The sequence below is a fragment of the Battus philenor genome, unplaced genomic scaffold, assembly GCF_028537555.1.
Source record: "Battus philenor isolate CCGP_79_NKW_IND1 unplaced genomic scaffold, ilBatPhil1.0.hap1 SCAF_11, whole genome shotgun sequence".
Taxonomy (NCBI): domain Eukaryota; kingdom Metazoa; phylum Arthropoda; class Insecta; order Lepidoptera; family Papilionidae; genus Battus; species Battus philenor.
In genome coordinates, this window is record NW_027181673.1 from 5984875 (window position 1) to 6104282 (window position 119408).

Genomic DNA, 119408 nt, shown 5'->3' on the forward strand with positions numbered 1-119408 from the left:
CTACTTAGATGACCATTTCAGCCATAGTATACCCACTGCTGGATAGAGGTCTCCCTCACAGATTTTCAATAGCACCGGTTGAAAGCGGCAAGCATTCAGCGTCTTCCGACTTAGATAAAATTAAAATTATTACCCTTTTTCATTATGCACTATTAATATGATTTTTGGAATATAAATACTCTTCAACAGCTATTGGATATAATTTAATTAAAAGATGTTTTAAATTAACAATAAAAAAAAGTAGTGGGCGTTTTACGTCTGGAATGATAGTATTAAGTTAAACATTTCGATTTCATATTACAAAAGAAACATTTAAAACTAAATTTTACACTGCAATCAGCATTGATTTCAAGAAAATTCAATGTTTGAAATAAATATAAACAGCTTTCTATACGGAACGTGTATTCGCTACTCACGTTAAAGGAGAACTAAATAAACTTCGTAAACTACAACTTTTAGTTTTATACTACTCCTTGCATTAGTTCCTTGTTGAAAATTCCTTAGCTTGAAAGTAATAGTTATGAAAAAAAACTTGTTCGAAACATTTCACATTTCATCGACTTTTAACGTTTCTCTAAGCGTGTTGGAACAAGAAACCTTTTTCACGTAGCCAATAAGAACAATCTTAGAGTAAATGAAAGTTTTTATAAATTCAATTTATATGTCTGAAACGTATTCGATACTCTTTCATTGGGGAATTACTATCGTTTGCGAGTATTCAATTGTGTAATCCGCAAAAGAACCGAGGTCATAGACGTAGCTAGAAGAATTGGTCGTCTGAAGTGGCAGTGGTCGCAACAATCGCAAGCTAGGCGATGGGGGGTGGGAAGGCCATCCTTTCGGAAGAACGACGTATACAGGATCGAGGGAAAATGCTAGTTACAGGCAGCGTAAGACCGATTATCGTGGAGATCTTTGGGGTTAGCTTATGCCTTGCAGTGGGCGTTTATCGGCAGCTATAATGATGATGATAAATTAATCGTGTTATTCGTACCTGTTGACTAACAAAACTTTTCTCTACAAAATTATGTATCATAAAACTACAATATAACGGCAGTGAAATGAGAGCCTTTTCCAGCGACCCCAAGAGAAAAAACAGGTGTGAAAATTGAACAACCTTTGCCACTAAAAGGTATTGACCCCAAGGGCCATTAGCGCCCTCTTCCTCCCCAATCACCTCATTTTTCAGCGTCTTTTGTTGATTCCATTCTCAGTTCGGTATCATTAATCAAGATTCTAAAGTAGTGCCACAGATTTTGACAAATTGTTTTAAAATTATACACGAAAAATCTTTTACAAGTAAAATAGATTATTTTTACGCCGGTATATTTTAAAAAAAATATAGAACTTATTTTAGACTTAACACAGGCTGCAGGACAAAACGGTACTTTAAATATGAATAATAAATATGTACATTTGTGAATCAAACTATAGAAATAAAATGTTGATGTTATAGCGTTAATTATTAATAAAAACACTACAGTACAGCTACTTTACATTTTTATAATATTATAACTTTGAAAAACATTGCCCTGTTTTGAAACAAATAATTTAAATTGAGATATTAATAACTTGTACATGAATTATTGGACCGTCAAACGTACATTTGAAGTGTTAGATCTCGTTAAGATTAAATCAATTTTATACCCAAACTATTTTTAACCAATAACCCGATGATATTTTATTATATTTCATTTGACACCAGGGAAAAAAAGGTTGAATCTCTTGTCGCCTTCTCATTGATGTTATTTAGGTCTAAAGATGTCATTATAACGGAGTTGTGATGCTATTTTTAAATCAAATTGGTTTCTTCTCGCATTCTCCTCATGACATTTACTACCCGATACTGTAATGATCAAATGTGGATATATAATAAATATATAAATAAAAACTTAAACATGTATGTTCGCATTGTTATGTAGTTTAAGAGGAAAATCTAACAAATATAAATTGAAACAATTTTGTTTTTCTTAGCATATATATAATATCTATATTTTATAATATCATTTCGATGATTTTTAAGGTACATATATACAACATAACAACAAATCTTAAAATGAGTGCATATTTTAAAAACAATTTTGCACATGTTTGCCTAAATTTGGTACAATAAAATATTATCCTTATCAAAAGTTTAAGACAATAGTAACAATAACCGTTTGAGTAGTGATAACTTATACAGTGAGTAAGCAAAGTCAACCAGAGTGCATTGGAGACGGCTATGCTCGGAGTTTTGTTGCGAGATCGAATCAGAAATAAAAAGATCCGCAGAAGCACCAGGATAACCGACGTAGCTCGAAGAACTGCTTGTTGGAAGTGGCAGTGGGGCACACCGCTCGTCCAACTAATGGTCATTAGGCAGAAAGGTTTTCGAGTGGCGACCACGAGCAGCGGCACGAGCAGCACGAGCAGCGCAAGACCGAACATCGTGGCGATCTTTGACTGGGGGGAGGGGCTAGGTCTTCGAGTGGATGTTCATCGTAGTATCGTAGTATATTACATTATTTAACTTGATATTTATTTAACGTGACTTTTTAAACATTTTTGAACATTCAAAAAGTTTCATGTATTTTTTTTCTTAAAGAATTACAAGAACCAGAAACTCTGGAGCAAATGTTGTTTGCGAATCGTGCGGATTTTATATTCATTTAGCCGTTACAAGCTTATCTTTGTAAGTTTTTCTAAAAGGCCTTATAACGCTGTATTTCTTGAAGACCAACCATAAATCTAGCATCGGTTAAATAAATCTTGATTTGAAGGTACTCGTATCGGAAGAAATATACTATTACAATGTGTGCTTACGACAACTTTTAGTTTTAATACTTCCATTCATCAAGTTGATTTATAGATGACTTTGATTTTAGACGTCTTCACTTATTTTTATTTTAATCTCAACTTTTTAGTCATTGAGTTTTACAAGCGTAAAAAAATAAAAACACTTACAAATGTAGATACTAGCAATTTACATTGGCATTACATATTACAAGCTAAGCAAGAAATGATATCGATTTCCTTGACTTCCCTTAGCCGACCAAGCTCGACGTCTCTTCCAAGAAACACGACTTAATAACGCGAGGGACATTGGATGGTCATAGCGGCAGTTCTGAGTTTGGCCCCGGGGGAAATCGCTGCTTACCTGAGCTAGTGCTCAGACTTACAAAGTCTCCATTTCGACTCTTAGAGAAGTTAAAAATATATTTAGAAATATATACGTGTATAACTTTTAAAAAAAGAAGTCTCAGATATATGAAACTTGACTAACTATTTATTTATTTATTATTGTCAGGATGGTGCCCATGATCAGTATTTTTAAGAACATGCATGGTTTTGTTAATTAACCAATATAGTAAGACTTTAAAACACTAATTTTTGTAAGTCGATGTGCTTTTTATATTTATTTACATGTAAATCTTTTACGAGCTTAATATTCTACTATACTAGTTTAATATATATATATATATATATATATATATATATATATATATATATATATCCTGTCCACCTGTTTCATCGTTTTAGCCCATAGACGTCTACTGTAAGGATATGGCGGATATGGCGGACAGATTAACGACCTCAATATGATATTATGGTACGCAGCGGACGCTACTACCCATCCTCTGGAAACTTGTTTGTAAGCGGTGGCAATCCTATATAATTATTGCACAAAGTATGAATTATATAAGATTGCATCTCGAGAATCAAACCTACGACCTACGATCACATTTCTCAGTCCTTACCGCTGGGTAGCTCCTCCTGTTTCTCACTTCGTTACTATTACATTGTAAGGGTTCTGCAGATATTATAGTTTATGGATATCGAAGAAATAGCATCAGTAGTGATTTCTTCTACAATAATTGATGTTAAATTATAATATAATTTATTGATCACGAAAAAATGCAATATATAACTCAATTTCGGTGAATATTCTTATATTCGACCAGCGGCGTAACAATGCCTTAAGTGATCCTTGAGAAATCCTATCTGTTCCGCCAGTGCTTTGTCGTTAGTTTCTCCCTAAATTTGCAAGTTGATGTCTACCATGAAGAATTATTTTTAAAAATAAAATTATAATGCGACAAAATATAAGTTAGTTCTGGTTATTTTCTAATAATCAAGCGAATTTACTATCTGGTCATACCTGTATATATTAATACATTTATTAAGTATTTATATTTTTGTGCATTGGTACGAATCAACCACTGCGACAACCTCTTGCGTGTCTATCAATAACGAATAGATTGTGAACATAACCGTTTTGCTGGAGATATCATCATATATATACTGGTATATAGATAATCTTTCTAGTCTGTTAATAATGTCTGCCTTGAGTTTTAATAGAAAAACAGATTACACACATGTATAGTCAATTTAGAAAGGCTTTGAAACGAATGAAGCTCTCGATATACAAGGAACTCGGAGTGGCAATGATGCATCTGTTTGCCCATAAAAATTCTGTGAGTATATGGGATGGTTACAAGTAATATCGAATTAATAAAATTTAGATGAAATCCGCACCACTCTAGGCAGAAAAGTTCACACATAGCCGACAATCATAATCAATGGCGCAATTTCCTCAAAGAGAAAGTGATTTGTGTATGGTGTCACGACCCTCACTACTGAGGATTACGACACGAGGAGGTGGATTATCCAGTAATGTAGTATGCATTTTAACGGCAAACCTTAGGCCGCCTATAACAAAAGATGTTTGCTTATTTTCCTTTAAAAACGGTTTTTAAGGTTAACAAAACTACAGAATATAAATATTAAGCCAAATCATAAATCATAACACACATAATAATATCCATGTAATGCTTAATTGAAACAAATTTTATCCTCAAACTAGAACAGAGCAAAGATAGACAAAAGAAAATAAAAAGACGCTTCTTGTGCAAAGTAAAACGAATCCGAATGAAAAAGGGGACTTAGCTACAAACCAATAACAAAAGAGGCACTTACTATCATCACAGAGCTTATTTATTTTGCTTGTTATTAACTAGGGATAATCGTTTTTAACTAGAGCATTGAACGTTTAGAATTCATTAAATGAGAACAATAGTAAATACTTTATTAACGCGTTTCAATTTTTAATTAGGAAATTGAATAATTTCGTCAAAAGGTAAGCTTTTAACCCTTTCACGACCACGGGGACGCCGGTGTCCCAAGCAAAAATCATGGATTAATTAAATATTTACGTAACCATTCTAAATTATTTTTTTGTTTTAACATTTCGGAAAGTACCTTTTTATTATTTTTTACTGGAAATACATGATAACTAACACCGTTTATTGTCTATCGTCACCGGAACGTTAGAGTTCTTTTGGCGCGAATGATCTGCTGTTTGGAATAAATAATTAATATTGTAAAAGTGCTTTTCAAGTTTTTACAGTGTCAAATTATCATTACCTGGTAAGTAAATTGTTATTCTAAATATTCAGTAGTAATGTATTTATGTTGTATTCTGTGATAAATCGTTATAAAGATTATGGGACACGGATGTCCCTGTCGGCATAAAGGGATACTTTTTATACGGAATTTCTTAACTTTTGGCCTGGTGATATACCAAAATGCTATCATTTTCTTATTCATATTCTTCGCAGAATATGTTTCGTAAGGGACGTGAAGTTTTTGAACTTCGAAAAAATAAAATTCTTCAAATTTTTGTGGGTGACAATAGCAATGAGGAAGATGACTTAGTGCTTGATGACGAAGACCAAAGACTTCTAGTACAGTATGATGACCAAGGGGTATTTGATGTCGAGGTTGAAGAAACGACGACTCTTCAACGGCAAGAATCACCTGAACCTTCAACATCTCAAAAAAACAATCCATCTAATCATTAACCAATCATCTAACAACAGGAATTGTTTCGCCGAGTACCACAAATAACTTGCCCTATTATATTTATATTATTCATAAACAAGTAAAAAAAGTACACTAAGTAACAAATGTACATGATTTACAACAAAACAGACTTACCAACAAGTAAACCAAAATTTAGATGTTTAAGTAGAAAGTAACCCTTAGCGACCATAGGGACATATTTGTCCCATAAATTTCCAAAAAAAATGTAAAACTTTTTTGAATTTTTAGTATAAATTATGTTTTTAGGATGCCTATTAATTCATTACATCTAGCTAAATTGATTAAATAAGGTACCGTAACCTTATGGTCCTGAAAGGGTTAATAAAAGCATAAAACAAAAATCGGTATTTTTCAGAATTCGTACCCTGTAATTCGGAAAATGAAATTATTATTCAGTTCTTTGAACAAAATTTAACCATAAGATTGTATTTGAAAGTCAATAACTGCCAAAATCAACGTTTCCTTTTAGTTATAGGACGTCAACCCCCCCGTTTACTTTAACCTTCACACCCATGAACAATGTTCCGTTATTCAGGATTGTGAAATTCTGTTTGATTTTATTATTTCGCTTTGAAGTGACAAAGCTTTTACCTTTTCGTGTTTTTATATTCATTTGGACAAACGTAAAGTAAAGGCGCTGACGGCTAACAAAAGAGTATTTCGTAAAAATAGGAAACCGTGAAGGTAATATTTTCTTGTTTGTGACAAATATTACTGTTTGAAGTTATATTTAAAACTATAATGAAAAACTTCATAGCAATCGTGTTTTATTTGTAGTCTCTATTTTTAAATTAAGATTTATTAGCAGATGGCTGCTGGAGCTTTCAAGTTTTTGAGCGAAGACAAAATACTAGCAAGCGACTTCCACCCATAAAATGGACAGACAACCGCTTTAAAAACGTGAGACGCAGGAAGCAATCTGCTTCCAACCAGTCCTATTATAAATTTATGTTAGAGGTCTATGTTTTGCAGTAGACGTTATACAGCTTAAATAATGAAGGTAAAGAAGTATAATGATAAACGCTGATAAATATTATAAATTTCTACGGTTAAAAAATTTATTATATTATGATTTAATTTAAATTAATACGCGTCTAAAATGGTTAAAAATATTGTAAATTTATAATTTTTAAGCAAAAGAAGAAAGAAATAAGTTTTCGAATTAAAAAAGAGAAATGCACGCGAAACTTCGCTTGATTATTTCGAATTAATTAAAATTATCTCTGATAAACTGTATACGTATAAATCTGTACAGGTAAAATTTATTTTAAAATGTGTTCTTATGGAGTTTCTTTCTGCGTCTTCTTTACAACTATAATACCTTGCGAAGCAGGGTAGAGTCAAATATAAATTTGATTAAAAAAAAATAAGTTCACCATCAATAAGAGTTAGAAAAGTTCCAATGTTGAATAAATTAATATAACCTTTATATTATCTTTTAAAAATCAAAGTCAGATGAAGAAGTCGACGTTGAATTTTTTTTTTACCATTACCAAAATTTTAAATTATGACCTCAGGAATGAATGGAGCCTCTGAGCTAATGGTGTTAATGTCAACGGATACAATATATATCGTACACCTGACTGTGGTTATAAAATCAGTGCGTCATGAATCCTTAAAAAAGCAATTAATGAAAGCCGGCAGGAATTAATCAGGGAACTGACGTCAAGAGAACACTAAATGAAAATCTAACCTTCGAAATTATCGACAAAAAATATTGTATTGATTAAAACTTAAAAAATTGCGTCTCTTGAGATAAATTGGTATTTGTGTCTGTAGAATATCAGATAATGGTCGAAAATCACGCCCTTAATTATATCAGTCACGACTCGCTTAGAATAGAGATAACTCAGAGTATTAGTTGCTCAAGACCGATGAAGTTAAACACAAATGCGTTGAAATAAGGCTTTGAAGCCCGAGCACCATTTCCGGCTCCTCTCCTTGTGTGGAGTGAATCCTTGAGCGCACAGAAGTTACGTTACTTTTTAATGAGTTTTTTTATACACAAAATATCCACAAATTCTAAATACTTGAACGACATTGTGAAACCTGTCTCAATTGCTGAGTATTTACGTAATTTGATATTTTCTCTTATGATATCAAACACGTAATATTGAGTTATCGTCCATTAACTCTACTGAGGCAGGAACAATGTGTGGACCCCTTTTCAAATCCAGATTTATTGTATTACATAATATGTCAACATTTGAAGTTATACCTACTATAGCAAATATTAACAGAATATTGGGAAGGGGTGACAATTGGCTTTGAGATTGGATGGTATTTCAAATACAATCAAATCCACTTTTGTTTTCAGATATTTATTTAGTACATTCACAAAAGTAACATGTTTTTAAGTATTTGTGCCTTACGTTTAATAGGTCTGACCTTTTTTTACAATAATAAACGAAAAATTCAACCTTTATATTACTGCGGTTCCAATGTCTACAGAAAAACGACAACGAAATATCGCTAGCATTTCTGAATAAATAATCACTAAGATTTTAGATTAGAACATTTAGATCCCGTATTCCATCGAGTATATATAAAAGGCTATGCCTCTTTTGTGAGAGCTTGTTTGCTCAAACAGGCTCTCATAACGTCATTCTACTTAGTTTATGTAAACCTTGCTGAATTTCAAAATCAATGTTTGATCAAAGCGGAATTTTTGGGTGATAAGTGTGAAAGCTTTAAACGAGTGAATGCATTTTTAAACGAAAAGCTTAAAAGCTTTTACAAATATTTCGAAGCACCATATTTAAAATGATCACTCTATATTATGTTACATTCACTATTTTTTATTGGATACGACAGGCTAATAACTTCTAGCAGTATAAAGTCTGGAAGGACAGATAGTAAACATTAATTAATTTCAGTATATAGTAATGTTGAAAACACTTGTTATGCACTACGTAGTTTATAATTTGTAAAACCGTAGATTTTTGGACACGGTGTACCACGCATTAATTGACAAGAAATGAGCTGTACATTCGCTACTTTAAAGTTTTTACACCTACAACTAATCATTCTACGTGTGAAATTTTATGCTTCACCGTGACAAAATAAGACGCGGTGCCGCAAAAGATGTTGTCTTTCAAAACATTGAATATCCACATTGTAATGGTGTACTGCTTTGTAGATATTTTATGTTGTTTAAAAATACTGTTTGATATTATGTAGTCAGTGGTAACCAAACAGTAGAGGACTGAGACTCCCGGGATACAATCGTAAATAATACACGCTGTGATTTAATTATTTAGCATTGCCACAGCTCATAGACAAGTTTTTAGAGAATAGGCAGCATCGTCCTAATAAGATACCACACTGCGATCGCCACCTGGCCTGCCATGCACGGCGATTATGGTATATCCCCATAAATATCTTTGAGTGAGGCCTATGCCTTGCAGTGGGCGTCTATAGGCTTAATCGACGACCATGATTACGTAGTTTGATATTTTATCTATTTACAGACCAAAATTGAAAGAGACATCAGCACACTAAATAATAAAAAGTAATGTTAATATATCTTATATATAATATGACAAAGCATAATTGTTTCCTTTCAACCGTGACAGTCAGGGTAAACTAGCAGCTGTCATAACTTCAAACAAACGTTGAATCCCGCTCTCAAATATTATTTTAATTTATCGACTTTTTAATGTCGACTTCGTTTCACTACGTAATCATAAATTAGATAAATGTTTGGAACAGAATCTCTTGACCTCAATTATTTATCGAGCTTCAACGTTATACGTGTAAAAGAATCTTTGATGTTTACGAATTTCAGCGCACCAGGATTTCAGGTGAGATTTCAGCAAACAGTAAATTAACAGTTCATTGTTATGTTTGAACAATTACCTACTTATTCTTCTTCTTTTATTTATTTTATGTACTTTAGGAACATATTTGATGTTGAAACTAAATTATTACTTATTTTCAAGTATACTTACGTCATAAAGTATTAAAATGTGACAGCACCAATTTTAAAGATCTAATATTATCTTGCTCTAAATTTTAATAAAAACTACACTTTAAAGTTTAATATTTCGAAAACAAATAAAATATTTTTTTATATTAACAAATAAAATATTTTTTATATATTCTGAACTATTTGTTCAGAATATACTAGACTTGTTGTCCTTTTAATTATATTTAATAATCAAAAACGGTCTAGAATTTTTTTTGAGCTAACTTTGAAAAAAATAGTACCTAGAAAATCGTTTACAGGCTCTGCCACGTATTTAAATAAATTAACTAATATCAATAATTTATTATCACTGTTACTATGTATATTATTATTACATAATTTATAATAAATATTATTCATCAAAGTGTTACTAATTTTTTTCTAGATCAAAAACTTTCATGTCTCTATTTTATGTCTATCTTTAATAAGTAATCCGGAGATTAGTGTGACACAAACAAATTGTTTTCTAAGATCTTTTCTTGAAATGAAATTCACAATTCGCAACTGTTTTCTTATTTTGTACAACATATTTTTTTCTTGCTTACTTTAAGATTTATACTTGATAAGGTATTAGGAACATGCCTTTATTACGTACAAACATTTTTGAGATTTGATAAAGGTATACTTAAGTATATGTTCTATTATACTTTATTATAAAGTAATCGACAATTCAGCCCATAAGCAAATTGAAATGGCAGTGGGCGATAACATAGCGCGCAAAATAGCTGGTCGTTGATATTTTTAAGTTCTGGAATGGAGACTACGGATTGGCCAACGCAGCGATGGACGCACACCCACAAGATCGACTGACGATCTTGTTAAGGGCGCAGGAAGACGCTGCTTGCAGGGCTCTTACAACCGGTCCTATTGAAAATGTATTGGTGGAAATGATAACGTAGAAAAAACTATGGTGTTAAGGGTTATAAACAATATACACAAAAATAATTGTGACTTGAAACGAATCTAAGTATTGTTTTTTAATTAACAGTCATCTCTATCCAATTGAATTCGTTGGCAACAATATAGTTAATAAGCTGACTTATTCGCAATACCAAATTTAATGTCCTGTACATGTAACTGTTGCCATTTCCTCTGCGGACAGCCGTAGAAATTCGAAGTTCCGCCGACGTGCCACGCTTTATAAAAGGCCGTGTGTGCACGCGAGTTTTGTATTCGCAAGACGTTACATTTGATACTGCCCTTTCATGTGACCAGACGCGGCAAGCCTTGAATTTGCAATAACCAAAACTACTAATCGTTTCTGAATGCTTATTAATTCACGTTCGTACAATTTGTCTATTGGACGGTCGGCACGTTTCATGGACTGGAATTGATTTGTGAATTGTGGTGTGGGTTATTGTACTTTTAATGAATTGTCCATTCTAGCACACTTGCGTCAACAATCGTATCTTTGCTTTCGAGTCTTTATTTATAATTACATCATTGTTTATTTGTTCGCTAAATTGTCTTTCATTTCACTTAGTTCGCTACAGTCAACATTCAATGTTAATAAGGTTAAATGAAGAAATATTTTTTTCTGTCCAATTTATTATTGAATGTGTTGTTTATATATGTGTTGTTTTTATATGTGAAATATTATATAATATATATTAAATATTATATATTAAATATTGAAAGTAAAAAAAAATTTCATTAATTTCAAATATTTGTCTTATTTAAAATTTTATTGAATTGTATTTTTTGATGATCGATAGATGTTTTATATTTTTATAGCCAAAATAGGTTTCTAAAAATGTTTTTTTAGCTTTCTAACAGGGAAATTAACCATAACTTTTAACATTAAATTAATATTATAATCCCAATAAAATTATAACTTTTTTGCAAATTAATCTAACATTGAGATCTCAATTCATATGAAAACAGTAGCCACATCTAAACAAAAGAATTGTGCGTACTTTTAATTTAAATAAAGAGCAGTTATACAGATTTTGTATTGTAGCAGGATATCGTTTAGTTATTCATAACACTATCGACTTAAGATCAGTAACACACGGTTTACGCCGTAACGAGATGAAAGACAAAAAGTCCAATTTGATAAACAAGAATTTAATTAAACTCTCCTTATGGCATTCTTCAATTTAACCCTACGAAGATTGTTAACGCGCGCTGATCCGATAAGAGTTCACAGCAAATTTAAAATGAACCCAATATCACGTTGGAGGTAAGCACTTTGATGATTCGTATTAAATTGCTACCGTTGGTTAGTTGCTCCTAATAAAATTTTGCCATATTACAGATCACAGTAACCATGCATCCTGTATGTGATTTAAAAATTCCGACACCGATTGTGAGATAAGATAATAACAATAAACTTTTATACAATACGACGAAATTGGGGAACCGCTACAACTCTGACGTTTCCACATTTCAAAAAATTAGGACGAGGTTATGAACACGATTATGAACGGATCTTGCATCTTGGCGCAATAAATCAAACAAATAATTGTTTTCAAATTTATATTTAACACCAGGAATACTTTGGTTGAAAAGGAGCTTGTTATGATTGTTTTTAAAATAAATTGTGATGTTGTGGGATCTCTTCGCGTGCTTGTAATCACTGGCAATGACGTAAATCCTAGTTTTTTTCGAATGTGCTTATTTACTTTTAATGTAAAACATTGATTGTTATAAGCTTACTATTTTTTCACCTTTGGGACACAAAACGTAATTCATCGAAAAGACAGAAGAATAAAAAATATGCTGCCGGTGTAGGCTTGGCATTAATGTAAAGTTTTTTTTAAAACTAATTGCAACAATACAAATTTTATTAAAATTTTAGAAACTAGAAACCACATCAATATTGGGAACGAAGTTGGCTCTTAAAGGACAGATGACACGCTTTTACATAACCAATAACAATGACCGTGCTCCAACCGACTTGAATAAAATTTTCTTTTTAAGAAATTAAATTTATCTATGTAAATGTACTTTAAATATATGTCGAATTATATTCAAGTTTTTTTAGAGCTTAACAAAGCCAATTCTAAACATTAAATATTTGTTACTGTTGTATTCAAGACATTTTATTTTTCATTGTTGTTATTTTTAAATGAGCATATTTATAAAAAATGGCAAACTTGTCGCTTATTTCCGACAATGTTTGTAATAGCATTAAAAAATTATGATAAGTAAGTAGTGGATTAAAATTTACGGTAAAAGTGTGTCACCGTATTTGCCTGTAAGATTATTTTATGTTTTTATCGCACTGGGAGATAGCAAGCCATCATTTTTGACGTACACTCACTTGCAAATTAATTACATACGTATTACGAATAACTTAATATTTAGTTTTAGTAATGCAATCTACATTTTTGCTCCATACTTGTGTAGTTTTTATAATGATATTTCAATAATATAATTAAATTCTTCTAGCTAAATCGCTGATCTTCTTCTTTGCAGTGTAGATGGAGTCTCTCAAAAATTCAGTAAATTCTGCTTATATGAGAACCTCATAATTAAACATAATATTGTACAACTCATGACAAAGAGCAGCTCTGTTCAAATCTCAATATAGTTGATGGTCTTTAGAGAAGAGGCCCATGCCTGGATTCACACGAACCCTGCATTTGACAAAACTGTAAAAGACGTTAGAGCAAACAGCTTCCAATCGAAATTCAATATACGATATAGCTATTAATAATACTAACGTTCGTATATGTTCATTATGTTCTTTAAAGGCAATTTGTTAAGAATGCAGTGAATATACTTATATATATTATGTCCTAATAATACCATTCCAAGATAGTAAGTTAATCTGGTAGTGATAAATTAAATAATACATACTTACGCTGAGTTACCAGGTCTCAATATCAATGGCACATCAATATACAGATTAAGTAATATAATAGGAAGGTGTGTCACAATTTTGAATTATTGATAACGCAATATTGTTTAAATTATTTAAATACTTGTACTTCTGGTGTGCTTTTTCTTAATAAATAAATACTTTGAAACACAGTGTGTGAATAAACGGTGCTCTTAATGCAAATGAACTATAGTGTAGTACTCTATAAAATTCCCGCTATTCATAATCTGTTGTTTATCGTCTAAATACTTGATCGAAGAAAAAAATTATATCAATGAAATTCCATTTGTGGACAAATGTTTGAATCGAGGTCTGCGTTCAAAGTCAATTTCAAAGGTATTCGTATAGAATTATATATCTTATTTTAATGTCATTTCATTTATTTCTCCTATGAATTCTATCAGTGTAGATGTCATGTGTGTGTCCTTGCAAGAGGCCATCAACATTGATCCTAAAGCAAACATGATGTGTGGGACGCCGTAACTATTGAAATATCTAGGTTAACAAAACTAAGCATCCAATGTCTCCATATACGTTAGAATAATTATCTCCTTTTCCGATTTATTTGCTATAGGGATTTCTTGATATACTACGGAATAGTATTAAAACCAATAAGAAAGGAAAAAGAGGACGCATTGATATTCCAATCCAAAAACAAACAATCAACTTGTACTCATTGTATTTCTAGCAAATGAGTATCAAGTGAAACAAATTTCATTTACATTTATAAATCGTTTACATTCATAAATTATAAGCTATTTAGTTTATGTAAAATACTTTGTGTTACAATTATATTAATACTTTTTCTTTGTTATCTCTTTATAATTTGCTGAAGGATTTAATTCCGTCAAAAGCAAACATTTTCACTTTTCTGCAGAAAAGTACTCCGCCTGGTATGAGCACCAATGCCTTTCTAAAGTTACATTAGCTGGATTATATTTTTTTTGGATGGACTTTTGGATTTTTTATGGACAGTGACTGCTGCCTTTATGACCTTTTTTAATTGCCCCCGTTATTGGAAAGAGAGGCCTTCTTTCCTATTTTCATTCTCTCTCTTATCCTTCACAATTTCCATCTTGCTTCCTTCTTTCGTCCTTCATATTTTCTATTACTCGTACTGCATTCATTTACATCACATTCACGCATCGCCTCCTATCCTTCGCCATATTTCTTCTTACACGGTTTTGTTACGCTTAATCACATCACTTATTACCTTGAAACAAGACCGCAAGAAAGTGAGGCGCATCTCTTCCTCCTTCTAAAGGGAAACTGCCGCATGCAATACTTTTGCCTATAACTTAATGAACTTTGCAGGTTTGACGGGCTTGCAGGCCCAGACGGCGCCTAACCTAAAGCCTCTTTAGAAAGTAGCGAAGCTCGAGGGCTCTCCGGAAAGCCTCCGCTTAGGCGCGACGCTGAGTTCTTAGATCGCTTTGATGGACCGTCTTTGCACTGATTAGGCTCAAGAGCATCCACAAGGACCTCAGTGTGGAGTGTTTATTTGTAGGATCATTAAAAATTAGGTTAGATAGAAGAATAGTCTAATCGGTGAAAGTGGACACCTATATAGTGTCTGCCAAAAAGGCCTTCCTAAACTTGCTACGCTTATCTTTTGCATCGTAACTGGCCCCTCTCACTACAAAACAATAGGCTGCATGGATGCATTGAACGAGAATTTACGTCTCTTTCGGTCTATAAACAGATAAAATTATTTAAAATCTCTCGGGTGATAAGTAACGGACTGATTTTATTTTTAAGTTGATTTCCTATTTGAAACAACGTTTTCTGTCTGGAAAGACAGAAGAAGCTTTAAGATTAAATCATCTAACATTAAAAGTTAAAAATAAATTTAAAATTACATTACCTGAGCACAATACTTTAAAATTTAGTTGAATGAGATTAATTAAATTTCATAAAAAAGTTTTTAAGATTACAATATTAAATTGTTGTAAAAGTTTTTATATGTTTTGTTTTTAATTAATTCTCTTTATAAAATAATATTGTAGAGAATTGTTTAAAGCCATATATTTTGATTACCAACTTTCTGATCTTAAGTGTAATTGTTGAATTATAAGTCAAAATGGCGGATTATCAAGCTGAAGTGACGATGTGCAGGCCACATAGCGCGCTGAACAGATGGCTACTGGGATCTCGGAGGCGTTAAAGTTCCGGAGTGGTCAACCCACAAGATTGACAGATCCCTTATAAAAATTATCCGAAAACCTCGATGCAGGCCATTTCTCAGGCTAATTTAATGATGATTAGTTTCATACGTTTAAATCATTATTTTTAAACTTTTTTAATGAGGATTGTTCCTTCTTTAATCATTGAAACTCGAATTCTCACCCTTTCTGCACTATATTATCATAAAAAAAAGTTTAATCAATACTTTATTAGTGTTATAGTAAAATTATCAGGTGAAAATACTTAACTACGATAAAAAATTCAGTTTCCAACCATGTTTATAAATTATGGCCTTGACCCAGCTTTATAAATCGAAAATCATATTGAACGCAACTCAGCGGCGCGATTCGTGTTCAAACCTGTGATATCCATCTGATACATCGATGAAAATCCCTTCGGAGAGGTTATTTTTTTTTTTGCATTCAATACTCAATAGATTTTTTTTAGTCCAGTAACATGACTGTTTTGATTAAATCCGACCTTTTCGTAATAGTAAAAGTGCTGCCCACCGGTAGCAGCATGTTATATAATACCACAGAGAACATGTTAGGTCTTGCAATAAAATCTCTTTGTCTGTTTTTGGTATGTAGCTAGTTTCGATGTTATTAAAAAGGTTACATTTTCATCAATAACCTTGAAAAGAGAGACTGTATATCTCGTTACTTCAATCATACCACTAGTACATACTTCTAGTCATACCACCTTTAATCAATAGCATAGTTGCATACGCTGCTGATTATCGTTATATTTGTATTCAGAATATATTTATTCAACGCAACTGTGTGTGTTTCTGGCTGCCTTGTCTCAACAATCATTTTTTTAGCCGGTAGTTTACTCACGTACGGTCTGCACTGAACATTTTATAATGTTGAAAATAGATATATATATATATATATATATATATATATATATATATATATATATATATATATATATATATATATATATATATATTTATATATATATATATATATATAACACACACACTTACGTTTTTAAATGAAATATCAATCTTACTAATGAGTCAACACATCAAGTTCCATACATTTTGATCAACTAAAAACTCTTGCATGCTATCTAAGCATACATCTTGATCTATCTTAAAGCTTTTAGTAAAATAAACTACGATTAGTATGTACCGTGTATTATGTAGCGAAGTATTTTTGTGAAAGTTGATTATTTGATTTAATTTAAAATAAACTTTTGATGTCTATAAAAAATAGTTTAGTCTTGCTAAACCGAAGTTACATCTCCCGAGGTAAGTTTACACGTTTCACAACCATCACATTTCATAATGTTATCTACTAACCTAGAAACGTAAAAAACTCGTTAAAAAAAAGACATAAGGATGTATATTAAAAGCACCATAAATTACTTCTGATTATTGAAATATTTATTGGGCTATAAATGTATAGGTATTATAAGTGTACTCTGTTATGTATTCTAATATATACTTTGTATAATAAGTAATTTGTAATATGTATGTACATAAATTTCCAAACTTATCTATCATTTGATGGCCGCTCGCTTTGATTTTTCTTATTAAGTCCATCCAATGGTTGTCCTAAAGAGGTCGCCGTTTGCGATGAGACCGCTCTTTGTACTTCATTTTTTGCGTATTTCATATGATTTATTTTTTCATTCTGCTTTGAGGTCCTTTACAATAAAGAGAGAATAAAAATAAATAAAAGGATAAAAAATAAAACCAAATAAATAAATGGCAAATAGATGTAACAGCTCAGTATAACTTAAAAAGTAAAGATATCCTATTAACGTAATAAGTAATCTTGAAACAAGTCTATTTATTAGGATCCAAATTTTATTTAAGTCAAAAATAATCCTAAAATTAAGATTATAATTACGCAACAGTGTTTACGTCGGTTAAACTTAAGTTCATATAAAATTTCTAACAAAGCAATTCTGTAACGAAGCAGTAACAAATTTCAAGTCCTTTCTTGTTAAAACTTTTGATCGAATTTTGATTTAACAATCTTAAATTATAAATGCTAAAATTAATTTAACAATGGCACACATTATTATTAAATAATTTTATAAATACTTAGGTAGAAATAAAAAGGTAATAATTAAAATTAGGTAACTTAATCTGAAGCACTTCATTATAAATAATATAAATTATTTAGTATTCTAGTTTTCTGTGACCATCCCTTATACAGTTTTGAAAAGGCTCTACATGTTATTAATATCTAGTTCATAATTAACCGCGATTGCTGTTTGTCCACAACGCCACTTATTTATCACCACAAAATGATAATTAAAGCTTCGCTTTAATTGTTACGTGGTGATAATCGCTTTAAGGCCTCGATTGCCTGGAAGTTTAATGACCCCGCGCCAAAGGGAGCGTTTGATATAGCGCTCGGAGGCTGAGACTATTCATAATTTTCAGAGCTGTTCTGTAGCTGAAGGGACGGATCAGTCGGCATCGGCTCGCCGTTGAGTTCGGTCGTGTGCGAAGCGCTCGCTGCCTCACTTAAACACCTTCACGTAAATAACATCGACTCTACATTCGACACAAGCTAAAAAGCTATACTTGCGTCAATTTACCAACATACTTCCCGTGTTACATGTGTGAAATAAAATTTGGATTATAGAAATTAGGATTAAATTGTTATTATAAAACAGTGGCTAAGAAAGGAGAGATTTATAAACATTTCCGAAGTTTATAATGAATGGAACAATACAAAACTTTTGACGATTGGCTGCAGTGTTTAAAAAACAATTAGTTCGAATCGAAACGTGTGAGTTTATTTTATGTTTTGACTGGCGGCTTCCTGCGAACCGACAACAGGCGGAAGCTCCTGCACACGAATAACGAACATACGCATCAAAATAACTTCCAACTTCGTCATGTTCAGCGACATGGTAACTTGTTGTTTCTTCAGCTCATTGTATTAATCCATTCATCTTTATATTACTTTTTAATGGACTTCATTTTTATGTACCCAAAAAAAACAGTACGAACGGGACGTTCATTTATAAATCTAATCATCTTCAAACATACAAATAAATAAAATTGCAATTCTTTGTTATTACAAGAATGTTTTAAAATTAACTTTTAAGTATTTTAACTTTCTTAATACAGGAAATAAAATATTTGTATCATATTTTTACATTTTCAAAAAGATATCGTTCTAGAAAAAAATATCTCAACTATTATTAGCAACATTATTTTGTAAAATTTCTTAGACATTTATTTTTAATTATTTGAATATTATATGCAACACTTTTAATTGCTAAGACGTTTTTATAAATATTGCGTAAACGTGCAGTAATTTATCATACGACACAAACAAAAACGAAAACTAAGTTTTTGAAAGCAACGTTAATGAGATCTTATCATAAATTTAAAGGCAATTAAGAAATTTTTAATTATATTAGGACATGCTAAAAAAGTTATTGCAAAAAACTTACTTACTTGCCTGCCTTCACTTAAGTAAAATTATGAGAATAATACAGTTTGTGGAAAAAACTAAAATATTAATTTATACGAAAAGATCTAGAGAACCAAAGTTTCGTGTGTCGATTAAATATAAAGATCACAAATTTTAACATTTCTTGAGTATATATATAGGTTGATTTGTTATAAGTGTAGCTTTAAAACTACAGCTAATTTACCCGTAAAAAGCTTTAAACCTTCTACACTTATTTCCAATCACCCTGTATAAAGTGCTCACTCGGACACATTTTTCATTAATTTTTCTATTGGAACGCAATAAGTCAATTACTTCTGGAAATATAAAGCCGAAGGATAGATAGTAAACAATAATTAGTTTAATTATGTAGTAGCGCGACTTTTTAAAAAGGCTTTTTCTTATCATACTCGTATTATCATTTTTGTGTATTATTTCTGAAAGCTTTGATTTTTGGACAGGGAGTATTATATACCAATTAATAGCGTTGAACCCAGGAATGACACGATGGAAGCGTACGAAATAAAAATAGGTTAGTTTATCCAGTGGTACTGTTTGTATATCAATATTTAATGAATACCAAGTTCGATTTAATTAGAGAACTTTGACAAATATTATTTCTTTTTATTTTTAATGTTATTATCACTGACGTCACGAATTTTTTGAAATCAGAATTAGTGTATAAACTTATTGAAAGTTATCACAATAAAAAGCTCATTTGTTAAAATATTTCCGATAGTATTAATAATACTATACACCGCTTAAAAAAATTAAAATTAGTTGAATATAGCCATAATTCCAAGTACCTGCTTTGACAGGAGGCGCTTATTTTGTTTCAAAATTAAGCCATTACAAAATTAATGTCTGCTATTAACAAAAGTATTAGAAAAAGTGAAAATTTATTACAAAATTAAAGCTTTATAGTCATAGTTATAGAAATAACATCACATAGTGTTTAAAACTATTTTGAATTGTAATGTTTTTAACATATGTGATAGAGATTTTTAAAAATTATTTATTGGAATCAGCTGTACTTACTAACCTACCGATATGTTTGACGTTGATTTATGAATTAATATAGAATAAAGTAATATTCTCCTTTTACTGGAGTACATTTTTATAATAGAACATAAAATATTCGCGTAATCTTCTATAGAGAGCAGTGGAAGAGAACTGAGACTGGCGATCGTAGGTGGGGGGTTTGATTCTCAAAAAACAATCTTATATCGTTTCCCTTTTGTGCATTAATTATATATGATTGCTACTGCTCACAAAAAAGTTCACTTATATGCTATAATATCACACCGGAATCGTGAACCCGCTTGGCGAGCGTGACGATTATGTTATATGTCCCCATAGATATTTTTGGGGGAGGCCTGTATTACAGTGGGTGCTTATGTGCTGAAACAATGACAAAACTTGTGTAGAGACATGAGCGGGTAAACGAACCAAGCTAATTTACAGTATTTAAATAGTAATAATCTCTTCTCCAAAATGTCGATCATTAAAATTTGCTCCACTCGTGATCGATGTTCTAACGTAAATATTTATAAAAGTTCTATAATTATAGATCCGTATAAGATTTCCTATGTCTATTCATCAAAAAAAATTAAGTTGCACAATAAAATTGTTCTATTTGCTATATACATATAAATTATTATATGAAGAATGTTCTCCATTACTTTCTGTCATAAACTAAATTTAATTCACCTTAGAGTATGTTTGTACATAAGCCATTTGACAATAAAACGACGACTTTGACACAGTTTCCGATGTTCCGAAGCCTACGGCTAGACATAAAACTGCGGCACTCTGTCTTAAATAAATACTGAAACCTGAAATGCTTTAACCCACAAACAATATACTTAGCAACGCCTATGTAACACAGAAACTTTTAAAAGCCTTGTGTAAAATAATAAAAAATAACTCAACCCTTAATACCACTACGTAGCCACAAATATTGAGCTTTTCATACGCAAAGTAAGTTTGAAAATAGAGGTGTTACAATGACTATGTAATTCGCAATAATCTACATATAGACGAATTTATTTACGTTTTAGTTAGTCTTTATTGTTAAAAGTCTTGTACGATTTGAAATGCCTTGATGGAATCGATGACAAGCACTTTTTCTATCGTATCGTCTGTTTTCTCAAGGCAGTAGTAATTGAGACCGAGATGTTGATTTGACTTGCCCACGTGGTCTTTATCATCTACTTTACTTACAACTAATAATTTGTCCAGTTTATGTGGTTGTCTACAGATGATATCGCCAAAATAACTTAGAACTTGTTGGTACGTTGAAATCGAAACAAAAAAAAGTAATAAGATGTGATTAAGAAATTTAATGATAATATTGTGATGTAGGCATTAGTTAAAAATAAGCCTAAAAATTTAAATATAACAAAATATGAAATAAAATAAGCGGATAAATGAATTGAAATTGTAAAGTAGCAATCGAAGAGGAACGGTGAAGGATAAGAGGCAAGGTTTGAAAGGTAAAGGAATGGGTAGGAATGGAAAATAACGTGACAGATGAAAGAAAAGTAAGTTAGAGGTATTAAGAAGGAGTGAGAAAGTTAATGCTTAAGCGGGCTCTATGATCCCAAAACGGGGATAGTACAAAATGTCCCCAATAGCAGGGGCCATAAAAAAGAGTAACATTTTAGGTAACCAATCGTATTTATTTTTATTGCACTACGCACAATCGATTTATTGCAAGTACCTCTCACCTTGTTGATTCAAACTATGTTAATATATAGTATATATATATATATATATATGTATATATATATATATGTATATATATTTTATATATATATTTTATATATTATATATATATTTATATATTATATTTTATGGTCGTTGGAAGACGCTAGGTGCAGGCTGCTTCAATCTGGTAGGAACGCAAATGTTTAGCAGTGGACGTTCTGGGGTTGAAATTAAATAGGAAAAAAGTATGACAAAATTATTGTGTACATACATTGTGTCGTATTTTTGATTGATGTTAAGTTTTCTAAATAAAATAAAAAAAACTTTTAAAAAATTGTATTTTTTTTAATTCTGAACTTTGTTAAATCAAATCTTAGTTTATTGGTCATATAAAGTAAGCTTAAAAGGAAACATATTCTGAGAACTATAGCAATTTAAAGCGAAGGACAGAGAGAAGCAAATTGGTCTTTAGTGAGTTAGTTGCAACAGTGATTTTATGAGTTGTCCCTCTGAGTATACCTAATCTCATGGGGCGGTGAGATAACGGTCGTTTTGCGACTAACCATTAATGTTATCAGTAGAGCTTTATTATAGATTTTATTTTGTAGAAAATCGAAACTAAAATATCTAGACGATAGGCGTTAAAGTGAAAAACTAATATCAAATTTGACTTAAAAAATTACTTTTTTATGTGTTCGTTGACAGTTATCGTTACTGTATGTTTTATGCAGTAACTGTTATCTCTTCTTTTGAATTTAAGATTTTAATAAGGATTGTAGAATTGAAACTAAGATAAGGGATGATTACAGGTCAATGCTTTCTTATACAGGCTGATTGGTTATACGTATAAAATTATTAAAAGTATCGATGTATGTAATGTACAGTTTTTTGAAATGTAGTATTACAAATTACGCTGTCGCATATTATCGAATATATGATCGTAAAACCAATAAAATAATTTGCTGACAAAAAATTTATTTTCATTATAACTTATAAGATATAATGCGGTAACTATAAAAAAGAAATTAAAGTATATTATTTAATCATGGACATAGTTAATAAATTTCAATAGTTAATAATTGATTCTAACCGAGAAAAAGGTACAACTTAATTATATTGTAGAATTCAAAATAAATGTTTTATACAAAGTGACAAGCAATGCTAAAGTTACGTAAGTACTTTAAGTAAGAAATTCTAATTTCATCGAAATGTCAACAAATTATTTCTTGACACATCAAAGAATGTTAGGGCATCTGTCTATATCACGGATACAATCGGCCCGCTTCGCTCTCCTTGTGATCAATATTAATAGTCTCGGATACAGGCCGACAATACATACGGTATGATTTAATTATAGCTAACACAGATGTTTTTGATTTGTTATCTTTTCATAATAAATTTTCCATGGCGCTTATATTGAGAAGAAGTTTTATCATGATTTTTTTATTAGTTTCCTCTTAATACGCATAACTGTTTAACTGACTTACTAATTTTTATGTATTACACAACTAAGAGCATTGGTAGCCCAGTGTTAGAACACTGAGACTTATGATCGCAGGTCGCAGGTTCAATTCCCGTGATACAATCTTATATGACACACAATTTGTGCATTAATTGTACAGGACTCATGCCATGCTCATAAACAAGTTTCCAGAGAATGGGCAGCAGCGTCCTCTGTTATTGTAATACCACACTGGGATCGCCAACTTCCTTGCAAAGCGTGGCGTTTGTGGTATTACCCCCATATATTTTTTGGGTTGCCTATACCTATATCTGGGGGCTTAAACAACGACGATGATACAACTAAGTCTATTAATAGATTTTATAACGGTTAATATACCCAAAAAAATGTAAAATAATTTTAAATTGACTAGTCTTATACAAAGTTCTAGTTGTAAAAGCTTGAGGTGTGAATGAATAGATAGCTCATTTACCGTCTATTAATGTATCTTCTACTCTACATAAAATCAATGATTTCTAAAATAATAAACAACGTGATGATAACACAATTATTTCTTACTGTGAATAATAGCATACAGCATTTTTGAGCTTGAAAATATTTATAGAACAGTACATCTTTATAATGTCGATATTCAATGTTTTAAAAGACAAAAACCTGTGCGGCACTGTGCCTTATTTAGATATATTTAAACATAAATTTCTTACATGGGATGATTGATTAAAGATGTAAAGGCTTTAAAGTAGTGAATGTATATTTCTGCGGGCAATTAATGTTTGGCATCCAAAAACCAGTGGTTTTAAAAATAATCAATAACGTAATTCATAAAAACCGTATTTAAAATTCGTATTGTTATGTAATATATTTGTCTCTGCAGACAGAACTACCAAAAGTTTTTAGCTAGTTGCAATCATAGAGAAAAATATGTAACATTTTTCACTTTGGAGAGAATGTTTGTAAATAGGTGCTAAATAGGTGACAAGCTGACAAAGCTGACAAGCTGACAAAGATTTATTGACAAAAATTATTTACAGTTTAGATTTGGCGATATAGATTAACAAAGTTTACTTATTTCTAAAATTTCTATTTCCTATAACCCTCACACTAGGCTAAGCCTGTGTCGTGAGGATTATGTACAGATGAGTTATCACTTTTTTTTTTTAGTTTAGCCGATTTAAATCCAGGTTATTCTCGAGTTCGCCATAGGACAACGAGGCAAGCCAGTTTGACACGATGTTTTTTACCTCGTAGATTTTCTTGTTTTTAATGTTACAGTGCATCGCCACTCTGTTATATGTAAACGCCTTGGCAAAGAGACCGTGGCGTTGCGCGAAGGCAGTATTCACCACTGGCATATTCACTCTGTAGACTCTTTTATCTCGTAGATATTTGTACTCATCAGGGGCAGATAATATTTTGCGGTGCGTCAACAGCGTGCTTTTTAAAATGTAAAGCTTTCTTACGCTAAGAACGTCAACCTCTTTGTACAGTTTGTCTGTAGATGTAGGTGTTTTAAATCTTTTTGTTATCTAATGAGATTAAACCACTTTACATCTCTTATATCTATAACCAATCTCTCTGTAGATAAGGGTTAGTTAGATAATTTAGATTAAAGTTGAATCATTAGTTAACTTGTGACTTGTTAACTATAGTTACCAAATGCTAATACGCATCCTTTTGTTGTTGTTGTTGTTTGCTTGTTGGACATTCGGATTCCACTGTAGGTTTAATTAATTACGCAACTTAGCAAATTCAAATCACCACATATGTCCATGTTTTATATATTACAAAATTTTACCGCATATATTGGAACTGTATTGTATTTCCAAATTTAATCTGTTACTTCATTGTGTAGTTTAAAGTTCAAACTTGTTTCTAAATTACTATTAAGTATAACGTTATATTGTATATGATTTGACGTTTGAATGAAAGGTATTAATTAGGTGTAATTAAATCAATATTACTGATTAGTCAATACAACGCTACAATAACAATAGCTAAATATCGATCTAACATATAATACATTATCAATTGTTTCCGTATATTGTTCAGGGACGTACAAACAGGTATTTTAACTGAAGTTGAAAGCTAGCTAACAAATTACGCTATGCAATTTCTTTAAAGTGTGAATTCAAGTTAAATTACCTAAGCCAACTTCTTATGGATTATGGATTCTCCAACTAATAATGCTTTGGCTAGTGATGCTTTATATAAAGAAGATGTAATGAATGATTACATTCTCTCGTTTTAGTCTCCCGTAATTAATTTAGATCTGCTTAGATCTAAGTAAACTACCGGAGACAACAGCTAAGCAGCTGAACTGGTTTAGGACAATTAGGACAAGACACTTAAACGACATCTTTAGCTTAAAGTAAGCACACTTTTTCTAACTTCATAAAGTTTATTTAAACGCAATTAAAAATTTAAGTAATTTGAAAGTAAATGAAATATTATTAAATTATGAGTTTGCAATAAAATAACTCAGGACGGTGTAGAAAAAAAAACATAATTTTATCTCAAGTCACCCTCAAGTACAATAATCTGTAACAAACGTAAACTATAAACTAAATCAGCGTCTTTTCACAAAATTTGCATTCGTTAACTCGTGTGTGCTGTACGAGTGCGATCCCAATCCGTATTCCCATGACATATTACTTTTAAACTTTAAATTTATGCTCTCAACCATTTTGTTAAATTTGAATCCCGCCAAAGGCAACGACTGGCGCTAAATAAAAATTGAAAGAGCAAACTTTGTTATAACTTTTGATTTCATGCTAACAGAGGCCGGAGCATAAAATAGTGCCTTTGGACTGTACAGGTCATTGACATTATCAGTAAATGAAAAAAATACTCGTAGTCGTAATGTGAAACAAAATTTATTTATAATTTAGATGGTTGTTTTTTATGTATACTTATAGATAAATACTATATAATAAGTATTTAGCAATAGCAATATATTTAGCATTCTCATTCCCTATTAATACATAACGTTGTTAGTACTGTTTTACCATCTACGACGACGCATCGGACAGTACCACTTTTCGTGTATAAATTTTTTCTTACGTTATTCCAAATTATTCTCGGCCCTACTTGCCTCAATAATGAGCAATATTTCTGTTGTTATAAAATATAATGAAAATTCACGTAAAAACGGTCCCCCTAAACTAAAAAATAAAAATAAATTAATAATAACTATTTAGTTAGATTGGATTACTTTATATATAGATTAAATAAGTAATTATTTAATGCCTATAACATTGCCTTATAGATCTATGTAAGACAGATGTTCACTGTAGTAAAAACAATTCTGTACACGGATAAAATATATTTGTCTTGCGAAAAAAAATCTCATAAACCGACGGAAACCGTTGTGTTGGCATCTGTTCACGTCGTGTATTATATTACACTAGGTTCTTTTATCTTAAATAATTATTTCATTTACATTAAAATACGTGCAAATATTAAATACACACAATATAATTTAATTATAAAATAAATAAGATAGTTTTAAAAATAAACGAACAGAGAAATTAAAAAGGTTATAGAGGCTGCAACTGTTTCATAATCACCATCATCATTTTAATTGCAGGAGGTCTAATGCTCAACATGGCCCCTCTCACAAAGATTTATAATAAGACCGGATGGAAAAGGCATCCGTTCAACATTTTCCAACGACCTTGAAAAGGTTATCTGTCCACTTCTGTAACTATTTACATGAAACATGTTTGTAACTCTTACACTTTCATTTCAATTCAATTTTATGTTTTCAATAAATAATAAAAAGTAAGAAAGAATAACTCCATGGAGATTTCTTTCAAATACTCCACCAATAACACAAATATCAATAATATATCGTGGAGATGTTTATTACAAAACAATTCCGAGCTCTCTCTCTCTCTGAAAGAATATTCGATATGTAATATTAAATAAAACGTCATAATAAAAACTATGTCTAGAAGAATTTGGATAAAGATTTATTTTTAAATCAAGTAGATTTAATTGATTTGTTTTAATTATGATCATTGTTAAATATTTTACTATTTAATAATGCAACGATCTTATTTGTTTAGAAAGTTAACAAATATATAACATTTAACACCAAATTGAACGCACTTGAAAAGGTTCGTTCATCATCACCATTGTATCGGCTGATAGACGCCTACTGCAAGGAATAGGTCTTCCCCAAAGATCGTCACAATCACCTTTCCTATGCTACATGCATTTAGCGAATTATCTTTGGCGTAAGCTATGTTTATTACACATCAACTTATTATGTCGCCAATAAATAATTCATCAAGTTTTGTTTATTGACTAACAAAACTGTAGATTAAAACCACTTTGTTTGTGTCCCAGTTTTCTTCAGAATACTAGTATTATAATGAAGGTGCCACTTATTTAAATTACTTTTAGAAAACAATTTAAACTATTGTACTTCAAATCCGTCACATTAACTCATTAATTCTTTATTAGTTTTTGATTGAGTCGACACGTTTACGTGTCGAACAATTTAATTAAAATTCTATAAAAAACATTGTTATGTGAAAAAGATCCTTCTATTAATACAAATAAGTATTCGTTTCAAATTCTGTTATATAGATAACGGACTTATTATTGTTTTTTTGTAAAACGTACTCATTTCAAAAATAGAATATTTATTCAGTTATACCAATATAAAAACTGGTGTTTAATTAAGGTTTCTATTTCAACGTTAAAACCCATCTGAATTGATACTTAAATGGCAGCGGTCGAAAGTCCTAAAGTGAAATTACGTGTGAACGTGATCGAGCTAGGTCGAATTTAAAAGCCATTTCAGTTACGAAAGTCTTTGTTTATATACATACAATATTGATGTACATACAGTGGTTTATACGCGTTGAACTTCTACAAGTAACCTACACGTTGTTTGTTAGATAGGCACGTACTGAATCTTGATCGAGTAAATAGTAGCAGAGTTTCACATTTATCATTTTTATTTTTATATTAAACTTCTTGTTGTCAAGTTGTGAATTGCTGGTGGCTATGATTGTGGATTTCCTATGCATTTTGCAAGGCCAGAAACTTAGATATCATACAGTGTTTTATATCTAAACTGAATGTAAATACAGTTTAATATACTACGAACCCGTTAATAAAATTTAATAAAACGTTTTAATACTCATGAGTAATAATTTGCAACAAGGCGTTTTACTTTTTTATGCACACCGTTTTAAATTTAAATCTGGCAGAATATTGATGGAATGTTTTTCAATTCTATCTAAGAAATATGAAGAAACAATATAGTACATCATCATCAGGAGGGGTACAGACCTCTCCCCTAGATTTACATAAAGACCTGTTGAATTGGTCTGCATGCAGCGTCTGTCAAAGTTTATGGCTGGACATCCTCTCCTGTTCAAGAATGCGCGTAGCAAAAGCAGTGAGGGCACCAAAACCGACCAGAGCATGACCACGACTACTCTGACAAGAATGCAGGAACGAAAAGAAGAAAAATGAGTAAAATGCATTTTCAAAATTCGAATTACTACATGTTAAAATCAATTGATGTTTTACTACCTGTCCCTGTAGACTTTTTACAGCCAAAATTAATAGCATGTCGCATTGCAATAGAAATAATTAATTAATGGTGAAAAGTTCAGATTGATCACTTTATAAATAATGATTCTGAATAGGTCTACAAGCTTCAAAACTTTTTGCTGACGAATGAGCTATACATTCTCCATATTGAAGCTCTAACATCTATCACTATAAACCCAATATACAGTGATTTGTATCTACCCAAAAATTACATATTGTATATATTACGATAAACAGTTAAACAAAAATTTTGAATTCAAGCTGCATTTCATATTCGTCATAAAAAATTGTTGAGATAAAAACATAAAACATAATTGTACACGTACCATTAATAATCGTGAATTTTTTTACGACTCCAACTTTTACTAGGGTTTAAAAAAATCTCTGTAATTTTTGTGTTTAAATATTATGATTATAGAATCGGCTATAAATGCCAAGTTTTATTTTACTGAAAAGATGTCTCAATTTAATTTCGTTCTTTTTCCTTGTCTCCATTATTAAGTTAAATCTAATTTACGAAATTTTATTACAAAAGCTCATAGAAATTCGTTAAAATGTAGAATGGCGCTAAACTTGTAAATTTGTTTCAGTAGTTTCATAACTTAACAATGTGGCTTTTATTTAGTTTTCTCGTCTTATGTGCCTCAAATTAGGATCTACTACTAATTTTTGCTATCAATGATGACATACCTCACCGAAACGTGATCTTTCTTCGGATCTTATTCGAAAACTCCAATCGTTCAACGAGCCGTTAAAAGGGCTGTACTCAAGGTTTCTACAGGATATCGAATGAATAATGAAGAGATTCATAGGGGAATGAAGTTTACCGACATAATCCAGCACAATGGGAAGTTGAAGAGGCAACAGGTAGACTTTATAACGCCCATAGCTGCTGAACCCTTTAGGTTCCAGTGAAGACCACGAATCAGCAAGCGCAGTGAAAGACGTTCACGTGCAAAGTGACAGACGACCTCGTTAAGGTCGTTGGAAGACCCTGAATCCAGACCACTTCCAACCTGATCTATTTTCGGATATACTTCGGAGAAATTTAGAGGAGAGGCCTATATCCAGCAGTGTATATTTAACGGCAGAGATGATGATGAAAACGATAACGTAGTAAGTGATACCCTCCGCCAGATAGTTTTAATCTAATATATAAAATTCTCGTGTCACGGTGTTCGAACTTGAACTCCTCCGAAACGGCTTGACCGATTTTTACCAAATTTCATATGCGTATTCAGTAGGTCTGAGAATCGGCTACTATCTATTTTCCATACCCCTTAGCGATAAGGGTGGTCCACCCCTAAATTTTTTTTTAAATTTTAGACAAAATTTTTTGTTTTTATTTTTTTATGATACAACATACAAAAATACACACAACCTTAAATTTTTATCCTTCTACGATCAACCCGTTGTGTAATTAAAATGTGTTAATTAAAATTAATGTGTTATTTAAAAACTTTAGTTTTTGTTTGCAAAACAACGTTTGCGGGATCAGCTAGTAAAACTATAAAAATCATGATATTGTTTCGTTAAATGTTCCATAGCTACGATGAATTAATAACGATTAAAAAAAATTTAAAAGTAACTTTGTCTTCATGATTACATAATGCTATAGTTAACACCAAACAACTAAGATTGTTCTTGTTTTTAAATACTTCAGTTAAATGCTAGTAAGTCTAACATGTGATTTTATAGCTATCAGAGAAATTTTTAAGCTCTGGTGAACTATAACATCTTTATCAGTTACTATGTTCTCATTTTCTTATGTCTATATATTAATTTGATAGATATATACGTCTTGTATGTTAATATAATAGCGTCATAAAGACCGCATTCATAAAATAAATCTTTTACCCTTGGCCTCCATTAAGAATTCAACGCTAAAAACACTGATTAATATCTAATTGAATCTCATTTCTAAGAATTCTTTCGTGTTGTGTTATAAAATTTCATACAAATTCGGAACAATGTTTCATAAGAATTTGTGACTTGATTTGTAGTACAATTAAATTCATCCGCTAATTAACGATAATAATTAAATTTGGCACAACCAAATTAGCTTTCAACTTAGTTATTTCTTAAATGATTTACGTGCACAATTACTTTTGTATTAACACAGACACAGTGTGAAATCTAAATTCTCGTTCGTACATCGTCCTCATAAATATTAAGAAAAATATTCTTATGAACGCGTCCATTAATATAAGAATGACCAAGGATCGTAGTGCATTAAAGGTGAAGATTCTGTTGCCGGCTAAACTGACGGAATCATCGCCACAATTGTTGTAAATTATAAAACTTATTGTATTTCAATTATTTATTTATTCATAAATAACCTACGTGGGAGGTCTATGTCCAACAGTGGACACCATGTGACTAAATTGATGATCATGATGCTCCGTATAACATATCCATGTAATTATTTATATTACATACATTTATTTCATAAGTAATTTTTCCTTTTTTGTCTTATTTTTTGTCTACTCTCCTTAATTTATCTACGTACTTTTCAATAAGAATGAATGTATTCGGCGCTAAATTCGCCGTTGTGCTCAGTGTAGTAAAAATGTAAAATATATTGATAAACCAAAATCAAATTAGTATAGTAAATTTTCTATAATTATATTTATTGGTAAATCATATACACTCTTAGTAAAAATTCATGTATCACTACCACCAGATTATAAATTCAATCTTGAACCCGTAACATGAAAAAGTCATAATTATTAAAAAAATAAAATATAACTAGGAATACATAATACCCAGTATCTCTGAAACAAGATATTACGTCTAAATGAAATATTAATTTCACTATAAACGAGAACAAACCAATATTTGACTTAGACATGATTTCTAAGAATTCTACTGCCTGTTTACTACTAAATTCATTCCTATTAGTTATTGAGTAAATGTATTAGTTGCATTATTTCTCTTATTTGTAAATCTTTGTGTTATAATAACTTTAATATAATAACAGCTTTATATTCAAAATAAAATTATAAAATTATGCAATAAACTTTATAACATACACATACATAAATGTTGGCATAATTAATTTTACTTTTATCTGTTTAATGAATCTATTGAACTGAATCTACTGAATGAAGCATTCGTAATTAATTAATACATCTATAATCGTATTAATTGAAATCTTATATTATAACACAGAATTATTTTTTATAACACAGAAGTAATAGTATAAAACATTAATTAATATTTAGGAAATTATTATGCTAGTTCTGAAGAGGAGATCATTGAACCGGCAAATCCAGCATAGCCGTCCATTGTCGAGATAGATTGACGGTCTTGTTAAGTTCATCGAAAGACGCGATATTTATGAGAATGGCCTATGTCCAGCAGTGGGTGTACTTCGGCTAAAATGATGATGATTGTGATTTTATAATATAATACTATCTCGTATAATATACATACAAAATTAGTGTTTAAAAAATATATAGATAAGAAAATCACTCAAAAGTAAAATATGGCAATGCTGACAAAACCATGCATGCAACTGTCGATTCGTTTAACCGTTATCGATTATCGTTAATAAATGGGCTTGTAAATAAATAATCCGAGGTTTTTAATTGGAATGATTAAAGCTTCCTGTTGATAGCTGAATTCCGTTGTTTCAGAGACTGTATGACTTGCTATCAAAATGTGTTAAAATTATAAATTTATCTTACTCGTACCGTGTACTCGATTTTCGTTATTGACATTCCATATGAAGAACCTAGCAATTTATTTAGAAACTGTAGCATAAATTCATTAAATTTATCACAGTACGTAACGTCTTATAATTAGACACTCTAATCTTATCTTGTAATTAAATTGTTAGATGATCATTTGGAGGATAGATCGGGCTAACGGTATTTTTTTTCATGGATTATTCAGCCGAGCAAACTGCGATACGACTCCGCATTAATTTAAATAATTAGAATTTAGAAATATATATAATTAATTCCAATTGCAAACGCCCAATTGCGTTAATTAATATTTACTTTAAATTAGCTGACTTGCGCCATAGGTTTATGCTGTTGTAGATATTATTATCGGTGTAACCTGTAAAGAAAATACCACATATTCACTACAATCTAAAAAGTTGTAATTATTACTTATTGCTTTATAGTATTTAAATCAGAGATCCATAGACAAACGAAAGTACTAATCATAAATCAGTAAAATATCAAGTTGAAATGGAAGTGGACAGGCTATATTGTGCATAAAAGAGACCACTGGAGCCTTAAGATTCTGAAGCGGAAACCACCGAATAGCCTGCGCAGCGAAAGACGCTCGTCCACCCACAAGGAGGAAAACTAACTTGTTAAGATCGTCGGAAAACACTGGATACAGACCGCTTCCAATAGTATTAAAAAACTGTATAGGAGTCCTATGCCCAGGAGTGGTTGTCAATTTGTAAAATGATCATGGCCATGATGAAAGTAGCACGATATCTAGTTCAATATTCCAGAGAAAAAACAAATGACATCGATAATTCCTGAATGAACACGCAATGTACATAACATATGCGAAATAGACGGTTATTCAAGATTTATTCCACACTACCCGTGACTGTCTTTGACATTAATTGATCGTTAGAAAGAATGCAAGGTGGACCGGAATCTCGGCGCTTAAATTGAAAAGGAAAGTCGGTTGGAATGAAGAATACCACTAATTCTTCGATTCATCTCAATTTCGCCTTTGAAATTTCTGATTATTACAGTTGCTTCAACAACTTTGTTAAATAACTTATAACTTAACTACGGATTTTGTTCAATTGCGCGCTGGATTTAGCTTATTCTGCTTTAGAGGCTGAAATCTTTACAAAAATTCCACCATTTAAGAACGGCTGTATCTAAGCTGAGTTTTATTTATTTATATACATATACAATTACACATATTATTATCCTCTTAGAATCATGTACAAACACCTTATGTACGTCGTGTACAATAGCATCCTACATTAATTACTTAAAGCAACGAATATTCCAACGCACCCTGATCTGTATTGTGGTCTCTTTCACAATGTCCTCACTATTTTAGAGCAATTAATTTCCAAGCCTTACTGTCGACTAAATCCTCCTCACTAGATAGTGACACTTTTAACGTTTTTATTTAAAAAAAAATGTATTACACGACAATTCAGAATCATAACTTAGAAGTGTATTTTAATACCTTACACTAAATTTTATAAAACATAGAGAAAGGTATAACAAGCTTATTTTCGTTTCTAGCGTTAACTTTACATCACTCTTTTTATAGTAACTGCAGATTTTAGTACCTTTCAACTTTACGTATCGTTTACTAAGGAACAACGTGAATTGTATCTATGTAAAAAAATCACCTTAAATAGGTGGTCTGCCTGAAAATAAAAATTAAAAGTGAAAAACAATTTATTTAACGTCAAGAAAAATCAGCGGTGAACTCTTTTACTGCAATTGTTGTTCTAAAGATAATACATAGTATAAATGTGATGAAATTACATTCTTTTGCAATGACTTGAATTCTAGAATAATTTAATTTTTTACATTTAAATGAAAGTAATATTTTAATCACGTTTCTTATATTATGTGCTTTATATTTTCTTAAAGAAATTGGAAACTATTTTGTACTTTTCATAAAAAGCAATGGTTATTAAAAAGTTTTCATATAAACCATGAACAGTTTTGCTTTGAAATATACTCTGAAAGCCTTTTAAACAAAAGAACTTTGCATAAAGAAATGTCTGAACTTTGGTAGTTTCGTTATAAACAGTGCAGAGACAACGTACTTAATAGCGTTCATAGCTTAAACATAATATTGGTAAGAAAAAATATAACTTATAACTAGTAATAATTTTTGTTATTGGTTATCTATAAACTTCTTAGTTTTTTATTTTATTTTTAATTTATAACTTTCTTATTTGTTAATTTAGATAATTCATTTTTTCAGCAGTTTTCTTTTAAATTCCCTAAAATTTTCTTAATACCATTTACTGTGTTAGTTACATTTACAATCAAATTTATAATAATTTTTAAAATATTTATTTATACACGATTGAAATTACTGAATGACATGTTGAAAATGACCTAACTTTATAGTTGTCGGCGTGACCATACTAAAAATACCTTGATATTTAAAAATGAATCGATGCTGATAAACGAATATATCTAAGTTTTGTTAGTACGTATAAATAACCCAGGCTGCATATAAAGAGTCTTATCTATTTTACTTTATATATTTAAAACAGATTTAAACCAATTGTATGTTTTTTTTTTAATATTAAATTCTGTATATCTCTAGAATACAATCGTAATATTTTATAACTTCATCTATTCATAGGACAATTCAATTTGGCTTTTGAATATGATATTATAAAGAATTTTAAGGGACAAAAAGCTAACTAGGATATTTGTAATAGTGATCAAGAAAAAACTCGACAGAATTTATTTTAAATTCTTTTTAAATTAAGACGCTTTTGTAATCATTGTAGCCTGTACTTTAGGCTGAATGACAGGAGATTATAGGGGAACCTAATTTATTTCTTGTTCCATTTAAATTGGGCTCTTCAGTCATTCTTCTTTTCATGACATACACAAGAGAAATGACAATCACATACTAGATGTGGGCTGCACAAAACCACTAATCGTGGCGATCTTTGGAGGTCTATGCCTTGCAGGTTAAAGAGTTAAATAAGTAAACATAATTAAATAACGCGCACTTCCCGAGGGGATAATATTACTTAAATTAAATTGGATCTTTGATCAATTAATTCAGCAAGTTACGTTGACAATTTAGTATTATTTTTTTTTATTTTACTTTATATAAATTATATTTTTTTAACAGTGTAATATTTTTAATAATACTAATGGTAGCAATTCTAATATAAAACGCATTCGAAGACACAAAAAAAACTGGGAGCCGTAATTTAAAAGTATGTCAATATCGAAATTGAAATCGTCACCAAATATAGAGCTTTCCTTTTAAAAGAACTTTTATAACAGTTTTGCTTTTCAAACAAACTTTGCTATATTCTTTTGTGTCATTACAAAATAGACACAAAGAAGAGTGTAACACAAACGGACAATATACTTATTGTTAAAAACAACAACTTTATTTCTTACCACGACCGACGGTATGAAAATTTTAAGCACTGAGTAATAATAAAGCAGCGGAACCCCAGTGGTAGTGGACTGATACTTGTGACCATATGTCGCGAGTTCGATTTCCGCGATACAATGTTATATGAATCACACTTTGTAAATTAATTATACAGCGTCCTCTGCGTACTATAATACCATACTATGATCGCTAACCTGCCTGCGAAGCGTAGTGATTATCCCCCATAGATATCTTTGGTGGAGGTCCAAGCTTTGCAGTGGGTGTCTATCGACTGGAATCATGTGATTATAGTACTAATGGTACGTAATATGAATGATCAATTTATTTAACTTTATTAAATGTAACGTTATAGCTGTTGCGCTCAATACGATGTAGTTCTTAAAACCTTTGAATTACAAATTCATATTAAGAATACGAATTAACTATTTATACGTATAGACATCTCATATAATTGACTAATTACTACTACATAGATCATTATTTTAAATGTATGTCGTCCACTGCTGCATTGGCCTCCATATATGTGGCGTGTCCGCTGCCTCTTCAACTTGCTAATCTGATGAGAAAAGGCAATTATTTTCGTTCGCCTACGAATCTCCTCATTCCTGATTCAATCCACTAGAAAAGTTCCGTTTATAGCCGTCTCCGTGGCCCTTAGAATGAACGTGCTTGCTTATGATTATTCAGCTAAAACTTAAGAAATTTTGACTCACTCCAGAACCATAATTTGTTAATTTCGCTGAACTATATTAATGAATAAACTTGTAATTGTAAAAAACTGTACAACAAATTGTTATATTAAGCAGAAAGAAAATCCATTTAAAATGTTTTTATCACGGAGTAGATAGCGAATTCATTTACGACAAGTACAAAGGCACACGTTTGATACAGAGATTAAAATGTGTGATACGCATTACCCGTGAGAAATAATTGTCATTGCTATCTAAAGATAAATTTAACTTACTTTTTTATCAGACATATCACGGTCACTATTTTTATACTACACGCAATTACCACATTTGAAAATAAAACGTTTTAATAATATTTTCTTTCAAAAGTATATGCTGATTTTCTTCCACGCGAAAAGCGTAACAACAAATAATACATTTCTCTTTTATTTATCTTCAAAGAGATTTCTTTCACCCCAAGACCGATTTCATGTAGGTTGATTTGTTCAAAGTAACGAGAAAGTCCCACCAATACAATTACGATAAAATACATTCTTACGGGAATAAATTCCTGTTTTACGTTTCCAACAATTTCATTCTCTTTTTACTATATACTCTTTAACTCATTTTCTATTTGAGGAATTTCTTTTCTTTCATAAACCCTCGTGGAATAAATCTTTTCATTAGCTATCAATTTAAATTTTAATAACAATCCAAACGAAATATAGATGACGAATAGTATAAAATTTTATATTTTCATCGCATTAAATGTTTTTCATTCATCACTTACTCTACAACCGACCCAAGGATAAGACTTTACAAATACGAGTATGGACTCAGTAGTTCGGAAATGATATGCGAATGTCCTTACCAACAAAGATTATAATGAGAGTTGTTGTGACTTCGGCTATGTTGATAACATTGACTTACTTATTATTATTACTTATATAAAATGTGATTAGTCACAGATGTGTAAGAGAGATGAATGCGTATAGCTCATTTGTAAACCAAAAGCTTTAAAGCTATGCTTCCTATTTGCAATCAGCTTATATAAAGTAATCACCGTGAAAGATGTAACGTCAATATTTTTTTATTACATTGGCGATTTATTAGAGCGACAGGCAATAACTTCTGGTAGTACAAAGTCTGCAATAATTAACTCTAACATTTAGTTATCCGAATTTTGAAAATGCATTATATTTTTATACTATCACTACACTATTTATTATTTCTTAAGCCATTTATGCGGGCGTACCAAATATTAATTGACAGCAAATGTGCTATAAGTTCACCCCTTTTAAGTTTGTATTCATGTCATCAATACTAGCTTATACAATATAAACATTTTTATGATAACAAAATCAGTTTGGCTATAACGTATGCAACGTTACGTCATATTGTATTCTGGCACAAAGTAACTTGTTTGTAGAAGGCCATCTTTACGCTGGTAGCACTGAAATAATGGTCAGGAACAAATGTAAATGTAACAAAACTGGTTCACACAAAGAGTGCGTTCACTATTTTCATATACTAATAATGTTTATTATTTTATCATGATTTCCAGCCTTTACATGCACATATTTCTTATCTAAAGACAAGATAAATATTGAATTTAGATGTCTTCAGAGAGAAGAGGTCTTTACTTACGAGTCAATACATGATATTAAAGAAAAGGGTTTATTTATTTATATTAGTTTGACGTATGTATGATCAGGCCAGATCAGTTGGACATTTCAATTTTGTTTTTCAAATTAAAAAAGTTATCGGATATATGTCCGTAGTGAACGTGCCATACACATGCAGATGTCGATTCTTCAGTCAGTTACTAAAGTATTATTTTCATGCAAAAATTTACATAAAACCATGGGCTATGTGTACCTTCTTTATAAATGGATACAGCCTGTCTGTGGAAATCATCATTTTTATCGAGATCATCATGGTCGTTTCAGCCCACATAGACTCACTGCAAGCCAAGGGTCTTTCCAAAAGCTATTTAATGTGAGGATATACCACAATCGCCACGCTTAGTAGGCGGGTTGGCGGTCGCAGTGTAATATCATGATACGCAGAGGACGCTGCATCCCAAATTCTGTAAACTTATTTGTAAGCAGTGGCAATCCTATATAATTAATGCACAAAGTGTGAATGATTCACTATAATGCAAAATCAGACTATCCCGGGAATCGAACTCATGACTTACGATCGCAAGTCTTAGTCTGCTACCGCTTAGCTACCACTGCTCAAACCCAATATAAGATACACATAAAAGTTAAGCATATAATAACAAATTACGATCTACAGACATCTGCGTCGGTGAGAGGTAATTGTTTAAGTCACAAATTAAGTCTGTTCTGTCGAGATCTCACACGAAGTTTAACCAAGAGTAATAAAACTAAAATAAATGCGGACTCCAGGGTAAGAAAGTTTTATGTACACGTGTGGTCAGCTAACTGAGCTCATGCAGCCCTGTAAAATTTTATTGTATTTTTAATGATAACAAGTGACGCCACGAGAAAAGCGTTTAAAAATAAACATATACGCAAGCGTTTAAAATAAAAAAAAAAACTTGCAAGATAACGTTCGATTCGACATGAATATGTTGTACCTATTAGGCTTTCATATTTCAACTTTTTTAGGCTTGTGCAATTACTAATAAATATATTTATATAGATATTAAGAGTTATTAAGAGGCAACCGGACACGATGTATATAGGCCCCCCGCTAGGTGGACCAACGACATAGTTAAGCGGTAGACCGGTCATCGAAGCAATCTTTGGGAGAGGCTTTTGTCTATGCACTCGAGATCGTTCTTGGAGGGTTGTCTGCTGCACAAGCGATGTGCCTTCCACTGCTACTGAACCAAGCGATTCTTCGAACTTAAGTAAGAAAAAGACCAATATTTAGCCACTTCCGCTCATGCAGTGGTAGTCGTGCAACAAAGTGCACCGCCCGCCAGCCCGCTGATAAATGCTGATAAATTTCTTTGCAAAAAATGTATTAATCTTCTATAATTACGAAAAGAAAAGACGATTAAAAGAAAATTCGCAAATCGTTAGGAATAATATTAATAATATGAGTAATGTTATAGCTACAGTTTATTCAAGTTACAGATGTAAAAGTTTACCCGACAAGTTTCCTGTGTTCCATTCCACTAACGCCGATCCAAACCGAAATTAAACGATTACTCATCCGGACTAACAAAGTGTGGACCAGTGAAATAGCTGTTTATTTCTACTAATGGCTTTAAAAATTCCATTTGAATAACTGATTGCAAAGAAAGTCGGCAATAAATTATTGAAAAGTATAATAATGTTTAGGTAAGTCGTAACTTATAGATAATTAAAATTTGTTATTTTTAAATTTAGTTTACAGTTATGTTTACATCAACTAAATTCTTAATAAAGTTTCTACAAATACATTAAATCTTTTCTTGTAAATATATTTTTTTGGTTTTTATTAGTCTTGATACTTTCTACAGAACCTTCAAAAGTTTTTTATCTCTCATCATTGGTTGTACATAAAATGTTTTCATAAACATACCGATTTTTTGTTAGCAATATACCCTTACGAAAATACAATTTATACACAACAGTTGTAATAATTAACTATTTAAATTTTCCATAGAGATTTAATTGAGGTTAAGTAAAATTCCTTTTAAAATAACTATTAATAATAGCTATCTCAAATGCAGTAATATAAATATAAAATTAGTTAAAATTTAAGAAGTCGTAATGACTAATTTTGTGATGATTATTAATAAAGATATTTGTTTAAATAATTGTATTGTTAAGGTTTGTTACTGGATATGTATCCCTACATACTCGTTGAAGATTGTTTTCTGATTGTATATTTCTTTTACTGAGGTATGTATTAAGTAATATTGCATTATTGTCATCGTAATTTCAACCGCAGGGTGTCCATAACTGCATATAGACTACTTCCACAAACTTCCAATAGGAAACGGCTTGCATCATTCGTATTCCGATAAAAAGTCCGTTTGTCTTCTTTGCCGTGGCATCCACTCCAGAACTTTAAGGCCACAGCAGCTACTCGTCCCGCGTGCTATGTGGTCTTCCTATTGAAGTTATTATTACACGGACTTATTATTAGCTGACTTATTATTAGCTGTCACTATGCCATTGTCTAAAATTAATAATTCGTTTTTTTTTATTCTTTCCTTTTCTTTTACTGCGTTTTTAAATGGATAACTTTAAAAATAGCAAATAAATATGATACGTACTCTAATGAAAATACTACGCTACGTGTATTACCATGTAGAGTTCAATTAAGAACGCTTCGTATTGCTGGCCACTGCGGCCACAATACCTTTATGTTGAATTATTCTAGGGCGTATGAATTCGAATTCGAACACCGATTTTAATTCGGACGCCATTAGTGATGTGGTTTCTGTCGTTAAGGTCATGTAAATTGTAAATACTCTTTGTATATGTTTTCGATCACTCTTGGCTATCACCTTCCTCGCCGACGTGCTCACTTCTACCCGCAAAACTCCTATACTTCATCGAAGGAAGATCAGATACGTGCTCAGGAGATAACTAACCTCCCGCTAATCGCGTAAATATATTTCAATAACAATACTGTTTTTTATATTAATGGTATTTTAGCTATGAAAAACGTTAGAAAATGATAAATTCCAAAGTTTAACAGTCTTCGTTGTACATAACACGTTCTATTTTTCCTTTCTCTCTATTATAATTTTCACACTTAAGTCAAGACTTGCTTGTCAAATATGTGGAAGAAATTCTCTTGAATAACAAGCTTGCTAGTGAAGAAAAATGAATTTATGTAGAACATAAGGTAACCACGACACGCTGGTTAAGAAAATTTCATTATCTTTATATGTCGACTTTAACTTAGCCATCAACTATAAAATAATAACACGCTAATCCCAGTCATCCAACAGTTAATAGGCTAAATAAATATAGCAGGTTTAATGTTAATTAAAAACAATCATTTGATTTCAATTTCGTTCCGTTTTTCTGTTAATTTATTTGTAACACATGATAGACATTTTTTTTCTCACAATTTCTAGAACTTGACTCTTTAATCGACAAATGTGGATTGATAATAATTAAATAAGCCATAGACATCAACAACTATGTTGATATCTATGGTAAACTAGATAAGATTTCTAATTAAGGAAAAGTATTTTAGAGTTAGAGATATAATTATAGCAAAGTAAATAACAGTTTCTTTCTCTACATTTTGTATAAATTATGGTATAAACTTCTGATTTCAAAGTTTGGGATATGTTATAATCTTTTGCATTGATTTCATTTAATTTTTTTACGTCACAATTTGTGGAATAATGAGATATTGTTTTATGCAATAAGAACAATTTCAATAACATCAGCATATCTTCTTGAACATTTTGTATTTAATATTAATAACATTACTGGGCTAATGATATGCTAACTACGAAGCCATTAAGTTAGAACACACTAATACCACACATTTAATGAACTTTATGTTCTAGAACTAGAAGAACTTGTAAAGTTAGAAAACGTAGTATTTTAGGAAAGAGAGTGCAAGTTGTATTTCAAATTGTCAGCCCAGTTCGAGCGTAATTATAGAGGACGATACCGGTTTTATTCCAATTTGAGAGTAGAATAGTTTTGATACTTTCGACAAGATTCATTACTTTTATTGATTGGTAAAAATAACGACATACTGATGGCACTATATGTAAGAAACGTTATAGCTTTAACCGACGGAGCGTTCGGATCTCTGAAGATGTTGTAATTCTATTAGATGAATGTAAAAATGCTCTATGAATCCTTGTTATATTCTAAGTATGTAATTACGGAAATAATAAAAGATATATCATTTAAAGATATTAGTGTTAAAATTATCATAAAAGGGCGGTATTAAATGAACTGTTTTCTTTCTATATTATATATTTATATACAAACAAGCACACGCAATATTATACATAAAACTATTTTATTTATGAATGAAAAATTATGGGACTTTTATGTTCAAACAATATAAGTATCCAGGCATATATATGTCAACTTTACGTGTGATTCGTACACCAGCCCCTACTTCTATTGTTAGACACATTATGTTTATCGTACACAAATAAAGCAAGGGTAAAATAGCGCTGGCTCAAGGCCGCCGGAGCTTTTCCACCGGGATGTACGCATATAACACCTGCGTAATGTTATGTTATTGCTCGTTCCGTTTGCCACATATCAAGGCCAGTATAACGCTCGCCTAATTAACACCACATCGCTTCGAATCTAGGTTGAACCCCTATATACTCGGAGCACTGATTTAACTCGAGTCAAATATATCGTTATTATTACTACAAATATTTTACCGAGCTAGTTTTCATTGTAACGAACGAAATGTTCCACTTTTGGATATGTTTAGTTAAGAATACAACTGATGTTATCAAACGGTATCATCTAAATTTAGATTTGTAATAACATTTTTAATTAAATATATTTTGTAAAAATAATAAAGGTATCAAATGAGAAAAGATAGAGTGTAGTGATTAGATTTTTACCAGCCGCTATTTGTCAATTTATTTTAATAAAATTATAGGTTTATTTAATGTAAAATATTATTACACTTCAAATATATAAAAAAATGTCAAAGTAACTCAATTGCAAGAATAAATGTGACGAGAAAAATATGTATGTCGGAAAAATATGTTATATGGGTTTTGTCGATATCACTAACATAATTTTGGTGATTCTAACAAACTTCCAAAACAACATAGATTCTAGAAAATTCTTAAATTTAAATACCACGGTAACAAGTTCTTTAGAGATTTAAACGCTCCAGCGGTTTAAGCGAACTTTTTCTGTAACACTAGTGCCTCGGTATACCTACCTACAAGACACAAAAATTCTTTAATAATTATTTATTAATACTGACAGTGATAACTTTTTAACTAACGAGCTATTTCACAAAAGTCGCTTCGACATACAATTTAGCTAAACTTTTAGTCTTTTCAATTTCTGATGATGCTATTTATTATTTAATTACCATTTATTTCCTTTAGAGTCCTCGTAGAAAGGTAACCAATTAATTCAATTTAGCGATCTACGGGACCGCTTAAAAACCTATCTCAATGTAGTCTGAAACATTACTAATCCTCTGCCAGTATTCCAGTTAATCTGCATAGTGATTTAATGCGATAGTTTCTCTATTTATTAATTTCTTATTTTAATGTTTTTCCTACAACTTTGAGAGAGATTTTTTTAGGCTTTAGGGTAAGTATAATATACTACTGTGACCAAAAAGTAACATCAATTTGTTATTTAAAATTCTCGAGCATTAGAAAGGCAGGTATTTTTTCCAGGTTGGTAAAATGGTCTATAATGTTTGCTTAGCAAATTTGATTGGAACATCATTTGGCTCTGCCCAAAATATTTTAAAAGATGTTTAGTGTCTCAAAAATCAAGTCTCGATTGGGGCTAAAATTACTCAATTTTTTGGAAAAAAGGGTAAAAAAGTCGATTTATATCGTTTCGCAGCAACCGTATTTACTTGTTTTGGCCTTGTGATACTTCTGGCTATTTTCGCTATTCAGCGAACTCAAAATGCCAATGCGAGGACGCCGTTTTAACTTGATTGTGGAGATTAAAATCGAATCGAAGAAGGTCTTGAAGTATATACCAGAAAGAGATTATTCCGACTGTTTCGAGGACTAAAAAGTGCGTTTTATCGGAAGATGATTACTTCGAAGGAAATGACATTGATTTGGGAGAATAAATAGGTTATTTAAAAATTATGAAAAAAAGGACACTTCATTTTTGGATCACATTTACATAAGAGGAAAAATTTTTTACAGACTAGATGTACATCCACAGATAGAGATTTATTCATAATTCGTTTAAATTAAAATTAAAAGTAAAAAGGGGACGTCAGAGAAAACACGAAAGTTATTTAATAAAAATTTTAAATATTCTTCTGAAATCCGAGTTTAACATAATTTAACCTAATTTGCCAAATCTGTTGAGGTGCAGGTCCTAAACGTCGGTAATAGTATTTATGATTAAGTAGTATTGATTCTCTTTAATGGCCCCCGCTATTGGGGGCCTCTCGTACCCCTTACTGATTTATGGGTCATGGATTTATAAGTTTTATTAATTTTTTCACACCTGTTTTTATTTTTAATGTCTTCTTCCATACTTTCTATTATCTCTCTCTCCGTTCTTTCACTCTACAGTTCCATTTATCTTTATCTTCCATTCCGTTCCATTCATCCTTCCTCAATCACTGCGGTTATATTTACACAGCTTTAACATCAAAATTCGTTTATTTATTTTCCTACTATAGTTTTATTTATTTTCATTTTTATTTACATTTCACATTATGTGTTTACGTGTTAATTTTTTTATTGCATTATTTACTCCATGCCTACAGAAGCTGAGTAAGGGCTCTCTTCCTTCTTTATGTAGTCTTGATATTAACTAATTTGCGCCCATAACCATTCTCCAAAGAGTACGGCAGAAAGTAAAATTTTTATTTCGATATCAATTAAAAGTAGTGGTTATCTGTAATGAATAAAGAAGCAAATTCCGTAGTTCTTAAGTCAAATTAACTTTTGACAGAAGGACATTTTGAGTCTTTATTTAAAAAAATATTTCCCAGACTTTTTAAAATAATTAGCTGCGCAAGCATCGTGGACAAATTTGCCGACTTCTTTAAAAAATTTAAGTGCTTACCATAAAATAATATTTTAAATTACCAATGATAGATGATATATTTTATGTTATTTTTATGTTTCGTTGTAAAAACGTCGTAAAGAACGACTGAAAGATATTTATATTAAAACATTATTTATGTATAAGTAACAACACGTGAAATTTTTCCGATAGAATATAAATGTTTACAACCTCAAAGAGGTGACATAGCAAAAAGTGTGTTCATTTCTAGAGGTAAAATAAATTATTCGGCAGGAACGGACCGTAATACAGAATGATTGAAATTTTTTTTATTTATTTAACATTTCTAATTACTCTGAATAAAGTGATCACTCTGAAAAGCAATTGGAATAGGATCGGCCAATCACTTCTAAGAGTAAAATGTCTGTAAGGATAAAAACACTTTTGAAAACACTTTTTCTTACAATACAATTACCTTATTTATTGATTCAGAAACCATTGATTTTTGATAGAGTTTAGTTCCACCCTTTATAACATTTATTAACAATCACTCTATACATTTTCTAGAGTACTTCTCCATTAAATAGCAAACAATAATATTTTCATGCATGTTCACTATATTCAGAAATGAAAAGCTGACGTTGTTTGGACACTTACACAATGAAATAACTTTTAAAATGAATAATTTTCGATAAATAATACGAGCAATTACATTTAAGACTAGTGGAAGAAACTCTTAGGCAGATAATGATTGAGGCTATATAGAAGAATCGTGCTAGAATACACAGTACCCTGGGACGGGCTATAAAAAAGCACATCCCGAGAGACAAGAGCTAATAAAGTCACAATGGATTTCCAGGAGTCTCATACAAGTGCAGAAGATCACCAACAGAGTTTCTTAGTGAGTAGAACCCCTCAGTAGAGGACAGGGAACAACCACAGTATTCCAATCCGAATACAGAAAAAAAATTGAGTATAGGTAGTTTATAGTTTGGATTTTTGCGCCCGGCTACGAAAAAGTTACTTTTATCGAAACGTTACCAAGAATTACCTTGATACTGGAAACACTAAAATTACTGATAACCTTATATAAGATATTGCAGCAGGACAATAACGGTATGTATAATATTTGTAATTGTAGTTTAATTAGCATTAGTACTGTTAATTTGGCTGTCTAGTTCTAATAAGGGAAAATCTTGTGTATTCGCTTTTTAATAAAGATGTTAAGAGACAAAAAAGACAATTTAATTGCAATATTTTTTGTAAGATCTTATATTAGTTTCATCAAGACTGTGTTAGCTAGCTTTATCTGTATTAAAAACGGTCGCCGTAAAAGTAGAATCACGTCTTCTATATTACAAAGAGTCTTTGCGAGAAGCGCCTGTTTCAAATATTTGTCACAGTTGGCAACAATGAGCCAATAGTTTTTTTTTTTATATATATGCATTTATTTTACCCATTTTATTTGAGTTTGTAGAACAATATGTGTTAATAGTTTAATAAATTATAGGCGTTACCAAGCCACGTTTAAAATAAAAATTTGTATGTTTGTTTACTCGATAATTAAATGTACGTTCAAATTAATTCCAAAACCGAAATCAATATAGAAGCTGTCACAAGAATTTCTAGTTCAATCAATTTGTTTGGTAAAGTGTCTGAAATCGATCATTGTGATTGATTTCGTATCCTTGAGAATTGTAATTATTTTCTGGTATTTGTGGGAAAGGGAAAAGTAAATTTTGTTAGAATTTTTCTAATAATGAAACCTTCAAGTATTTTTTTTTTACTTAGAAGCAATAGTTAAATGGTTGATCAGCACTTTGATCATATATAACAGAAAAATAAATCCAAAAAGCGTTCTCATTAAAAGCTTTCTCACCAAACACATCACTCAACTTTTTAATGGTTTATACGTAGTTTTATTCTTTTGTTTGTAGATATAATGAAGCAAAACATGGCAAAAATCTTCGTTTTTACATTTCATAATACTGATATAAAAAACTAAATAAATATTAAACAAATGAAAAAATCTATTCAATTAACTTGTTAACCTAAGTAAGGGTGACAGCTAACAATCATGAGAAAAAGAAGATCATAACATTTATGAATATCATATAAATGAAGTGAGAATCGTTTTTAAATATAATCAGCATAAATTAATTCACAGTTTCGAACCCCACATTCATTAAGACAGTCTAATGTTTATCTTCAAAGATCACTTTTTTTCACTGTAAAAAAAATATTATAAAACTAAATTTATGAATTCCTTTATTACATTAAAAGTGCTTTTCCAACACGCAAACTTAGTGCAATGACATTTCAAATATTCTCTTCTTCACGCTTCAAATTTTGTTTAAACAATTTAATATCATTGGATGAAACACAACAACAACAACAATAAAATCAACTGGAGGTTCAATTTTCCAGCCAATAATACCAAAGTAGTAAACAAATCTCCAGAATATGAACATTGCTTTAAGACATTATTTGTTTACTTATATTTAACCCCTTTCTAGTAACACCGGGGGTAAATCGGAAAAAGGCAGTGCATTACATGTTTAACAGCATCCAGCAATCTGCCCTGTCATGCAATAAATTATATCGTATCATTCTAGGTCGAACGGAAAAATAACAACCTGTAATGGCTGCTTTGAAATTATTTTATCTATTTCGCTTTTATGAAAAATAAATTGTTATTGATGAAACGTTTTGTATGTGAATTACTCGAAATATTTCCAAAAGATTTTCCTAGACAGTATTCAATTCCATGCCGAGACGTCGCCGTTCTTCGTTTTACCAGTTCCGTTCCAAACTGAATGAAGCTTATTTAATACCGTACGATCCGTATTTCCGCTTACAGCCAACCTGAAATTGCAAGTCGTATAAATTCCAGTCCAGATTTTTCTATCAATTCCCTTATTATATAACAAAACTATTCGTCTTATTATACTTATTCGAAATTACCGGTCTCACATAAACAAATCCCGTCATGTACAATACATTGGGTTAGAAAAGCAGTTTTTGTCGTTTAAAAAATCATTTGAAAGATGGCGATAATGTAAAAGTAAAAATGATTTCTCTTTATTTTCTATCTTATGTCCGAAAATAAGTTCTCTATCTGGCGAAGAAATTAAATACATTTTTACGAGTTCACAGAAGAAATTCGTTTCCAGTCCCCAAAAAATAAATCTACTTTAAGAATTCGTCGCAGTCTCTATGTTTAGCACAAGTACCTTTATACGTTATCATTACTACAATTTTGAAATTTAGTATGTATCTCGATCTTGTCAATCTATTATAGATAAAGTCAGAAGAAAACTTTGGTTAAAAAAGTGGAGTAAGATCGGCATATTCATTGTAACTTCGTTAATGAAATTCTAAGAATTTACCACATAGCAGTGCAAGACCATATGATAATACCAAAAACACGAAATTCTGTTACTACACGATCGGAACAAAACGTTAAGTATGGTGTCGGATATATGGTGCTTAACATTTGGTTCCTTTTGTGATAATCTATTGTATGTAATGTTTTGTGAAAACATTATTCACTGAAATTGAAATGTGAGCTATCTAATATAGACCGTATGAAAAAATTCGTCTAATAAGACAACTAGGCTCCTGTGATACAGCCAAACCCGGATTAATTTTTCATAAAGAGCTACGTATATGTATATGTATGAATTAAAAGGTGAGCTAAATGCTCAATGCCGCGTCCAGTTTTTATGAGGTCTTCTCAAGCCAGGCCGCGTTTGGAACCCTCGTAGTTTAGGTATTTTATTATTATCGTCATTGTTTTAGCCCACAGACGCCACTGTAAGGCGTACGACACCCCAAGGATATCTATGGGAGGATGTACCATAATCGCCACGCAAGAAGTAGACAAAGGACGCTGCTGCCCATCCTCTGTCTACTTCTTTATGAGCAGTGGCAATTCTATATAACTAATTTACAAAGTGTGAATTATATAAGATTGTATCCTGGGAATCAAAGTCACACCTAGGATCCCAAGTTTTACTCCTTATGACTAGGTCATAGCATACATTCTAAAATCAAATAGGACTTTTTAGTGCCTTCTTATGACGTACACAAGTAGTTACTGTAAATAATCTTATGAAGATGAAAATATGAATACATGAAAAAAGGGTTTAAATGATCAACAGTTTATACAGTATCGTTCTATTTGATAAAGTCGTCAATAAACAACTTTTGTTTCTCAACAAATTTGGCCGTATATGTTGAATTGTCCTATGACTGCCAAGAACAATGACCACTCGATTCTTCGTACGAAGCTTCCTTTATCGTTCTTATCATCATATCAACCGCTAGACGGCCACTGCAAGGCAAAGGCCTCGCGCGAAGATCACCATGATAGCTGATCTCCCGCTGGTTACATCCAATGACTTTCCGCTTAGGCATTACTTACACGAAAAAAATTATTGTGCCTTAATTTTTCAATCGCATAATATTCAAAAATTTCTTAATAATAAATTTCGACTAAATTACCGCACATTTCACCGTACAGTCCGGTGCGTATAAAGATATTATTAGAAATGGGTTAGGCTATTAATTTAACGAGTTAACCGTAAATTTTAAATCGAATGAGGAAGTTCATGCAAACAGGTGCGACTTTATTACTTAAATGTAATTTGTGTAATATTCATTGCAATGCGTTTATAGAGAAAAAAGTTTGAACAATAAATTGATTTATCAATAAATTTGAATTCGGAACGGTTTATATATTTTTCACCGTAAGACAAGCTTAAGTAATCTAACTTTATCAAGTTATATAAATTACATTCATCAAAGTTTAGTTCAGATCGATTCTCGCATTATTAAAAAAAAATTGATAATGAGAAAATCGCATCCAACGTCTGGAGTATTGTTTATTTTTTTCATATTTACTTGTTAATAGATTTTATACTCTGTGCTTCATTGACAATTACATTTCAACGAGCGACATGTTCGTTGCTGATATGCTCAGGTTTTTTCTACAAGATCGAATCGGAAATGAGGGTTTGTAGTAGTACGAAAGTAACCGTTGAAATAAAATGAAAAAGCTCGCAAAACGGTTGCACGATTTAAAGTTCTGGCATGGAGATCACAGACCTGCAAGCGCAGCGTAGCTCAAGGTAGACAATCGACATTTTTACGGTCTTGTTAGACGAAAAGAATACTTATATGAATATTGCAACGACTGTAGTGTCAATTGTATTTGAAAAATTTAATGACATAAAATGCTTACATTATTTTGATTTAAAAAGCTTTTGCTAAAAATAAATAAAGTTTTAAAATAAAATGAACAAAACATCTGTTACACAATATTTAAATCTGTGCTAGATCTCGAACCAGGTACTGTTTATGTGAGTTGAACCGTATTAATATTCAGGCGCCAATTAGTAAAATATAAGCGCAGCAATATTCCGTATCAGAAGGTAGCGTGAAATTATTGGGGTAACGTCTTTTCAAGCCACAAGGTGTCAGTATTCAGCTTTGTATTATAATATAGTATATCAAATAAAATTACAAAGGTTAAAGATTATAGATTTCGCCGAACTAAAAAGTAGGCCTTAACAATTAGTTTTTTAACATTTTCATCGGACATTTTCATTTTCAAAAAAGTGTAACTCGTTGTTTTACGTACCAAATATCAATCACTGTTTGCTCTCCATTCAAGAGATTATTATATTAATTTACTTTGTAACATAATATATTAACAAACAGAAAATCATTGAGAACAGCTAAACTTCAATCGTGTCCTTTTACGACAAATAATTAGGAAAAATTCTTAAGTTTTTGAATTTATATCAAAGGACAGTGTAATTTTGGGTGATCAACGGGATAAATAAATATTATAAAACCAATAAAGTGTTTTATACGATAAAAACTAATCCAGTAATCCAGTCTTTTTTTTTTTGGTGAATGGTAAAGTAATTAAAGCGAGCTCTCACCTTAAAAGAATTACAAATAAAAACTAATATAACATATAAAAATCTCAGTACCCACAATTATTTATTCTATTTGTAAGCTGGGACGTCTAGACAAAAGTCGATCCTTTTGTTGTGATCCACGTGTACGCATGAAGAATTTACTGCAGCGTTGATATCATGCGTAGCCATTTCAAAGCTTTACTAGCGTCAGTTATTTTGTCTTAAAATAACATAATTATTTTCGAGCCAAGATTAAGCCACGATGTACAAACAAACTTGAAATATAAACACTTTGAAGATAATGGTTAGTTTTAAATAAATATGTACTTAAACAATGATTACTAATTAGTAATATAATAATAACTTTGCAAATGAAACAAATATTTATACCTTGGATTAGGCTTCGCTAAGCACTTTTAAATGTCAGGGCATTGACACAATGTACATTTATAAATTGTATTATTCGTCTCGACTCTCTCCATAAACTACTTCTGCCAAATTTGTGATGTTGATTTCATTGAGAAGAATCTGGCCAGAAACGTGGTATTTACCTTTTCAAACGCCAATTATAAATAAAACAACTTTATGTGTAAAAATTGTATGTTTATAAATATTATATGGTACGTAGAAATCAACTTGATACTAATAGCAGAAAAGGTTATTTTCTAGATAATAATATACTTTATTGGTCAATCTTATCTCGTCATATTTTTCGAATTTTCTCATGTACAAATGTAAAATTACTTCATTAATATTCTTACAGAAGTCTATACCTTCTCTCTTAGTATCACTAACGTAAACCAGTGCTAAGAAGTTTATTTTTTGTGCTTACATTATTACAAATACGATGATTGCTGTTTTTTTTAGAAATTAACTACATTATTATGAAAACACAAGATATTATTATAAATATATATAGAAGCGGCCGTTAAACTATAATAAATCAATTTATTTACTCTTTTTTGTACACCATAGACAATAAATAGATGGAAAAAATAAAAAATAGAAACAATTCAGATGGTACAAGAGGCGATCTTATCGCTCGAGGCGATCTCTACCAGACAACATTTGAATGGAGATGAGAGACATAAAGGAGAGGTCAGTTTAGGGTATCAATACATACAAATAATTTACTATACTTACATACAAGAATACTTGATATAAAAATAAAAAAGAATATTATATTAAAATTACTAACAAAATGAGTTTAAAACATGCAAAAACAGAGCACCTCCGCCGCTTTATTATTTCGCAAACTTTGCTACAGAAACCTATTAATCAAATACATATGTTCTATTTCCAGTTTGACCCATTAAAAATTTGATGTAATTGGATGTTTTATGAATATTCACGGTCTGGTTCCAGGAGTCAACTATTAGGGCGTTCATTGCCATAGACTGTAAAGATATTACGGTCTCCATTTCCTGTAATAATAACGTAATGTTATTTTTAATATTGCTCGATTTGATAATTTACTAAACTGTTCTGCAAGGATTGTATACGTATTTTTACAAATACTATTCAAGATAATTTACAGATTAACAGTTTAAGCACATTGTTCTTTTAGTTCCAACCACGTGATAATATAAATAAAACTAACTGTAGAAATATTACGTCAACTTTACTTTAGAATAATAATATTGTCTATTAAAACGTATGGTTGAAAAATAATTTTATCACAATAATCAGGCCATGTTTGGATAGGTTGTGGTACATTAATTGACAGCAAGTGAAATTTACAACTCACACTTTAACGAGCTTTTACATCCACATCCTAAATACTTTGAAAAGTAATTTGATATTTAAATATCAGACTGTATACGCTGTGTATACGTTATGTGTACTTAAATTAATTTTTTATTAAAAATTTTAAAAATATTATTTACTTCAGCTGGGTTGACATATAAAATGTATTTTTGTGCTCAAAATTTGAAGTTTTTATAAACATGAGTCCATAAAAATACTTTAAAATATTTACAAAGTTCTATCATACATTCAGCATGTTCTTGCTAAGATAACCTAATAAAATCAAAATTCGTTACAACAACTATAAAAATTGTATACATAGAATAGTAAATAATAAAAGGCTTCAAATATCGAGAATTACATATTAGTAGACATAAAATTTACAAGTAAAGACAATAGACTATTTGTAATAATGAATTGTTTTTAAAAACAATAAAGTATTATTAAAGGATCACTTGAATATTGTTAAAAAATCCTAAACAGATTAGAGAACACGCACTCCTGTACAGCGCAGTTCTGACGACACGTCCGCGACACATGTTGAATTATAAACTGTTTTGTTTTTTTTGTTTTTACGATGCTCACGTGTGTCGCATGTGACTTCACTAAGGTGGCATAAAGTACACCATTTTGCGTTTCATTTAATCATTGAATTATAATTTTAAATTATATGTATCAATGTATCTAAAAAAATGTTATTTTTAAATATACTAAAACCAATATTCGTAAATATCTCAACCAAATTTGAACATAATTACCAAAGTTATCCATAAAACAATAATAGGTAGGGTCTTATTATTCTGGCTGATACATATCCAGGCGTTTACTAAAACAATAGTCGTCACAAAAACTGTTGACCAACTACATAGGAACTGAAAAATTTAACTCATAAAGCGCTACTGGAGTTTACTTAGTAGAGATGTTATTATTAATTATTGTAAAAACTTCTCAACCTAACACTACAACCTAATCTGGAAGTGTTGGCATTGAATCGTTAGAAAATCAACGACACTAATATAAAAAATGTTACTTTCTATGATTTGTACAGGAAAACTCTCTAGTACGTCACGGTAGAGCGGTGGTAGACCAAAGGTACATGACTGATAGTTGCGATCGTAGGGTGCGAGTTTGATTCCCGGGATACAATCTTATGTCATGCATACATTCTTATATAATTATCAAAGATTGCAAATGCTCAAAAACCAGTTCCTAGAGGTAGAGCAGCTGCGTCCTTTGTATTCCATAATACCACACTGCGATAGCTAACCCATTTCCCAAGCGTGACGATTAAGGTACATCCCAATAGGATGAAACGTAATGTACTATAATTGAACACTGTATGATAATCTCAAGGGCCTTTTGGTTAATGGTATAAAGATATGAAAGTCATTCCTCAAGGTTTGGTACTACAATACGTTATATCCCATTGTAAGATTGAGGCGGTTCATACATCATCTAGTATATAACAAAAACAGTGTAAAAGTCAGTATTTATTTTCATGATTTACTATTAAAATTAATAATAATGTTTATTTATAAAAGCAACCATTAGCTTAACTTGGTAGAACTTGTTGAATTTTTTGCGTCATAATATTGACCACACAGACCTGATTATCATAAAAGGTTCATTTAAAAAAATAGGAATCACAAAGTTTCACTTGAGAATTTATAACGTGAAGATAAAATAAATGAATATACTGTTCATCTCCTAAACTAATTTATAATCATTAAAATTTTAATAACAAATAAATGCAAATGTTTGTTTCCTTTTGCGAGTGTTATTCGAGAAGAATTACTACGAATTTTTGAATCAAACAGCTATTGTCAAAGGGTTATTTATCAATGTTACAACGACAACTGCGCTCACTATGATAAATTGCTAATGGAAAATGTTTCTTACTATTATTTAGGGATTTTCTTTGTCATTGTTGTAATAGAAAAAGAAGAAGTAAAAAAACTTTTGTCCATTTGTAAAAAAGAATTCATCAGTTGGAGCGGATTATTATAATTAACTTACATTTATAGACTTAATGGCATAGATTTTCCCCTACACATAAACATGCATTCCAACATCCCCGGTCATCTGCTCTCTGCATGTTTCCACTACAATTGTTACTACTGTTACTGTACTGTACTGTTCTAAGCTCGTCGGTCCTATGTTAGGAAGACATTCTACGCCTTTTGTCCCATACGCAATCTCTACAAAAGACGCCCGTTCCCTTCCTATTTCTTGTTAATTATTTAACATGTAGCCTTGAGCAGCTAACGTGTTTTATGTAATATAAAATGTCAAAACGAACAGGGATTTTACCTGTAGTAATAGGTAAGTCCTGTTCACTACTAACCCATGTTAACCACTACCGAGTTTTCTATTTATTGTATATAGAACTTAAAAAAATCACAGCTTATTGGCCAAAAAAATTAAGTACCAAGCGCGGTCTTATAGTGATTTCTTCCAGACGGCCATTTAAATAGCCTTGCAGTTTTTGTATAATTCTATTTTGGAATAGTAGAAAATTAATGCTCGCGTAGTTCCGTATAACGGCAGAAATTGAGTTAATCACATAGACTGTTTCAGGTCACATACATCAGGAGTCCGCATACTGGTTTAATTACTTGAATGTTGCTTATTTAACGAAATATTTACGAGAAATAAAACCTTATTTACTTGTATGAGACGAGTAATAATTTTTTTAAAAAAAGGTTATGGAAATATATCATATTAAAAAGGTAAACTGACTCGGAAAGTCGCTTATATTCCTTTGCATTAACTAATTGAAAACTTTTTAACATTTCTAGTAAGAAAACATAAATTAAAACTATTGTTTCTTTAAATAAACATAAGTTAAATATTCTATAGCCTCTTTCAATACCAAATTTTCCGAACACTTACATCATTAAACAATTATATTTATATATAATATTAACATATACTTTATAATAAGTTAGACAACAAAATCTTTAAACGCGTTGAAAGACGCTGGAAGAAGCCCACTGTCTTGCCCAACAATGGAAATAAAATGGTGATGATGAACGACAACAGCCCATAAATATAATTAAAAATTATTTAAGCCGAAAGCTTAGAAATGCTGAATTGAATTATGTATTATAAATGCATTTATTACTTTGTTTCGTATACAAATTATTAGATCCAACGCTGATCGATCCTGAAAATAATGTGAAACTTTTCCAACTTTGATTTATTATAAGAAAAAACTCGAACATATTTACTTAACATACCGAAGTTTGCGCAGCTGTATCTTTTGTCTCCTAAGAAGATACTCAGCGAAGCCGTTCCAGTCTCTACAACTTGTGTGAGGGAGTTATCTATCAACGTTCCGAGTCAGCAACTAAGAACTGGATGATATATTACCAATATAGACTGTTTCATACGAAAACTTTCGATCCTAGCAAATTTCACATGAAACTTGCTGGATAATATTACGGGCAGCTGCGACTTGTTACTCTATCTTATTTTCAGATGAAGAATAAAACTTTGTATTTGTGCGGACTTTATGCCATTGTCTTTTTATAAAGAACGAGTAGCGTTGTTAAATATCTAAGATACATCGAATGGAAGTCAATTTTCGAAAAGAAAATTTGTGTTTGTAGCACTTTTTACTTAGTCTAGCCATAAATATTGTTACAAGGAAAAGTCCTTTTTTTTCTTTTTACTACTATAATAAATGTCTGAAAGCTATAAGACCGCCACTAAAAATATTAAAAAAAAATTGAATAAATAAACAAACCTAAAAAGATACGACGCTCAAAATAATCCGTATTTGGTTTAATATATTCCTTTAAACTTTGAGGCCAGTTATAATGGAACGTGGTATTGTTAAGAGTGTAAACCATCTTCTCGGAAATCTTATCCTTATATATTGTTTGATACATATGTTAAACAATAATTCGAAGTCATTGCACTGGAGTTTGTTACTAAAACATCGACAATTGCCTGCAGAGCAGTTACCAATTTTATGGAGCCCAGAGAAAGGTATATAATATGATATTAAATTAAGTCAAAGCAAAAAAAGTTTGCGTGCAGGCGAAGTCGCGTGGTACAGCTAGCTACCGACAAAAACATTGCTTTCATTAAAGCGCGTACCTTACGTTCAACCGATAATCAACAGGCGCTTGATTCGATTCAACACATCGATCACGCAACCACTGTAAATCAATGTGAGTGACAAGCTCTACGGATGTGAGAGTCGTTAACCGTTGTTGCTATTTTATACGCTGCGGATGCAGTGAATGGTGGCTAAATGTTCAATCATGTCGCTTACCTATCGACAGAATATAACAAATTTTTAAACATTATTTTTGCTTTTTACTAAAGAAATAGAAATTAATTTTCATTCACGGTTACGGCAGGGAATATTCTTGCAAAAAAATCTTTAAAACTTACCAAAACGTCCGAAAAATGAAATAATCTGCATATTTTATTATACTACACATTTTTACTTTCCTAATCGATTCATTATATCATCCAAAAATACAAATTCATGAACATGCACAAGAATATACATTGTAAATAAATAAAATATTTACAACTGTCAAAAATTGTTCTCTTCCTATAATGCCAATTTTTACACTTCTCAAAAATAATTTATGTATTATATACAGATTGAATGTTTTTTGACACGATATATTTGCTTTTGTCTTTTGTTTTATCTAATCGTTCAATTTAACAAAATGTAAACGTTTTTTTGTCAAATATAGAAAATTTTTGAAATTGTTTTTTGGTTTCTTATTCGGTGTAATAAAAAATTATATTTAATAACGAATTTACGCGCGTTCTAAAACAACAATTAATAAATGAAAGGGACATCTTCGCATTTCTTTTTTTACTATCCAGAAAACATGGAGACGTGTGAAGAGCAACTTTATAATAATTTGTCGTTACATATGGCTTTCCAATCGATAAAGCTGTCATTTTAATGATAAACGAATATTAAGAGTGTTCGCAATGGCCGTTTAGTGTTATAATGAAATGCTGTAACCTCAAAAAGAAATCCTACACTGTCAATGTGTTAAGTTACAACTTATTTCATTATTCACAGCAAGTCTAGACAAAGCGGAGTTCTAAATAGGACATCCCGTGCCATCTAGGGCATGTAAGAATACGATCTATTTATAGCACCTCATTCTTGCACGAATTAGACGCCTTGTCAAACAACGTTCCATGTTATACGACGTTTGTTATAGGACCATTATGAAATTGGCGAAATTCCATATTCGCCTTTTGAAGTCACGTCGAAACCCGTCTTGGGCATGTCTTCTTTATTACCCCTTCATAATGCCGGCTGATTGAAGTAATATATAGATTTTTCTTAAATTAAATTTGACGTCTTATTACAAATTTCCTTCCAGTCATTCTGGTTGATCTTTTAATATGAATATATATATTAATAATGTAAAGTTTGCTGCGAGCGCAGACTGCGAGTTCAATATCCTTGTACTTGTCGTACTTTATGCGAATGAATTAGCACAGTTCTCCGACAGTGAAGTAAAGTATCGTGTTGTAACGACTATGGTTAAAATCATTGCAAATGATATGTACATAAGGTGATTGGTGATTGGTTTTAGGGGGTGCTTTAATCTGTATAAAGTGATCACTCTGAAATATGTCACTTTTTTTCTATTGCTTTGCAATAGCGAATAACTTTTGGTAGTATAAAATCTGCATGGAACAATAATTAATTTTAATATAACTCTAATTAAGAATTTTTTTAACTATAATATTATTACTTTATTTAATATTTCTAAAACCATAGCTTTTTGGATAGACTATACCGTATAACTATTGACAGCAAATGAGCTATGCATTCATGCCTTTAAAACTTTACACTTATAACAAATCATCCTGTATATCGCATTTCATATAAACTAATTAGATTCAAAGACGAGAGCTTCGTCCCTTGTAATTACAACTATTTTTTTCTTAGAAATTATGCTAAGAAAATGATTTTCGGAATACGTATTTAAGTATTAGTCTTTATATTTTATTACGGTGCATATTACCACAAAATTTTAATATTAATTCAATATTTTCAGCTTTATGCAAAGATCGAATATACTGATGCAAACATATTTAAAGTGATAGTCTATTATGAAAAACATTACTGAAAAAAGGCTCCGAAAATAGTGCCTTTAATCAATTTATTAGTAATTCATTAAAAATACTTTCATATTTCCTTAGTTAAAATAATTGTGACAATTGACAATAAACATCCAATTATGAACTCTAACCACAGATTAACAAAACCCAACCGCTGATTTTTATTATCTTATCAGCGATTAACATCCCCAACCTCAATTTAATGCTATGTTTATCTGTGATTGTTTTGTTGTAGTTTCAAATATATTAAAGCTCTTGTTTATTTATGTTACCAGGTTAAACATTATGACGTTCGACTTGATTTACATAAATTAAGTATTAACTTATCTTGAGGATCGACTTGTTCAAAAATTGCGTGTTTTAATACAGTAAAACATTCATTTTTCAGGTCAATGTAATATTTTAACAAATGTAAATTAAATTTAAAAATAAATTTTTTGTTAAAATTTACTTATATTTTAAAGTTAAACGCTTATTTACGATTGTTAGGCACGGTTTAATTCCTAGCTGAAACTCTTTTTGGATGATTTTGCGCTACAAGGAACGATTGATATATAACATAAGAATAGCATAAGATTTTACTATGTCATATATTTCTGTAGTCATTATGTACACATTTATCTTTAAGTTATGTATTTAAGCGTCAATATATAAGAACACGATATAAAATTTTACGGATTTAAAATTTGTATAAATAATCATATTTAATGTGTAATTTACGATGGTCATTATATAATATAGTCAGTATATTAATATAGTCTTTGAAAATAGTTTTTAACTAATAATAAAATAGACTACCGGGCTAAAATGCAAGTAATTATGTAAAGTATTAAAACCTAATTAGTTATGTATCATCGCTGTCTTTATCAGCCCTTTATATAAAACGTTTATTAAAACCAATAGTCAACTGTGTATGGTATTACAAAACACTTCCACGTAATGTCTTTAAGCAATATGTCAAGTTCATTACCCTCCTTTTTGGAAAAATAATCTATTACAGTGTGAAACTCTTTGGCACTAATCGGTGTAGCATAACTCCTGAAGATGCCCCGTGGAGGGGTGAAACACGTGTTGAGTGATTTAACGGTGGTATTTGTGTAATTTGCATTGTTTGCCGCATGCGCATTTATCAGCGGGCTGGCGGGCGGTGCACTTTGCTACACGACTACCACTGCATATGCTGAAGTGGCTAAATTCTTACTAAGTGTGAAAGATTTTTTAACAAAAATAAACTGGGAAATGAATGATGATGATATACTATTATTAAAGTCAATATAAAGAGTCCACTTAAAATATCATCTGAATTTTACGTGGACTGTATATATATCAAAGCTCGTATGGAATCTCCGTAAATTTAAATTGAGAAACACTTTACTGAGGAAGCTCAATTTGATTCCAGCTTATATCCATTTAAGCTCTTCATATTTTTCCAAAGACAAAAATAAGCTGTCACTGTAACTGATATAAATATATAGATATTAATAGCAATGAGAATTAAAATTTTATTTAATATTGATTACATGAAAATTTCTTTAGGCTAAATTATATATAAGGCGATAAAACTAACAAAACATTGTTATGAAAGTAATAAATTAAAAAAATAACATACTCTTAAACCGCTAACAGTGTCTAACGAAGCAGAACAAGTAATCAATTACATATCGACCCAAGAAAATATAATTTCGGACTAGCGAACCTATAGCACGTATCTCATACGCTTCCTGAATATTTGAGTACAAGCAGCTTCAGAAAAATTAAATATATGTCTAATCCATAATTCCTCCTAATACTTGTCAATAATAAATGTTTTTAATTACGATATAACATGAGTACACAAAGAAATGATTTAGAAGCATTAATTACATATGTATTACGGAGACTGGGAGCTAATGTCGCTTTCTTAAGTTGTATTTGCCCGACTACATATTTAACAAGCTTTTATTTCTTAACAATATTATATTCACTATCGTTGTCAACAACCTTTTACCATCAAGTATACAAATTTTCAATGCCGGTGCGGTAAAAATATTCAGTTTTTCTGTAAAATATGTCGTATTTTGTAATATATAAAAGAAATTAAAAAATGCATACAGTAAATCAGTTAGACATTGTTAGTACGTAGCAAGTAAGTTAATATAACAATATAATCGTATATCACATAAATGCTTCATGCGTACTATAATTAAGAGAGTTTTAATTTTTTATAATATTAGGTAACAGCTGAGGTGGGTTGTGAAATCTAGCCATTCGACAAAATAAATTTAAAACTAACAGTGTGTTTATGATTGATTACTAACTTTAGAGGAACTAGTAAAAAGTACGATACTACATTGTACGATCGACAAGTAGATAATTCCGTAGGCTTTGTCTTCAGAGTAAATTACAGATTTCAATAATATCATAAGCCTCGAAAGCGATACTAACCGATTAAGTTTATTTGACAACTATGTACACAACAGAAAAAAAAACTATTATAGTGCTACCGAAATCGCCATACCGTGCCTTAGTTATGCGCGCGGCGGGACTGAGGGAAGTATCGACCACTTAGTCGGTCCGTCGTATAGGTTCGCGGCGGCAGCGCACGAAGAATTTTTCCTCGGCCCCCACCTCGTCAAACTATCTTAAGGCGCAGTACAGCGATTGCGGTAGCACCATATCAACTGTGTGTGAATGCTATGCGTAATAACTATTCAGTTTAAATAGTTTAATTCAGGAAAGAATTTTTATGGCCCACCAAGAAATTAAATCCGTAAACTGTTTATTACCTTTTTCCGGAATGTAGTATATAAAATTTAATTCAAGATAACAGGACTTTACGCCTTATACAACGTGTGAGGTCTTCTGTGAAATACAAAGAAACTTGAATGTAGCAAACTCGCAGAACGCTGTTAAGTCGATGTTCATAATAAAAAATTAATATATCGGTTTACATTGTCTCCTGCCCTCTTCTGTAATAACAGAGTAGTAGGCGTACAGAGACTAACCATGAATAAAATATTCGATATATATTGCACAGAAAGTGTATATAAGTACTGATCCAGAGAAGCCTTTATTTATTATTTTATATACATTTATTTTTATTTTATTTCGTCTTTTTTTTTCGCTTAGTTTTTATCTCTTATACATTTTTCAAATAAATTCCTTTCTTTGGATATTCGTTCGTTGTATACTGCTTGTTTCTACACAGTTATATATGTATACTTTCTTACTAAATAAACGAAGATTATAAAAAAATAAAAGAATGATTGCCTTTCTTATAGAAAGTGTTTCTTTTTCACTGTTATATGATAAACTCTCGGTAACGCTTTCACATATTCACAGTTCCGACAAAGTCGGCCGCCCATAAAGTTCAAGCAGAAAGAGAAGAAAAATCTTCCTCGAGAAAGTAAAGCCACCTTCTTTTTCCAAGAAAAGCCGCACACCAAGCACACCTTTTCTCAGCCTCATTATTTTTCAAGCAGTAAAACCCTACCGGGAGAAAATTGCCTATATGTCCAAGATATCCTGCCTCTGGGAAAAAGAAATAGTTTTATAAGGTTCTTGCTATATAAAACCTCCTCGGTAGTCGCAATCTACGCAGTGTAATGGGCTCCGGTAATTGCATAAAAAACTTTGTTTTCTTTGCCACAGTCTATTCCAGAGTTGATGAACTGTTGTTCACGCTTCGTCTGAAACCCTGGTGGTCATGATCTACCGTCCGAATCTCCGAAGCTCGTGCGCGTTAAAAGTCCCTATATGCCTACAACTCCATAGGCATCATTTTTATAGGATACTACTCTCCGAAGGAATGTCACCAGGAGCGTCTCTGCGCTGACAGCGTCGCCTCTCTGTTTGAGCAAAATATACAAGATGATGGATTGCACGTGTAAAAACTTTAAAAGGGTGAATGCATAACACATTTACCGTCGTTTAATGTATGATACCAAAAGTAAATTGCTACAAAAATAATAAATAAATGAATAAAAATATAATGAAAAGCCTTTTCAAAATTGAATTGAATTAAGTTAACATGTCACATTTCAATAGAAAAATGAATCCTTTCAACATATTTCAGAGTAAAGTTGGAAATAGGTGCAAAAATTTCAAAGCTTTTTGCCTATAAGAGAGCTTTACGTTAACTTATTTATAGCTTTTACAACCATTTTCGATCATGCTTTATACAAAAGATATGATTTCTTAAATTCCCAAATATTCCATTTCAATCTCCATTTTAAACTTTTTGTTCCAACATTTATGATATTGGTGTGCAATTACTTACTCTCCAAGACTACGTATGTCGCTTCTATATGCGTTCCTCGTGTTTATTCTATACTAAATTTATAACAGAGATGCAATCGGACAAATAGTAAGGTGCTCTATGATTGTTTTGTTCGCACTTTATTCGCAATGTAATTCTAAGAAAACAAACAGTGTTTCCATGCACACATACTAAACTGTTTGCTAGGCTTAAACAATTTTTGTCATTGTGGAAGCATCAAGACACTTGGTAGCTTTGTTTAGCACTATACCTCTGACGTGTATTTTCATATAAATAACATTACCACTGAATTCCGGTTTAACGAACTATATCTGTTAAAAAATTCTTGTATAAGACACATGTACACGTGCTTTTTAATTTCAAAATCCTGACTAGCACCGTATTCTAAAGGATGTTGAACAAAAAACAAAATGTCTCTTGAACCTTTTTTCGGATACTCGCACACCTTTATTTTTTGTTTAAGTTCTTTTATATCTTTCTCCATTATACGTTAAGGAATCGACATTGTCGCTTTTGAACTACGGAGGTGGATGTTGCGACACAATTCTAAGCTTATGATATTAATAAAAGATATTACCGAATATTTGTATTGTACTTCGTTATTATTGTCGTCATTTTTAGTCATAGGACATTCACTGCTCGACAGTGACCTTCCCCATAGATTTCAAATACAACACGTTTAAAGCGCACAGCACCCAGCGTACATAACTTTTTCTGCCGCCTTCAGTAGCACTTAAGATTTAGCATCACGACTATGTTGTCGCCTGTCTAGTTATTAATCTATTTAAACAAATAATCACCAAATGTGTTGCTGAACGAAAACCTCTAGAAGGACTCGACCTATTAGATTAACCTTTTTTCCATAATTTTTCACTCCATTAGCCAATATTAGACGATATAAGATAGATTTTCATTGATTTCAAACATTGCGTAAATCTAAATAGCTTGACTTATTGTTACACTGGCTACAGATAAGCTATACCAGGAAGGCAAATTTACAGTTCACGAGCCGTATGCCTCTTTGAAAGAATATTTTGTCCTTCGATGTTAATACCAATTTAAATACGTGAAATCTTAACACCGATCAGTGTTGAATAACTAGTATCTGAAAATATTACAAGGCAGTGCTATCAACAATTATTCTCCTAATTTTAAAGAATTGTTAAGATTAATAAAACAAACGTGTTTTATTTTTAATATTTGATGTTTAATTTCTATGCACATATTTTTTACTGTTAATTACGTGTTTTCTATACATAAATTAATATAATAATAATCAAATTTTGTAAAAAAAACATGATAACTTTTATAACTTTAAAACACGGCTTTCAGAAAAATACGAATTTAGAATAATGGTACGGTCTATCAGGGAGCGTGACCACCCTTAAACTATGCGTTAAAGTACTAGAAATGAATAAAAAAATTATAAATCTGCTCACCAAATAATGAAACAAGTCAAATGAATTTTGCACATGATAATAAAAGACAAAAGAGCGTTGTATAATTTCATTACAGTGATATTATTGATAAATAACAATATATTTATATATTTATGATATACAATTAATTTTATTTAAAGGATGAGCAAGTATAAATTAAAAATAAAAATAAGTAGAAAAAACATCGAAAAATTGTACGAGTAATATTGTATTATATCAAAACAAGATTATTTATCCCATACAAATCACAGAGTAATATAAAACACTTTTCTTTAGATGACAAACATTTGACGTCAATCAAAAAAAAATGATTACAATGACTTTTGACGACATGTACTAGTAGTTTATTGAGCAGCTAATGTTACATTTACATTTTTGAAACTCTTAATAAATTAAAAACTAAATAATGCACAACAATCCAAATTTCTTCTAATTACCATAATATTCTATGCTTTGTAATATACATAAAAATTGATAAAAAATCAACGTTAATTTCAACTATAAGATTTTCTCTGCTGGACAAAAGCCTCCTCCCTGGTTAAATGTGGACCAAATTCTTCGTCTTTCTACGACCTTAACAAAGTCATCTGTTCACCTCGTGAATGAAATTCCTTCGTCGCGTTGACCTATCCGAAGGCCCACTCCAGAAAGGCCCCAGCTCAAGGCCCCAGCGACCATCTGGCAATAATAAATAATTCCAAAAAAAGAAAGATAATATTTAACTGTCTCTTTATCTGAAAACTGTTTTATTCACACTATTATTAGATTCCTCAGTTATCACTGTGACATGGTTAGTACATTAGAGAATTCTTATTTTTACACAAAAATATTTATATTATCTCGCGTCAAAATAATAAAAACTTTCGGTTTCTAAAAATATTCATTTAGCCCTAGTTATGAAAGAAAACGTACAAAACGCCAGTTTTACTTCCATAAACAACGTCTTTCGAAATAGACGAGAATTAAAAAGCAACCATTAGTATTGTAAGTGAATATCCCAGTAAACATTATATTAGTTTTTATCTTCGTTTTAGAGTATTTTAAGTTTATTTTCATAGTTATATGAGAGGAACTTGCTTATGTAAGAGATTCAGCAGATTATAATTTTGCTTTCTTACCATTAATTGCCAATTATTATTTTTTTATTAATGAAGTATAAAGAACTACATTCAAAAATTCTTACCGAAAATAATAAGATCCACCGTTAAAATTCATGATAATTAAATACGCTAGGCGTAAATAAAACATCTGAGTAAACTTTTGTAATGACATTTAATTGGTTCTCCGATATCTTGTATCTAATCACAGACAGGAAATATTTCATGATATTAAGCAAGATCATTAATTTTGTGTATCCTATATTTCGATTGCAAAGTTTAGCCTTACAATAGCTGAACTGTGTCTGGAAAATAACATAAATCATTTATATTTAAATTAAAACACATCTTTAGTTGAAAAATTATTTGACGACAATCAAAATAAAAATAAACCTGAATTAATAAAAATTTAAGAATAATAATGTACAAGTCTATTATAATTAAATTATAATAGAAAATAATGATTATTAAAAATACATAATTTTTAATACATAACTATATATTTTAATATATAACTAATACATGCCTTTAAATATATTTTCAATGTGAATCGACGATCAATGTACTGGAATATAAATTAAATACAAAAAATACGGAGAATTCGTAAGGTACGTCAAACACGCAGGGTCTAATTACATTTACTTGTACCAATCAATGTGTTTCTTTTTCGTTTTCGCACAATAATTAGCTCATAATGTTTCCCTTTCGTATAAAATCCAGTAACGTTTATGTAGCATATATATAGTACTTTTGTTTAATTTGAAAGTATTAACTTTTGTGTATTGTCAAACCAATCTGCTATATGTATTTTAAGGACATTAAATTTTTGACATGACTGTTTGTTATAAACGTATTTTAAATATGGAAGAATTACTATTTTATTCAACTACTGTTTTTCGTAGATGAACGAATGTAACCGACATATCCCGGCGAATTGACGAATTGGAATTGAAGTGGCATGTTACACAGCGTTCAGAAGAACGCAGAGCCGCTTTGGCTTTAAGGTCCTATAATAGTAACCATGGACCAGCAAACAGAACGTTGGACGTCCATCTATATGGTGGACAGATGGCTTTCTTAATGTGGTTGGAAGAGGCTGAATGCCGGCTGCTTCCAATCGCTCCTATTGGAATCCTCTGGGGGAGGCTCATTTCCAAAAGTGAACGTCTTATGGCTAAAATAATTACTTCTTCTTCTTTCTGCCTACGGACGCTCCCTGCAAGGCCTTCCCCAAAGATCGCCACAATGCGCCATCAAGCGATTTCATGCGACCTTAACAATGTCATTTGTCCACTTAGTGGAAAGCCTACCCACGCCGCGTCTACTGGCTCCTGATCATCTTTCGAGATCCTTTCGGCCCCAACGACCATCGGTTGCGCGAACGATGTGCCTCGCCCACTGTCATTTCAGACGAACAATTCTTCGAGATACGTCGGTGATTTTGGTTCTCCTGCGGATCTCCTCATTTCTAATTCGATGTCGCAGTAAAACTCCGATGCTACGCCACTCCATTGCTCTTTGGATGACCATGAGCCTACTTATGAGACCTGTCGTAAATCCCTTCGTCTCGGTCAAATAATGACTACTTTAAATAAATTCTGTAAGGATTAATAACTATGTTAGGAAATATGAGAATGCTTATATTCAATATCCCAATGTTATACTTTTTGGTCATACAAGATATTAGATTGCAAAATCTACGTTAATTTCTGGGTTATCATAAATATATTTTAATGTATTACATTTTTAAACAATGTGATTGGAACTTTTTCGATTCTATCTTACGTAACTCTCTATAATTTTCAGTAATCGAACATAAAATTTCAATTCGCAACGTTCATAATTTTTAAATCCTGTTTCTCTTACAGATCAAAGCGTCCTATTTACGTATGTAAATTTAATGATTCCGTGGGCGTCAAAACCTAAGATAGTTTTAATGACGTGGTGTATGTTATATACACGAGTAAAGTTTCTCTATCGTATATATTTTACGCCGTAATTACGAGTATTTCATTGTGTAACTCATTAAGCAGGTAAAAATATGACGAATTATTTGACTATACGAGGTATTTAAATTGCGTATTTTCGTAGTGTATTAACAATAATGTTTTACAGAACTTAGTGTGGTGTATAACTTCAGACCTAAATGATATGCCCACACTTGCTAACTGAGCCAGGGAGAGAGCTTTTCTCAGGATATATCTAAGATCAAATGTGAATTGAATCAAAAGCCCAGCGGATTGGCAAATTGAAGTAGCCTAGGCTGTGGCCGTAGAGCTCTAGAGTGAAGACGATTGACTGGTAAACTCAGTGTGGGGCATCCCCTCAAAATGTCCACCCACGAAAGTCGCTAGACGACATTTTAAGTCGACGATGAATGCTGGTCGTTTTGTACCGGTCCTATTGGAAATATTTAAGGAAGGCCTACTTTTACCAGTGAACATCCCTACGACTTAAATAATAATATTGATATGCGAACGACTCAAACAAATGTAATTAATAATATTCACTAGATTTTAAATCTGACTAGGCAGAATAATTTCACAATATTTTGTAAGATCGTCATCAAAGAAATAAAAAAAAATTATTTACTGACATCAAAAATAAGAAACTATTTAGATCGACTTTTAATATTAATATTTTTAGTTTCTCAACAATATTTATAGGAAGCATCTGTTTAACATGGCGATAAATTAAGTTAAACGTAACCTTTGGCGTATACGAACGACATCTGGTCAACATCGATCATAATTTCATCAGTTTTTTCGTGATATTTTTTACATGAAACATTATGAAATATTATTTATAAATAATGTACTATATATAACTTAATCCAGTAGTAAGTGTGTTCTGAATTAACTCCAAATTTCTCACTTGCGTCATTTTTTAGCAATGAATGTAATTTCATATGTTATATTTAACGAATAGACTCCATGACATAATATCGTTTATGAAGAGCGCCATGAGTTTAATCATAATAAGGTAAAGGACAATGAAGTTGTAAGATTATGAAGGCGTGGTAATAATCTTAATAATCGTTTTTTATTCATTACACTATTTTTTATATATATCGTGATATTAAACCTTAATTAAAATTGGTTTATTGTCCTATAATTAAAACTTTATTAAGGTCTATTGGAAATCTATGAGTAAACCCATGTAAATCAATAGACGTTCTATGATTGAAATGATGATTACCTCGCAGTTTATTGTTTCAGGTGCACAAGCCAACTCTTACAATACATGAACACATCTTGTTGTTTAATATGGTTTTAATGCCTAATCTATATTCAGATCACGATATTACCAATATCGCTGTCGAACTTGTAATATGAGTTAAGATGTAAAGTGATTTATTTACATATGTTAATAACAATGTCAACTGATTTACATTTCTATAGATTTTGATTGGTCAAGCTTGGTAAACAGAATACTACGATTTAATATGAATTGGTTACTTCGAGGATAACCTTGTATCAGATTGCTTAGGCGTACTTGTGAATTTGAGAAGTATGTGAAGTTCAAAGGAGCGCAAAATACTTGTGGTTGGATATAACTTCTAGTAATAACTTTATGTTTGTTAGTTCCCCATTTACTCTCATGTTCAAGGTAAGGAACAAAAAAAAATAATCAAAATAACATTACAAAACATCTGAACGTTTTATTTTCGATATCAAATATGCAAACATTACATACTTTTTAAAACTGGTGGTGAATAAAGCAGCAGGTCGTTCACGTGTTAATTTATTTATAAGGTATATCATTAATATAAACACATTATTTTAACTATTATTATATGTCCTTATTAATTTACCTTTATATTTATAATAAAGAGGCAAAAAAATACTATTAGTATATATATCAATCAAAAATTGTAACCACAGTTCTAATCTTATCTACAGTAATTTTTTAAACATAATTAAAACAGTTCATATAAAGGATACTAAAGATAACATTTAAATGACAATTCCAATTTTAAATTATTTTTCTTGGTTGCCAATGAACTATCGTAAAACTTTTTTTTTAATGATACACTCTCACTACAAACGAGCTTCTGCCCTAACTACGTAAGATTTTGAATTTGGAATTCATCGACAGATATTTCAGAAGTTCGATAATATCACTAGCTACGGTACTCTGCCAACCGGATCATAGAAGGTATTACATGTTACAATTGACACGTTATAACTGAACTGACTAAAAGATGCGCCACTGTGTCTGTTAGGTACAGTTAACTAAATCGCAGTATAGCAGTTCTGGTCAAAATCCTTTCCTCTAGATGGTCTCCTACGAGCTTAAGATGTTGTGTACATATTAATATGAGTTTATTTATTCTATCAAACAATTCTTATACAAAGTATAACGGCAACTTGCTGAGGTGCAACCAAACAGCTGAAGGCATTTTCTACTAGTTGACTATTAGGACAGTGCAGAGATGAATTAATCAATGTTTAAGAAATGATATAACACATTGTTCATAAAGGTATATTAGGTATATATAAAATTTAAATTTACCAACAGAAGTAATTGGTCAAATATTATAGTTTGACAACAAAAAATAATTCAATTGCTTCTCTAAGAACTAATTAAAATTTACTAAGTCATTTTTTATGTTTAACGATGGAAGATTTAATAAGAAATTAATGGAGAATCTTGGCGGAGTTTTAAATTTAATTTATCTAGGGTGTCGACTTCATTTATATTCTGCTATATTTGATATAGATTTTTGAGCTACTGTTAAACTTATTAAATTTTCTCTGTAAAAATTCCTTTTGTTACTTCTAAATAACGGGTGTCTGGTGGCAGAATTAGATTTTCAAAATCAAAAAATAATAGTAATTGCGTAAAGTATCCATTTATATTAATAATTTCTGTAAATAAAAGAAGTGCGGATTTAATTTCTAATAAACAATTTTGTTGCAATATTCATTTACACAATGAACACATTCTTGTAGACAGTTTTCCCTGCCATTTGCTGAAGTACTCGTAGTGACGGCGATATGCAGTAAATTTTAAAAACAAAAAAAAAATTATTTGTATTGCTGACATGATCGCTAGTGTTTTTTCATAGACTTTCTTTTAAAGTAACCTCAATAATTGCAAAGGACTCAACCCATTCACCTAGAAGGCCAGGAGATGTCATTAATTTTTTGGGGCAAGTAAGGCCATATAGAATTGACGGCAACATTTTCTCTTATTAATCGCGGGGAATAATTGGTAACATGTGTCGATAAGAAACACCGTTAATAATCTACTCATCTATTACGGATCACAATGCATATGTTGAAAAGAAATATATTAATGAAATGTACCATTTTATATTCAACCATAGCGACTCCATACACGTTACAGTTTAGGATTTCATATTTAAAAATTTGAAAACTATACATAATACTAGGCAGGGCATATCATACCACCATTTATATGATACTCTATAATATTTAGTACCAGGAATTCGATTTGGCACATCCGAAACATTTTATTTATCTATCCCAATTACTAGTCTGCGGGAGCACTATAAAGACAACACTCTTAAAATCGAACCCAAAAGATTCTTGACAAAATTGTACTCCAGTGCTCGATATGCCAAATTAAATGCCGGGCACTATACTATCAAACGATAATCTTGTTTCACTCGTCTTCTATAAATATCAAGTATACATCTTTTAGCTTTTATATTATAGTAAAGATTGAACATTATATAATTAATCTGAGGTCTGTAATTAAATATGATTCGTAAATTTAAATATTGCTAGCATATCCGTGTGGAAACATAAAGATAAACGCTTAAAATAATTGTAAGAAATTGATTCCCTAACACGCCGCAATGTGACTTATGTTCCAAGTATAAACAATGAACTTCTTTCATTTGTTTACAAACCGTTGACGATGCTATTGTCTTATAATATAAAGCTAATTGTATTCCGTCATTTATTTATAATAATTTAATAAATCATATGTATTAGTAACACATAGCATATGTCACTAGGGCCGAAACTAATGCAATTATAATGCTTATAATGTATATGTATTATATATATACATACATACATATATATATATATATATATATGTAACCATAATTATTTAGTTGTATGTTACTGTTTTTAATGTTAAAAAGTGCGTAAAGATACGGTCTTAAGTAATTCCGTAGATCGCTATAATGGTTTAATTAGATCTCTTTTGACTTGATCTTGAAAGTAAATAAATAATAATGAAATGTCAATTAGCATAATCAGAAGTTGACAATATATATAATTATACGAGTATACTATATGACGTGACACCGTCTTGGGTATAAATAATTACGCGCCGACACTACAGATTAAATTGTCGCGTAAACCGCCGCAGCGTTCAGATATCTGAGACATTGTCGAGCTGGTAATCAAATTTAAAAATGTTCTCCGAATATCTATTGTATTGGAAGTTTGGTGTATTTTTCGAAAACTGTATTAAACGACAGCGTAACAGACGCCAATCTTACAAACTAGTCAAGATATTTATTTCTCCGACATACATAAATATTGGATTACGAATTTTCTCTTTTAAATTTGTCAAGTTTCTTATTTGTGAACTTTCCCATAATTTAAAAAAAAAACGTTGCAATATTCAATTGCATTGAGGAAATATCGTAATTTTAATGCACGGTTTACAAAACGTAATGGTGTTTTCAAACCGCTTGAATCTGTAAACAGCGCAACCATTAAATCCACAATAACCAACTTGGTCGAAGTTGTTAAAGGAAATTTACATCATTTGAAACACGCGCAAATTATCTTAAAAGCTTAATACGAAATTATTCTTAGATATTTTCCTGCACAATTTACAACTTTGTTGACGAAAACTTTCAAGACAATTTAACGTCTGTTCAGCACAGTAACAGTAAAACTTTTGCTTCTTGTACATGCTAATGTCTTTTAAACTGTCATATAACTTATTTGAATTATGATAAGAAACTTCTTTAACACTTATGAACATATTTCAAAATTGTACATCATTTTAAATTATTTTGTTAAAAATATATACAGTAATAACTGTATTGGAATTAGATACTGTCCCATGTTCTGTTGCCCCTACAACACTCTCCAACTTGAAAGTATAAGTTAGGTCAGCAAAAATAGTAGCAATTTAGTTAAGTACTACATTGCGACGTCGTTTTAAAAACCTAAATAGTGCCTTACTTTAAGGTTAAACACTATCTTCACATCCAACCTAACGACATGTTTTAATGCTAATAGCTAATACAAGTAGGTAACCTGTTCGTATTTATGTTATTAAAAGATTTCATACAAATATTGTTAGCGAAGAAATTGCCGAATGTTATTATTCACATGTACAGGAAAAATCATGCTATTAATAAAATAAAAGTGAAAATTATTATAACTCAACTAAAATTGTAATACATTTATTTATGTGGCGACTTTCTCGCCCACTCTATATTGAACGTTCAATATTCAACGCCCCTCTTTCACACGCCTTACTAGAACACACACATCCCACCATAGAAATATCGATCTGTTCGATTTTCTTGTAGATCTATAAAGCGTGCAGTACATATAACACTATACAAAACAACATAAACTGTCCTGGTTTTATTACATCAAAGCATAAGACGATATCCCACATTTATATCTAGAAATGGCAACAAAAGTAATGGAACAAATATTACCTTTTTCATAATAATTTATGGATAAAAAGCATCGTATCAAACAGAATAAAGAAAAACAAAGATATCGATTTCGACTACAAATTGATCCGTTCTTTTCGATGAACGTTGCGCACTCAATTCCATTTTATCTCTCACCAGGAAAACAAAATGGAACACGGCGGGTAAATATATACAAATGACATTTCCAATTAAGAGAGAAAAAGCGGGCGCTGGGCGATAAGTAGAGGCGAAATAAGCAAAGACATTAATTCCGTCCTGTTTCATCACAATTATTCTATTAGATGTCCACCGACACAGAATAATGCTTAGGTCGATCCAAGTGTTACAAAATTTCTATTATTCAAATATTTTACTGCTGTTGGATTAGGACGGGTTGATTGGCATGAAGAGTTTTATAAATTAAAAAGTGTCAAGACAAGTAGTTCGTTTACCTGTCGGTAGGTAATAAGATATTAGCAAATGATTGAGCTGAGGTTCGACCCTCTCGGGCACTCTCGATTCGGAATGCTAAGAGCTTTTTGAGAGACAAAAGCGTCTCGAGAGACAGCCTAAGTTATAATCCATGACATTTTATGATAATTATTATTTTTAACTCCAAAAATCAGAATACAATTTGTACTGTAATAATTAAAATTAATAATTATTTATTTTATTTACTTAATTAATAATTGTTGCTTAACAAACACACTTTGCAGCCTTTTGTAGACCGCTAATATTGTGAGCGTAAATGGTCGATATATGTAAATATGATACATGATATATGAAAACAGGACACATCCTGATCTATATGAATAAGTAATTAATAAATGAATAAAAGGTTTGCACTAGATACAAGGATAGGCAAGTCATAATTTTCTTTAGGAATCATAAATTAGGAACTTTTTTGGAGTCATCTGTGAAGTATTATTTAATCAATTTAAAAAGTTTATTAGTTTGGGAAATCATGTTAGTGTGATGGATCTTTAAGTAAAAATAAAGCTTCGGTATACATTGCTATAATACTGTATAGATATCGTAAAACTAACTATATAAGCAAGCGGGTCCGAGTTTTGTGTTGGGCTCCACTCAAATAAGGTGCGCGTTTGAAACTTTCGTAGCCTGATATGATACTAGTCATATCAGGTCTTCTTGCATTCACCTCATGAAGCACAAAAGTGGTCACTGTAAATGATCCTTAATGGAATGGACTCCTGAATAAATTATGTCATAAATATATGAATGAAACCCTCTCATTTAAATTGTATATACTCTTTCCATAGTTTTTAAAAAAATAATGCTATAAAGCTTGTTTTTTGTTTTGACTTTTAATGCGATATTAACAAGTGAAGAAACTCATAACAAGCTGCATACTCTCGTACCTTCATACATCTTAGATTGTATTCACTTTAACTTAAATAACGAAAAAAAATCTTAAAAAACATTTTTAAAAGCTTTTTTCGCTTCTGTAAGTACTAACTTAATTCGTACATAATGAAGAAGCTTAACTGAAGACTTGCTGTTTTTAATTACTTTAATATAAAATTAATTTTGTTCAATGACGTTTGTCTGTACAAATAAGTGTAGAGTACTATTTAAATAAAGTTCAGGTTGTTAACCCTAAGTTTCACTGTTTTTTATATAAAAAATGTAGACTTAATATTTTCGTTAGTCCAGAAGGCGAAAAAGATAAGTTTAAAATTATTTAATAAGTTCTACTTTTACGTAACAAATTGGGAGATATTTTTCCACGTTCCAACAAAATATCACTTTGAAACTCCAGTTTCAAAATTGTCCTGTTTTTGTAGTATTTTATTACTTGAAAAAAATTAAATGAAGTAAAATAAAACACTTTTTCTTTAATTTTTCATTCATTATTTAATTGCCAATTAATTTATCACACCGATGTGAAAATGTTTTAAGTTTTCTTGCTTTATTTTTTCTCCTCGTTTCTCTTTTCGAAAAGATTTAGTCCCCCGATTAATTTATATTTAGCACTCTCTTGAGCAATCTACAAGTATTTAATTAAACTATTTTTAGATTTATATCGTCGATGAGAGTAATTACGAACCTTTCAACTGAAACATAGGCTCGTAACTAGTAACGAAATCTTACCATCGCGGCATTTTTTTCCGTCGCCAAACTGTATTTCATAAGTATTAAATTATGCTAGTTTAAAAAGAGCCATAAGTAGGCCAACTGGCGTAGCAGTGCGGCACTGATACTGTCCAGAATTTTATATTTAAAAAACCCGGATTGCACTAGTTTATCAAGCAATCGTCTTTATTATGAATATTTTATTTCATTGCTTTTTTACCTAACCGCCACATGATAATTAAGATAATTTTTAATTTTCTACGGATAGGAAAATGGAAAATTCTCGAGGAGAATAGTGAAAACTACGCTTTTATTTTACTGTCCAAACTACTGAACATCAGAAAATAATACACCTGCCCGATGTCAATGAAACCTAAAGAAGAAGTCCTGTAACAATGTAAAGGAACCAAAAATATCGTGTATTCTTAAGCATTACTATGATATTATAATCGCATTAGTATTAGAAGCACTAGCATTGTTTATAATTATGACATTAAATCAATAAATAAAGTGATCAATAAAAAACTGGTTTGTTTTTTAGGTCAATATCCTTTTAAAGTACGTACTTTAATATTATTAATTAAGTTAGCGCTTAATAAACCTTCTTAATAAACCTTGATCAAAATCTTTCGTGACAAAAAAAATCTGTTTTACATAAAAATTTATTACTTCCAATAAAGCTAATAACTTTTCGCGTATGTATATTCAATCCAGTCACCGATATTGCAATGTTAAAAATTCAGCAGGAGTCAAAATAAAAATAAAAATGTGTACAATGAAATAATTGAAAACCATTTATAATATTGATATTAATTTCAACTCGTTTGTATAGAAAATCAAAATTTATTGCCGAAAAAAGCTACGATGTTTCGACACACAAACACGCGGAATCTTCGTCTTAAAAGCATTATTTATACCATGGCTTATGCCTACATTTAAAAAAAATATATTGTTTACTACCGAGAAAGGGAAGTCACACATAGGCTTTTTTACAGCTTAACAAAAATATTAATAACAATACGCTACAAAATTCTTAACTTTATTTATTTACATAGAGCCATTTATTCATAAACCATAAAAAAGTATTTATAAAAGAACTAAAACAATGCTATAATTTCGTAGCAAACTTCCATTAAAAATAAAAAGGCACTTTAAACGCGTGTTTTTTTTATAAAAGACAAACATTGTATTAACTTAGTCATAATTTTTAGGTAAAGAACGTCTTCGTGTTATTTTTCAACTGTCCATTATAATATTAGTACTCGCCGAAAAACAATACAAAAAAACATACATAGAAAAAGATACATGAAAGTTATTACAAACAGTTTGCAAATTTTCTATCAGAAATTAGTATACATACCAACATATGTTTTACCATTTATCAGAATATTTAGTTTCTTGTAATAACTGAATACAATTTATGTTATCTTATCTTTCATTTTTTTTTGATTATTCTTTCTAAAACTTTGGTAGATTGTAGTTGAATACACGATGTTCGATCCGCCTGTCTAGTCAATTAGAATTTTCAACTCAGAATTCCGAGAAAATCTTTGTAAATGCCCTACTGCGAAGTTTCTTCATTGAAATAAATCGGAGCGGTCGTTGGCTCAAGCATTGCGTAGGCATTACGCTCCAACTCTGCTGCAACGGTGACGTAGTTTCACGAACTGGTTCTCGAAACTGGTTCACTAAATATCCTCCATTCGAGAATGTTAGCTTTTGGAACAGTATTAAAGATTTAAATTAACCTAATTTAAGAAAACAACTTAACGTTCTATTTTAAAGTTTCCGTATTTTATATTTATCAATTATGGATCGAACTTTAGAGAATATAAAAAAGAATACTTGAAGTACGATAAAAGAACACGTAAACGGAACCCAATACAATCTGATCATATCTACACCATATTTGACATCACTGTATACGACGATAAAAATGAAGATCATTCAAGTGATCTCACTGACAATCCTTAGAATCGACAAGAATATTGCAAAAATGAAGGAATGACAAAAAAACGTTTTCAAGTACTATAACAATCCCAAAAAAAAAAGTCAACGAGTTCAACATGTTCGGATTAGGAGAACCATATAAAACTTAATTGGAAACGTAGCATAATTGTAAGAACGTCGGATACCGCATATTATGTTCTATATTCAATGGTTAGGCAAAATCTAAGGTAGGGAAAAATGTTACTTTTTAGAACAATTCTTAGTCATGGTCACAGTCGATATAACACAACATTGATCCGCATTGTTTTTTTTTGTGTAAAATAGTGGAAAACCATGAAAGTGTGGTATGATTTTATTTCACACTAATATTAAATTACAAATATATATAAACAAAAATTTTGTATAAAAAATTTTTTAAATAATATTGATACCTGACAGCGCTTAAATTGGTTATTGGTATATAAAGGACTTGACATGTATTTCAAAAATTAATACATTGGTAAAGAATCAACTTTCATCCGTTTTCCTAGGTGAAGCCCAAAGGAATGAAAAAAAATTATAAATAAATCTATTACTTTTTTTAAAATAAATCCGTGCAAAGTTTTTGAAATTTATTACTTGTTATTAAGTCACTTCATACCGATCCCATTGAAAATCTATAAGGAAGGCCTATGCCCAGCAGAGCTCGGCCTTTGGCTTAAATGTTGATGATATTAAAATTTGGTTTTAAATGTTTGTAAGTAGATTATTTTATTATGCTATTATTATCTAAAAAATTTATAATAATAATAATTACTAATATTATTACGGAATAATGACAAGCAGGTTTCTAATTTTTAGCTTAATGTTTTGGACGTCGTTTTTGAACTCAAAAATCGATAACACTTACATGTAACGCTTGGCTTAACCACTTAAATGGCCTGCCTTTAAATATTTACAAATGAACAGGACTATCAATACATAGCAAGTTAAATTTAAGTCTTATATGTCAAAATAACAAACATTGCAAATAATTTACGATCCGTATTGAATTACAAAGTGAACGTTGACGACGTTTACACCGCGAGTCTAAAGTGCCGACCCGGCCTTTAAAATTGTTTAATAAATATACAAGCTACTTGGAGATTAAATTTTGGAGAGTTACCATAATTGGAATACGCCATCAATATTCATCACGTTAGAAAAATTGACAAGGTAGAAATAAGAGTAACATATTTATTTCTTTGAATTTTTGGTAAATAAAAATATTGTTTATAAAATACCAACCACATTATCGAATACCATGCAAATTACCGTTACACTGTTTTTCCGAAAAAGGTATAGGCATTTTTAACATCTTTTATAGGAAATATGAGCTTTACTCAAACTTTTTTATGACACTTTTTGTGGATAATATAGATAAGAAGTAGACAGTAATATTGCCGAATCATTACATTATCTCTTCTTCATTTACTCCACGATGAATTCTTGTTCATCTTATCCGTTACAGTATTCTTTTAACAATTGATTACTATTTTGTTCATCTGCACCATCGCTGAAGTTAACGTTCAAAAACTTCATTACTGTCTATCTTCATCTATCCCATTACTGACCTCCTCTTTGACTACTCTATCACTGTCCTCTCCATCTACTTCATTAATAAATACTAATTCAACAACATCATTACTATCTCCTTTTGCGACTACTGCATTACTATTTACTTTCTCTACTCTATTACTTTTTCATCCAAACTTCAGATAAGCTACAATGACACTGTTTTCTCACTCTATCTCTATTTCTCTCTTTCTTTTTTTCTAGTCATCCACCGGCTGAAAGTAGTTTCCCTCTAACACCCTCGAACCTTTGCTTAATCCCTTACATTTTAGTCTTTCTTCACATTTTTTCCCTACAATTAATATTCGCAGATTCCTAAGTGCCGTTAAACAAACAGACAGATGGTTATAATAATACTTTATTTAAAGTAACAATAGTTCGATTTTCAATAAATCGAAGAAAAAAAGTACTAGCTATAAAACTAAACTGCGTAGCACGTATAAAATTCAACTTAGGTAAAAGGTCGAAACAGTTACGTGCACGCGGAGTGATATATTGTAGCTTCATCACTTATTCTCTGTTTTGTAAGTCCCTAAGAACCAAAGGAGATTAATGTGCACCGATTCAAAATAACGAGTGATTTATTTAAGTCCTGAACTTAGTTTTTTTTATCTTAAAAATACTAAATATAATTTTTGCTATCTCATATTTTTTACATGAATATCTGTTTCTTGACTGTCTCATAGACTCGCAGTAAATTTATGATCCTGAATATATGGATTTGAAAACCATTGACCTCTCATAATTTTATAATATTAAAGCAAAACTTTTGCTGGTTAGTTATCCTTTAAGTTATTCAAATAATTATTAAATAATAGAATCCTTTTAAATAATGGTGAATAAACTGCTATATTAAATAAAAAATATAGTAATAATTTTTTACAAAGTTTACTGCGGCTCGATCTCGCAGAATTTTTAAAACTGAAAAATAGTTCGTATGTAATATATATATATATATATATAATAAGCGGATTCTTGGCTAATCTTAAATTGGCACATTATTATATTTGAGTTTTCACAAATGCTCTCTTGGTTAGATAATAGTCTCTACGATTTTTACCGAAAAATAAAAAAATACTATCACATCTTTACAACAAAACTAAAATCTAAGAGTGTTCATACATTTGAATCACAAACAAAAAGTGTAAAAATCGGAAAAAAGCATTTTTTTTTATTTTAAAACCTGATAGGTTCAGTAAAACAAAGATAAGAGGCAAATAGACAGGCCCTTTTCATGTTAATAAAATACACTACAACATATTTTTAATAATGTGTACTACTACGTCATAATATACGAACGAACATATTTCTCATAGCTCCGGGGTTTAGACGAAACGTGAAGAATGTAACGCTTGTGAGGAATACGTACGCCTCTTGTATATAAAATAATAATTGTAGGCATTACAAATGCTATAAGAAAAAGTTGTAAACAATAATTAAATTTAATATGTCCTAATCCGAATTTTGAAAACGCCTTCTCTTACTATATTATCGTTATGTTACTTATTAATTCTGAAATCCCTATTTTTTGGTGGAGCGCGACATACATTAATTGATATACAAAAAAAGCTGTTTATTCTCTTTTATACCATTAAACAATGATCTTGTGTATCGATAAATAATAGTAAGTAATTTTGTAACGTTTCTAGACGCCGACATTTAGTCGTTCTTGACCTGGCATGAGAAATGTATGAACTATAGCAACTACTAACACCAACGATATTTTTCTATCATCGCTGTTTCGTAGATCGGCGTTGGAAAGAGATAGCGGGGTGACAAATCTTACCCTTTCTTCCTATAGACAGACGCGCCGGAATATAGCGCAGCTAGATAAATATTTCGGCTTATTTAACTCACAGTACTTCTGGACCGGTACGGCCTTGTCCACCACGTCCTAGGCTGCGCTTTCTGGGCCATGGTCTAAACTCCGGAACCTTAAGGTCCCAGCGGCCATCCGTTCTGCGCGCTATGTGTCCTGCCTATTACCACTTCAATAAGCTAATCCGCTAGACTATGCCGGTTACTAACATTGCTTGGACCTCCTTATTACCGATTCGATCTCGTGAAGAAATATCGAGCGTATCCCTCTTGCTCGTAGCTTGTTGATAAAACGAAAACTTATACTATGTCGAGTATATAACGATTACCTTTAGATATAATTTCTGCTTCTATAACTATTTATTTCAATATTTTTATTATGGTAAAGTTTTTAAAGTGATATTCCTATTGACTTTTTATTTACTCTAAGTAACCGCATTACGACGTTTATTATGAAATCGACAGAGTCCCATTTTTTTCCTTCGGTAGACGTCTTTAATGGTCTGTGTAGTGTCCGCTTTATGGGCTCTTCATCATTTTCAGCCATTCCTGTAACAAATTGCTTCTGGTAAAATGGAGTAGGGACGAGGGATGTTCGGTGCTATATTAAATTTGTTTTTACGTAAAATTAAAAAAGTAACATTGAATTAACTTTTTCAATCATAAATTACACTTTTTAGTAAATTCTGGTTTATTTAAACATTATTTTAAAAACCAGAATTAATCATATTTGCTAAGTTAAGCTAAGTTGCTTTTATCAATCAAAATATGCAGTGATCTTATATTTAGCTTTTGTAAAGGAATTTTCACAGTACTTATTTAACATGTGTATGACGATTATCCTTTTAAAGGAAAATTGCAGCTTTTGTATTAAAAAAAAGTACAAGGTATACGTAAATACTGTAAATGGTATTTTATTTTCTCTGTATACTATGTTCCATATATATATATATATATAAATATATATATATATATATATATATATATATATACATATATATATATATAAGCATAATGAAATATAAGTATTATATTTCAAAATGTACAACTTCGTAGACTTAGAACGAATAAGAAATAAGTTTAACATTTTTTGTCACTGAAAAACATACCATTATAACATACTAATATGTTTTCAGTGATTTTTTATCAAAATTGAAACACGTCATAATGAAAAGTATCATATCGGGAGGACGTAAATGTTAAAGAGTAGTATTTATCGAATATTATGTTCTGACTAAGTTTTATTTTGTGTTAATAGTTTAATTTGATTATATTATTTTCAATCTATTTTTAAATTAATTTTATACTTTTATTTTTCATAGTTACTAATACCTAAAAATCATTTATTTGCTTTCTACCTTTTTACGCAATGTATGTTGTGTCACTTTAGAGTAAAAATACACATTGTTTTGTATTATATTTTCTGTAGTCGTTTCAGCTCATAAACGCCCATTGCAAGACATAAGCCTGCCCCAAAGATATCTATGATCCATCCCTAAAATATCCATAATCGCCTTGCTTGGCAGCCTGATTGGCGATCGGAGCGTGGTATAATGGTACGCAGGGGAAGCTGCTGCCCATCCTCTGAAAACTTGTGAGCAGTGATAATGTTATATAATTACCGTATGTTGGGAATCGAACCCACGATCTACGATCGTAAGTCTGGGTACTTTACCGCTGGGCTATTTCTGCTCGATGCCCAAGCAGTCTCGTAGTGGAAGCGTGCTCAGTTCATATTTTCTATAAATTTGTTATAATTATTTATTTATCATTATTGGAAAAGTTAAAAAAAAAATAAAATTGTTAAAGAAGTTTGAGAATGTGACACGTAATTCTGTCGCTTTAAAATTATAGCCATTATAATAAATGTCAAGTAATAAAAAGTTATACTCGAGTACTTCTACAGTGAGCTTTATTTAGCCAAAAAGCAAACTTGAAACGGTAAAGTACTCACATAAATCAAGGAAATGTTACTTCCCCGCAGATTTTCACATAATAATACTTCTACTGAAAATACCGCTTTGGTTAATACTGAGGTATGTATTAACTGCAAAGACATAGATATAACAACTAAACATTGATCTACAGGATGATACGTTATAGTTGTGAAAGCTTTAAAATGGTAAATGTACATGTAACTTATTTGTTATCAATTAATGTATGGTACCTAAAAATCAATTGTTTCATTCATCATAAACAATAAAAATAGATAGAGAAAATATTTTTAGAAAGAGTTTTTTCATAGTACGGAATACTAGATATTAAAATTAATTATTATTTAGTACCTCTCCATGTAGACTTTGTATCGTCAGAAAGTGATAGGCCTGTCGTATTCCAATAGAAAAATAAGTATTTCAAAGTGAGCGACATATTCTCAAACAGTAGATTTCAAATGACTGAAAAAGGTTTAAAGTTTTTTCACTGACAATTAGTTATATATTTACCCCTTTGAAACTTTAAGACCTATAACCAATCGGCCTGTATGACTGGGCATATCTGGGTACGGCTGGTAGGAAATACCTAAAATTACATCACTGCGTAGTGGAGAATAGCTTCGTAATAAAAAAAAACTATATAAACTCATCATCACTATCATTTCAGCCATTAAATATCCATTATTGGACGCAGTTCTCTCCTGTAGATGTGGGGCCTGTTGGAAGTGGTTTGCATCTAGCGTCTTCCGGCAATTTTGTCCTTGATCTTGTTAGTGGACGTCTTGCGCTCCGCTTACTGGTCCACTTCCTGGTCTGCTTACTGGTTTCCACCTTAAGGCCCTACCGGCCATCTGTTCTGTATTAAAAAAGTAGGATTCGAAAATAAAGGAGTACATGAAGAATACATAATAATAATTTGCTTGCAGCAAAGCATTGTTCGGAATAGAAGCTAGAATAAAAATAAAAAAGTATATATTTACACCCGCATTCTAACGTCTCTGCCCCAAACAAAGCAAGGGGAACTTTGCTAATTTACTGTTAACAACAAGATCACAAAGACCATTTTAATAAAAAGAAGATTAAATTAAAAACCGCTATTACAAACACATTGATATTAACTTTACAATAAAAAAACGTAATAAATTTACACACAAATTGAATAAAAATCAATGAAAGTCCCACTTTGAAATTCATCATATAACCATTTAAACTCGAGTAAAAGGGAATTAATTTCCTTCGCCGAAATAAGTGTGCGAACACTAACTCATTGAACGCGAAAAAAGTAAATCGAGTCGTCGTTGTTAAAAGACCTTTCAGCTTCTTTCTTTCTAAATTCAAAAATTTTAAACAAAAAATAAGGAATTTCTTGTTTTTCTATAAAGATTCATTGAATCGCGAAAGATAAGTTCCTTTACCGACATGGATTTTAAGGGAGAAGACAACTTTGCAACATTTTTCCTTGTTTGAAAGTTTATTTTTAACATTGATTTATAAAGTTGTTTGTGACTGTAGTAACATTTTTGATTATTTATGATACAAAAGATTTAACAATAAAAAACATAAAAGTTATAAATTTAAAGAATCCTTAAAGTCCTAGAATCCTGAAATAAATTCGTACATACCATTACTTATTTAAGATGATATATCTTTTTAGAACTTTTATTAATAATGGTTGTTGAACATATAGGTATGTTCAACAACCATTATTAATATTTACTCCATCGTAGTTGTCATAAATGTAAATCATGTCGGGATTTATATTGATAATAAAAAAAAGTTTTGTCATATGACAATATAAAAAAAAATTCCTATATTTTCCAACAGACCGAATTGATGATAAACCAAACGTTACCTTCTTGCTGTCATAAATATCTCACATTGCTACTAACATTGTTAATTTAAAAAATAACCTCAAATTTTTGTAGTTTACTTGTACACGTTTTGTAAAGCCTTGCTAATAATTATAATAACCATTTTAAAGATTTACATCCAGCCTAACCTTTTTGCCTTCTTGAAGAGATAATAGCACGATTTAGTTCATCTTCTATACCATCAAATAACACTAGGAAAACATTAGCGGGTCAATGTTAATAGAAAGTTCTTTAAAGAGTCGTTGGGGCCAAATGTTTCTCGAATGATTACTACGAGTCGGTATACCCGGGCGGGTGTCCCCCCCACAAGGTGGAGCGACGATTAATTATGGTAGCGGGTAGTCGCTAATGCGGGCAGCGGAAGACAATTCATTGTAGCGATCTTTTGGGAGGCCTAAGCCTTGCAGTGGACGTCTATCGGCTAACATAAATGAATGAATAAAAAGGAAGTGACAGAAATCGTGGTCATATCTCTTAAAGCTTTCCCGCATTTTTTTAAATGAATGACAAACAAAATGCGGTTTAAATTAAGTTTTTCTTATCTTCCAAATTTTATATTACAAACTATTTAATTCTCTGTGATTAGTGAATAATCAAAATCTTGTTTTTTAGGTTTTAAAATACTGGTATTACGTATGACAGACTATTAAAATATTTTAACGTTAACTTGACTTTAAATCTATTCCAAAAACGTTTCCCTTTTATTCGTGCTAAATGTGTGTAGGTAGTTGCAGAATTACCCGCTGAGAGCGTCTCATTGGCGCCGCTAAGGAAAACTGGATTTTCATTCATTCCAAACACACATGGAGGTTATTGAGCCCTTGCCCCGTCATCTGTCATTTGGAATAACAAATAATAAAATCCTCTTTCTCGTGTTAACTTACTACTATTTTTAAAAGAATTTTAGTTTTTTTTGTTGTCTATTTGATACAACGAAGAAGTTAAAGAACGGTCAAGAATACTTTATTCTGGTACAAATAACAAAAATCTCTATAAATTTTTAATAATAATATTGAACTTACAAAGCAGCAGAAAAGGTACGATTATTTTTAGAATTAACTCTGAGATAAAGTTTAATGGAACAATACTTTTGATGATTTTTTTTTCTATACTCAAGGATTTCTGTTATTAATCTATTTCACTTTTCATAAACGTTTAACTAAACCGTTGTGATTTCGTTGTTTCTGCTTATTATTATGTCATTGAAAACTTCACTGGAGTTCCTAAAGAAAGAAGACGAAAAACATTGCTAACCTTCTTGTTTTGTCGCGGTAAAAAATTACAGTCATGTTTTCTTTCATCTATATTCTTATTTTCAGCCGATAAATGCCCACTGCAAGACATAGACATCTCACAAAAACCGCCACGAAAACCGGCCATTTACTATGTCGTCGGTTAACCTCTTGAGAGGCCTACATACATGGCGAATCTTTCGGCCTCAACGGCCATCGGCTGCACGTCCACAGCCACTTCAGAGGAGCAATTCTTTGCGCTAGTTAAGTAAAATAAAAACCAAGGTTTTTTTCGGGATCTTATTAGTTCAGATTCAGTCTAACAGTGAAACTCCGAATATAGCCTTGTTGGCAACCCCACAAATGTCATAAATTTTTATGAGTAATAAGAATGACGTAAGAACGTCAGTGCAATAATGACATAATAAGCATCGGTCGAATTAATTGCGTTCTACAAATATTATTATTATTAATTGGAGCACTCCACAATCTCCACAGCCCTTTCCACTGAAATATTTAAAAATAATGTCTAAAAGAGGTCACCTGTATTAGATTGGTTAAAAATTCTACGTTTTTTAAAAGCTCTACACGCGATATTATGCTATTTAAATGAATAATGATAGTAATTTAACACTTAATATTATTATGCTGTATATTTTAATCATTACAAAACCATAATTCTTCAAGGAAAAATCACAAAAACATATTATCGATAGATAAGTATCGCGCAATGTTAACAAAAGGCGTCGAAAAGACCGTGGGGTTTTAGTCAGAAGGAGTCCGACATAACACTTTCGTTGCCCCCACAGGCAATCCCCACGAGATAGTTATTTGTATTTTAAATTGAAAATACTATTTTTTACACCTACATACAAGTTAATTGGTTATAGAAAAAGATTATAAATATATTTAGAACAAGATTAAATTTATAGGGATGAACAAATGGATCATTTTTCAACAAAAATTTTAGACCTATTCAATCATATAGATATCATATAGAAACAGAGTGTTCATTATGAAATAAATAAATATAGTTTTCTTATTAGAATGCGACGCATCGGTAACTTCCAGCAGTACATTCAGATAGTAAGCAATAAATAATTTTAATATGTAATCATCTAAATTTTGAGAACGCCTTTTCTCACGATTGAGTATATCAAATGAGCTACACGTTCACCATTTTAAAACTTTTACACCTAAAACTAATCTTTCTGTATATAATAACGGTTATAAATAGTATAAGTAGCGGCTATAACTTTAAATAAATCATTAATTTTAAAAAGGATATAAATCTGTAATCTTCATAAGTTACAACTATATATAAACAAAGTTTAATTCCACCCCAACCATTGTATAAACAAACATACACATATTTTAAGAAACGTTTTTCTATAGACTATCACACGGCGCTTACCATAAATGTAATAAAACAATAAATCAAGTTTATTTTACAGATTTATGAGCGTAAATTAATGAGGTTAAGGCGTATCTTCGTAATCGATAAGTTCGGATTATTTATTTTTTTAATTATATTTTGTACTCAGCAGGGTGATTAGTTATTAAAGGTTCAAAGAGGTGAATAAATATTTCTTTTGCTACCAATTAATTGCTGGTACACCTTATCCAAAAGTTATTAACCTATTTTTCAGAGATTATAAGTGGTTGAAAATATATGTACAAGCTTTAAACCTTTTTCCCTGACAAATATAACATCCCTTTAAAGCTTTTACACCTACAACAAGTCAACCTATATATATATAATATTCAACGAATATTAAAAATTAAAATCTCTGTATCTAATATAATATAATTAAAATATATATATATATATATATATATATATATATATATATATATATATATATATATATATAAAGAGAGAAAGAGAGAGATCTCAATCATCTTTTGGTATAGAATAGTGTTTTGGAGTATGTACCAAACTGTTTTATTCTCAAAACTCTATACATTCAGCCCATAGACGCTCAAGTTAAAGGTCTCCCTCAAAGATATATATGGGGACAAATACCATAATCGCCACGCTTGACGTAGGCGATCGTATTGTGGTATCAGGGTACGCAGAGGACACTACAGCTTATCCTTTAGAAACTTGTTCCAGAGCAGTGGTAATATCTGATGCACAGAGTGAATTATTTGAGATTTTAACTCGGGACTCGAACCATTGAACTGCAATCGCAAGTTTAAGTCTTCTACCGCTGGGCTACCGCTACTCTCAAAAAAACTAGTTGAATTAACAAAAATACCCTGGCCGACAATTTTCTACACCCTCGCATTAAAAACAATATGTTAGTAATGGTTTGAAAACAATAGGTAACTTTATTCATCCTAATCCTAGATAAAATCTATCATTCACCTATAAAAAGATTTATTGGGTATAAATGTTTAAGCACCGTTGCTGATAACAATTTAGCGCTAGAATCAATATTTGGCAGACGACTAAACCATAAAATTAAATTCATATTCAATTAAACGAACTGTTAACAAATTGTGCAGGTTGTAGAAAAGCGATTGGTTACGCTTTAGACATGAATTGGTCGGAGAATAAATTTTTTTTCGCTATCAAAAATTTCATTGAATTAAATAAGCCCTGTATATTAAGTTTTATGTGTTATAAAGTCAGATTACTTTAAGCACAGTCTACCCTTATGGAATTTTAAACACAAAAATATAGATTTCGCATAAATAAAACATACCATACTTAATGGTGACATATTGTTCTTGCTGGAGAAGGAACAGTGAATAAATGTTACTGTGTTCGATTTTTTGTGGACAAATAATATAACAATAATATATAATAACATTTATCTATTTCCATAGCAACAGAATTACATAGTAAGATTCAACAAAACACTATATTGGGCACTGCCAGTCTCGTAGAATAAAATATGTAAAAATAAAATTCTGGACTATTTTACTGGGTTTAATAACAGAATAACAAAATATCCTCTAAGTAAAAACGACAATATTTAATATAGACTATATTTCGATATACGATCATAAAATTAAAAGTATAGTTACTTCAAACTTTAATATAATTTCAATGGGTACCTAAGACTAACTTTACAATTTTTTTTCATTTTTTTTTTTAATTTTCCAATAGATTATGTTGTAAGTTTTATTAATTATTTTGGTAGTGAGGTCAAGTGATTATCTATACGTATGAAAATAAATATGAATCTGAAATCGAAAGTTTCGAAAAACATATATCCAATCGCCTTGAAAATTAGTTAATTGGGCCCTGGGAAAGTTTAGGAAATATTGTTTTTTCTGTTTATGCTTGTGGTATCAAAGCTGCTTTTTATTAAGATTTTTAATTGGATGCATAACACAGCTACATGTTAACGGGTACTCATAGTCTGATAGATAATTGGAGTTCGACTCTTTTTAGGTAACTCTTCGGTGGAGGCTTCTTCTTATTCCTTCTATAATTTTCTGCATGTATTTATTTAGTTATGTACATCAAAAACACGCATAACTTAAAATACACATTGTACATACAATGACAAAATGTACAATGTATAAATAATGGTTGTGTTATGTATTCCTTTAGAGATAACACGACATATGATATTTACAATATACAACATTATAAAAAATCAAATACAAAGAGAAAAATGATAAAGTGAGCATGTACCATTTACAAAACGTAGGAGGAAATATCTGACTCACAACTTCAATTCAATTTTTCCTAGGCCATCCAATTTTTGTTATAATATGATACGCCAACCATTTAAATGCTCTTCCGATATTTTATTTATATGTTATGAAAAATTAAAAATTCTCAAAGTCCAACTGTAGTTGAGTAAACGATTCATTCGTTATACTTTTAATTTAAAAAAATGTTCTGATATTTTAACATTCCCTTTTTCGTAAATTTGCCAATATCCAACAGTATGCGTATAATCAATAGACGCTTTAATAATTGATGGCATTTAAGTTCAGTGTACAACAAGCCAAGTTTCAATTTTTGTAGGCAATAAAAACTGTTATGATTTTTTTTATTTCTGGTAAACTTTATTTCTTAATTCACCTCCACTTCATTCACAGACGGTCCTATAAATGTACAACAAGTCAAAGTTAGATGGTAGAATAGGTAGTAAATAGCAAAGCAAGGAAATTAATCAAAAAAGATACATTTTTTCCAACACAGTCGACTAATTTTGCACGTTCTAATAGCTCTACTATCACTACCTGTCCTATCATCAGATTGCAGCTTGACGTTAAAGACCAGTGTTTTAGAGGATAATGTATTTTATGTGACTTTAGGCTAACCTGTTATTTCATACCCAAAAATAATATTTTTGAAGGCATAGAGTAGCGTAATATAGACGTATGTGAAGATTCATTATTTTTCGCCCCTTTCGTTTCAAAGATTAATCCAACAAGTCCATGTGTTAAGTAAAATTATTTTTCCGACCTCACGTATCTATCTCAAAGCGACTCTCAAAGGTTAGAGATAGGTTTTGTGCCAGACTCTAATCAAACGCGCTTTTAAATTTTCATCCTTTATGAGTACGAAATTTATTAATTAAACATCTGTGGTTAATTCAGAAGGCATGGCCTCTTTAATTGCGAGACCGTGGGCGAAGGCACTCTTCGCCCACGCCTACCTACGCTATACGCCAATGTTAGTTTTACTTACATTCATGCATCAAATAATAACTTGACTTGAATACGATGCGATTCATATAAAGTTACAATGTATATTATATTCACTTGGTTCCAAAAAGACTTATTTAAAGACACCGGAAACAATGTAAAAGTTAAGTAGAACCGCTGTATCCAGATAAAAAGGAAACGTCCATTACTTGGTCGGTCATTGAACCTTTTGTTCGCGAGCCGGAGAAAATCTTATTTTCCCGCGCGGCGCCACCGAGACGATCGCAGCGGGTGTATATGCAGCTTAACATGTATCACTTAATACTTATGCAATGGGAAAACACTTTACGGACAGACCACTTAATTGTTTCTCTCTGTTTTATTTCTCTGTCCCACTAATGAAACACAAAATTTATTGTTTCTTTTTCACATGAACCATATTTGAAATCTCACTAAAGATAAATAATACAATAATGTGTTACGTTCAAATATTGCTCTTTCTTCTTCTAAGTTTGGCTTTTAGCAAGGCACTCATGGTCTTAGGAGCCACTAGCTGACTGTTTTTCCGGTACCCCGTCAGTTGTGTTTCGCTGATGCATATCACATGTCCAGATTAAGACGTGTTTCCATGAGCGTCTTCACTTGACTCTATTCTAGATAACAAGTCTGTCCAAAACTACCCCACTTTGCGCACAACGTTGCTAAATCTAAGCTATAATTGAGCCACAAGAATATCTATAATATTCTTCTCCAGTTCCACATTTCTAAGACGTCCATGAGTGCTTTATTTTCATCCGAGTATCCGCTAAAAACATCGTGTTCTAATATAACGTATTGATATCAGTAAAAAGTGTGATAAGAGATTAAAACAGAGTCGGTCAGCTTTAAAGTAAGATTGGTTTCTGAATAGCTTCTGCGGGACATATTTTTTTAAACTAAATTGTGTATGTAGTAATAATTCATTTTTGAAACATTTTTATTTTTCTCGATAATACAAATATTAACTTTCGAAAGCATATTATTTATTTTTGAAGTAAATGTAAGTAACAAGTGCTGTAGAAAAATGGATTACGAGACAGTCCTTACTTAAAGTGAAGAGTACAATATAAGTAAGTTGAGGTCCTTTTCGAGAATTTGAGACACATTTCTTCTTCATCATCATATTTTCATTTGATAGACGCCCACTACAAGGCATAGGTCTCCAAAGATCTACACAATGACCAGTCTTGCTCGACCCACATCCAACGACTTCCCGTGGGGCACACTGGTGACTTCAAATCAAAATTATGACATTTCTTATCATTTTTCTTACAAATAAAATGTTGCTGGATTCAGAAATAATATATTACGGTAGTGACATTAAACTATCGATTTTCCCCAGCATTCCACCAACAGTACTTTGTTTCGATACTTGTTAGATTTAAGTACTAAACTAATTGCAAATAAAATTCAAATGTCAATCTTGGTTAAAAGTAAGCAATTATTACAGACAATTTAAGGTACCAAAAACCTTGAAGTAAATCATCGAAAAATATTAAACAAAGTAATTAATTACCTTGATAACTGGAAACTGTTTTTATATTTCTCCGGATGCGTTGACAGTTTACTAATTGTTTTCTGTTACGTATACATTTATTTACCAAAGCTAAACAGAAATGGAACCTGCCTCTCACGAACAAAGCAGCGATATCTTATTCATTATAATTTGGTCATAAATAAAATATTTCCTTCACGTTAATAGTCTGATATTTGAATCTTGTTAACGTTTAATTAAATGCCTAATGATATGAAGAGTAGTCGCGGAGTTCTGCCAAATATAATATTTGGTTTTCTTCATTTATAAAACCGATCTGTCGTCAATATTTGTTATAATGTTTTAATTAATTAAAGTGACTAAATTGATAATTACTCTGGCGATTAAAAGTGTAAATTATTTTTTTTATTATTTTTACACAAAGAAATTATTGTCACATAAAAGTTATTATTGGGTAAAATCTATTAAATAATCGGTATTCATATATTTAATCATTGTGTTTCACAGACATCGATGTCTTTGATAAAACTGCTGTTAAAATATCAAAAGATCTCTCTTGACTTTTTAAGAGTAGTTTGATTATCTATCTCCAAATACAAGATTCATTTATACAAGAACATTACGTTATATTTTTCTGACTTCCAATTTAATGAAAAAGTTATAACGATTTTGTTAAAATGTTCACAAAAAGAACTGTCCGAATATGTTGTAGACTTTCTTTTACATAGAGGCGAATTTGGAACCTACGTGGCTTTAATATGAACAACGCCAATATAAGAAAGCTCAATTCGATCATAAATTACAGTTTACATTATAACAAATAACAATACGTATATATAAATAAACTGACACGTGAACTATTATAATTAGATTAGTATCAGTTATTGACGTTTTCTATAATCCGTGTATCGTAATTAACGCTAATATAAATTACCAAATAAAACTATACCAGGCATCGTTATTACATTACTAAATCTACTCCCATGGCTGTGTAATAGGAAATAATCTGGTAAGGACCGTTTTATAGGCACTACATCATCTTAAGCGATAAACATGTATTCCTAGGTCGTAAATAAGTTGATTTTATTACAAATGTTTACTAGTGAAAAGTATTTTTTTTCAATACTCTCTGTTGTTAAATCTTGTAAAGTCGATCCTTTATTAGGTTCCTATATATGAAATCGCTCTTTATGTAAACTTAATTTAAAAATATTAACTTAATAGAAATTTTTGGAAATCTCTAAAGATCAAGGCCAAGTTCAGCAATAGACACCCTGTGCTTCAAATGATGACGATGAATATGTACAATTGGTAACGATGTCCTTCTGCCATTTGATTAAAAGTTAATATTCTCAAAAATCTTGCGTGCGCGGCTTCATGAATTCTTTAAAGGTTGTTATGACCAGCTCATCGATGAATTTTTTCCTTGCAAAAAGAAGCTATCCATTTTTCAAAAAGTGTAATAACGAATATAACAAAGTCCGAAGAGATGTATTAATGATAAATATTTTAGAGCGAATAATAAATGAGGAAATCAGTAGACGAAATAAAGTAACCGGAGTAGCCCAGTGAATTGGCAAATTGAAGTAACGTGAAACAGATTCTCTGGGGCCTTATAATTTTGAAATTAAAAACACGGACCGGCAAACGCAATTTAAGATGTGCACACATAAGATGGACAATCGGCCGTGTTAAAAGACATCTGTTGACTTCGCTAGATGCAGATAGCTTCCTATCGGTCTTATTAGATACATTTAGGAGAGTTTCATGTCTAGCAAATAATATCCTATGGCTTTCATGATGATATGGGTGTATTTAAATGACAAACCTCGAAACTATTATTAGACGCAGATGAACATTAATCTTATTACTAATTGGATTTGATAGGTTTAATGACCTTTTATATATAATTATACATAATACAATAGCTAAAATAGTACAAACGATTCTTATACATTAATTTGATTCGAGCCTCCATCTTACTATAACTTTTTCACGTAATTCCGAGTCGAATATTTCGTTCTTATATACAAGTGGTGGGTGAATGTTTAGCATATTTATAAACAAAAAGCATTAAAGCTTTTATACCAATTAATATCACTCTATATAAAGTGATGTTACATTAATTTATTTTTTCTATTAGATTGCGTAAAGCTAGTTACTTGTGGCAGTACAAAATTGCAGGGACAGGTAGTCAACAATAATTAATTTTTATATACAAAAATTCGAACTTTTAAAATAATATATCTTACCATATTATCATTACGTTATGTATTATTTCTGTAACCATTAATTTTTGATTAGGGTGTAACATTATTTGATCGCAAATGAGCTATTCGTTGGCCCCTTTTAAAGCTTTTATACTTATTATCACTCTGTATCATATTCAATAAAATATTATGCATTAAAAACTATATAAAGTAGTAACAAACGAATCCACATCAGCCAGTAGCGTCTTAATATCCAAATGGATAGAAACTCTTATCGTAATAAATAAATAATGTAACATGTATTGCATTTCATAACAATTTACACACTCGGTAACAACTCACCGGCACGGTTCATGTGACGTCATCTGCTCCCGACAAACGAGAGTTATCTTTTGCCACTTAATAAAGCATTCATTCTTATGGTAAACAATATTAAGACTTCTCTCGACCCAAAAATATATTCGGGGTCGGCGGCCATCCCGATATTAATGCTATCATGTTGTAACAGGACTATGACAAACTGACACGCTACGCGAATTTTCAAGCTTCATTTACTTTATTATCTTTCTCTGCGTAAGTAGTCATAGTTATGTTTTCTTCAATAAACCGTACACTTATTTAAAAAAAAAAACACAAACATAGGATCAACAAGTGAATAGTCTACAAAACTCTTTCGTCTCTATGATCGCCTATCGAAATATTCCTCTTTGAAAAAATAGTTTTTGAAGTCTTTCTGAAATATATCTAAAATTCAGAAACTTCCAAGCCAGCATACGGCTACAAAGGCTTTGGTTGGCGAATGTTAAAGGGAAATATGAACAGACTAACATTATTCAAAGGCCACGCAGATACGTATTTCACATGGTCTTGAATAATATTGCTTTCTGATCACCTGCGGAACAGGTGCCCGAAACATCACGTATATGGGTTGCTATATTGGAACGATGACCAAGAACGGTATGCATTTTTTTTTTCTTTATTCACTAAACTTTTTTGTATCTTCAGTATTTTGAGTTACCAGTGTTGTCTCTACTGGCTTATCCGCAAAGTAGCGACTTACGCTCATTGTACTTCAGAATGATAGTGTTAAACAAATTAGTTAAGGTATCTAATCAGTAAAATAATAAATTAAAGTTTATTTAGTGTCTTTTGTACAAAGTTTGATAAAAAAACCCAATTAAAAAGTATGTCCAAAGGTGATTTTAACTCTGTCAAAATTCTGCTCTGCGAATTACAAAGCAAAGATAATTATTAATTTAATCTATACTTTAATAAACTAAAAAAATAAAATTCTTAGTACACTTATGTACAAGTAAATACCTACATTGGCAATGTTATAACAAACCACGATTCGTTAAAAAATAGCCTAGTCACTACACGGAGCATCCATCTAAGCTACCTACAATCTCAACAGCCTTCCAACCTAGGGTATATAGTACGTAGCCTAAGTCAAGGCTCCTCAATGAGCGCTCGAACTTCGGTACCTTAAACATCCTTCCCTGGCACTCGAATTTGCAAAATTTGCTAATGTGTCTTTACCAGCAGTGTAATAGAGGTCAAAAAAAGTCTTATTAAATCAGGTTACATAACTTTCAAAACTTATAAATTGCTTCTATATCTTGTGAAGTATCCTCCGCAATATAACGACATATGACTTAGTGCTATTGAAACCACAGTACCACGCCTTAAGAATGCGCGGGGCAAGAGGGAGTATGGATGTCTATTCCGTCAATCCGCCTTTCAAGCTACTTCTCTAGTACGCTAATTCTCTCTCATCCGGTAGTACCGATGCTGTGTGCACGGTAAGACGGTAACCAAAAGGTATTATGTATAAAGCCTGTAAAGAAACGATGTCTAATTCAGCAGAGAGATATAAAAATAAATGGAAACATTTATATTTATTCTTAATTTACATATTTGTACTTAAATATAAGCACTGATAATCTATAATCGTAATAATATTAAAAAAATATATCACTGCATAAAAAACGACATGAGCGATTTTATTCTACAGTTTTTAATAATATTTTACTTTGTAGTTTTTTGTTATTTTAAGGCGCTAAAAATAACACTTACACAAATACTAACGTATTAAATAATTATCAATATACAATTATTACGAGTATGACGTCTTATTATCAATTGCAATTAAATTATATTTACACTTGGATAATTATTAGTTTGAAATCATTATTACCAATGTTAACAATGACAATATTGGGCTAGTGATTAGGTTGTCGCTTCGCCACTATCAATATATGCAATGTTGGAGGTTTAACTTTTACAAAGAATTCTTTGTGAAACCATAATACGAGTATTTGTTAAGTCCGAAATTTTTTGGCACAAAAGTGAGTGGATTCTTTTCTAATTGATCAATAATACAGTGGCTTTCCGGCGAAAAACAGCTGCTATTATTGCAAAAGCATTAATATTTGAGTCATTATGTTATAATTCGAGCCGTAGGACGAACGTCCGATATTCCCGATATTTCTGAAGATGTTAATGCTTCGTCGGTACTGAGTTCACGGAGCGGAAGGGTCCATGAACTAGAAAGACGGACGTCCACAGCTGGACAAAGCCCTCGCCCATAGATTTTCAATAGGATCGATTTGTAGCAGCATACCTTTCAAATCAATATCTACATTTTTATTTATAACATAAAACTAAGAAGTGCTAATAATTATGAAATGTAATGTAAATAAATTTGTTCAATATTAATTAATTATTATTATTTTCTTGTAATTTATCAATAACAAGGCTACTGAAGTTAGGAAATTATTTCATTTTGTCATAACCTACGTGTGTAAACAACGATATTTTCAATAGAAGAAAAACGTACCGAAGGTGATCGCTAGCGAGAAATAAAAAAGCCAACGAGATCACATAAAAGTACCAAGTCATACACATAAAATTATGAGATCACATAAATGTACCGGTGTAAAAACATATAAAAGTAGCGATATAGATCAACCATGTATCTTATACAAAATATCTCGAAAGAATATAGTGGGTGAATTGATTAAAATGTCGTAGAATTTAATTAAGTAGTCGCCTTCCCTAAAAATTTTTAATAAATACAACTCCTAAATATGTACTCAAGAGAAACAAGTCGCTTCTAGGTTGTATCTAGCTTTATTTTCATTCATCATAATCAAGAACTGGAGTAATAGAAATCGGTTATAAGCATGAATGAAACAGAATACTGAAATACTTTTTAAAATTATTTTTATTTCACAAAAATAATATCATCCATATACTACCGGTACTCATTTAACCGAATTATATATATATATATATATATTTCTTATTGCGTCTTGGTACACTTTGATATAACTGCCATTTAATTATTTATCTCCGCCATACAATTGAATTTATTTGCGTAAACACTAGTTTTAAGATACACAGGAAAAAGGCTATTGATATTCAATACTGCTTTGATGTCAATTTATATCACTACGTGAAGATTGGTTAACATGCAATATTTTAATGTACGTTTTAGACATGCTAGCACAACGAGAAATGTTTTGCATTTTATGTTTACACATATTTTTGCAAAATTAAATAAAAAACCTTTTTTACTTATCTCACATTAGTTTATTTTTATTATTACTTTACGAATTTTAAACAAAACTGTACAAAAGTGATACATAGTAAGAATAATCTTGATATTTTAATATAATTAGCCATTGATTAACATATTACTAAAACATAACAAGCGTTACTAATAATTACAGGATTATAATGGAACAATTATGTTTATAACTGATTAAAATGTAAAACATTAATTCACAGGTCACGGCGCGCTCAAGTACGAAGCCGAGCAACTGATAGGGATACACTTCCTGACCATCTGTGACCCGACATCCCCGCTCATCGGCAAAATGCCTTATCACCAAACGATATACCATTACCAACCTCTTATTGATAGAGTCAAACAAGTTCTGAGAGAGTTATCAGTCGTGAACGCTGCCCGCACGCGTCCTAACTTAAATGAAGTCATTATGTAAATTAGTGGGATGTGATGGAAATCAATCCAATATAACAAAATATTGTACAACTGTTGTGACCAAGTGATGATAAAATGGGTGATCTGCTACCAAGTATACCAAAGAGTACATTGTCCAGTGAAGTAGACGGACATAACTGGAGTGTGGTGGGTTTAGATGAATATAATACGGACGCCGAGTTGGCCGCGGTGGAACTATTCAAGGATTACCCCGAGGGACTGCTGCGGTTCGCTTCCATATGTTGTGTGCTCTTCATGTTGGTTGGCATACCCGGAAATCTAATCACTATTATTGCTTTGGCGAGATGTAAAAAGGTAACAGAAACAAATTACATTTTATATATAAGTTGTATGAAACTTTGATGAACGAATCTGCTTTATACAGGGTAATTGGTTATGGATATATAAGCATCAAGGTGATGAATGCATAGCTCATTTCCTGTCAATTATTTATCACCCTATTCAAAAATCAATAATTTTATAAAAAATAAAATGATGTAATGATAGTATAATAATTATATATCTGTCCTTGCAACCTTTGTACTGCCAGAAAAGTATGGATTTGAGATATATATAATGTAAATAAATATAGAATATTTGCTTTGGAATGAGCTATACATTCACCCGTTTAAAACTTTTGCTCCTATTTTCAATTAATTAGTTTATATAGAACTACATTAATAATGGTAGAATATACCAATTTTATAATAAAATTAAATACAGCTTTTAGTGAATCAAAACTAGCCAGGATGAAACTTGGCAGAGCGTTAGTTAAAAGTTTTAAGTTACTAAAATTTGTATTTCAAATTTGTCCAAAGCCATAATCAAAATTAATCAAAACGGATTCAATTCTACAGACAAACTGTAATGTATAAAAATTGTTATGTTCCGTTTTGAAGTCACAGTTCATATAGGTATTATCCTAATGAGCTGAGTCATCTTTCGTGGAAAATTATTTTTGTTTAGATAAATAGGAGTGATTGGTCATAGGTATGAAAAACTTAAAAGGGGTGAACTTTTTTGTCAATAAAAAATATTAAACAATACCTATTTCCAACCGAATTTTGAAATGTTCTTCGTTCGAATTTCGAAATTCGAAATGATCACTCTTAAATATGTTACATTAATTTACTTTTTCTATTTAAAAGCAACAGGCCAATCACTTCTGGCAGTACAAAGTCTGCAGGGACAGATAATAAAATATAATTAATTTAAAAAGTAGTAATCCGTATATTTAAAACGCATCTTTCACATTTTCTCTATTTATTATTAATGTAACCATTGACAGAAAATGAGTTAATATATTATTAAAACTTTAAAGCTTTTACACCTATGACAAATCATCCTGTTGATTCATTGTAGTCTAGTGTTTACCAAGGACTGATGATGTATTAATCGTTCTACCATTATTATAAAGCAGTTGTTGTAAATTATTCTACAAAATTAATTATTTATACACTAATTAAAAGTTTTATGATATTGTAAATCTCATATTACAAGTGAAAAAATTCTATAGTTATCATTATGAAGCCAAAGGCAGGTTTTAAATGAAATACAAATAACAAAATTGCCGATACCTATTCAGCCTTTTATGCAAAAAAGGTCTCAATATTTATTAATTAATATAGTAGCAGAGCTTGGGAATCATCCACACGTTGTTCGGGTTTATTTCTCCAATAACTTAAGTTATATATAAACACACCCGCCCATGCGACTGACCCCAGACAGTGATCTTTCCATATTCGTTTAATGTCAGAAGAATCGTGATAAGGGCTCATTTGTTATAAGTTATGTTACGTAATCAGTAATGAGATAACTAAGTACAGCAGTATTCGATATTTGTCCTCGGTAGACGCCCTCTTTAGATGAACCGACAATATAGTAAATATCGCGAGAAATTGCTGAAAATTGTCATCGTGGCGATTTTAGAAGAAGGTCTATGCTCTTGCAGTGGGCGTCTATCATCTGATATGATGATTGCAATTTTTAATCTCTTATTCATATTTATTAATTGATTATAACTTACTTATGATACATGCAATTTTTAAAGGCTACCAGAAATTCCATACGTTAACTATTCAAACTTAAGGCAGTATTCTTTAGACTTTGCTACGGATATCATCAAAGCTGCACATAAAATTTTTAATGAACTTTCGAACACTCAATAGTAAGATTAGAAGATTTATAGGAATACCAAAAATAATGTACTCTTAAATTATGTGAAAGTAAAAACACTTGTTATTCTGACAGCTTATTTCTTTCACTATAAAAAGCAGTAAAAGTATTATAACAAATTATTTATGCTAAATAATATTAAGTTTCTATGTTGAATATTTAAAAAGGCTTTTGTTAAAAAATGCATTTTCTTTCAGGTTCGCAATGCGACGGCAGTGTTTATAATGAATCTGTCTTGCTCGGACTTGCTGTTTTGCTGTTTCAACTTACCACTGGCAGCTTCTACCTTCTGGCGACGATCATGGGCCCATGGTCGCACACTATGTCGCATGTTTCCACTGGCCAGATATGCTTTAGTAGCCGTTTCTCTTTTCACAGTTTTGGCTATCACAATAAACAGATATGTCATGATATCACATCCAAGATTATACCCAAAGTAAGTATTTACAATTTTTATTTGTTTACTTATTTTGCATTTGTTATCTTGTAATTTTAGATTTTTTTTAACAGGCTATACAAACGTCAATATTTAGCCGTAATGGTGGCCAGTACATGGATCTTCTCATTTGGAGCTCTAATAGCTACGTGGCTTGAGAAATGGGGACGGTTTGGTTTAGATCAGTCGATTGGCTCCTGTTCTATTCTCCCCGACAGTAACCAACGTTCACCGAAAGAATTCCTGTTTGTTGGGGCGTTCATGCTTCCCTGTCTTGCGATCGTAATATGTTACGCACGAATATTTTGCATCGTGAGAGAAGCTGCTAAAAGATCGAGGGCACCAGCGCGAGGCAGACCCAGGCTTGCAGCAGGACTAGAAGATTCTGCTATGGGTTCCGCGTCAACAGCTCTCGAACGTTCCCCTGGTCCTGAAAATGGTGTCAATCACGCTGCTGCTCCACCCCGAAGAGCTTTATTAGCACCACCTGTTTTGCATTGTCCCCCTACCCCTGGCCTTGAGCGTTCGTCATCGTCAGGTGTTGACACGCTTGATGGCCATGATGATGAATGTGCGCTTGATGGAAAACCAAGAACACCCAGCGGTGGAGAAACCGCTAAAAGGTTACGACAAGCAGCTGTTGCTTTAAGACGATCTCCGGCACCAGTTCGTCCGCCACGCCTAACACCAAAAGATAGGAAATTGTTAAAGATGATCATGGCGATAATGCTCTCTTTTTGGGTGTGCTACTTACCAATAACTTTAACGAAGTTATTCCGCGAGTTCACATCTCACCCGGCTGCGAACATTGCAGGATATATCCTGATATATCTTACTACGTGTATCAATCCCATCATATATGTGGTGATGTCGAGTGAATACCGGCAAGCATATAAGAACTTACTCATGTGTCGGAGAAAAGCGTGACGCTCGCCCGGCGACGGCGTCTCCGAGAAGCGCCCGCCGTGACTATTCGTGATTCACTGAACAATCTTAATACGTAAACACTGATAGAGTATTACTTTATTCATGTGTGTTATTGAATATGGACTCGAGTGACATTGTCGGAACATTTATTGTTCTAAATTTCAACGCATTTATTTGATATAAGAATATTTTTATGTTAGTTAACATGTAAGCGAGCCGTCCGTGATTGTGGTATATGAATGAAGCGTGTAATTGTGTCGTAATAAATTTTGTATCATTAAAAGTCATTAATAGGTTTAAGAGTTCTAGGAATATTTTATTGGTAGCTGTAGTGGAATAACAAATATATTTATAAATCAATGTATTAACGATTAGATAATTAATATTATAGTTATTATTAAGACTTGGAATGTTTTACTTAATTTAATTTCAATGACTGATAATTTTAATAAATTTGTTATAAATAATGTTAAACTTCACTTTACATACAACATAAAATTAAATTTTAATAGTGTGAAACAAAAAGTATTTTAAAATAAATTGTATTTATGTTACAAAATTGCATTTAAAGTATCAAAAACTTCTTAAATCTCGTAAATCGTTTAAAAAATATATTACTGTCTTTATAGTCCCTTACGTTTATATAAATGTGTACATTCAGATAAGGAAAATAATTCAATGTTGAAAAAATATAGATTTGATTATGTAAGAACGTATTCACATTAAACATATTTTCAAGGAACCAAAAGAAACTACTGTAGAATCATATACTATTTTTAAATGTCCGCAATTGTAAAATGCATTGTAATAAAATTAGAATAGATCTGAAATGTTAAATTCAATAATCTATAGCAAATACACAATTATCAGTGTCGGGTGAAACCAGCAAAGCGTCCGTTAGACCTGAGTCATGAGGATATACATTCCAGTAAGAATAACCACAATGACGAATGTTAATAACAAAAGCATTTGTACTTCAATGTTACTTTGGGCATAACGTATTTATTAATTGAGTGATACTTTAGTGAATTTGTGATAATGAATCTCAGTACGTATGTGGAGATTTTGCACCGTAACATATCTGTGTTGAATTACAACGGGTCCGATCAAGAACTAGGCAAGTTGAAGCTGTTTCACAACTACCCGGATGGATTGCTGACCTTTGCTACTGTATGCTGTATACTGTTTATGTGTATCGGCATACCTGGGAATCTCATCACTATCATCGCGCTCGCGAGATACGAAAAGGTACGCTATATCACTCTTCAAAATATATCTAAATTCATAAAAAGTTTGTCCCATAAATCAAAGTAAAACTGCCGAAATTTCATGACAGGACAGGTAATGGCTAACACCAGAAAACTAGTTTTTAAAATTGTTGCCATTAAAAGTAAATGAATTATTTGCATCCTGTATTGTTCTTACTAATACTATGGTTACAAATCTATAAGTTTCAAATCTTTTATTTCTACGTTAACGTCAGTAATCCTTCTGTAAACGTCAAAACAATTTCAGTCTGACGACCTGATTTTGAATACGAAATGGCACTTTTCTCCAGGATTTGGACTTTACGTTGATTAGTTGGAAATCAAAATGAAAATAATATAAAAACGTTCCATCCATGACATCAAAAAACACCAAATAGACCTTTTTAAAGAACTTTAAAGTTGGAAGCTACGATATGTCATTAATAATTCTAACTTATATTCACTTATACACACAGTTCATTCATTTACCATATTTAGGTATGTATCACATAAAGAATAAAGGTTCAAAATTGAATCTATCGACGTAGAACACACAAACATATTTCATATAATACTACGACAATACATTCATCTATCCATAATGATAGTACAAAAAATCTGATACAGATTAAAAAATAATTAACTCTATAATGTTATGTTAAAGTTTTATTTAAATTGAATATTTCTCATAAACGCGTGTGGATAAATAATCATGTACAACGAAGTTCATTAATCATTTTCCTGTAGTTAGTTGAAGGTTTTAATGTATGTAGAAATTTTATAATATATTTACAGATGTATTTTATATATGTATTATATTAGTATTTCTTTAATTTTTCCGATTATAACCAAATCTCCGAATATTTCCATTTCATACCTAACGACTTAAAGGTATCAATTTGAAATTTTGCATTGTACTACGTATATTTAAATTCTTATCAGATTTTAGTTAAACGAATTTCACTTTATAAAAAGATGCAAAAATAAATACAAAATAATAGAACTATTAAAAGTGAATAGAATACTGTCAATAAAGTTTTTATGTTTTGCAGTATAAACTATTAATATATTACACATCATGACAAGGATGCAAAGTATAATTTATTGTTGCGATAAATATTATGAATATCTGTTCATGACCTACGTCAACGTAAGAAATAAAATGATAATGAACTTTCTCTTGACTTATTAACTCTGCGATAATTTTAACTTGTAAAAAATACGAAATCTATTAAAAGTAATTTATTTTGTACAAAAAAATGTAAACAGATACTGTGTAATGCGTGTGTTTAAATTTCGATGAATTCATTTCATTCAAATTATAAGAAACTAAACATGATCCGTCTAATATTTATTAGTAACAACAGTTTTCTATTTTTATTAATGTTCAAGTACAGAGGAAACACAGAACGTCGGATAACTACAAATAATATTACTATAGTCTCTTATCTGAGAGATAAGCGTATACACACCGTATTACTTCTGATCGTTTCAAGGACACATGAGCTAAACTTCATTTAATTACATTTTAATGAAATTTTACATTATTATTTTAATTATTCAAATATTGTAGATACGTCTTTCACAAAAATATTATACATAACTAAAAAAATTGTAGGATCTTAATCGATTAAGAAAACGTTACATAAATTACAAAAGTATCAGATACTCGTATTTTCGTTTTCCAATTTAAAGCAATGCTACCAAAACGGCTGTATAGTGCCTTCTGAAGCCGAAAAAAAAGGTTTTCAGCTCCACACTACCACAAGCGTTGACAGCAGATTGACCGAACAACATCTGGTACTTCCTCCCGAGCGCATTTGTAAGGTGCAGTCCAGTGGTTTCGGCAGTACTATAATAAAAATTCGATGCAATAATATTTGCAACAACTTCCAACTTAAACAACCTTTAAAGAATTGAAAGAACTGATAATGAATCTGATACATCGGTGATTAATGCTGATTGAAAACCGTGGTAAGATTCCTTTTTAATTGCTTGTAATTTTTTCCACAGGTTCGCAATGCAACGGCGATATCAATCATGAACCTGTCGTGCTCGGACCTACTGTTTTGCTGCTTCAATCTCCCACTAGCTGCGTCCACTTTCTGGCAACGGTCGTGGAGACACGGACGTATCCTCTGCCACATGTTTCCATACGCTCGCTATTCTCTTGTAGCTGTTTCACTGTTCACCGTACTTACAATAACATTAAATAGATACGTCATGATATCACACCCGAAACTTTATCCTAAGTAAGTATTTATTTACTTTTTTATACCTCGGTTTAATTTCGCATATAGTAACATATCATTGACAAAATTAATATATTTCAAATAAAGTGGTACTATATGCAAAATCTATTAGTTAAATGTTGTGCTTTCAAAAATAACAATTTATAAGAATAGGCACAACGATTCTCACATAACTATATTTCTATCACACATTTATATATTATGCGACTTTATGTCTTTCGTATATCAAGTATCCTACTATATCCCGATAATGTGAAGATACCCTTTGTTACATTTCCAAACTGTGAAGTTTGTAGTGATTTGTACAGTTCATAATCCATTCCGACTTAGCGTGTTAACAGATAATATTTTATATTAAAAATGTTCTTATTTTGAATTTTTTTAATAATCATTTGAATAAGTTGTGCACAATGATTATACGAGAATACATTGATATTCTACAACTCGAATCATATCCACCGTGTTATGGGAGAGGAGTATTGTAAAAGCATGTTCATAAGCACAGATACTCCCCAAAACACTAATTGCCAATACTTTTGTACGTAACTAGAGATAAAATTAAATTAATTGTTTATACATTTTGATAGACCAAAACGCGAATCTCCGGCGACTACGAATCTTTTTGCAAGAAACTCTATAACGTTTTTACTGCCAGCTGAATCAATTTAACTCTTAAGTCGCATCATAAAATCTCTGTACTTTAATAGACTTTCAATCATAAATTCTCGAAATGTATAAGATTTTTGGTGAATATTTTATTTAATTGTTAATATCTTGTCAACAGATTATACAGGCGTCGATACCTAGTATTAATGCTACTTTGCACATGGATTTTTCCCTTTGGATCACTTATACCGACCTGGTTTGGGAAATGGGGACGTTTTGGATTAGACACGCATGCTGGTTCATGTAGTATACTACCGGACAACCATGGAAGATCACCGAAAAGGCTCCTGTTCGTGATTGCATTCACTCTACCTCTCTTAGCGATAATTCTTTGCTACGCACGCATTTTTTATATAGTTAAGAAAGCAACACGTGCGTCTGGTGCTGTAGTCATTCGTAAGACGATCAAATTAGGCCAAGAAGATTCTACATCAGCTACAGAAAGACAAACAAGGTCGGAAGTACCCAGTAACCTTATTCCTATAGCAAGAAGAGAACCTACATCTACATCGCAACAAAACTTGAACGATACTCCAGCTGAATCACTGCAGAGTATCAGGTTTGAACCAACAATTCAAATGAAAAGAAATAGTATTAATGACAGCCCAAGAATTGGAAGTAATAAAACTGCTTCCAGTTTCCGAAGAACGGTACTACGTAAGTCCTTAGCTTTGGTGAAGCTATCTCTACCTACAAGAAAGGACAGGAAATTAGGCACAATGATAATGGCAATAATGATTTCTTTCTGCATGTGTCATTTACCTATCACGGTAACAAAGATGCTTCACGATTATACCTCACATCCGTACGCAAACATCGCCGGTTACATATTGCTTTACATGTCCACGTGCATAAATCCCATTATATACGTTGTGATGTCCAGCGAATACAGAAAAGCTTACAGAAACTTGTGGAAATGTCGATGATAGCAATTTCATTATAATATGTTAGCATTCGTCTAGTCGTTGACTAAAATTAACATTGTGAATTTAGGGATAATTGGTTTACCAAATATTTTCGCCAAATATTCGAATATTTAGTACCTTACAAATGTGAATTGATTGAATTTAATTTTGAAATGTATCCAATAATGAAACTTAGATAAATTACATTCCTTTACAAAATAGGTGATATCATTTAAATATAACATTAAAATACTCATCATAATGCTAATCATATAGGTAAACCAAAGGTACTAATTGCAGAGTAGGTAATAAATTTGTCTTATGCAATACTTAATGTAGATATTTTCTTAGGTCTTCCGGATTATCTGAATCCTATAACCGAAGCGTTTAGGACATTATTGATGTTTTACTTACATGCAGGATGATTCGATTATAGTGTTTATTTTTACATAATGGGGGTCACGAATGAATGCTGTGACGTGGCTCTAGGCTTCGCATATTTTTAATAATAAGTATAAGTAAGTGATAAGAAGTAGAAATAATATATTAAATATCAAAGTCGTAAAATTTAGGGCGCAGGATCGTCAAAAATAATAATGAAAGATTTGTAAATAATTTATACCAAAAAGATGTGGAGCTAAAATTCAAATGTAGCTAACGAGCATATTTTTTTTTATCTAACAGAATTAATCTTCTTTTAAATATGAATGGATCGGAACATAATTCACGTTGAAGCTATTCCAAACCTATAAATATAAATTGAATCATTTCGTTTAAACCAGACAATAATTGTTTAACAACGCTTAAGTCAACTTTTTTAATTGTTTACTCTAAAAGATATGATAAAGTGATATATATGTATATATACAAACTATGTATACGAAGCTCCACAAAATATATTATATTGTAAATTTAATCAAAACCGTAAATTAATTAATATTGATATACTATTTTGTAAACATTAAAATATTAAGGAAATTATTTAACACCTGACTCATTTTAGTTAACGGGCTCAACGAAAACAAAACTGTAAGTCAGAAATGTTTTGAACGTTTGTCTATAAAATCTCAAATATGTATTAAACAAGATACATGATAATTAACTAACTATAAAGTGTTTGCTATTAAATAACAAAAGTAAATGTAGGCGTAAGGATGAGTTTATCAGAAATTATTTTTTTGATACTTGTAAATAAAGAATAAAAATGAATAATTATTCATACTTTATATTTTGAATGTGTCAGTGAAATCCGATAGATTTTATTATTTACATTCGGAGTTCTCTAAAAGTAAATAATTTGAAATAGGTATGTTAATATTTATAAGTAAGTAGAATTTGTAAAAATTGATACAAAAGAGATTTTCTCTAAAAACTATCTAATGTGTTTATACAACAGAAATAAATACGCCGTACATTATTCAATATTATAATATACACAATTTGAAAGATTTATGCCTCATCTTAATTTAGTTGTTTATTTCAATTTTGTTTTTGTAACTAACTGCAACATTTTAATTAATATTTCAAAATAAGGAAACAGGCGGCATTAACAGAATTTACGAAATCAATATTGTTTGGTACCAAAGAACCAAGTTATTCCGGGGCCATAAAACCCTCAAGTCGTTTGAATTACCAAAGATGTATCTAGAATAAAATAATAAAAGAATAACATGTTAAACTGATTTTTATTTTATTTAAACACGAAAATGAACTTCCTTCACTTATTAACACTTGAACCTTTAAATTTAATAAAATTGTAAAACGTAATAAATATAACCTTTATGATACAATACCCTCAGGTAAAAATGCAAAGAAATTAATAAAAAAAAACAAATTCAATTATAAACCTGTACCAAAAAATAAACCAGAAAACACCGCCTACAAATTTATCACCATCATTTCAGTCGCAGAATAACCACTTCTGAATTTGTTCGGCACTGCTAATAATTTTTTTAAATATAGTCGGATGAAAACGAAATAAACTAACATTATTGAAAACAAATGAAATTAAAAAATAACTTAAGTAATTCTGTTGTCTGACAAATAGAGCTTCCGCTTGCACGAGAATTTAATTAAAACGTATCCCTCTTACACTACTCTGCATCTATAATCGATCTCTTTTTACTTTTAAAAATAACAAAAATATTATGTTAATAATTATAAGTATATTAACGCGCATTATAAAATTCAAAATAAAATGTAATAAATAAAACAAACGCACCCTTAATATATAACTTGGTTAATTAGTGAGCCATAACGAGAAAGCTGTGGAAAAGGACAGTAATTAATCGTCGGTTCAGTGAAGCATTTTTATCTTTCTCCTATTATGAGAGCTCTATTTTTTACCAGTTAAATTAACCAATTTCTTTATAAAGAATGTTGTAATATGATGAAGTTTTAAATTTTAGTACACTGTATTTATCAAAAAGAAGCTAGGCGTAAAATTTACACAAAAATAATAAAAAATTATTCATTACATTATATTAACAAAGTTTAAAACTTTACGATCATCTTTATCATATCAGTCGACAGATGCTCACTGCAAGGTATACTCGTATGCTTCGCCCAAAGATCACTGTGATGACCGGCGCTCCCATCCAACGACTTCCGGAAATCTCAACTATGTCGCCAGTTAAAAACCTTTTATCTTCAATGGCCATCGACCATACAATTTTATGTCTTTCGTTAGTTCTTATATTCGATATAGGTAAATCACCTGTTACTAATTAACATAAAGTAGCCTTAAATCACTAAACGAAAGGCAGGGAAATATGTCCTGAAATAAATTCTTAAACTTAGCATAAATTTTATCTGGTCAACCTCATTTTTTTTAATTTAAAGTTGTAACATTGTAATATTTTCGTGATTAAAAATCAATATTATCAAAACTCTTATTGGAGCATCTGCAAACCCGTACAATAAATGTATTTTTGGTGTAAACTAATTTGATTTTTGTTAGCACGTTTTTAGTCAATCGATGAACAATCAACTCAGAGACCAAGTTAGTGATTACAATTCAAATTAGATCGTGTTCATTATTCGAAACTGGACACGACTTCTTTACTCGCTAAGAAATGGAGTCGACGAAAATCGTAGCATAAAAATTGCTATTTTATTAACTCAGGCGCTGTTACTTTGTTTAACTTTTTAAGAACCAAAAAGCACGAACCATATCAGGCGCATTATTATTTCCCAATAATGTGCTTACAAATAAAAGCTTGTTAATTTTTAACGAATTATTGTTTACTTTAAGTAAGTAATTAAAACACATTATCTATCTTTTTTTCTTATAGTCGACTGACTCAGTGTTGTAATGTTAACAAATGCAAATAATTATTATCACATTATATATAAAAGTATATAACTTTATATTTATTAGCAAATCTTTAAACTTAAAATTAATTAATACTCCTTAGGATTTTGTTATTATTAATTTAAGCCACCTTTGAAATCGAAATTTAATTTTCCAATTTCTTAGTTTTAACTAAACCTTTATTTGTATCTTAAACAGTAGTTATTAACCTAGCTTCTAGAGTGGAGACGACAGACCCGCAAGCGCAGCGTAGCATGTCCATGTACGAGGTGGACAGCTGACCTTTTGGAGATTGTTGAAAAACGCTGAATGCAGACCGCTTCCGAACAGTTTATTTAGAAATTTATGAGTAATACCTATGTCCAGTGGTGGACTATTCTAGGTGTGCAATGATGATGATGAAATAACCTATAGTTAAATAAACAACATTTGCGTACAATTTCTTATTGGTTATCGCTATATAAGCACATTTATGTAAACCTTTCATCAAAAATTGACACAAAAAACCAAAAAGAACTTTTTCGATATAACAAAATGTTTTTTTTATTATAATGCATGTTGCATAATTTTGAAATCATTCAAAAAAGTACATAAATCTGTCAACAATGTTATGACCTGAATCAATCATAGAGTAATAGACAATTTGCATGTTTTTCTCTTACAGAGGTTTCAAACTAACCTGAGTTTTTATCTTACAAAATTACAAAAGGAATCTGTCTTAATTATAGAGTTCAAATAAATACACGTATGTATGGACGTTATATTGAAATAATAGCTAAACATAAATGTCTAATGTACCTAAACCTCTGAAAAATTAAAATCCGTAAAAGTTAAAATTACTTTTGTGTTTATTTTATTACACTTTGTGTTTTTTTGCAAGTTCAATAATTTTACCAAATATGATTTGATTACGTCTCTACCGGCTCGAGGCAGCAAACGAGAACCTTTAGACCCCAACGGCCGTCAGTTTCAGGAATAAAACGCCGCACCAACTGCCACTTCAGACGAATAAATCTACGAACTACGTCCGAACAATTGAAGTTTTAATTTTTTTCTATAATTTACAAAAAAGGAAGTAAAAGTAAATGTTCCTGAAAAACATGCATTTACTTACCTATCCTGAATTACTGAAACACATTCTGTAGATCAAGTAATAGAAAATTATACACAGACAAAGAAAAACATCGAATACGATTTAGGTGAACGAAAATTTCATATTATATTTTACCGGAACGCTAATAAATTTATAAGATCTGGTTCATTGTATGATATACGAGCAACTTACCTGATGTGATTATTATTGAATAACATATAAGTGGGTTAATATCTCTTGAAGTTTATTCGCAAATGCTTCAGCTATTTTCTCATATATCACATTTTTACGCGAGTAAACGAGACAGATGATTGTAGTTATACATCCACTAACGCGAATGGTTAAGCATTCGTTTACACACAAAAAAAAATTATATACGCAAAAGTAACAATTTTTTTTTCACTTATTTTTATGTTGATAAATGTCTTCCTCTCGTTACTCGATATTTGGACAAATGTTCATTGGTGCTTTCGTTATTTAAGAAACAATACAACTAACAAATTAAACAGATATTATTGCAAGTACATATAATATCATAGGTTAAATAGAAGTCAATCCGAAAACCAATCTAACTCCGCGGCATAGAATAAACATGAACAATGAACATGCAAACAGAAACATTTTTTCTTTCATAAATTATTATTAATCGTGTTTTTTTTTAATCCATTAACTATTATTTATTTAATTGTATCTTTTCCGAATTAACTGTAGTCTTAATTTTTGATTATTGGCAATTAATAAAAAGCTATTTTAGAGTGATGGAAAAAGCAGAATTTTGTACTGTTAAAACAATTAAATATTTATACTAACTGTATTGTTTATTTAAAAAATATAGATTAACTAGATAATAAAAATCACTCTTGTGAGCCATAAACGTTTTGATAAAATATGTTGATTATATTTATATTCGTATTATAGTAATTCTATTGCGATTCCAGGTAACCAAGTCAAGGAAGGGATAACAAAGTTAACCAGGTGTCACCTCCCACGGAAACGCGTCCTCCTTAAATTTACAACTTTGTAACGAGACTAATTGTTCACGGCCTATTAAATTCCCCTTACCCTAATTTGGTTTATTTGTGCAAACGTAATTGGTTTAAGTCGAGTAAAAACAGATAAAGAACAAGGTCATGGCGGAGACCCAATCATTTTCAATGGGGATTATTTATTCTACTAAACGAACAAAATGCTTGTAGATTTATATTATGTAATTCGAAACAATACATATGTACACAGGGTGTGTAGTTAAAGGCGTAAAAGCTTTGAAGGTATGAATGTATTTGTATTACATTTACTATCAATTAGAGTATGGGATTTCCAACCCAAAAATCAAACGTTTTAGAAATAATAAATAACGTAATGCATCAAAAGCGTTTTCATTATTCGAATAGCTTTATATTGAAATAAATAATTGAAAAAAAAATTAATGTAACATTTTATAGACTAATCACATTATACAGGTGGTTGATAAAAAGTATAAAAAAAATTAAGGTTTTTGCTAACAAATGTGCCATATATTTGCCTCTAATAAAGCTTTTATACCAATTACCATGTAGATAGATATATATTACATGAAATATGTCCCACAATCTTAATAGTTTTTTCAACGTAAAATATATATTTAACAACATTGTAATTAAGTATTCACTCTTGCATAATACACTAAATTGCAATGAGATGGGGTTCAAATCAGGGAGGAGTCAATAGCCTCCCTGATAGGCGGAGAATACCAGCAAGATTTCATAACCCTCTGCAAAGAAATAGTTAAAAGAACAATAGAAATAAATAAAAGACAAACATAAGTAAGTAACAAAGCGACAATAAAATGGGAAAAAATTAAGAAATAAGACTGTGATAAATAAAAAATAATTATAAAATAAGAAATCCAAATGTAAATAAAAAGATAAAAATGTAATTATTAATAAGAAAAGAGGGAAGAATGAAAGCTGAATAGGGCGAATGAGAAAGAAAGATGAATTGTGGAATGAAAGATAGAAAATAGAATGAAAGAAATGACATTATAAGGAAAGAAAGAAGAGAAAGAAAATAATAAGAAATGTGAAAAATTATATTGATACAAAAGACCCTGTCCCAAACTAGATAGGGGTACGAATTTGAAAAAAAAAAAAAAAAAAAAAAAAAAAAATTGCAATGAGAACAAAAGAATGTTGCATTTCGTTGTGAAACAATGGTGCAATTAAACAAAATTGGCCGCCGTGTGAATTGGTCTGTGAAATAGATACGCGTTACATTTCAACCGAAAATAACCGAACACTGCTTCTTATTGAAATTTATGATTTTTGTTAATAACTTTAGGCAATGTTTTAAAAGTGGAAATTAAATATAAATCTTAATTGTTTTGTTCATAAATTATATTACGCAATATATTACTATGCCAACTTTGACTTTGAAGCTAAAAACTTTGTTTCCATGCTGTGATGTCGCTTAATTGGTTAATTAAGAAATTGTAACATAGTTAAAGGTTTTACCTGCGAAATACGTAACGTGTTTCTATCAGAATATACAGGGGATGATCGTATGAAGCTTTGAAGGGATGAATAAATAAAAATTAGGATTATTATATAAAAAATTAAATATTCTGTACTATCTGTCCCTGCAGATTTTGTACTGCTAGTAATTATGGATCTGCTGAATTAAAAAAAATTGTTAAAGTAAGATATTTTAGAATGATCACTTTATACTTATATAAGCTTTAAGTTATTTTTACTGACAAATGGGTATTCACGTTTTTAAAGGTTTTACGTCTATAACCAATAACTGTATATAGTTTTACCGATTGAATCCTGTATTGAATGAGCCTTAATAAAGTGTAAACAGTACATAAAACCGTGCTTTAATATCATTTATTATTCGATAAAAGCAATGCCTGATTGTTTATATGGACAAATACTGTAAATGAACACTGGAAATGATTATAAAAGAGATCACGTTTAATTTATTAAGCCGACAATATATTGACAGATAATATTTTCATCGCTCGAATCGTGTTCAAAATTATAATGACATTATTCGTTTGATTTTAATTTCAAAAAACAACACTCCTCAATCTATTAAAAAGTTTATTTAGTTAGTTGAGTAAATTTCAATACAAGAAAACGAATAAAATACTTGCAGCGAAAACGTGAAATTTATTATATGAAAATAAAAAATAATACCAGTTTAGCCAACAACGTTGCATTAGTGCAAATTACACAATTTGTAACAAGAATCATTACATACGTTCTTAAAAATCTCAATTATTATATGATATGATGTTGAAGTTATAAAAAAGACATTTAGCGATGTCTTCATAAACAACTAAAGGATATTTACCAGTTCGTAATTATCAGTAATAATATATCTCGGCAATTTAATACAACCTTTTCATTAGTTTTATTTATTGCCATTTAACTTTTTGTACAGTTCTATGTACAAAAATCTGTATAAAAATTATTTTTAAAAATTTAAATAACGTAATGGTAACGTAGAAACAGCATTTTCAAATTTCGAATTACTACATACCATAGAGGAACTATACATGCGTACAACATACTAAAATTAATTATTGTTTACTATCCGCCCTGCAGACTTTGTTCTGCCAGCAAATATTGGCCTGCCGCAGCATTTCAGTGATAACTTTATAGGTTAAATGTAAATATGTCTAAAAGTTTAAAGGCTTTTACACATCATAACCAATCGTCCTTTATATATATATATATATATATATATATATATATATATATACAAGACATACATTTTACTTTGAGAATTATAATTACTCCATATACTATACTTATAGGATATTTAATTATTATAAATAAAAATAACCGTTGTCATCAAGTGCTAAATAAATCACGTGAACATATTGTTGAACTAATAAGCTAAGAGTGTTAATTATTTGTTTCAAGATTTGTCTTATCCTGTGAAAATTAATCTTTCTCTATACGAGTACTATAAGAAATTATATATAAATCGCAAAATAAAAAATTAAATAAATTTCCTAATGCTACGTGCTATTTTTAAACGAACATTTATTCATTTAGCAATAGCACAATTTTTAATAACTGTATTCATCATTTTATTAATTTTAAAATTTACACACTCATAACAAAAGTAATGAAGAGGATACGTTGTTATACAATTCTGTTTGTGCAAAGGATATTCGTAAGCAGATAGTCATGACATGCATGCACTTAATAAAACTGAAACTTAAAAAAACAAATACATATATATATAAGACCATTTACAAAGAAAATGTTTAGATAATTCTAAATTTACTTACTGACACTTGAAAAATTTTTGATTCGGTGGGAATTTAACATAAAAAGCTTGTATTTTTAACGGTTGTTAAAACAAAAAGTAGTAAGTTCGTATTACGTTTATGCAAGAGCCTTGAATAGTTTATTAACTTCAAAATGAACTAAGGGAAATATTAACTTTTTTATGTTTAACATATAATCAGCGGTGGTAATCAGGCGGTAGAGGACCAAGACTTGCTATTGTACGTATTGGGTTTGATTCCCCGGATACAAACCTATAACAATTAATTACATAGGATTGCTACAGCTTACAATTTTCAAAAAGATGCGCGGCAGCGCTCTCTGAGTACCAGAATACCATACTGCGATTGCAAATCCGCTTGCTGGGGGCGGCGATTACGATATATACCCAAAGAAATCTATCGGGAAGACCGAGGCCTTACAGTGGATGTCTATGGGCTGTGACGACAATTCCATATGGTTAAAATGCATTTTCCTTAACAAAATAATTAAAAGATTCTACTTATTGTAATATATCATGTGACAAATTTGTTTAATTTATTTTCTTTATAATGGGGCAACTCAGAATATTTTTTGACAATACACCTTCTGTACTTCCCAGTGTATTTAAAGAAAAAATGGAAGTTAATTATTTGTCTAAATTATTTATTGCTTATATGGTACTGTTGTTCTGATTTTTTTTGTTAAAGTGAACGGTTTTTTTTTAAATACCCAAATTACTTTCCAGTTTTGATGAATATTTTTAAGGTGGTACACATAGCTCAAAGAACCTCTACAACAAATGTCCCAAGGTACTCATAAGTTGAAAGCAAATCGTTATTAGGAAACATTAGGAAAATTTTCGAAATATTCATTAAAACCACAGTCTGACACAATTAATTTGCTACGTAAATCCCATCAATTTTGCTTCTCGCTGTAATAATAAAATTATTCACAACGTATTATACAGCACTATTGTTCAAAAATCCATCTATGCGTAACAACAACAAAACAATACATCACGTAATTGACCGCCAATGTAAATGAAGTCACGATCCGCGAGCGAAAACCAATTGGAGTGAGATTGTAGAATATTGATATTATATAGAAAAAAAAGTAACATTTTATTTCTAAATTGTAATGGGAAAATGAAAATTTTATGTATAAATGTAAATTGAGTACAACTCATTTTAATATAGGTTTATGACAGATGCTCAAGGAGCCACGAAAATGGCAATGGGTGCTGTAGGTAGGCCACATAGCGCCTAGAACAGATGGTTTTTAGAGCCTTAAGTTTCTGCCGTGGAGACCACGAATCGGCAAGCATAGTGAAGGACGTCCGCCCACAAGGTAAACAGAAGACCTTGTTAAGTAGTCGGACGAAGCTGGATAAAGGCCACTTTCATCCTGTCCTATTGGAAATCTATAGAGCAGGTTTATATCCAACCGTGGACGTCCAACAAAAGATATAATATTTATAATGGCGCTTTATATTTATAACTATATATTAGACAATGCAATGCAAATAGGCATTTAGCATTAAATCGCTTCAAGCTTACGAAAATAAAGTTAGTAGTTAGTAAGCAATTGAGTGGTTAGCGTTTATTTTATAACTTACCGTTATGGCTTAACATAAAAATGTTCCTTACCCTTATTTAATTAAGTCGTCCCAATAGTTAACCTATTTATTATTGTGTAGGATGTGTGTGGATATTTCATAAGTAGGGTGGATTTAATAGGAACACGTACACAAAGTTCATCAACCTTCAACGTTATATGTTTATTTTATAAACATACAATCTTGACTAATAATATATAGAATATCAAATCAAATAAACTTAAAAAATATTAAGAACTTCAAAATAAGTCGCGGGAAGTCGACAGATGCGGGCAGAACAACCCCAGTTATCATATACGAGCTTTGGGAGTGACCTATACCTTGCAGTGGGCGTTCATTGAATGTAAAGAAGAACAAGAGAATTGCAACTTAAATACTGGTTTTCACTAATTATGTAAAAAAAAACTATTGCATTATAATGTATTCGCATAAGTTAAAAATTATCTAATAATTTAATTCCGCTTTTGGTACTTTTTTATAGATAAATAATTTTTCAGTGTAATATATTTCACTTAATAAAACTAAGTGTACTAATTTGCACATTCCAGTTCGTCGAGTTTGATCTTTGTCTGAGTACGTACTTGACTTACCACTTTGCCCTGAAGTAGTATATTAACCTTTAAGAGAATAATCAAACAAGAAAATTTGTTCATAACATTAATTTTTATTTTATAACGTATGATCTTAAAATCATTAGTACCATTATATATAAAACTAACTGATTCAATAGACTTCGTACAGTTATGGTTTGCCCTATCAGAGTGCTCACTTTATTTACTGATTTATTGTCTTCACAAAACATAGGGATTATTTGCTAAAATATGTTTTCTTTTTCGTACATCGCTATACTTTACTAATAATATCACTATATATTTTCTTTGACTAGATCGTAAAACCTCTTTTTTGGTTTTAATTGAGGAATTAGAAAATTTTTGTTATTACTATTTTCTTCGGAATTTTTGATTTTTTTCACTCTATACGTATTTTCCTCGGGCCTTCACGAATATATGAAAAATCAACGAAATAAACCAACACCTTTAGAAAACTTGCGAGTCGTTTTATATACATGTAAAGGTGAGAACCTGCTGCCGCAGTATAAATTTATAGATATACTCGTATGTCGAAGTTAATTCAATTTTAATTAGAATAAATAGATTTATTATATTTATTCTCATTAAACTTTCACTAAACTTAGTGTGCTTAAAGCGAGATAAATGATATTACATACGCTGGGCTATGAATTAGTTTATATTTGACAAATTCTTATAACAAACCGTTCGATATGTTTTAAAATTTGTTTAATGGGGAAAAGATAATATTTAATAAATTATCTTTTCCGCAAACACAAAAGTTTATAGAAGAGGAAAAGATAATATAGATCGCTGACATCTCTTCCCTAGTTTTTCTTACAGTTGACGTTACGTTTTTGGTTTCTGGATGTAGACACGATTCTTTATATAACTCCATAAAAAGAAGTCTGCTGGGGATTGATCTGAGCTGCAGGGTGGCCATGTGTGGCTTCATCTAGAAATCAGCTTTTCCGGAAACATTTCGACTACGGGCAGGAACTTGTTGGTTGTTTGAGTAATGGCGCCATCTTGCCGAAACCTTTTGTTGCGATTGTCGTTGCCAAAAACTTGTTCGTCGTGTTTGCTTAGTGTAAAATTTAAATGTTTACATATTCTTAGCCCTCTGTACTATTTTTAAAACTGGAATGTAGATTCAATACATAAATAAAATCATGGATACGTGTTTTCAAGTTTTTAAAAAGACAAAATTTTATTTTTGTTTAATTCATTCGATATTGTACAATTTTACCCCTACAAACAATATAATTTTAATTATATAACTAGTTCTGACATAAATTATATTGTCTGTGTTAGTGTGTTATATTGTGTTGTTGTGTATGTAGGAGTTTTTAAATAATAAAGAGTTTAATCATGTTACATGTATAAATATAAACTTGCTTTTGATTTTATATATTAGGATTTAATATTTTT

General features: G+C 30.8%; 2 protein-coding genes across 2 annotated transcripts; both read left to right on the plus strand.

Moving 5' to 3' along the window:
* Positions 1 to 18604: 18604 nt before the first annotated feature.
* LOC137930292 (G-protein coupled receptor moody) lies at positions 18605 to 102386 on the plus strand. Its single transcript, XM_068773523.1, has 4 exons — positions 18605 to 18719; positions 98304 to 98832; positions 100890 to 101128; positions 101203 to 102386. Exons 2-4 carry the CDS (start codon positions 98593 to 98595, stop codon positions 102053 to 102055), a joined length of 1332 nt encoding a protein of 443 aa, XP_068629624.1. The 5' UTR covers positions 18605 to 18719; positions 98304 to 98592; the 3' UTR covers positions 102056 to 102386.
* Positions 102387 to 102706: 320 nt separating this feature from the next.
* Positions 102707 to 108037, plus strand: LOC137929820 (G-protein coupled receptor moody-like). The gene is made up of 3 exons (XM_068772932.1): positions 102707 to 103303; positions 105316 to 105554; positions 106339 to 108037. The coding sequence occupies exons 1-3, from the start codon at positions 103094 to 103096 to the stop codon at positions 107144 to 107146; spliced, it is 1257 nt and encodes a 418-aa protein (XP_068629033.1). The 5' UTR covers positions 102707 to 103093; the 3' UTR covers positions 107147 to 108037.
* The last annotated feature ends 11371 nt before the right edge of the window (positions 108038 to 119408 follow it).

What these genes read in the sequence shown, in the direction of transcription:
- LOC137930292 (XM_068773523.1), top strand. Translation starts at nt 98,593, where the DNA reads ATGGGTGATCTGCTACCAAGTATACCAAAGAGTACATTGTCCAGTGAA. An exon ending in CTTTGGCGAGATGTAAAAAG is followed by an intron (nt 98,833 to 100,889) that starts GTAACAGAAACA and finishes ATTTTCTTTCAG; the next exon opens with GTTCGCAATGCGACGGCAGT. An exon ending in CATCCAAGATTATACCCAAA is followed by an intron (nt 101,129 to 101,202) that starts GTAAGTATTTAC and finishes TTTTTTTAACAG; the next exon opens with GCTATACAAACGTCAATATT.
- LOC137929820 (XM_068772932.1), top strand. Translation starts at nt 103,094, where the DNA reads ATGAATCTCAGTACGTATGTGGAGATTTTGCACCGTAACATATCTGTG. An exon ending in CGCTCGCGAGATACGAAAAG is followed by an intron (nt 103,304 to 105,315) that starts GTACGCTATATC and finishes TTTTTTCCACAG; the next exon opens with GTTCGCAATGCAACGGCGAT. An exon ending in CACCCGAAACTTTATCCTAA is followed by an intron (nt 105,555 to 106,338) that starts GTAAGTATTTAT and finishes TCTTGTCAACAG; the next exon opens with ATTATACAGGCGTCGATACC.